This window comes from Nelumbo nucifera, chromosome 1 (genome assembly GCF_055504915.1).
Source record: "Nelumbo nucifera cultivar China Antique chromosome 1, China Antique-T2T, whole genome shotgun sequence".
Classification (NCBI taxonomy): Eukaryota; Viridiplantae; Streptophyta; class Magnoliopsida; order Proteales; family Nelumbonaceae; genus Nelumbo; species Nelumbo nucifera.
Genome location: NC_142649.1, coordinates 149,422,324 through 149,566,502, shown reverse-complemented (window position 1 = coordinate 149,566,502; position 144,179 = coordinate 149,422,324). Strand labels below are relative to the sequence as shown.

The window sequence follows — 144,179 nt, the reverse complement described above, 5'->3', positions numbered from 1 at the left end:
TTGAGCCAAAAAAACTCGAGCCTAAACTAAACTCAGATTGGGCATAGGTTGAGGCTTCGGGTACTGATGTGATGCAACTTAAGTTTGCCAAACATTTACGCGTATTCAAGCCCAATATGCCCAAGCCCAAGCCTAGCTCGAGTAGGGATGGCAATAAAGTGGATTTAGGGAGGGTTTTGTAAATTCTAGACTCTACCCGCCTAGCGGGTTGAATTTTGAAAATCCAAACCCTCCCCACACATAAAAATGCAAAACTCTCCCTATATTCAAGGGTAGGGGTGGGTTGGGTTTAAAACCCACATCTAATTTTCTATTATTTCTTGCTATATAAAAGTAATAAATACATAAAATAATATAAATAAACAACAAAATTTCCAATTATTTGATTACAATGTAAAATAATAAATAAACTATCAATTATCCTTTACATCTAATTCAAAATATTATTAAATTTAACACTTTACATAAAGTTTATATGCTTCCAACAATATGCAGGTTGAGGGGGTAGCTTTAGCCTAATACTGTACCCTACTTGTAATGTACAGGTTATAGAATCCCAAAACTCGACTTGCCCCAAAACCCGTCCTTCAAACAAAAAAGAAAACTCGTTCCATCGAGGTGGGTAGGGTTGGATACCCACCGGGTAAGGTAGAAATTGCCATCCCTAATCCCAAGATGCTTAGTTAAGGTTGAGTTGGACCTAGGTTGGTAAACTCATGCTTAACCTTGAATTGGACCAAGCTTGAGCTTGAGGTTATAGGCTTAGGATTGGATTGACCCTCAACCCGATCCAACCCACTAAAGTTGCACCTAATAGGGACCTGTGCGATGCATGGGCTTTGTTAAGAGAAAGCTAAATAATAAAAGCACATAAGAATAGACAATTGTTTTATACTTTTAACCTTTTAAATAATTAATAATTAGTTATATTTTATACACTACTTTTAATAATTTTTTACAATACAAAAATAACAATAATTAATTTCAGATAGGTTGTTGATCAAACTAGTGAAACTGACCAACACGACCCAATTCGACTCGATTTGGTTGGTTTTCTTGTATTTCTGATGGGTTTCGGTTCAGCAATTTCCCAACCTAACCAGGTTGGGTCAATTTCGATTTGGCCATTTGTAAATCAACAAAAATCAAACTGAATATCAATTTCCATATTAAATATAATAATTTTAATATGGAAAAGTGGAAAAATTCCCATATTCCTTAGTCTAAATATTTTATATTGTAAATTTAAAATTTTTAATAATACCACTATAATTTTTAAATTTAATTTTTTAAGTTTAAATCTTTTGAACCAATCAACCAAATCAAAAATTGACACAAACCAATATAACCCAAGTTGGTTGGTTTTCACTAATGGTTGTTTTGTTTTGGTTAACCAGCTCTCCATCCCGGCCAGGTCAATTTGGTTGGCCAAACAACATACAATAGAACCAAACCAACCCATGAACACTCCTAATTTTAGCTAAACTAATAGTTTAATGTCTAATAGATAACAACAGCTTAATCTCCAACAATTATTGAAAATTTTCTGTTAAATAACAAAACAAAAATAGATTTATACATAATTATTGAAAATATATTTATCATAAAAATATAATAATTAATTACTTTTTACAATAAATATAAATTTTAGTATATAAATATGTAATAAATATAGATTAATATTTTAAAATTATTATTAATAAATATCAATTTTTTGAAATTTGTTTTCTAGAATTATTAATTGATATAAGTGAAACGATGTTTTTATTATCAGTACTATTAGTACATTAATAATTGCAATTATCAATATAATTTTTAATATCTATTAAAAACATTTTTTTGAAAGTTATTACCTACTTTTGTTATTTGAAAGCTTCAAAACCTCTAAATTATTTATTCTATTTTCATTATTTCAATAATATTTATAAAAATTAAATTATTTGTATTTTATATTCTTATTATCAAATATTATTAAATCCATTATAGTTATTTCTGTGTTTTTGGTAAATTTTTAAGGTTATTACATAATTTCTTTATTTAATCTATTTTATTTATTTTTAAATAGTATTCAAAATATGTTTTTGCTATTATTTTTTAATATTTAAGATATTTAAAATTAGTTATTTACAATATAATTTATCTATTTAAATAATACCATTATTTAGTTATTTCAATATTACTTATTTATTGAACTTCATCATCCATGAAATTATAAGTTATATTATTATTACATAATTTCCTTAACAATTTTATAAAATATAAATATAAAATTATTATTAATTCAAATATTATGAAATTTATTATAACAATTTTCTACTTTTAATAAAATTTTTAGTTTTATTACATAATTTTGTTATTTTAACTATTTAGTTATGTTAAATATTTTCTCATTTAATATATTTAGTTATTTAAATATTTAAATAAAATCTAAAGTATTTAAAAATTTTCATTATTTATATTTTATTTATTTTAAAGTGATTACATAATATTAAATATTTTTTATATAATATTTATCTATTTTTCGTATTTTGTTATTAAAAATTTTAAATAATATTTTTTATTTTTATTTTTTATTTTTTATTATTTGAATAATATTTAGATTGAATAATTCATAAAATTATAATTTATATTGTTAGTACATACTTTCATTCTGGATTTCATAAAAGTATATAATTATTAATAATATGAATACTATTAAATCTATGATAATTTTTTGTATTTTTAATAAGTATTTTATATTTATTTTATAATTTCATTATAATATTTAATAAATTCTTAAAATTTTTACTTCAAACTTTCTTTTGATAGATATAGATGAAAAGTGGGGGATAGGATAAATAAGAACTAGAGATAATTTAGGGGTGTCTTAATAGAATGCTAGTTAAGGATAGATTTTAATAAATATGTAAATTTATAAGGATTGGCTAAATAAATGACCCATAAATAAACTAATAAAGGACCGGTGTCTAAGTAAATAATCAATAAATAAACTATATATGCTTTTTTTATTAATAAGCAAGTGAAAGACTGCCTGGACAAACAAACATGTTACATGATAGAAGCCTTAATTATTTCATTTGACCTTATGGTGCCAATCAAGGGAATAACTTGGGCAGCATATATAGACCAGATTTAGGGTCAAATTAGGCCCACCATCTCCGGTCCGGGATCAGCTCAACCCAAGGTTGAAAACCAAGCGTTGCCGGTCCAAACTCAAGGTTGAGAAGTTGAGATATAACCACCACGAATAGTGCTGGGTTCAAGCTGCTGGTTTGGTCAGGTTTAAATGTGTACTTAATTGTTTATATGTGTGAGCCCCATCTGGCATCATACAATACATATATTCATGGTTTAAAGTATCGATTGGGTGTATCGTATCGTATTTTTTTAAAAAAATGTGGTCTGAAACACCTGTTTCCAGGTGTTTCGTAACTCTAATTTTTTTAATAATAAAAAACATATTTTTAGCTTCCCAAAAAACAAAATAAAAAAAAACTAAAAAAAAAGTATTTCAGACATTTCTAAATACTAATACGATACGGCCGCGATATGTGTAACCATATCAATACTTTGAACCTTGCGATATATCACATATATCATACATACATACAACTTGAAAATCGATGTCCAGTATGTGTACAAACTAAAAACCTAAGTTCAAATTGGACCCACCCAATTTATAGATCTAATTTCAACTGTAAAGTCTGCAAGGCTCTTTGCACAAATGACAAAATGAATTGATACAAGATGAAGAATTTTAATTAATGAAACCATGATTTATTAACTATTGATATTTAATTATTTTGCAACCCTAAGTGAAATCCTTCATAGACTTCTAATGCACCACCACAACACTACTACACCAAAACGCAATTTCATCCACCAGGGCCCGGAAACCAACCCACCCACCCTCATGTGTACTCACCCTCCAATTAGGATTTGGAGATTGTCTTACATTTCTTTTTTTAATTTGTATGTACTTACCACGTTGAAGGTGGGCTTTGTGGGTCCAACGGGCTTATTCCTATTACTAGATTTCAAGCCCATCCATCTCATCACAATTCATATACTTATTCTTTAACCCTAAACCCAACATTGGAATTTCGACATGCAGCCCAGCCCAGGAGAGAAGAGACCCCACTCATGCAATCACACTTCCGCTGGTTTCTCCTCTTCTGCTTCAGGGATTTCCTCTTTTGGGGCAGCTGGTGCTTCGCTGGAATCTGTAGTTTCCGGGGTCTCCTCCACAACTGGTTCCGGTGCTGCTGCTTTAGTTTCTTCTTCTACCTTCTCGGCTACTGGCTCTGGTGTGACCTCCTGAGTCTCTTCTTCAGTTTTCTCTACATCTGGCTCTGGTGTCACCTCCTCAGTCTCTTCTTTTGTCTTCTCTATTATTGGCTCTTCAGCTTCGATCTTTGCTTCTACTACTGCTTCTTTAGCCTCAACCTCAGCAGGAGCTTCAACTTTTGGTTCTGGAGCAGCCGGTTCCTCTGTTTTACTCGGTTCTTCTGCCACTGCTTCTGACGATATAGGTGTTGCTGCTGTCACTTCTTCGGTGGTAGCTTCTTGAGTCTTGTTCAATTCCTCGTTTGTATCTTGACTCTCTGGCAATGCGGTTGTTGCTGATACAACCTGCAGAGCCCAGATGCTCATCACAATCACAAATAAGCACAAGACAAATTAAAAGAAACACAGTCAATTTTTAAAAGAAGGATCTATTTTCATGGATGTCAACTTATTGTCTAATTGGAAATAAGCAGAGCCTTGATAAATCTACAGATACTTAATTAATGCCAAACATGAAAAGTTTCAGAAACCCGGCCGATACAACCCATATATAATACTTGAAATATTACAGTATTAGTTAGTACTAAAAGTTTTTAAGATGGATTAATTTGGATGGAAGCTTATTGAAGGCCGAAGGAGTTGTCAATCATTTCAGCTGGTGGATCGACATAATCCACTCTGTAACTTCACTATATGTTGATCGGCAAACGGGTTTATGGAAAAAACAAAAATGGAGAATATGTTGATCAACATCGAAGTCCGTTTTCCGATCGATGCATATAGGCTGCCAAAGTGCAACAGACGGATATATATGGACATAAACCCTAAGAGCTAAATCAGAAGCATGAATCGAATTACCTCAACAGTGGCCATTGCAATCCAAAGAAAAATAGCCTGTGGAAGCTAGGTTGAGGGGAATGGCAAATCGAAGGGAGAAAGCTTCAACTATGAATGGGATGAAGAAATTACTGATTGGAGAGGTATATATAGAGGTGGTAGAGGACTGAGGAGTGGCAATTTGACATCTCAGACCATCACTGATATATACCTAAAAAACAAAAGCCAGGGCATCTGCATGTCTAGTAGGAATGGTAGGATTTTTACTGTTGTAAGTTTAGTGTAATTCCAACTGTATAACACCAAGAGGCGGAGACCATTTTGGTCATATCAGTCATACTCTCTCTCTTTTTCTACTACTGTTAAAAACTTGGTGTTTTGTGCGGTAGGGTTTGCAGGTGACTGACCATCATCATGCACACACGTTCTAGGGTTACTACCATCTCTATTTTACATGAAATATCCAAAATTATCAATCCCCAAGTGGCATTGGAAATTTGGAATTGTTTTTTCCTGATGAAAATGACTACTTAAAAGTAGAATGACTAAAATGGACCTGCGCAGTCAATAGGACATATCCACGACCGAGCATTTATGTAATTTCAGGTTTTGGGAAAAATTTTGGCTGTCTACCTTCGACAGCCTCTGGTGCCCACAGATCTCTCCCTGCACATATATATATATATATATATATAAACTTTCTGAAGGAATGGCTGTAACTATTAACCAAGTTTCTAACGAGTGGACCACGAAAGTTTGTAGCAGATGCCAAGTCATAATTTGCATAGCATGTGCCCAAGGAGCTATAAAACCTAATTAAGAATAAAAAAGTTAGTTTGCTGGTACAATTGGATCGCCGAAGTATTTATACTTTTGATTGGATAGCCTATTTCATATCTGGTTATGTATTTATCGCTGAAGTATTTATTTTATTTAGAAAAGGCATTACCTTTTAAGTTGGGGGTCAGATATCTAAGGCTCCGTATGGTTCGCGGGAATAGTAGTCTGGAATCGGAATGGGTTTATTTCGATTATAACTGTTTGATTGGGTGGAATCGGAATCCCATTCTTATTTGAGGGAATGGTTATTTCCTATTCCTTTCTTGGGAATGAAATCCTATTCATGTTGACTTCAATTTCCATTCCCATTCTTGTTTGAACCAAACATATTATGGGAATAAACCATTCCGATTCTGAATGCGAATCAAATGGACCTTAAGTTATGTATTTAAGGCCCGCTTGACTTGTATTTGGAATTGGAATAAAAAACCTTTGGAATCGGAATTGAAAACCTTTGGAATCGGAATTAGAATTGTCTATTCCCATAGTCTGTTTGGTTCAGATAGGAATGAGAATTGACATCAGTAGGAATAGAATTTCATTCTCAAGAGAGGGGTAACAAATGGCCATTCCCTCAAATGGGGGAATACCATTCCAGCAAGAATGGGAATGACATTCTGATTCCGCTCAACCAAATAGTTGGAATCGGAATAGGATATTTCGATTCCAATTCCAATTCCAGACCCTTATTTCCACAAACCAAACGGGGCCTTAGTATTTTAGCAACTCAAGGATACGATACAATACACTTATATCATGTAGATACTTTGAACTTTTAGTATATCTAAAAATCCCCTTATACATGATATTCGGTTATTTATGACATTGTATATATGTTGATGTATGTTGGGGGAAGGGGTGTTTCCTCACCATGTATTAGAAACATCTCTCGTAATTTTTTGTTATCATTCATTGGAGATGTTTTCAATACATGGTGAAATGTGACTATGAATTCGGTGTGAGAAGCGCTTTTTTATATTTTTGGTAATAGTGTGAGAAGCGCTTTATGAGGAGCAGATCGTAATTTGTATCATCCTGCATGGTGATCTTTAGGCTTCATTCGCTTTTCTGTAATTTATCCGGATAAATGCACTTATTCGGGTGACTTACCCAGAAGTGCATTTACTATTTTCTTTTATCTTCCATGCAAATAAGGAAATGACGATTTTAGTCATATAAATCTAATATTAAAAGAGTCATTTTTATCCCATTTAAGTATTGGAAACTTTCCTCCCAATTGGGAAAGTTATTTATCCAGCTAAGATATAATTATCACTTATCCGAGTAAAAAGTACCTAAAAAAATAAACTTTTTACCATCAACTGCAGAATATCAGAATATGCTATACCTAAACCTCTCTGTTAATTTTCAGTATAGTTTTTACCAACAACCGCAAAATATCAGAATATGCTTAGGACGGTGTCAGATTAGATGGGTTCCATAAAGTACACACCAATTGGCAACTGTGATCATTACCGTATTTTTAAGAAAGTATAGAATCAAACTTCTGAGGTGGCTATGTGATGTGTATTGCACTCCGTATTTTCTACGGATCCAAAGGGCAAGCCAATCTTTATACTCTACGCAGCTGTTTGGCATCGTTGCCTGTTTTCTGAAGCAATGGCGCCACATCAGCACCATATAAGAAAAAATTGTGCTCCAAGAAACAGTCATCTGTTTGGAATCGTTTTTCATAGAAAACAGTGTCCTAAGCCACGCCTTGGAAATCAGGAAGGCATGGCATGGAGCAACGCTAAATTTGACGTTTCTTGGAGCTATAACTCGTTGCTGCCAACAAAGCAATGATGTGCCACTGGATAACGGGTAGAAGTGCAGAAAATGTTTCCTGAAGCATTTGTACCAAACAGAAAAAGTTGTTGTTGCTCCAGGTAGCGTCCTATCTGGCAACAACGATTCCAAACAAAAAAAAGGCACCGTTTTCTGAAAATGGTGCTTCCAACCTACACATAAGCAAATGGTGCTTCCAACCCACACATCAGCAGCACCGTTTTCTCTGCTAATGTGTGGGTTGGAATCACCGTTTTTTGATGATGTCTTTTTTTTGTTTGGAAATGTTGCTACTAGGTAGGATGTTTCTTAGAGCAACAACAACATTTTCTATTTGGTACTAATGCTCCAAGAAGTGTTTTCAGCACTGGTACCTATTATCCATTGCCGCATCATGTCCCTGTCATTGTCACCTCATGTCCTTGTTGGCAGCACCGAGCTGTAGCTCCAGGAAACGCCAAATTCGGCGTTGCTCCAAACAACACCTCCCCGATTTCCAAGGCATGGCTTGGAGCACCGTTTTTTATGGAAAAATGGTTCCAAACAAGCATGCGTTTCCTGGAGCATCATTTTTTGACGTGGCGCTGATGTGTTGCCATTTTTTGGAACAACGTTGTATATGTTTGGCATTGATGCTGCAGATACATCACTGTTTTCTCAAAAAATGGTGTTGTTGATGTGTGGGTTGGAAGCATCGTTTTCTAAGAAAATGGTGTCTTTTTTTGTTTGGAACCGTTGCTGCCAGGTAGGACGTTTCTTGGAGCAACAACAATTTCTTCTGTTTGATACCAATGCTCCAGGAAACATTTTCAGCACTGGTACCCATTATCTAGTGCAACATCACTACCACCTCACATCTATGTTGGCAGCAACGAGTTGCAACTCCAAGAAATTCCAAATTCGACGTTGCTCCAAGCCATGCCTTCCTGATTTCCAAAGCGTGGCTTGGAGTACCATTTTTTATGGAAAAACGGTTCCAAACAAATGCTCGTTTCATAGAGCACCTTTTTTTCCGACATGGCGCTGATGTGGTGCCGTTTTTTGGAGCAACAACAACGATGCCAAACAAATGTGTTATCGATGCCAAACAGACGCTACGTCATTGTGATGTGTGATGGCCTCACATGTGTGGATATGATGTGGAGTGCCATCATCGGCCAAGTATTGCAATAGGGGTTTGATGTGCCCTTTTGCCCTTTCTCATCATGTCTACGTGTCGTGACTCAACATCAATCCTCTCCAAGTCTCCAAACCCTAACCACGGGTCATAGTTTTCTTGGAATCCCATTCCCGGAACTACTGTCGTCTCATGGTGTCTTCGTGTCGGGAAGTAAAAGAGGGCCCCACAGGATGTCCTTTACAGGTAGGATGCTTGTAAGTAGGGGCCCCACTTCTCCCCGTCTGATAGATGCCACGTGAGATCAGAGTCAGAGTTTTTATCATTTTGTTAAAATACCGTCGTCCCTAGTCACATCATGATTACGTTCTTTTTTAAATTATGAAAGTACAAAATAACCCTTATAGGTGAAGGGTGTATCACATAGACACAGAAACTAAACATATGGATATTTTCGACAGTTGGGTGTCCAGTGACATCCGAGGAGAATTTCTCAACAAATTTTGTATTAGTATTGTGGATCTCGATTCATTTACCTAACGGGGGTGGTGGGGAAGTGTCGTGATGCGAGTAGAAGGATGGTGATGGTGATTGATTTTATTATATTCGGGCAGGGTGGTCCCTAATCCGTGTCATTGCGTTGTGTCAAATAAATAACAAGAACAACATTCAAGTAGGGGAAGAGGAAGAGGATCTTCTCTCTTTGAGTCTTTGGCTTCCGCAGCTGTAAAAGGCACAAAAGCAAGAAAGCTGAAAAAGGTGATGTGATGTTGGGCGATGGGAAAATCTAGCAAACTGAACCCACAAAACCATGCAGTGAACGCCCATGCTTTCGCCACGTAGGAACGAATGAGCAATCGTGTGTCTGATTCCATCTGATGTCCTGCTGTAATGGTCGTGCGTCATCAGTTTAGTACACCATTAGTTGTTATTGGTGGCCCACTGGCCACCACCAATCGTACCCTTGAACGATCATGAGGTACATGATGCAAATTGGACGCCATTGATGATTGAAACCCCATGAACCAATTGAATAGGGTTGCAGTTTATATGAATTTATTAATTGGACTTGGGAGTTGGGACTCCCTCAATGCTCACCTTGCATTTTCTACATGGGGCCGCTTTGTGCTTGTGCCAACCAGCTACTCGCTAATGTCTCTCAGCGGAGACTTGGGTTTGCGATGGTATAGGGTTTATCAAGGTTCAAAGTATGAGAAATGTTAAGTGTATTAGAAAAGTTTTTGGATATACATGCTTATTAGAAAAAAAATAAGACACGTATAGAAATATTATAAATACTTTAATAAATTATAAAAATATATCAATAACATTAAATATAAAACCTCAACAAGGTGAATTAATATATTTTAATGGTTTTATGAAGAAATATATTCTAGTTAATTATAATTTCATTAAAAATCATATGCTTAACTATAATTTATAAATTATAAGTCTTAAGTTTTAATGTTTTATGGGATGGGAAAAACCCAACTCTCCTATCCAACCATAAAACATGCATTGGCACAACTTCTAAGTAAAAATATAATTAATAATTATTCATTTTCAAAAATTATAAAAAATAAATAAACATTATATAATATATTCAAAAAATAATTATTAAAGAAGAAATTTCAATTGATTAGTGGATATGGTAGATCACCCATAGAATTATAATATATTCAATCATTGTGATCAAATGATAAAATATAATTAATTAATTATATTTTTAATTCTAAAAATATAAAAATAAAAAATAATTATTAAAGAAGAAATTTCAATTGGTCTGTGGATATGATAGATCATATATAGAATTATAATATATTCAATTGTTGTGATCAAATGATAAAATATAATTAATTAATATTCATTTTTTAATTCTAAAAATAAAAAAAATATATATTAAAGAAGAAATTACAATTGCTTTGTAGATGTGATAGATAAATCTATAGATCTAAAACATATTTAGACTTTATAGGTAGAGAAAAAAAATTACATTTTAAAATTTTTTGTTAATTTATATTTCCCCAAATATCTTCATGAAATTTCCATAAATCTACTGATAACATAAAAGAATTGTGATTTTGAATGTAAGAAATGTAGCTCAACATAAATTTAAACATTCAAGAAAAAAATAAATCACAAGATATTATACAAAATTGAAAAAACTTATCTATTTTTGCCATATTTTTTTAAAAATTTGAAAAATCTTCAAAAAAAAAAATTAATGATTCACACTTGTTTCTTGCAAATTTTTGCAAATCTAGCACTCTAGGAATGAGGTTTGGAGTTTTAGAGTCATTTGGGGGTGAAAGAAGGCTTATTTCAGGGAAAAGAAGTTTGCTTTCCCCCTTTATTTATTTTTTTCAGTTTTTGCCTGTATCTTTTTTGTCGATATGCTACTAATACGCCCCCGATATGCCCTGACACACCCCTAATATGCCCTGATACGGGTCCAAAACGCATGAAAAAGACGAGATGCCCAATTTCCCTGCATATCTTGTATCTATTTTTCAAAGATACGATACAATACGCCCCGTATTGAACGTATCATATTGAAATTTTAAACCTTGAACTTTATGTTATAAATAAGTCAGATCATATTCGACTCAAATCTTAATTCGAATTGCTAAGAGCCAGATTCATATATCGAGTCGGGATCTCCTGCACTACCCTTGGTGTGAGACAGGGTGCTCTTTCATTCACTGTTTGACATGTCATTCATCTACAACAGATTAAAGAAACATGAAAAAACATTGAAGAGAAAACCCTAATTATTTCTTCTTCGACTAAGGGGAACCTATTTAGAATAGAGAAAATAGACTAATGACTTGACATGTAAGCTCTATGAAATATACACAACTCCAATAAAATAAGAAGCGATGATATGAAGAAATTGATCACCAATAATCATCCCATGAAAAGAAATAGAGAAATTTCATGAATGATTTAGAACATTTACAATATTCAGGAATTAGGATACAAGATACAACATAAGACGAGAAGCTCAAGCAAGCTAAGCACTTCAAAAGGTGATTTAATGATTGGTGATATTACAATCAGTGGTAAAACCGAAATCTTTCCATTTTTCTTTCACTCTTCTTATAAGTACCAATCATCACAAAAAATCTAGGTTGAGCCATAGATATTAGATATTTATTGTTTCTTACTAACTCCACTATATTAGTGAGTGATGGTGACTGTGAAAAAAATAAGGGCATGAGATATCCATTGGCTAAATGAGGTCTGTTGACGAAAGGGCTAAGATTTTTTCTTCAATGGTTTTTCCATTTTTTTAATTTTTTACATTTGAAAAATGAGAAAGAAGGCATAACGGAAGGAGTGACCTACCATTTGAGCATTTCGCACATGTGATATTTGGGTATTATGTGTGGTTGACGTGTTAAAAGTTGAATGCAATAGCACCCCGTCGTTGCCCGTCTCACACCAACGACGGGGTTAACTTAGGCTATTGGGGCCCAACAACATAGGCTGTTGAGACAGTTTTTGAGTTGGGCACGTTCTGGGCAGGTCACCTATTCACGCCCATGCTTTGGATTTTAGTAAAAATAAACTAATACGTAATTACTAATTTATTCATTCTCATGATAACGTGGCATTCCTAGAAATTGTCTCAACAACATTGGCTATTGGGCCCCAACAGCTAAAGTTTTTCCCCAATGATGAATAGCACATGTAAGATGTGAGTATCATATAACTCCCTTAATCCACATCAGAAAGTTAATTCATAATTCAAATATACCCTGATATTAGTTATGAAATATTCTATATTACATATTATTTATATTATATCATCAAGTTTTTTTTTGTTATAATTCAAATCGAATTGGATATCCAATAAGAAATTTGAATTCAAAAGGTACTCTTGAAAATTCAATTTCTAATTCATATTCTGATCATTCGAATTTCTTATTAGATCAGATTGAATATACCCTTTTATTGAGTCCGATCCGATTCATTTATAACCCTACTGCCCCTATTGTGTAGTCCCATGGAGCCCCCCCCCCCCCCACCCCCAAAAAAAAACTAAATTCAAGTTAAATGATTATAAATAAAGCATAAATATACATGAAATATATATTATAATAGTATTGTAAAATATGAATCATTCGATTTACATAATTACACATTAAAAATACTCAGGAAATAGAAAATTTAACATATGCATGTATACCTTAGGAAATCAATATGAATTTTGTTGATATTTGTAAAGTATAGAGGACTCATTTGGTTTGCGGGAATGGGGGTTTGGAATTAGAATCGGAATGAGCCATTCCCATTCCAACTGTTTGGTTGGGCAGAATTGGAATCCCATTCCCATTCCTAGTGGAATGGCATTCCCCCATTTGAGGGAATGGCCATTCCCTCCCTCTCTTTTGGGAATGAAACCACATTCCAGTTGATTCCAATTCCTGTTCTGAACCAAACAGACTATGGGAATAGACCATTCCAATTCTGATTCCCAAGGATTTTGATTTCGATTATGACTGAGAACTAAATAGACCCTGATTTTTATCAAGTTCAAAAATTGGACAAAATATTAAGGGTAAATTTCTGAAATCTCCCCTGAAGTTTTTGACTATTGCTGAAACCACCTCTGAACTTTCTGATATTGTTGCAAGTAGACCCCATCTGTTAGAATCTTCTAAAAAGAGTTACAAAAATGTCCAAAATACCCATCAATTACTATTAAGCCTAGTTTCTACAAATAATAATACAAAATTTATAAACAATAAAAAATAGAGAATTTAAAGTTGCACCTTTGCCTTTGAATGATTTATATGAAGGGAAAATTTGGAAAACAAAACAATTTTAGAAAAGAGATTGGAAGGGTTTGGGCTAGTGATCCATATGAGGAGAAAATTTGGAAAATACACAGTTTCATCAAAAGTAACCACATGGGTATTTTAGACATTTTCATACCTCTTTTTAGTAGATTCTAATAAAGGGAATTTACATGCAACTATTAAAAAAAATAGGGGAGGTGATTGCAATTACCAAACTTCAGGGGAGGTTTCAACAACAACCAGAAACTTCAGTGGAGGTTTTAGCAATTTACCCAAATATTAAATATTAAAACTCATGCCATTTTAATGTAGTCTTAAATTGGTATAGTAGTGAGATTTTTTAATTAACACTTGGGTTTAATTGTCCATGTAGTGTGTATGTATATCAAATGCTGATTAGATTAAATAAGAGAGTAATAAAAGAGTAGTAAAAACAAAAATTCAAATTAAAATACCAAGGAGAATAGGGAGTATATATATATATCTCAAAAATTTTGCCAAACCAATATTTTAAAAATTGATCTGGAACCAAAACTACTTTAGCCACTAGTTTCCAAGTCAAGGTTCGACTATTTGGGTCAACATCAAAAACCATGTGCAAAACCATATGGATTTAAAGTTTAAACTACACATAATAGAAGCTTTTTTGTCACTGAGATTAGTCTTTTAATTAGTTGCTTAAGTGATGGAAAATATTTATTTTACATATTCTAGAAAACTAGTGGAATGGCCCGTCTGATGCACAGGGAATTTGATATTGATGTGATGTTTGACTATGCTTTTATATTTCGGGCATAGATGAAAGTTAACATTATCATTCAAGTCATAAGACAATTATATAACACATAAAAGGACTATCCTCACAAAATGCCAAAATCTGAATTTTATAATATGCATATGACGTTGGTTGCAAATGCATCAGATTAAAACATTAATGCACCAAATCAATCATAAAGTTACATTCAACAACATTATATATAGATACAGTTCATCCCAATGAAATGCAAAATTTATGGAAAATAGGAGATGCCACTTGATGGTGTGCGATCTGGTTGCTCCTAGTTGGACAGCAGTTCGGACGTCGGTTGCTTAGGTGGCTGGTCGAACTACAAGACAAGTAGGATCAGAGAACTCGGGGTCGCTAACCTGGTGTGGTCACTCCGATGCTTAAGTTAGTAACTGTGATGTTGTGAGCTAATAGTTTGATAATAAAAGAGCTAGAATGCACTAAGTCGCACGTACCTGGGTTATAGGGGCTAGTGCCCTTATATATATGAACTACCATGGGTCTCACGAAACACCTCCGAGATCCTTGGCCCGCGTCGTTAGGAGTCCAATAAAAAAACATTTAAAACATCTTTAAAAATCAAATTTTGAAAAAAAAAAACTAGAAAAAACCATTGAACGGGTATTTTTTTAGTACTGATACGCCCTTGTCGATACATAGGGGCATATCGATACTTTGGACCATCTTGATAGCACAAAAAATTGTGATTTTGGATGTAAGAAATGTAGGTCAACATAAATTTAAACATTGAAGAAAAAAAAGGAATCACAAGATATTATAAAAGATTGAAAAAAATTTACCTATTTTTGCCATATTTTTTCAAAATTTGAAAAATCTTTAAAAAAAATTAACGATTCACACTTGTTTCTTGCAAACTTTTTGCAAATCTAGCACTCTAGGAATGAAGTTTAGAGTTTTAGAGTCATTTGGGGGTGAAAGAAGGCTTATTTAGGGAAAAGAAGCTTGCTTTCCCCCTTTAATTTTTTTTTTTAGTTTTTGGCCGTATCTTTTTCGTTGATACGCTACCGATACTCCCCTGATACGGGTCTGATATGCATGAGAAAAGGCGAAATGCCCGTTTTCCATGCGTATCCAGTATCAGTTTTTCAAAGATACGATACGATAATGCCTTGTATCGGGCGTATCGTATCGAAATTTTAAACCTTGGTTAAAAGTAAACAAAGCTATTATGTTAATTTACTCAAGTAACCATTGAATAGTAGAAGTCATTATCTAAGATGACTATTAAATAACTTACATTTAAGCCTAAAAATATTTCCTTCTTACTTTTTAACTAAGAGGAGATGAAGAAATTAGTTGGAAACAAAATTTGTCAACCAACCACTAAAGTAACATGTATGCAAACACCTTCTAGGCATGTTGAGCACTTTCGCATATTTGTCCAAGAATAAAACAATTGAACAATTCATAATATGTCACAGTGTTGCATACGATTGAGGACATGAGCTGCAGGCCCTACTTAACAACGACACACATGATAAGATATCAGTCCCAGTGCTAAATGCCCTCATAAGACCTGGGCCTAATTGACAAACATGTCTAGGTCCCATGGAATGAATTTTTTGTATTTTCATTTGGTTTTTTGTAATTTTTCTATGTATTTCTTTGTTTTTTTGTAATTTTTATTATTTTCACTATTTTCTATGTTTTTCATAATTATTTTGCAATTTTTATTTTTTCTTTAATTTATGTTATTTTCTACATTTTGTATATTTATTTATATATTATGTATTTTTTTATAGTTATTTTTTTTCTAGAATTTTTGTTATTATATGAAAAATTAATGGGTTGGGCAGGTTGGGTTGGTTATGGTGGGTTTGGGTTGAACCCAAAATGGGTCATTAATGGGTTGATGGGTTAGGTGGGTTAGGTTGAAGCTCAACCCAAACCTAAGTACCTAACCTAGCTAATAGGTTTTTAGAAAAGACAATGGCTTTTTTTTTTGCCAACAACTACCATGCACCCTCATATAGAATTGGGATATGTCGGATTAACATAAAAAACTAAGGGGTAGAATTAGTATGAAAATCAGGGTCTTTCGACCACACTAACTAAATCGTTGTCATTTTTTATATATGGTACCAGATATAAATTTTTATTTTATTCTACAATTTTTGTTCATTTTCTATAATTTAAGGTTTTTCTTTGTTTTTTTTCATTTTTTATGATTTTCTATATTTTGTGTAAATTTTCTTTGCATTTCTTTGCTTTTTTTTTGTAATTTATACTATTTTTTAATTTTATGTGTTTTTTCATAATTATTTTGCAATGATGTATACAATGGGAAAAATAGAAAGTTGAGGGTAAAGCGAGAAAGTAAAAGCAGTGTGTTTTGACCAAACCAATTGCAACATTCTCATTTTTTTTTAGTATGGTTTAGAAATTTCTATAATTTTCTATTTTTTTGTAAATTATATATATATTTCTTTGTTTTTTATAATTTATATTATTTTCTTCATTTTATGTTTTTCATAAATATTTTGCAATGACAATATATACAATGGGAAAAAAAGTAGAAAGTTGAGGGTAAAGTTGGATATAGTAGAAAGTTGAGGGTAAATTGGGGTTTTAGAATTAGGTCTTCGCTTCATGTGTGAACAATGACATTTGGCTTTTTTGTACCTGCTATTCTGCATGTTAATGGTGGGGCCGTTATTTGCATATCTAACAGCTAGCGTTTGGATATAGGTTGATCCTGATTTGAATCGAACATCCATCTGATTTATATAGAAGAGTTTGGATCTCCTACCAACAAAACACATTCCAAACCCCTATGACCTTACCAAGTACCAAACCCCCTGTGGTATAACGTTGGTAGGGTGTCAAATTATTGGATTGGCCCGATGATAATCAAGAAAAAACACCCTAAAATGAATCAATATAATGAACTTGAAAGCATTTCCTAATCAAATACAACTTATTACGTTAACAGAGATAATCAAAATAGAGGGAAAATGGGAAAAATACCTAAAAAAACAAGGAGAAAAAAAAAGCTTCACTTAATCATCTAATTGATTGTTCCATGATGAAAACTGAGAGGTCGAAAATATCCATTCCTCCCTTCAATTCGAATTTGTGGTTTGGGCATACCATCCAATATTTGACATGTGTTGGCTCTAATCAGTGAAGAGGTATGTCAGGTAGGTGCTTTAGAAGAATATCATATAAGGCCTAAGGGGAAAAGGGGAATAGGTGCGGCAATGGTTTTACTATTATTATTATTATTATTATTATTTTATTTGCTTTATCCAATTACAAATGTTAACCATTAATTAAATAAAATTGAGAAAAAAAACATAATAAAATGTAAAAATGGAAAGTGAAAATCAGCCTTTTTGACAAAACATTGTCACCATCCTCATTTTTATAAATGGTACACAGGTACAAATATGGAAATTGTTAAACATGGGAACAACTTTTCAAAATGTGTAGCAGGAATTGTATATCCTTTAACTTAGGGTGTGTTCTGTATTGTGGATGAGAAATTGGTGGGTGTGGATTGGTCCACACCATTTCTTTTGATTCCATGTATCTCATATACTTTTTATGGGAGATCTAAACAGTTGATCATAAATGCCTAATTTTTGTATTTTATATGGTAAATAAAATGAAACAAAGGCATCAATATGTAGACAACAATTGCATTCTTTAAATAATTAAAAATATTATTTTAAATATTAAAAAAATAAAAAATTAATATTTTAAATATTATTTTATTGATAAAAAATATTAAAAAATTAATACTTAAATAATGAAAAAGTGTTGAGAAAGAGAACCGTCCAACTTGTGGTAGAAGTAACATTAAAATTATTATTTTATTAATAAAATATTAAAAATTTAAAAATTATTAAAAGATTAAATAAAATGAGAGTAATTGGACCAATGTAATGCAGGTACTTTACACTGAAATATTTCACCAACTGTCAACACCATACTGTGGACCTTCCATGAGAAAATATTGTGGACAATAAATTGGGGTGTGGCACATTCCTATCCACGCTATTTTATCCCCATCCACACATAGCAGAACACCATATCTTACCATGGATAGAACCAAAACAGTTATGTCCACAGAATTTACACACTTCCAACGCCACCTTAATTGTTTTCCAACATGTGAAAATCAATAATAGGAAATAAAATTAATTTTTAGAATTATAGTGTGTGTTGGAGCACAAACATTTCAGCCACTCATTTTATGGTTGATGAGGTCATAAAGTAACATAAGTGCCAATATAGGGGGGTTGGTTATTTGAATCTAGTTCTTTGCTTTGGTACATATCTTACATTTGGTTTGGTTATTTGAATAATGCTTCTTTCTTCCTCTAGTCGTTGCTAATGCCAATACCAATCGATGCCTATGGGAGGTGATGGAGGAAGATTTGACCCGACCCCTTGGCCATGCGACACGTGGAAGCAACCGAGAGTGACCTAGCAGAAACGTCAGCTCGACACGGCAGCAGGCCCACAACCCGAGCTCTGAACTAAAGAGCCGAGCTCCCTCGAAGGAACCCACAACCCAAGCTCCGAACTAAAGAGAGCCGAGCTCCCTCGAAGGAACCTGCAAACCGAGCTCCGAACTAAAGAATCCCGAGCTCTCCCTTCGAGGTCCTGAGCCTCACAAGCACCAAAGGCAGAAAACCTGAACTACCCACCTAGGGGCAGTTCGGGCCATACTCCTGTCCAAACTCGAGACTTCACATTAAAAGATCACTTCGGCTCCAAATCGCCTGGCTGAGCAACAATACCTGACGCCCAGGAGACCATACACGGAGGCGGCGCACCTAACTGATCAGAGGACTGACACATGACAACCGCCATCCAATGGCCACCTGCCACCGCCATCCCAGACGGACAGAGGCGGCCCTGGCAACTGGCAGTGGAGATTATGAGACCTGAACTGGCAACTGGCAGTGGAGGTTATGACACCCGAACTGGCAGTTGACAGAAGGAAGTGACCCGATCTGGTAGAGGTAATGATGCCCGAACTGGCAGAGGCATGGAAGTGAGCGCACAGGGTGATTATAAAAGGCCCTCATCTCACAAAGAAGAGGGTATGTGATTCTTGTGTTTTCTGGTCTTAGAATTCCTTATTTCCCTTGCCTTCTAAAAGAGCACTAACTTGAGATTCGGAGTGTTCCAACCGGGTTCCTCCCCAGAAGTCTCCAATTTCTTCCTTGTTTCAGGCACCTCCGATCTCGTCAGAAGCGAGGTAACCGGCAGCTAGGACCGACCGGATTGTGTCTGTGGGAAGACTTCAAAAAGCCTCCCCTAACCTTTAACTCTCTGTCTCTCTCAAAGAAACCTTAGCTCCCATGGCTTCTCCCAGCAACAGCAGGCACAACCTGAATGCTGTAGAGGAACACCCCAATCCGCCACTGTGTGCATAGGACAGTTCACCGTCTCCCTATCGACGGACGGAATCCCTAGCCTCAACGCACCAAACATGGTGGCTCCTGTGAATGTTCCCCTTCCTCTCCCTGTCGCGACAACCTTTGCTGAACCAAATGCTATCCCTTTGGCGACTAGCCAAAACCAGTTTGATGACTTTATGCAGTGCATGCGGGCAATGCAAGCCCTAATGCAGCAGTTCCAGCAGCATCAGCACCAGCAGCACCAAGTACTGCACCACATCTCTCAGTATCACTATCAACAACAGTTCCCCCAACTGCCTCTGAACCAACCACAACTTCCACCTCGGCACCCCACTCCGAAGCCGATTAAGCCCTCCCCTCAGGGCGGACACCTTCACCGAGGAGAAGCCTCCCAGCTTCAGAACCCCTCCAAGAGCCAGGCCTCATCCCCGGGACAGAGGGAAAGACTAATCACCCCCGCCTCGCAGCTCTCCGGCGGGTCGGGAACCTCCGTGCTAGCCAAGTCAGCACCTCGGCACTCCAAGTCTGAGCTCCCGCCCACAGAGAACCGATTCGGCATCCTAGCAGTGGACTACCAACAGTCCGGGCCCATCGAGCTCGGAAATACCGAGGCCAGCAATGCCAGTACTAAGCCCTCTAAGCAGCAACGAAGATGCCGACGAAGTCGCCGAACTACCACCCGCGTCCTGCCCGAGCTCCGAGGTGAAGAAGAGACAAGTTCGGATGAGGTAAAAACTGCCCCTATTCTCTTAGTCCCTTCCCCCCTCTCATCAGAACTCCTTGCAGTCTCCATGCCCAAAGATTTCAAACTCCCCTCTCTAGACAAGTATGATGGGTCCTTCGACCCCAACGACCACGTCAATGCCTTCCAGTCCCAAATGCACCTAGCAAGGGCCAGTGGATCCTGCATGTGAGTGGCCTTCACTACCACCTTCAGGGGGGTGGCCCGCACTTGGTATAGGAACCTGGCCCTCAGGTCAATAAGAAGCTGGACCCAGTTCACGCAGGTCTTCACCGCACACTTCGTTACCAGCAAACGGTGCCCCAGAACTGAGGAGAGCATCTTTGGAGTAGTCCAGAGAGAAGGAGAGTCCATACGGGTCTACATCAAGCGGTTCAATGACGCATTCTTGCAGATACCGTGACTAGACCCCGTGGTGCAGCTCGTGGCAGCCAAGAGAGGAGTGACACACCAAGAGTTCAAGTGGCACATGGTAGTTAGCCAGCCCGCGACCGTGGCTGAATTCCTTAAGCTCGCAGACAAATTCATGAGAACAGAGGAGGAGATCAACCAAAGGACTGAAAGCGGGATCGAGAAAAGGAAGAGGGAAGGCGATCCCTCCAACCCAGATGAACTACACACCCTTAGCAGCTCGGACGAACTACACACCCTTAAACGCGAAGCGGGCCGTGATCTTAATGACGATCAAAGATGCCCCATATGTGAAGTGGCCACCTCGTCTGAAGGGAAACCGAACGAGAGGAATAAAAACTTGTACTGCAGCTTCCATAGGGACCACAGTCATAGCACCGAGCATTGTAATAATCTCTGCGACGAGATAGAGGAACTCATCCGTCGCGGATATCTACGAAATTTTGTACAACACAATAATAATAATAATAGTAATAAGCCAGGTCGGCAGGGAGAGCGTAGCAAAGAAGCTCCCGATTCCAACAGTCGGCCAGCGGAACCACAAAAAAAACCCCCGGAGGAAATACTAGTTTGGGGAACGATCCACATGATCGTTAGAGGATCGATCGTGGCAGGGTGCAGCTCGGCAGTAGCTCGCGTGCCAACCCGGGAAGCCGCCAGAGAAGAACAAAATCCCCCGAAGCGGCCGAGGATGGAAGACCCTATATTCTTCACCGAAGACGATGTGCGCGGGGTCCACTACCCCCACGACGACGCACTTGTTATAAAGATGAAGATCAATGACTTCGAAGTCCGATGGTTACTCATTGACTCCGGCAGTTCGACAGACATCCTCTTTAAAGCAGCCTTCGACAAGCTCCAGTTCCAAGAGAGTGACTTAAAGCCTGCGAACACCCCGCTGGTCGGCTTCAACGGAGAAGATGTCAGACCCCTAGGAAAGGTCACAGTACCTGTGGAAGTCGGCACGTGGCCTAACACGGTAAGACTCAGTCACGATTTTCTAGTGGTCGCGACCCCCTCCCCTACAATGGCATAGTAAGTCGGCCGATCACCCATGCTTTAAAAGGTGTGGTGTTCACTTACTATTTGGCCATGAAGTTCCCAACGGACTTCGGCATCGGGTTAGTGCGGGGCGACCAGCTCGAGTCCCGCAAGTGCTACGTTGTCGCCCTCAAGGGAAAGGCCAAGATAACCAGTGACCTCGAATTGGAGCGACCTACGGAACAGAAGGAGGAGCGAGTTGCACCAACAGAGGAAACTATTTCCATTTCTGTCTCAGCAGAGGACCCCGCCAGACTACTTCAGGTAGGAGCATCCCTTGAAGAACCCCTGCGATCCGAACTGGTACGCTTCTTACTCAGTAACTTAGATGTTTTCTCTTGGTCCTCGGCAGAAATGCCCGGCATTGACCCTATGCTCATAACTCACAAGCTCAGTACTGACCCTGTAGTCAGACCCGTTAGACAGAAGAAACACAACTTAGCCCTAGAACGCTGGAGGGTGGTCGATGAGGAGGTCGGGAAGCTCCTTACAGCAGACTTCGTAAGGGAAGTTCATTACTCGAGCTGGGTAGCCAACCCAGTTCTGGTAAAAAAGGCAAACGGCAAGTGGTGCATGTGCGTCGACTACACCGAGCTTGCCCGAAAGATTGCTTCCCCCTCCCCAGGATTGACCGCCTAGTGGACGCAACTTCGGGAAATGAGTTGCTAAGCTTCCTAGATGCCTACTCGGGCTACAACCAAATCAGGATGGACCCATCCGACGAGGAAAAAACCATCTTCATAACCGAGTTCGGCCTATACTGCTACAAGGTCATGCCCTTTGGATTGAAAAATGCTGGGGCGACCTTCCAAAGACTCGTGAATAAGCTATTTCAGCCCTTAATTGGCGCAAAGATAGAATGTTATGTAGACGACATGGTCGTCAAGACACAGTTTTCGCATGAATTAATACAAGACTTGCACTCTGTCTTCCAAATTCTGTGTCAATTTAGCATGAAACTAAACCTAAACAAGTGTGTCTTCGGTGTCACCTCGGGTAAGTTCCTAGGGTACATCATCAACCGGCGTGGTATTGAGGCTAACTCGGACAAAATAACGACCATCCTAGATATGAGACCACCCCGAAAAGTAAAAGAGGTTCAGAGGCTAAATGGCAGGATAGCCGCTCTAAGTCTTTTCATGTCTAAGTCAGCAGACTGTTGCCTGCCTTTCTTCAAGGCAGTAAAAGGCAAAGGGTTCGAGTGGAACCCGAACAACCAGCTCCCATTTGACGAGCTCAAGAAGTACCTCGCCAGCATCACGGTGTTGACCTAGCCCGAAGAGGGCGATGTTTTAGAACTGTACCTTTCGGCAAACGACGAAGTGGTCAGTTCGATACTAATAAAGGAAGCAGATCGGGTCCAACGACCCATATACTATGTTAGTAAGATACTGTAGGGAGCAAAAACGAGATATCCAGAGATAGAAAAGTTGGCCTATGCACTGGTCATTGCGGCCCGTAAACTCTACCCGTATTTCCAAGCTCATACCATCATTGTCCTCACCGACAAACCCCTGAGGCAAGTATTACTCAAGCCCGAGGTCTCTGAATGATTGACAAAGTGGGTCATCGAACTTAGTGAGTACGACCTCCAGTACAAGCCCCGAACCGCCATCAAAGCCTAAGCCTTGGCGGATTTCGGTGCAGAATGCACGTTCTGCTCCGAGGACCTTGGCCCGATTGAGCATAGGGCTCCTAGTTTGGGTGAGCTCGGTGCTCCCAGGCCGGTTGAGTCCGAGCCCCGTGAGGTCGCACCCAGTTCGGTATCTCTCCTGGTTAGGCCAAGCGCGAACTGGGATGAAGAGCCCTGGATCCTTCACGTAGATGTCTCCTCAAACCAGCAAGGCAGCGGAGCCGGTGTAGTTCTCCGCGGTTTGAGTGGCACGAAACTGGAGTAAGCACTACGCTTTGAGTTCGCGGCATCCAACAATGAGGCGGAATACGAGGCATTGATAGCAGGGCTAGCTCTGGTGCAAGAGGTGAAGGCAAAACACATAGTTATCTACAGCGATTCCCAACTCGTGGTTAACCAAGTCACAGGGGAATACGAAGCCCGCGAGTCGGCTATGATCGCCTACTTGGAAAAGGTAAGAGAGGCACTGCTTAGCTTCTAGTCACACTTCATCAAACAAATCCAAAGGTTAGAGAACACTGAGGCCGACGCTCTGTCCCGGCTAGCCAACACCAGCGACAACACCATGAGAACTGTGTACATAGAGGAGTTACCTCGGCCTTGCATTCTCTGGGGGGCAGAGGAGGTCGCTCCTGTCGCCCAAGAAGAACCGAGCTGAATTGATCCACTCGCGAGCTTCTTGCTACATGGAACCCTCCCTGCGGAACGCAATGCCGCCAGGAGGGTAGAGCGTCAGGCAGCCAAGTACGTCATATGATAGACGGACTGCTGTACCGAAGATCCTACACGCTCCCCTACCTACGCTGCTTGCGACCTCCCGAAGCCGAGCTTGTAGTATGCGACATTCATGAAGGCCTATGTGGCGGACACTTGGGGGGCAGGGTCATCGCTCAGAAGGCACTACGACAGGGGTACTATTGGCCAACAATGAAAGCAGACGCCGTCAGGCTAATCAGGAAGTGCGAGAAGTGCCAGAAGCACGCCAATATTCACCATCAGCCCGCCGTCGACCTCAAGTACCTCACCAGCCCATGGCCCTTCGCAGAATGGGGTATCTACCTACTCGGGCCATTCCCGCCGGCAACAGGAGGGAGGAAGTTCCTAGTAGTGGCAGTAGACTACTTCACCAAGTGGGTTGAAGCTGAAACTCTCGTAACCATCACAACTCGAAATGTCCAGAACTTCTTCTAGAAGAACATAGTGTGCCGCTTCGGGCTACCTTGGGTGCTGATCTCCGACAATGGTAAACAGTTCGAAGACATCAAATTCCAAGAGTGGTGCCAACTACCAAGACATGGGGATCCAGCAAAACTTCACATCGGTGGCGCACCTACAAGCAAACGGTCAGGCAGAAGTCACGAACAGAGCTATCCTCCACAGACTAAAAGCTAGGCTAGACGGAGATAAAGGACTATGGGCGGACGAGCTACCTAGTGTCCTAAGGGCCTACCGAACTACAAAGAAGACCGCCACTGGAGAAACTCCCTTCAACCTCACCTATGGCATGAAGGCAGTCATCCCAGCCGAAATTGAGATCCCCTCACTTCGGTTGGAAGCACGACAATACTAATAATGACGAGCTACGTACCAACCTCGACCTACTTGATGAGGTGACGGATCTCGCATACATCAGAACCGCAGTATACCAGCAAAGGGTAGCTCGGTACTATAATGCCAGAGTTAAGAAACGAAACTTTCGTGTTGGCGACCTAGTCCTCCGCAAAATCATGGTACCTGAGCCCGGCATTGGCAAACTCGGGCCGAACTGGGAAGGACCTTACCGAGTGAAGAGAGTACTCGGGGGAGAATATGAGCTCGAGACCTTGGAAGGTAAACAAATACCCTGGGCATGGAACATCGTCAACTTAAGACGATTTTACTTATAAGTTAACAAACTAAGCAGGCCATGAGCCACTACCGAGCTAGCAAAAACCTCGACACCCTAAGGCCCAGAATGCCGAGCTAACAAGGACCTTGGCACCAAAAGAGGTAGAATACCAAGCCAAAGATGACCTCGGCATATCATCGACGAAAGCAATCTGGAGCGGAGAACAGATCGGGCACATAGCCTTACTATGTTAACTCGCCTCGGGGCACGTCTAGCAGCTCGGGTATAGTCACTTTGGAAAATGGAGTACTTGCACAACATATTTGAATAGGAAAAAAAAAAAATACTTCATTGCTAAATGTTTGCTTTACAGTGTTTAAAAAAAAATACAAACGAGCTCACAAGCCCAGAGGTCAATCTTCCTCGCCTTCAGAAGGGACTTCGACAACACCCGAAGGACCCGCTTCGTCTTCGGAATCCACATCATCATCAGCTGCGGCAGCCAACTCCTTAGTGATGCGCGAGGTGGTTATGGCGTTGGTATCGAGGTTGGGGTATGTGTTCCTTATCATCCATCGGCTCAACTTGAAACCCCGTCTGTACGAGCCCACCATCATGTTGTCAAAGCGTGGCGAGGCGATATTGTCCTCAACGGCTTTTGCCTTCGTCTCCTCAACAGCCTGAGAAAAGATCTGCGTCTTCTCCCTAATGTCTTCCTGAAGGTACTAGACCAAGTGCTCCAGGTCCAACTTCAGATCGGCCATATGCCTCACCACCATTCCTAAGACCTCTTTGTCTCTCTGAGACCTCGATAGCTTAGCCTCGGCAGCTTCTGCCCGTCTCCAGCGTTTCTCTGCCTGGATCGCCAAGGCGTGGATAGAGGAGTTCACCTGCCAGAACGAGGACAAATCAGCTCGGCAAAAAAAAAAATCCCACCCCGACTTACCACCATGACGTGAGTTGTAGCCCGAGCACTTATGAGATTAGTAGGGAGATCGGCCCACTGCGCGACCTCCTCAGGACAAGTGGTGGCCTTGCTTTTTTGGAGAGCGTAGCCCGGCGTCAGCACGCTCCCAATCCCACCGTGGCTCCCCGAGCCCGAAGGCACAGCCTAGGCATAGGGAGCCCCTGCCGCCTCCTGAACTAAAGGGGTCACCTCAGGCTCCTCAGGAGGCTCCGTCCTCGATACCTCGGGCTCCGCCACCCGGGAAGGATCGGCACGAACTCGCTTAGCAGCTCGCTTCTTCCGCTTCATGCCAGCAAACAAGTTCGCACCTCGAGTCTTGTCTACCTCCATAACATCTGCAGAAAGGAGCTCGACGTCAGAAGACGGGAATAAAAACAGAAACAAAAGCATCTTTATGAGCGAGAAACCTACCCGAACTCAGACCGGCCTGAATGAGTTTATCCTCCATCAAATAGGCTTTGCATTTGAGCCCTTGCCGGGCCCATTCCTAGAGGCCCTTCATCGTGCCTTCATCTAATACAACACCGGGATAAGGAGCGGCCAAACCCCACTCTGTAGGAAACGACCACCCCGTAGCACTTCGAACCATGAAGTAGTCCCGCTTCCATGCCGGGACCTTGTTTGGAAGGTCGTGTAAAAGCTTGAAGCTCGGGCGAGGTGACAAGTAGTATGCCCTCCTACACCCGGGCAGGGAACCCGCCTATTTTTTGAGCATGAGGATAGCTGAAAAGACTTCCATGTCTAAATGAAGGCAGTGCTCGCAGCATAGGGAGATAGTCCCAACAAGGTTACGAACAGAGTTCGGATGGAGCTGACCTATAGTAATGCCGAGGTGGTTCATGACTTCGACGATAAGAGGATGAAAGGGAAGGTGCAGCTCGACAACAAGCTGCTCTCGGAATATCACGATCTCATCCGGACTGTGTTCCCAAGGAAAGTCGCCCAAAGGTACGAAGTAAGTATACTCCCCAGGCAGGTTGTACTGGACAATAAGGGACCAAAGCCTTTCAGGCATCATAGTGGAAGGTCCGAACTTATCTGTTACTCAACCTCGGCGGGAGGTGGATGCCAAACTACCCGATGTGACTCGGTATACGGGCTCGAACTCGAGCTCTTCCTCGAGCTCTACCTCGGGCCCCGCCTCGGACTCACTAAGGCCATCGGGGGCAGCAGCTCAGTTCGTAGAACCAGCGTCTGACCCCCCCAGAGGGCTGTCCGTGCTACTAAAACTAGACATCGAAAACAAAGGCTGAGGACTCACCAGGAAAAGCTATCGAACTACAGATGAGTGACGCGAGCTCAAGGAACAAACGCTGAAGGATAATAGAGGAAAGTGACTGGGGTCCCCCCACTATTTAAAGCCACTGTACCCGCGCATCAGCGGCCAAGATCGAAACCATCCAACGGCTCCCCGCAAAGTCAGTTGCGCGCTCCCCAACGAACAGACACTTTGACGTGCATGTTTGAAAATTCAAAATTGTTTGGCGCACACGTTCAAAAATTAAAAAATTTGAAAATCGTTGGCGTGCGTGAGCCACACACAGTCCGGGACTGACCCCTGGTCGAGCCAAGCCAACCTCGGTTGTGCTGAGAACACAAGCAGACCGGATCGCGCATTCCTGATCAAGGACAAAGTGTCCCGAGGCAAATCCACCTGTCATCCCGTGTACTCCCCACATCAGGTCAAGACACCGAGCACGGGGAGTGGGGGGCAATTGATGGAGGAAGATTTGACCCGACCCCTCGGCCATGCGACACGTGGATGCAGCCGAGAGTGACCTAGCAGAAACACTAGCTCGACACAACAGCATGCCCACAACCCGAGCTCCGAACTAAAGAGCCGAGCTCCCTCGAAGGAACCCACAACCCGATCTCTGAACTAAAGAGCTGAGCTCCCTCGAAGGAACCCACAACCCGAGCTCTGAACTAAAGAGAGTCGAGCTCCCTCGAAGGAACCTGCAAACCGAGCTCCGAACTAAAATGTCCCGAGCTCTCCCTTTGAGGTCCTGAGCCTCACAAGCACCAAAGGCAGAAAACCCGAACTACCCACCTAGGGGCAGTTCGGGCCATACTCCTGTCCGAACTCGAGACTTCACATTAAAAGATCACTTCGGCTCTAAATCGCCTGACTGAGCAATAGTACCTGACGCCTAGGAGATCGTACATGGAGGCGACGCACCTGAACGATCAGAGGACTGACACATGACAGCCGCCATCCAACGGCCACCTGCCACTGCCATCCCAGACGGATAGAGGCGGCCCTGGCAACTGGCAGTGGAGGTTATGACACCCGAACTGGCAGTTGACAGAAGGAAGTGACCCGATCTGGCAGAGGTAATGATGCGCGAACTGGCAGAGGCATGGAAGTGAGTGCACAGGGTGATTATAAAAGGCCCCCATCTCAAAAAGAAGAGGGTATGTGATTCTTGCATTTTCTGGTCTTAGAATTCCTCATTTTCCTTGCCTTCTGAAAGAGCACTAACTTGAGCTTCGGAGTGTTCCAACCGGGTTCCTCCCCGAAAGTTTCCATTTTCTTCCTTGTTTCAGGCACCTCCGATCTTGTTAGAAGCGAGGTAACTGGCAGCTAGGACCGACCGGATTGCGCATAATCAGGAGGGATTATAATTAAGTGACCATTTGGGAAGTCTGAACTGAAGTGCAACAACTTCCGGCTCTTAGAGGTGGGTTTTATTGAATTGACCGATTGATTTGATAAACTGGATTTTTTTTAGTTCAGTTTCTTCGATTCGGTTCGATAGCAACCGGTACACATACAAAATAGCGAATCCTGAACAACATCAAGTGGTTCAGGCAGATTCCAAAATCTATGTGTGGATGGTTCTTGGGATCCAATATTATTGGTATATCTATCTTCTCACTTTTTAGTGTTTTTTTGGGGCAGCCGAGGGAGAGACTTGTCTGGCAACCTCAGCAACAGACACTGAGACACTGGGCCAAGTTCTGGGCAATCCCCCTCAGATCTATGCTTTTGTAGATGCCGAATTAATGCTACAAAAGATTCAAAGTCCAAGAATATGCGTTATCTTGGTCCAAACAGATCCTCATAGCTAATTAATCAAGCTAGATCTATGAAATGTTCAGTTTAATATGTAAATGAACCTCTGCATATGGTGAATGTGTGATAGTCTCGCTAGGCTTTCTTCTTTGTGTTCTTTTTGGTTATATATATATATATAATTGAGGCTCAGTTTGGAAGGAGTACAAATGCAAACTTGTACTGTATAAATGCAAGTAAAATAATACAAAATACAAGGTTTTGCACTCTATATAATTGTATTTGTTCCTTCCAAACTGAACCTGAATGTTTATACAAGTGTTTTGATTTTAATAGTCCAGCATAAGAATCCAGGTACTCAAGAATTGAGTCCCAATCTGCTTAGACTATGTTTGGTTTGATAGAAAAAGCAGGGAAAGGATGGGAAACGTAAAGAAACTCATACAAAGTTTGTAAAGGTTTCCCCACCTTTCCTTTCCTTTCCCTACTTTTTCCTTCAAACCAAATACAACCTTATATCCACAAGACACTACAGCCATACATTGGGAACGTCTCCCATACTTAGTATGTTATAATTCATAGGGAGATGTTTCTGATACACAAATGTAGCATCATTGTTGTAGTAGTAGAACTGAACCAACCAATCAAGAGATGGACTTGGCCAAAACCAACCAATCAATTTATATCATTGTCTTGGCAAAGGGTGAGGAGAAATGAAGAGAGAGATGGAAGAGATAAAATCTAGGTAACTCAGATCTGCATCCCCGTAGCAAGATTTTTAAAATCGAACCGGACAACAAACTGGTTAGGGGTTCGATACTCGGGCCGAACGGTTTGACCGTTTGAACTAAACGGATGACCCGTTCTGACAAAAAAATTACAAAAATTTAAAAATGGCTAAACCGTTGGATGGTTCGAACGGTTTGACTGCCCGAGTTAACATTTTGTTGACCAAATCAACGGTTTTTGGGGAAATAACGGTTCTAGGGTAAAATAGAACTGATCATGTGACCGGTTCCCAAATTTTCGGTCCAACCGTCTGGTCTGGTCCGGTTTTGAAAACCATGCCTAATAGAGGTGATATGAACTCATCTATATAACTTTCCCGATTTCTTCCTAAAGACAATTATCTTTTTTTCTTTTTTAATTAAACAAAATAATTCAAACAACTAATCACCTTTAAGACTTTTGACACTCCTTATAAATACATCATTAGTTATGCTGTTAACTCTCTCCTTCAATGACTCATGCCATTGATATTCCTTTTAATTGCATACAACACATTAATTATATTTGCATTAAATTGTAATTATTATTAAAGATTAATTAATCAACCATAATAAAAATAATTTAGTAATTTACTTAAATAAAATAAAAATAATTATTAATTATTGTTATAGATAAAAATATTTTTTATTAATATAATAAAAAGAATTTAATTAATAAAAGGAATAAGATAAATAAAAAACTAATATAAAACTAATACAAAATTATCAAACAATTATTGGTTTTATAATTAAATTTTATTAATTTAAAACCAACTTAAGTTCCACTAAAAATAAAAATTTATATAAATTTCATAAGGAATTTAAATTTAATAAAAACTTAATATACTTAAATAAATTCAATTTCTACTAATTTTAAAAATTAATAAAAATATTACTTTTAAATATAGTTTAATTATTTTAAAATCAATTTAAATTCCATTTAAAAAAAGGAAAATTATAAAAACCTCTTTGGGTTTTCTAACAATCCTATGAAGCTCCCCAATGTTTTGACCTTAACAAAACCTCCCCTATTGTTTTTGATAAAAGATGCAAATGCCTTCCTTTCGTTAGCATTCCAAATAAAAAATGTTGATGTAATGCATTAGTTCTACTTCACTTCGGCCTTTTTACTTTATTTTGTCCAAGAAGAGTAAGGAGAGTTTTTCTTTGAAAGTTATCTGAACAAATAAATTAGTAAAAGGTAAGGTCAAAACTTTAAATTATGAATGATAGTGCATTAACAATGATAATACTTCAATGTCTTTGTTATCGAAAAGCCAAGGGAAAGATGGTATTTGCACTTTTTTTTTTCTCAAAACTATAGGAGAGGCCTTTGTTAGGATCCAAACACAAGGGTGGTTTATAGAATTGTTTGAAGATGATGCTTTTTTTTATAATTTACCAGGAAATAATACAAAAATAATAATAAACCAATAAAAATTAACAAAAAAAAGTTCTTTTACAATTTATCTAGAGTTCACTAAAATACAACTTAAATTATAATTGAATAAACTAGACATAACTCCATAAAATAATACTTGAATTGAAATTAAATAAACACCACTTAATTGAAAACGTCATAAAACTCCATCATCGATTTTGCTTATAAATAAAGCCAGTACAATGCACGGGTCCTGACCAATTAATTTGGTTAATAAAGACAAAGCAACCACAACGTACGCCACCAATCGAACAAAGCTCTCTGGCCTGACTATTGAGAATTGAGTGGTATCAAGTACCAACAACTGATGCATATGCATGCATCTTTTTCTGAACGGGGCATCCAGTTCCATGCATGTGAATGTTTCTTCAAGTGCCAAAGTGGGTCTTCGGATCAGATGGCTATTGGCCTCCACTACTTTACTACTTTTACTGATCGATTATTAAACCACAATAATACACCACTACTGGTACCCAAATTACCAGTTCTGGCTCGACCGGTCATATCATCAGTACCTTAATTTGTCTTGAATTCCAATTAATATTATTTCTGCATGTTTCAGGATCCTTCTTATAGCTATTTTCTCTCTTTGAACTCTGAGTTTTCAGTAACATCCATAACCCATTTACCCTTGTATAGTTTTGTATTAACGTAGGCCTGAAAAAGAAGTTTGGCTGTTGGGGACGTTTAATTACATCGCTGTTGTTGGTCCTTTTGCTTACGCCCAACCGCCAAAGTTTTCTCTGTATTATCAACTAAACTCCACTTCATTTTGTTTCCTCTTTCCATCGATTTGCTATTTCCGTCATGTGTAGTGTAGGACCCGTGATGCCAGCATTGCTCGCTATGGAACGTTCTACGACACTTGGCAACGCCGTCTATCTCCAGGTTTTCCTTCTCCATCCAAAACATCGTCCTCTTCTGCATGCTCCTCTACTCTCTCTCTCTCAACCACATCGTGCTTCTGTAGGTGTCAAACTATCCTCTCATTGCCTACTCACAGCGAGAGAGAGAGAGAGAGATTTTTGTCTCATCTTGCATTTTTTTTTCCTTTCTTCCTCTCTCTCTCTCTCTCATGCAGAGTTACTCATGGGTTCTTCTCTCTTCGAAAACCTCACCGACGCCGACGGTCATGCTCATGTCGTTTCCATATCGGTGTTCGTTGCAGTGCTCTGCCTTTGCATAGTTATCGGCCACTTGCTCCAGGAAAATCGATGGGTGAACGAGTCCATCACCGCTATTCTCATAGTAAGTAAACCACGATTACTCTCTTCTTTTTTCTGCTTGATTTCTTCCTTAACTATTTGTATATGTGAGATATCAAGATGAAGATTTCTTTTCTCGTAATTCTTGCCGAGTTTACTCAACATATAGTTCTTTAATAAGCAAGCTAAATTTCTTCCTCAATTATTTGTTCTTTTTTCCTAAGATAATTTAACTTCACAACCAAGCTCTTGCATGTCAAAGGTGCTGTAGTTTCCTTTCACAGACAGATTAGGTGTCTGGTAGCAGAGGCATCTCTGCTCAAGTAGAGCTATATTTAGGCCACACAACCCTCCGGCTCCGGCGGGGGTAGCCTACCTCCCAACACTACTGAAGGTAGGATTTGATCCCATGTCTCCGCTATCAGCAGCAGCAGAACAATGAATATAAATAATGCAATCTAATGTTTTGATTGCACTTCTTATGCACTTTGAGTGGTGATGATTCCAAAATGGATAACTTCTTTTTATTGGATCAATAACAACATTTTCATTAATTAGACTGTAAATATAGTACAATCAGGGAGATAAAAATTATTAACTCCCCCTACTGAGGCCAAAGCCCCATACAGTCTGAAATTACATCTGAGCCCAAAACAAAGCTTCCCTACCCACCTCACTCTTTGCTAACTCATCAGCAAATGGGTTAATTAGCAGAAACTGAACTTCACTTCCATGTCCTTGACTAGTCACTTAAATTTTTTCTTTTCATTTCTATACCCCCATAGACCAGCCTTATCTTCTTTCAGCCACCCTACTACCACCTCGCAATCCCCTTCAAACGAGTCTTCTGATATTCATCTACTTCGCTTTTTGGACACCTTCCATAGCTGTGCAGATCTCAGCTCTGAGAGAGTCCCCCGTTCCTATTGGGCCTGAGAATAGAGATAAGACAGTCCCATTCTCATCCCTAAACATGCCCCCAATACCTGAGAGTCTTGGATTCCCTATGCTACTCCCATCAAAGTTTAGTTTTATGAAGCCGGATGGTGGGCGAATCCATGATAGTCTCAGGCCTGTTTTGATCTGTTTACAATTAGCAATCTCACCCCACTTTCTAAGCAAGTCATCCATAGTGAAATCTCTAAATAGCTCTGAGAATTTCAACCACTGTATTACCTTGAAATGGATCAGGTCTATCAGGTCTTCAGCCCTCCTCTATTTTCTAGAAAAAATCCTTGAATTCCTTTGGGCATTTCCACATAGTCCTACCTTTTTTCCACTGCCACTTGAAGAAGGAAGAAGAAAATAACATTTGCAAGTTCATAGGAGGGAGCCAACTGCAACCAAAAAGGAAAAGTGCCCATTCCCAAATCGCTCTTGCATACTGGCAAGAGACCAACATATGGAAACCAGTTTCCCCGTCGGCTTTACAGAAAACATACCAGTGTGGAGATAAGCATGTCTTGGATCTCTTTTTTTGAAGCAGATCACTAGTGTTGACTCTTTCCAGAAGCGTTTCCTAACAAAAACTCTCAACCCTAGGAGGAATTGGCTTACCCCAAATCTCTTTGATAGGGAAAGGAGGGTCCAAGGAGCTGGTCGGCTCAGTCAAGGTTTTGAAGAAAGAAGCAAAAGAGAACATGATTGGGGGGTTGGGTATCCAAATTCTGGTGTCCTCCTTTGTGGGATCCAAGAAAATAAACTCAAGGAGACCAAGGAGAGACGAAATGTTGTTCAGGTCAGCATCTCTAACAGCCTTTCTTAACCCCAGATTCCAACCAAACCCAAAGTTGGAAGAAGATGGGACAAGGAAGGAAGAGATAGGCTCATTTTTTCAAAGTAGAGAGGGCATATAAAGATGGAAATCGGTCCTTCAAAGGGGCATTCCCTAACCAAATTTGTTCCCAAAACTTTATGGAATTTCCAAAATGGATAACAGTCTGATTACACTTTTCTAAAATGGATTTTTGTTTGGTCAAGCAGAAGTAATTTGTATGCTGCCTACTTCTAACCATGAAAAAAATATTATAAGTCATGAAGATCCTTGAGGCACATTGGTCATCACCTCAAAGTTTATGTTTTTTGGTTTACCCTCAACTAAATTTTATTTTCTGTCCCCCCTCCAAAAAGAAAAAAGCAAAAGCAAAAATTAGTTTAATAAACCCTGCCTGGGTTTTCTTGTTATTTATTGTACCTTTAGTTTAGATCTTTCCCTTCTATCATCTACTTAATTGCCAAGGCGGCCATAGATATTGGTCACATGCCTAAATCTTCCAAAAAGAAATAAATTAGATTGTTCTTTTGGGAGCATGCTAATACATACTGTTCTATTTGCATATAAAAGATTTATCCTGATGTTCACCATGGGCTTTCCCCGGCCCTTATGTCCTCTTTGGTTTTGTCTTTTAATTTAGGGATGCATAGCTGCAACCATAATCTTGCTCTGGAGTAAGGGCAGAAGTTCTCACATCCTGATATTTAATGAGGAGTTGTTCTTCATATATCTCCTGCCACCCATAATCTTCAATGCTGGGTAAGAAAAAAACCACTAACATGTTCTGTTCCCAAAATAAGAAGACCTTCTATTAATAATCTTCTCCTAATGCATGGAAAACTCATTTGGGTTTAGTATTTCTACAGATTTCAAGTCAAGAAGAAGCAGTTTTTCCATAACTTTTTAACCATTATGCTATTTGGGGTTGTAGGCGTTTTTGTTTCTTCAGCCATTATTGCAGCTGGTAATAGTCCACTCCTTCAATACTGTGATCATCATCTTTTCGGTTCCAAAATTAATACATTTAACCACAGTTCTTTTTGATTGTTGAAGACTTGTCTAAGTATGACTGTTTTATTTCATGAGTGTTCGTTTGATGTTTTCTAAACTGCCACTTCTTACTGTCAATCTAGGTAGTTGGTTCTTGTTTCCAAAGATCGGTTTTGTTGGTCTACAAGCACGAGACTATATTGGTATCATTATCATCCTTTTTATCTTACCTAAATATGTTATGGCATGTCATTCCCACCAATTTGATTGTTCATAAGAAGTACACATTGCAATTGAATTTTTAATTTGTTATCTGGGTTCAGCAATTGGAACAATCTTCTCAGCAACTGATACTGTCTGTACACTGCAGGTTTGATCTTACTGCCATTTCATTTTAAATGCTATCCTATTTCAGGCATATAACATGGATCCTATCACTTTCTAAATTTGCACATAGGTCCTGCATCAAGATGAGACACCTCTGCTTTACAGCCTAGTCTTTGGGGAAGGAGTGGTGAATGACGCAACATCAATTGTTCTCTTTAATACAGTTAAAAAGCTCAATGTTTCTAGGCTTAAAGGTTGGGCAGCAGCCAATGTCCTCAAAGACTTCCTGTATTTATTTTTTATAAGCACTGCTCTTGGAGTTGTTGTAAGTCAAGATTCCATAACCTCTCTCTCTCTCTCTCTCTCATATAGCCCATTTCCTATTATTGTGGCATTCTAGCTAAGACTTTCACAATAAGGTACCATGTCTAAATATCCACTTTTTGAACAGAGCCCTTCATTTTGTATTATCTATTTGCATAATAAGTACTGTCTACTGTATCTACATTATGAATGTCATCCATAAAATTGCATAGAGCCTTGGTCCCCCCCTATGGCCTAGAAATCCCCTGTTATGTTTGGATAAGAAATATTTCTAGATTTCTTGTAGAATTTTCTTCAGCATTCATCAAACACCACCACCAAGGACCCTTTCTTTGGATCGGTACATTAGTAAGAGTATCTAGAGACCATCTAAGCAAGGTTATTTCTTGTTATAAATACTATTAATGTGCTAGTAATTCTTTAATTTTAGTTTTTTAGCAAATTATCTATATGTAGACATATGATTGTGATATTGGTTTTGCGATGTCCATATTTGATATTGTGAGTTACAGATTGGAACGTTTTTTTGGAAGAATATCTTCGAAGCCATCTTTTCTTGGTCTTTTCTTATGTTGATATATATGTTTGTCTCTTTTTGTAGGCTGGACTGTTGACTGCATATACTCTTAAAGCCTTGTATTTTGGTAGGTAAGTGATCTTTGTAGCTTTTATGCTGATACAGAAATCCTTCTATTTCCTCTGTTATTAAGGTGACTATTCAGATGCCATCTGTTATTTGCAGACACTCAACTGATCGTGAAATTGCTCTAATGATTTTAATGGCGTATCTGTCCTACATGCTGTCTGAGGTAAACATCTGATGTAGGAGTAAAATCGTCTAATAAAACTTGTATATCATCACTCATGCATAACTTTTAATCTTGAAGTTAATATCCTAATTTTACCTTAAAAATGTTCATTTCACATTTTGGTCTCCTTGATATCATGGGATGAGGCAAACATTTATGCTCACAAATCCCCCCTCCCCTGGCACATGCTCAGGTGGGAGAGGGAAAAATAAGTGGAAAGAATTTAAGTCATTGCATCACGTCTTGATAGTGAAACACCTTGGCTTTCCAAGCTGGGAAAGAACCTTTGTTGATGGAAGTGAAGTTTGATCATGCAGGAAAGATAAATTTCATGCTTTTTCATCCTTCTGCAATGTGCAGGCATAAATGAAGCTTCATGTAAAATGGTTAGTCATTGATGACTTAAAAAATGTCAGACTGATCAAACAGTTATTCTTTTCTGATTGGGCTGAACTTTCCAATTTGATGGTTTCCTATCTTGCTAGTTTTTGCTGGGATGCCCAATCCCTGTATGTGTCTCTTAAACTGAGGGTGGATGAGCAAGGAGGTTGTGCTTTTCTTTATCAACTAATTTAGAACTAAGATTAGTGTTCAGTGGTATCCTACACTTGAATAAGCAAATACAGCATTGTCAATCTTGTGTGTGTGCATCTTAGGCACATGTCATCACATTGTTCATCTTAATTGTATTTTCCATGTGCAGCTCTTGCACCTCAGTGGGATTCTCACAGTCTTCTTCTGTGGTATTGTCATGTCACATTATGCATGGCATAATGTCAGTGAAAATTCAAGAATCACAACCAGGCAAGTATGAAGAGATAGTCAGCTTTCTATATGTGGGCTTCAGGAACTCAGAGAGATTTAATACAGTGTTCTAGTTCTTCTAAGACATTTGGTCAATCTTGGTGGTTGGTTCCTGTTGATTTTGTTATTTTTCATTAACCAAAATTTTGATGTTCAAGCTACTTCACTTCAGAGATGATTGGTAAAACTTATTATGATATCTACTTTTTCAGGCATATATTTGCAACATTGTCCTTCATTGCAGAAACATTCATCTTTCTTTATGTTGGAATGGATGCTCTTGACATTGAGAAATGGAAAATGAGCAAGACAAGGTACACTTTTTTTTCCCTTTAAATATGCTTTCATTTTATTCATAATTTGGAAAAATAATAAATTAACCAGATGACTGGGATGACCTCTATTAGACATAGTTCGGCAAATGGACCAATTCCATTTCACAAGGAAAAAGTATAAGGCATGGCCACAGAACCTCCAAATGCATGAAGCATACAACCCACTCATTCGTATTTTACTTGTAACAATTAGATAGAGAGAGGTCAGTTGCTCCTAAACCCCTCGGTATCTTTTGGAGAAATTCAGCCTCAACATGATTCTAGAAAACTAAATTAGAATAACGAGGCAATAACAGAGAATAATAATTTCTTTTGGAGTCTTACCGTTCAGCTAAACCACCCTAAATAAGTGTCATTGAGCCTCTCAAGGTAAATCCAATATATAAGCCCCTTACAGCCTTCAAAACACAGTGATTGTGGCAGTTCTCTGAAATCTTTCTACAATTAGTAACAAGTTGATAGGTTCTGGTGCCATATGGCTTTCTCCTCTGATTCTTTAGATGACACAATCTGATTGATCATTTTTTAGACCCTATAAAAGTATGACTTAATGTGTGATACTCAAAAATCCATTCAAACAGTTGATCCTGTTTCTGTTTTTCTCTTTACCTTCACAAATTTTCTCTTGATTGTAGCTTTGGGACGTCAATGGGGATCTACAGTACTATTATCTTACTAATATTACTTGGGCGTGCTGCATTTGTATTTCCTCTCTCTGCATTATCCAATTACATGAACTCAAAAACTGAGAGGGTGCTAATTACATTCAAACACCAGGTGTGTATTTCCTTCTTTCCATATTTTACTAATCAATGATCTTATGAGTTGAAGTGACAGAAATCAGAACCATTTCGTGATCAAAAAGCATTTAACTTTATTGTTTTCAATTTTATCTAGGTTATAATCTGGTGGGCTGGGCTAATGAGAGGAGCTGTCTCTATTGCTCTGGCTTTCAATCAGGTCTGCATTGTTCTGAGACAATGTCACACACTTCATTACTCATTATTTGATTGATCAGATAAAATGTAGCATCCTTATATGATCTAACTAGTTATTATGTTCTATTTCTTTTCTACCATCTTGTGAAGTTTACATACTCCGGTGTTACCTGGGATCCGGTTTATGCCACCATGATCACCTACACTGTTATTGTTGTTCTCTTTAGCACGCTGGTGAGTATGCAATTTATAAATTCCTTGTAGTGTTTAATCAACTTCTGATTGGAAGATATGTTAACCAACTTACTTAATTAGACAAATCATACCACAGGTGTTTGGTTTCCTCACAAAGCCACTAATAAAAGTTCTGCTTCCTCACCGTGCAATGGACAAGAACCAACGCCCAGAACGTCGACAGAATGACTCTCCTAAAGAAGATGCTGCCAACCTCCCATTGCTTTCTTTTGAAGAATCTGCAACAACCAACATTGTCCGTGCAAAGGATAGCTTGTCCATGCTCATTGAAAGGCCAGTTTACACCATACACCGTTACTGGAGGAAGTTTGATGATTCCTACATGAGACCAATTTTTGGTGGGCCCTGTTGAGCATTGCATTTGCATTATGGAAGGAAGACTTGACTTCCTGGGCTTGAGAGATCACTCCATGCATTGTGTTAGAGATAACCAGAGTCTTGGTATGTATGATGGGCACCCAATCGATCGATCCTTAAGGGACCCGAAGCATAAACAATTTGTGGCACTAGTTGGAGAACCATCGTAGACCAAGAATGGATTGCCATTGTGAAAATTCCAAGGTTAACCAATCTTCCAAATAATGTCACTCATCCTTGGCCTTTCCTCTATGGCTTATGTTATGGGCAGCAGATTTCAGCATTTAGGCAGGCAGGCATTCACTACTTTTTTTTAAGTATTAGATATTTCGATGGATGGATTATGGATTATGGATTACGGTTATGGAATGCACGCAGTTGTAGGGTGGACTGAAGAAGGTGAAAATAACTTGTTGCCGGGGAAGAGATTGGTCAATGCTCTGCTTAAAACCAAACTGTCAACCGCAAATACAATGAAAATATCAAAATTCCATGCTTTCTTCGGTGGAAAATAAATGAATCAAAGCTAGTTCCGATACAAACGCAGGATGAAAAGAATACAATGGGATAACATGATTGTTAATATTAATTTAACCAAAGAGGATTCGAGTGAGAATGATCAGTTTGCTTTCCTGTAACAGTTCTAGAAGTATAACAACATCCATCAACTTTTTGGGAGCTTAATCAAGAAAACAAAGGGAATAATAGACTATATCCCTCTTGAGCAGGCAACGAGTTAATGTAGCACTGCTCAGCTGACAAGTCTTCTCAAGACCTCTTCAGCACGCTGCTCGAACTTTGGGAGAGCCCACTCATGTTGAACTATGTCTAGACTGTCTTTCTCTGCACTCAAGCTCTGAGAAGTACAATAGTAAAAAAAAATCACAAGAACATTAGTTTTAGGCAAAGCAAAGTAAGGGTTAAATGGGATAACAGATATTGAAACGGGTGATTGTAAATGTTTTCTAATTGAAAGCTTTTCCAGTCCTAGAGCAAGTGAAATGGGGGTTCTAAATTATTTGAACAGAAAATCAAATTTATAATGAAAATAGTGGCCCATAAATTGAGGGAATTTAAACGGTCAATAAAAACTCAAAATTAAACCACATTACACACAATATTCGGTGGTACCAAAAAATAGTAATGCAAAATAGTGATATTCCAAATAACTACGAAACCAAATAGCTTCGTTCTTTTTTTCTTCCTTTCTTTTTGTGTTCAATACATAGTCACTACAAAGAGGTAATTTTATCTCTTTCGCAATGTTGGACACATCTTGTTCAAAGCCTCAAAATACCAAAACTATGGGCCCCTTTGGGAGGACTTCAGCTTTGATTGAGCTGATTTCAATAAGCCACTTTGAAGTTACTAAACCAGTTTCACCCAAAGGTCAATTTCTTGGCTGAATGAAAGTGTATTCGGGCTTTCTTGATTTTTCACCAAACATAGCTTCTAGGCTTTCCATGCAGGGCCCACCTTGCAAAGCCAAAAGCTTCTCCGTGAAAGCCCTCCCCAATGGACACTATATTCATCAATATTGTGATGTTAAAGTATTAACAATTAGGATATCTCGGTCAGCCAAATTCCCAATGCCTCAAACTGAATATACTACCAAACTACATCTTAAGCTATATGGATGAAAGACAGCTTGTGGTCATCATATCCCTTCAATTTGAATATAAACAGATCCATGTCATGAAATATTAAATCATATCTCTAATTACATAGTTAAATGTTCTGTTTTCCTTTTTCCAATAAGGAATCTTAAGTATGGAATCAAAACTGCTTACTGCTACTTAAAACTATGTATAATATAGGAAATATAATACTATTGTTTTTTTTGGCAACTGGTGAAGTATAGGTGTTGGCACTTGGCATCAATCAATAATGTTAGAATTTCTTAGGTTAACCACCATAAAAAAGGACAAATAAAAGCACATACCTTTGTAGGGTCAAATCCAAATCCACTCATTTGCATCATTCTCTGTGTGTCATCAGTAGCTGCATAAGTGAAAATATATCAGTTTCTGTAACATCTAAAAATGCTCATCGTGGAGTTGAACATTACCCATAAACAAATTTATGTTTTATTTCTCCGGGTAAGTGGGGAAAAAAAACAAAGAAATATGTCAGACCTATTACAGCATTAGTGCTTACCATTTTCTTCTCCCAAAATGAGGCTGAATAGACCTCTTAGCCCAAATAAATTGAGAAAGTACCTGATGAAAACATAATGGTGAACCATAAAAAATGCTTAATCATATACAATCTCAACATCCTAAAGTGATTCAGTGGAAAAAAAAATCATAGAACAAGTATAAAATTGAAAGTAATATATTGTTTAAGGAACTAAAGCGATCTTCTAGTTAAGAAAAAATAAAGGTACCATGAACGGCTGCTGACATAGCTAACATCAACTGTGCTGAGGTCAATTCCATTTTGTAACATTGATCTAAATCTCTGAGTCAGTGGAAAGGGTATCTTTGCTGCAAAAGGAAAGGATAAATGAAGCCAGACCCTTATAATAACATCCATAACAGGAAATGCATAAAGGTACATGGAAGAGAAGATTATAGAACAGATGCACCAGGAAGAAATTGCTGGTAAGAGAAAAGTAACCAAATCATGGAATGGTTAAACTAATGGTTTAAGAGAAAGTACAAGGTATAGAGAAGCAATGAAAGAAAATGGAGCAATAACAGAAACTACATAAATTTGCATAACTGCCTATACTTATGATTTTGATGTAGAAAAGAAGAAATAAGAAAGAAAAAGTAAGAGATTGCATTTCAAAAGAAAGATTGACATCTCAAAATGGAAGAAGCTAAAGTATAATGAAGAAATATACCTGCTACAAATCCAGAGAAGAAAAAGTTGACCCACGCAAAAGTAAGAGTCTGAATATTAAAGGACAAAGTAGCAAAAGTTGGGTAAGTAATCCAATCTTAACAATCATGATAACCAGGATAGGTTCCACAGATTGCAATACCTGGGGTATTATCATTGAAAGGTTTTTCTTCATCATATCCATGGCCATGTTAGGATCAGAGAACATTTGTGCTTGTGCATTTGGCACCTGGCCCTTGGGTACATATAACAGACCATTCTCCTGCAATGTCAAACCGAATAATTTCAAGCAATGATGGATGCAGCATATCGCACCAGAACTCGAAAATGGATAAATTTAACAAACCAATTCTGTCGTGGTGCACATGAAAATCAAGGGTTATGAAGTCATTTAGTTTTGTTCTTTTTACAGTACTTGAAATTTGACATAAGTTGTGTCTCTGGATAGTTTGCAACTCCAGACAATGTTTCCATGGTCAGGGTCAAGGAGAAATAATTAGGTTGTGCCCCATGGTTCAGAGTTGAGTATACCAGCTGAACGCATAAACTTTCATTTAAAATGGTGCCTTCACTGGAATGCTTGTAAACATAGAAAAGTGAGGTGCCATGTTTACCAGACTGAAAATGTATAAACCATGGAGGACGACTACTTAGAAAAGAAAGCCCCGGAAAGGAACAAGTGAAAAAAGGAGTGTCCATACTAGGCAGGAGAAAAAGAAGTTTCAGCTGAATTTACTACTAAAAAGAGATATCAACCATGATAGAATAAAAACGCATCAAACAAATAAGCAGGAAATGAAACGCTTGAATAAAATAATAAACATTTTATAGGATTGATAAAGTACAAGAACAGAATTGCTGAATTGGTCATCGAAATTAGCGGTATAAAATTTACAGACAAGGACTGAAGAAAGTGAACCTCATTACTGAAATACGCCCTTCGAGCACGAAACGACTTCAGTGGTATAAAATTTGCAGCTGCTCGTAAACTCCTGGCCCTAATAACGACCTGTCTGAAATCAAAGACAAACCCTAAAGTCAAAATCAAAACTCTTTAAGTGAGAAAAAAGAATGAAAAGAAAAACGGGGATTATCGTCTGATTATGATTGTTCTATAAGTATTATTTACCCTTCTTTGACGACCTTGGCATCAGGCGACTGATAAGATCGCATAAGCTTGGAGACGAAGTAGCGAAGAATTCCAATCAGAACCATGACGACAGAGAGAGGGATCAAAACCCAATCTCTGATTGCCGTGTCCAAGACGAGATCTTCCGCCATTGGAGTAGAGTAGCTCGAACTCGATATGGAACTCGAACTTGAAATCGAAACGAATCACCGGGTCCTCTCTCTCTATATATATGTAATACTAGTAGGAACTATGCGATGATGCGAAGCACGGGTTTTGATTTTTTTTTTATGGCTAAGAACATCAACTTATAATATTTCTAATTAAGGTTTACCCCAATTTGAATAATCAATTTTCTAATTTTTCTAATTTACTAATTTTACTTATTTACTTAAAATAGAAAATTTATTAGTAAATTGTTAAATAATTTTACTAACTTTCTAGTTCTATTCTAGTAATTTATGATAACATTATTAGTTTTTTTTTAAATTATTAATTTACTAATTTTCTAATTTAATAATTTATGGTAACTTTACTAATTTACTATTTACCATAAATTTTACTAATTATTAACATTTTACTAATATACTAATTTCTAGTAGTTTAAGTGATTATTAATTTTATTGTTAACTAACTTTACTAAATGAGTAATTTTAAGAAGTTCACTAATTTTTGTTTCAGTAATTTAAGTAATTTTCTAATTCAATAATGTAAGTAAATTTAGTAATTTAAGTAATTTTCTAATTTAAATTGGTTCTCTTACTAATTACAATTATGCTATTTATAAATACACAAATAATTTATAAAAATTATTATTAAATTTCTAATAATATTTAAACTATTTATAATTAAACTAATAAGAACAAAAACAACAATAATTACACAAATTGTTTGAATAGCATTTTGTTCTAAAAAATAATTTAATAATTTCTCTGGAAAATAATTTTCTAATTTCTGAAAAGTAATATAATAATTTATTATGATTTTCTAATTTTCTAATTAAAAAAAGGAATTTATTTTGTCATTCAATAATTACTGAAAAGTATTGAAATTTTTTAAAAAATAATTTAATAATTTATTCTAATTTAGTAATATAATAATTTATTATAATTTTCTAATTTTTTAATTCAAAATAATAGAACTTATTTTGTTATTCAATTGAAAAGTATTGAATATTTTAATATATTTCCGAAATCCATTTATTATATTAATATTTATTTAATAATTATTTATTAAATAAGTGAGCTAGAATATTATGTCAATAATTATTTTTTAAATAATTAACTTGGAACATTATGTATATAATTTTCAAAATCATTATTAAATATTTAAATAATTTACAAAATGAATATTACATCATTTTCGAAAATAATAATGAAAATAAATAGTTTATGAGGTAAATAATTATTGGTTTTGAATTCTCCTAATTAATGGATTTGGGTAAATCAAAGTCGGAATACCTAGTTTAACCATATGAAAACAAAACAAAATATGGCCTTGGATCGAATCCAGGTCAGAATAACAAGATAACTGACCCAAAACACATCTGGATCGAATGATTCCGGGTAGAAATATCCATCTAACCGACCCAAAACACATATTGACCGAATTCGGGTCAGAATATCCAGATAACCCGACCCAAAACACCTCCTTCATCCAGTTATCGCTACAGTGGTGGCGACCACAGTGCGATACAGGGGCTATTTCCAATGTTTCTAGCAAAACTAACCCATAGCAGGGGCGGTGGTTTTTAAATCTCCCCTGCTTTGGTCCTTAATGTTGATGAATAACAGGGCTACCTCCGATGGGATTTCACGTCCAAAAATGATGTTCGGTCGCCGGAGTGATGCCGGCGGTCATTGTTTCTAACAAAATTGACCCATAACAGGGGTGGTGGCTTTTAAATCTCCCCTGTTTTGATCCTTAATGTCGATGAATAACAGGGTTATCTCCGGTGGGATTTCACGTCAAAAAATAGAGTTCAATCGCCGGAACGACGTCGATGGCCAATATCTCAGCAAACCCGACCTGTTTGGTAATGTTTTGGGGTAAAAAGCTCCCCTGTTTTGGTCCTTGAAGTCGATGCCTTATAATGGTTTAGCGTAAGTAGTTATGAAAGAGGTGGTGATCGGAGAGACTGGATTCAATTAATATTCTCGGAATACAACGATGTTAGAGAAGCCAAATTTCAAGTGTAAAGGTCGATGCTCTGCTCTTGTTTGGAATCAATTTGTTGTGTTGTAGCAGAGAGACTGATTCAGTTGAAATCTTTAAACTCGGTCGCAGAGAGAAGATTTTAAGTTTGATTCTAAGAATCGTATTTTGGAGTAAATTACGACTTAGAATCTGTTTGTTTCGAACTGGACTCTTTATTTGTGTAGTAGGAAAATCTATCGAATGGATTAATTACATGGAACTAAAAAATTCAAAATTCAAAAAATATAGACAATTAGAAAGTGGATTTTGGGATGAGTTTTGAAATTGGGAGTGAAGTGCACGTGGACTGAGTTGCTTTATATATATAGAATAGATGTGTGTATATGCACATGATTTGCACGTGGCAATTTCAAATGACAACAACAATAACAATATATATATATATATTGGTCATTTATTGCCTTTCAATCTAAAGATTTGTGTCAAACTTTCTTACTCTATAACTTGTATCAATATTTTCAATTTATTGTGCTAATTAAACCATTACTTACCTAGAGATCGATCAAACTAATTGAATAGTTAATTGACCAGGATTTAAGGTTCATTTACCACTAAATTGCTTATCTATAAAAAAATCATTGACTTCGCCAACAACATGGTAATCTAACTAATCAAACCATTGAATCATTTGATTTATTTAATAGAGTGATAGAATAGTGGTTTCCATTATTTAACAAACATGATAGTGGTTTCATTGCTAAGGCAGTTTTAAATTTTATATTCAATTTCTATTATTCATAAAGATTCTCATTTATCATACCTAAAAATCAATTTTGTTTCCAAATCGATTTTGGATATATAAGTTTTTATACTATTAAAATTGCTATTCACAAATTTAATTAATGAAATTTAATGATGAGAAACAAGAATACATTAAACATATGATTCAATGAGAGGGAATACAAGTTACCTTAAATATGAGACTTAATGAGAGAAAATAGAATGAAATGAAAAATAGCATTCAATTTACAATTTATATCTTCATAATAGAGAGAGAGAAAGAGAGACCAAGTTATTTGTAATTCATCTACAAACCAACATGTAACTCCAAGTGTCTAGAGTAGTTAAAATTGTCTAAATATTCCATGCAATTTTAATTACAACTTATTAAGTTTTGTGATTTATAAATGTCTATTTAGACACATTGTGAGTTATAAAAAAAAATCAGACATGTTATATAGTTATTTAAGAAGCATAAAATAATTCCATTATTGCCCTCTTATACAATTCAACAAGAAGTTAACAATGGAGGGTTCAATTTGTCATATTCTGATCTCATTTTAAACAATCAACGAAATACTTTATTTGCTCTCAAATTCAAATATGAAAGCATTAACACAAAGGGGAAATAATAGATTTTCCAGAAACTCCAAGGCTTTTTAGTGATTTTTCCAAAAATAAAAGTGTCATTACTTTGTAAAGCCTTTTCTTTTCCTACAATTACTCATTTGCCTTCTCTTGGGCCTCAAAAGAATTGACTTTGAATTTTATCAATCTTTTTGAGGGTATGTTCATTTGAACATCATTTTAAATAGATGATTTACATTTTTTTTTTTTTTTTGCTCCATGGGGCTACACAACGGGGGGTGGCCCATTCCCCAAACCCATAACCTCCAACCTAGGCGCAGGTGGCATGGTTTTTGAACCATTGTTGACCCGAACGGTCAGACCGTTCGGCTCGAGAACCGCCCAGGCAACTAGTTCCACTCCAAACCCAGTCCCTGGCCAAAAACTGTTGAATCGATCAACCACCCGTTGACCTGGGTAGTCAAACCGTCAATTCGTTCAATAGTTTTTGGTCATTTTTAAATTTTAATTATTATGCTTTATTTTTAAATTTATTTTGTCAAAACGGGCCATCCATTCGAACCGAATAATCGAACCATCAACCCGAAAAACCATTGGTTAGAATGGTTTCGGTTTTGGGTCGTTTTTTAAAACATTGGCAATTGGGATTTGACTCCAAGTCTCTTTGCTATAACCACCAAGAGACCTTACTAACTGGCTAGTTGGCACCTTGAAATAAAAAGCGCTAGCGCAGCTAGCAGCAAGATGAAAAACGGATGCACGAACCACATTCAAAACTTATTTGATAAGGATTAGTCTTTCATCTTTAAATAGAGTTTTCAATTTCCAACCCTAAACTTTCTTCTTTATTTTACTTGTAATGTTATTCAAAGCCTTCTTATCAATTATGCCTTGAATAATTGGAGGACCCAAGTATTTTTCTTTGTGTTGTCGATATTGGGATGGCTATAATCTTATAAATCAATTTTAAACCCTATTTCACAATTTTTTTAGAAAAAAATTGACTTTTGAAATGGATATTTCAGATGAGACCCTTTCAAATATCTTGAGATTGGGTAGAAACTACTTATAAGCCAATGGAAAAGCTAACCCAAGAACCATAATCAAAATTGTGGAGCCACACTCAAAATCCACATCTAGCTAAACACTCCATGAAATTTCAGTTATAATTCATTATTAATTAAAAGAGAGATAAATACATCCAACTAAATACTCCATGAAATTTCAGTACAATTCATTTAAGTAATTCATTTAAAACAATCAACAAAATATCAAATTTGTCCTCAAATTCAAATCTAAAAGCATTAACACAAAGGGGCAAATAATTGTCCAACTAAAATTCTAGAAATTTTTAGGGGCTATTCGTACTTTTTAAAGTAGTATAGATATATATATGGCTTTGACAATTGTCTAAAACCTCCCCGTTAACTTTCCGTCACAGTTAACATGTGACATCACATGATTGATATGTTTTTTAAAAAATCCTAAAATACCCTTTTTTGATAAAATTATCTAAGCCCACTTCATTGCTTCCCCCTACAATTGCCGCCAACTCGAAAGGAACGTGGATTTTCATCAAACATCCCATTGACGCCATCTATGCCTTTGTCTCTGTCTCTGTTTTCATCCTCTCCAACAACCCCAACTCCTTTGTTTTCAGGCAAGATTCTTCTTCGCGGATCCAGTAGCTCCTACGCCTCCCGCTCGGCAAGAATAAATGGCATTAACAACACTCTATCAATAAAAAGGTGATTACATAAAGGTGGTTATAGAAAGATAACCTTTTCAATTTCCTAGCTCAAGAAAAATCCCAACAGAGAGAGATTCATTGCAGGGGTCAAGGGTGGTCATTGATTTCATTGGAAAACCGTCCCTTTCAATGCCAAAATATCTCATTGATTTGTATAGTTAGCGGTGGCAATTAGGCGGGTTGGGTTGGGTTTGGTTTGGATTGAGTTTTAACTCAATCCATCTAACCCGCCAACCCATTAATGACCCAGTTATATAACATTAAATGGGTTGGATTTAACCCAAATCCGCTTTAACCCAATCCAACCCACCCAAACCTATTAATCTTATATTTATGTACTTAAAACAAAAAACTAATTTTCTCTTGACAAGTAAGTTGGTCATAGCTTGGTGATAATAGTAGTTGCTATTTACACAAGTGGTGAAGGTGCAAATCACATTACATGCATGTTATTTTTACACAAGCGGCAAAGCCATTTGATTATGTTTGGGTTTTGGGTTTGACTAAACCACTTAGGTTCAAACTGGTTAGACCAACTTGAACTGTCAAATTGGATTGTCTTCGAGCTAATCACATCAAGGGTGGTTGAACCATTTAGATCTGGATCAATCTGATCGGGCCAGACCGAACCGGTTTAGTTAATGGCGAATTAACTTGGACCGACCCATATCAAGTTTGTGCACGGGTTTGGGACTGAACCGATTGGCCCGAAGCAAGTCAAGAGAAGTAAATCTAACCGGTCCAGATTCGGGTTGTGTTGTGCGGATACGAGTTAGACCGAACGATCCAGTCTGAGCAAAGCAAGTGGGATGGATTTTGGGTCGGGCCAAGTCGGGCTTGGGTTGAACCATCCCAACCGAACTCGTTCCGGATTCAGGTCAACCCAGATCGTCTTGTCCTGGGGTGGGGCGGGTTCGGACTGGGCTAGCCGACCCAAACGAACTGAACTGAGGTGATCTAGTCTGTTCACATTTAGACCAAGTTGAGCTGGTCCGAACTCAGGTCAAATTGATTTGGATGAAATATGTTGATTCGAGACAAAACTAATTTTAGTCAATAATTAATAGAAAATCAATGCATTAATTATAAATTATTTCATTCAAACGAAAAAAATGGTCAAGAAATTAATACTTATATCCGTAGTAATTAACCCAATGGTTATCCACAACCCAACCCATTTAAATTGACTCAATGAGTGATCAATTCATTTCCAATCCGCTAAGTGGGCGATTTAGATGAATTGGATGGGTTCAAAGGGTTGGGTGAAAAATTGCCGCCTCTACCTACAGAGTTGGCCCTATAGCTGAAGACATGTTCCATTGGCAAGCAACGTCATAACCATTTCAAAGCTGTAACGTTGTTGAGCAGTTGAGCCTCGTCGGCCGCCCTCTAATTAGTTGTAACGTTGAAGATGCCCAACCAAATGACTGTTTGCTATTTATGAGTGGGATTGCCTTTAAGGTGCAGCACTAATTTAGGGAAAAAACACCAAAAATCTGAAACTCTACGTGGAACTTGATGAAGGAAGATTTGGTCCGACCTCGCAAATCACGCCACGTGGCAAAAAAAAAAACAAGAAGCTCGGCACTTACCAAGGGAACAAACACCAAAGGGAAGAGGCCAACGGTCCGAACTCCCTACAAAGTGCCTGAACTCCCTAGTTAGTGCTCGAACTCCCTATGAGGAGCCCGAACTCTCCCTTTGGCCCCGGGTCGCACAAAGCAGAGACCCGAACTGGCCCGTCCTATGATAGTCCGGGGCCCCCCTTATCTGAACTCAAGACTTCGCCTCACGCACCGCTCCGGGCACTTCGCTTCTGGAGCATTGAACTGGACGAACCACACCGTACCTGACACCGAAGGAGTCCGTATCCGGGGGCGGCGCACTTGACTGACTTGGGATCTGATGCCTGACGGCCGCATTTCAAACGGCCACCATCACCTGTCAACCGCTACCTCCAGTTACAGAGACGGCTCCGACAAAAAGAGCAGTGACGGTTCTGCCCCAACAGAGGCTATGACGCCCGAACTGGCAGAAGCACGAAAATACTCATTCCTGACCTGACAGGAGTCTAGGAGTGAGTGCGCGAAGTGGTTATAAAAGGCTCTCCACCCCCAAAGAGGAGGTATGCAAACTTTGCGCTATCTGGTTTTACCTTGCCTTTGAAGGATTCTAACTTAAGCTTCGGAGCCTTTACACCGGGTTCCCCCCGGAGCTTCATCGTCTTCTCCATTTCAGGTTCTCTGCTACTCAGTTCAGAGGCAAGGTCATTGACAGCTAAGACCGGCCGGATTGCACTTCATCAATTGGCGCTGTCTGTGGGAACGCTTCAAAAAAGCCTCCCTCCAAACTCTCATACCCCCTTTTCTTCTTAAAAAAACCCAACACTCATGGCCTCTTCCAGCAACGTCGGGCGTGGCACGGAGACAAACACCACCGGGGAACAACTTCAAGTTCCCGTGGTGTGCGTTGGACAGTTCACCATCCCCCTTTCGGTGGATGGAATCCCCAGCTTAAATGCGCCACAAGCAGTGGCGCCCGTAAACCTTCCTGCCACAAGCATCCCCTTTCCTCCCCCTATTGAGACAACCTTTACTGAACCGACTGCCGTCCCCCTGGCAGCCAGCCAAAACCGGTTGGACGACCTGATGCAGTGCATGCGGGCAATGCAAGCCCAAATGCAACAGTTCCAGCAACACCAGCTTCACCAGCACCAAGTGCTGCACAATATCTCCCAGTATCACTATCAATAGCAGTTCCCCCAACTGCCACTGAACCAACCACTACTTCCACCTCGTCACCCTGCTCCGAGGCCGGTCAAGGCCTCCCCGCAGGATGGACGCCCCCACCAAGGAAAGGCCTCCAGGGCCTAGAATCCCCATAACAGCCAGGCCTCGTCCCTAGGCCGAAGAGAGAAAAACATCATCCCCGCCTCGCAGCTCACAGGCGGGTCGGGAACCTCACCCGCGAGATTGGCACCTCGGCGCTCCAAGCCCGAGTTCCCACTCACGGAAAACCGATTCGGCGCCCTGGCAGCAGCAGACTACCAGCATTCCGGGCCCATCGAGCTCGGCAACACGGAGGCCAGCAGCGCCAGTACAAGGCCCATTCAACAACGAAGGCGCCGACGAAGTCGCCGAACCACCACCCGAGTCCTGTCAGAGCTTAGAGGCAAAGAAGAGACGAGCTCGGACGAGGTAGGAGTTGCCCCGATTCTCTCAGTTCCTTCCCCCGTCACATCAAAACTCCTGGCGGTCCCCTTGCCCAGAGATTTCAAGCTCCCACCTCTGGACAAGTACGACGGGTCCTTCGACCCCAACGACCACGTTGACGCTTTCCAGTCCCAAATGCACCTCGCCAGGGCCAGCGAATCGTGCATGTGCGTGGCCTTCACCACCACCCTCAGGGGGGTAGCCCGCACTTGGTACAGGAACCTGGCCCCTGGGTCGATAAAGTGCTGGGCTCAGTTCGTGCAGGTCTTCACCGCACACTTTGTCACCAGCAAACGGTGTCCCAGAACAGAGGAAAGCATCTTCGGAGTAGTCCAAAGGGAAGGAGAATCCATACGGGGCTACATCAAGCGATTCAATGAAGAATGCTTGCAGATACCATAGTTGGACCCCGCGGTGCAGCTCGCGGCGGCAAAAGAGGGGTAACGCACAAAGAATTCAAATGGCACATGGTAGCTAACCAGCCCGCAACCGTGGCCGAATTCCTCAAGCTTGTGGACAAGTTCATGAGGACAGAGGAAGAAATCAACCAACGAACCGAGGGCGGGAACGAGAAAAGAAAGAGGGAAGGCGAGCCCTCCAACCCAGTCGACCGGAAAAACCCGGCCCGAGAGCCGAAGCCGAACCAGTCGTTCCGAGCTCCCCTAGCAATTCGGACGGATTACACGCCGTTGAACACAAGGCGGACCGAGATTTTAATGATGATCAAGGACGCCCCATACGTGAAGTGGCCACCTCGCCTAAAGGGAAATCCGAACGAAAGAAATAGGAATTTGTATTGTAGTTTCCATAGAGACCATGGTCATAGTACCGAGCAGTGTAATAATCTCCAGGACGAGATAGAGGGGCTCATCCGTCGCGGATACTTGAGAAACTTTGTACAGCACAACAATAATAACAATAAGGCAGATCGGCAAGGGGAGCACGAAAAGGATGCCCCTGAATCTAGCAGCAGACCTGCCGAACTGTTGCAGCGACAGCCTCCGGAGGAGAGGCCAGTTCGGGGAACCATCCATGTAATTGTGGGAGGTTCGGTGGTAGCAGGGTGTACCTCGGTAGCAGCCCGGACTTCAGTTCGCGAAGTGGCCCTCGAGGAGCGGAACCCCCCAAAGAGACCAAAGATCGAAGAACCAATCTTCTTCACGGAGGACGACGCGTGGGGGGTCCGCTACCCCCACGATGACGCGCTTGTCATTAAACTAAGGATCAGCGACTTCGAGGTCAGACGCGTACTCGTAGATTCGGGCAGCTCGGCGGACATCCTCTTTAAATCAGCATTTGACTAGCTACAGTTAAAGAAGAGCGAACTAAAACCCGCAAACACTCCCCTGGTGGGTTTCAGCGGAGAGGAAGTCGGGCCTCTCAGAAAAATAACAGTACCTGTGGAAGTCGGCACATGGCCTTCTGCGGTTAGACTCAACCATGATTTCCTGGTGGTCGTGACCCCCTCCCCATACAACGCCATAATAGGGCGGCCGATCACGCATATCCTATGGGCGATGGTCTCCACCTACTATTTGGCCATGAAGTTCCCTACGGACTTCGGTGTGGGGGTAGCACGGGGCGACCAGCTCGAGTCCCGCATGTGTTATGTTGCCGCCCTGAAGGGAAGAACCAAGGCAGCCGACGACCTCGAACTGGAGCGGCCTGCGGAGCAAGGCGAGGAACGAGCTTCGCCCACAGAGGAAACAGTCGCAATCCCGACTTCGGCTACGGACCCAGCTCGCACACTCTAGATCGGTGCTTCCGTCGAGAATCCCCTACGAACCGAACTGGTGAGTTTTTTACTTCAAAATTTAGATATTTTTGCATGGTCCGCGGCCGATATGCCCGGTATTAACCCCTGGCCTTATAACTCCCAAACTTAACACTGACCCTGTAGTCAGACCTGTTAGACAGAAGAAACGCAAGTTAGCCCCAGAACGCTGGAGGGCAATCGACGAGGAGGTCGAGAAGCTCCTCGCAGCAGACATCATAAGGGAAGTCCATTACCTGAGCTGGCTGGCCAACCCTATGCTGGTAAAAAAGGCAAACGGCAAGTGGCGCATGTGCATCGACTATACCGACCTGAACCGAGCTTGCCCGAAAGATTGCTTCCCTCTCCCCAGAATTGACCGCCTAGTAGACGCGACCTCGGGACATGAGTTGCTAAGCTTCCTGGACGCCTACTCAGGCTACAACCAAATCAGGATGGACCAGTCCAATGGGGAAAAAACCAGCTTCATAACCGAGTTCGGCCTGTACTGTTACAAGGTCATGCCCTTCGGATTAAAAAATGCCGGGGCGACCTTCCAAAGACTTGTAAATTGGCTGTTTCGGCCCCTGATTGGCACGAAGATAGAGTGTTATGTAGACGACATGGTCGTCAAGACATAGTTTTCACAAGAATTAATACAAGACTTAGATTCTGTCTTCCAAATCTTGCGTCAGTTCAGCATGAAATTGAACCCCAACAAATGTGTCTTTGGCGTCACCTCGGGCAAATTCCTAGGCTACATTGTCAATCGACGCGGTATTGAAGCCAACCCAGACAAGATAAAAGCCATCCTAGATATGAGACCACCTCGGAAAGTAAAAGAAGTTCAGAGTCTAAACGGCCGCATAGCCGCTCTGAGCCGCTTCATGTCCAAATCAGCAGACCGCTGCCTACCTTTCTTCAAAGCAATCAAAGGCAAAGGGTTCGAGTGGACCCAAGATTGCCAGTTCGCGTTTGACGAGTTAAAAGGTTACCTCGCTAGTGTGCCAACCTTAGCCCGGCCCGAGGAGGGCGAGGTCTTAGAACTGTACCTCTCGGCAAGCGACGAGGTGGTCACTTCGGTACTAATAAAAGAAACAGACCGGGTCCAGCGACCCATATACTATGTTAGTAAAATTTTGCAGGGAGCAGAGATAAGGTACCCGCAGATAGAAAAGCTAGCGTACGCACTGGTGATAGCAGCTCGCAAACTCCGCCTGTATTTCCAAGCTCACACCGTCATCGTCCTGACCGACAAACCTTTGAGACAAGTTTTACTCAAACCCGAGGTTTCCGGTCGACTGGCGAAATGGGCCATCGAACTTAGCGAGTACGACCTCCAATACAAGCCAAGAACTACTATTAAGGCCCAAGCCTTGGCAGATTTTATCGCCGAGTGCACGTTTAGCCTCGAAGCCCCTGAGCCGGTCGAGTCCGAGATCCCCAGCTCGGGTGAGCTCGGAGCTCCCGAGCCGATAGAGTTTGAACCCCGTGAAGTAGCAGCCAGTGTAGCATCTCTCCTGGTTAGACCAAACGCGAACTGGGATGAGGAGCCCTGGATCCTTCATGTAGATGGCTCCTCGAACCAGCAGGGCAGCGGGGCTGGAATAGTGCTACGCGGCCCGAGCGGAACAAAGTTGGAATACGCACTACGCTTTGAGTTCGCGGCATCCAACAATGAGGCGGAGTACGAGGCACTGATAGACGGGCTGAACCTAGGCACAAGGTCGGAGCAAAGCACGTAGTTATTTGCAACGATTCCCTGCTCGTGGTCAACCAAGTTAAAGGAGAGTACGAAGCACGCGAGCTCACTATGATTGCATACTTGGCAAAAGTAAAGGAGGCCCTGCTCAACTTCCAGTCACACTTCATCAAGCAAATCCCGAGGTCAGAGAACAATGAGGCCAACGCCCTGTCTCGACTAGCCAGCACGAGCCACAACGTTAGGAGAACCGTGTACATAGAAGACTTACCTCGGCCCAACATTCTCGGTGGGGCAGAAGAGGTCGCTCCCGTCTCTGAAGCAGAGCCGAGCTGGATCGACCCACTCGCGAGCTTCCTGCTAGACGGAACCCTCCCTACGGACCGCAATACAGCCAAGAGGGTGCAGCGCCAGGCAGCCAAATACGTCATAATAGACGAACGGTTGTACCGACGATCCTACACGCTCCCCTACCTGCGATGCTTGCGCCCTGCCGAAGCCGAGCTCGTACTCCGCGACACTCACGAAGGCTTGTGCGGCGGACACCTGGGGGGCAGAACCCTCGCTCAAAAGGCACTTGATAAGGATACTACTGGCCAACGATGAAGACAGAGGCCGTTGAGCTCGTCAGAAAATGCGACAAGTGTCAGAAGCATGCCAATATCCACCATCAGTCTGCTGTCGACCTCAAGTACCTCACCAGTCCATGGCCCTTCGCCCAATGGGGCATCGACCTTGTGGTGGCAGTAGATTACTTCACAAAGTGGATAGAAGCTGAACCTCTGGCGACAGTTACAGCCCGAAACATACAGAACTTCTTTTGGAAGAACATAGTATGTCGTTTCGGGCTACCTCGGGTACTGATCTCCGACAATGGCAAACAGTTCGAGGATATCAAGTTCCAAGAATGGTGCCAAAGTATGGGAATTAGTCAGAACTTCACGTCGGTCGCACACCCGCAGGCAAATGGCCAAACAGAAGTAATGAACAGAGCCATCCTCCGCGGATTGAAAGCACGACTAGACTGAGCTAAAGGGTTGTGGGCGGACGAGCTACCAAGTGTTCTATGGGCTCACCGAACCACGGAAAAAACCGCCACAGGGGAGATCCCCTTTAACCTCACCTACGGCACCGAAGCGGTAATCCCGGCGGAAATCGAAGTACCCACGCTGCGACTAGAAGCATACGACGAGCAGACAAATGAAAACGAGTTACGCACCAACCTCGACCTACTGGACGAGGTGAGAGACCTCGCGCACATCCGAACTGCGGCCTACCAACAAAAGGTAGCTCGGTACTATAACGCCAGAGTAAAGAAGAACTTCCGCATTGGCGACCTGGTTCTCCGTAAGGTCATGGTATCCGAACCCGACGTAGGAAAACTCAGACCAAATTGGGAAGGACCCTACAGAGTAAAGAAAGCACTCGGGGGGGCATACGAGCTCGAAACCCTAAAGGGAAAACAAGTACCTCGAGCATGGAACATTGTCAACCTAAGGCGATACTACCTGTAACCGCCAAGCAAAGTGGATAAAATCACCACCAAAGCCTACGGGCTAGGATGCCGAACTAACGAAGGAACCTCGGCACAGACAAGCAAAGAAAAGAGCTAAAGGCGAAACGGAGACAACGAACTAATAGAAACGGACATATAGTCAGTTCGGCAAATACGTTCAGTTCGGCAAATATGCTCAGTTCGGGAGAAAGAATAACCAGCACTTAAACAGTCATTCCATTCCAAAAGTAAGGTAGTACATAAAAAAATAAAAATTTACAAGCCCGGAGCTATTTCTTCATCATCAGAAGGCACTTCAACAAAACCCGAAGGCCCCGCCTCGCCCTCAGAGTCTGGCTCGGCGTCAGCAGCATTAGCCATCTCCTGAGTTATGCGTGAAGTGGATATGGCGCTAACATCAAGCTCGGGGTACGTATTCCGGATCATCCACCGGCTTAGTTTAAAACCCATCCTATACGAATCCACCATCAGATCATCAAAGCCCGGCGAAGCAATGTACTCATCGACGGCTTTCTTCTTGGCATCTTCGATACCTTGAGAAAAGATCTGCGTCCTCTCCCTGATATCCTCCTGAAGATACTCGACCTGATGCTGCAGATCCAGCCTCAAGTTCGCCATGTGCTTCACACACCACTCCCATGGCCTCGACATCTCTCTAAGACCTCGCCTGCCTGATCCGTGAAAAACGAGCAGTCTCTTCGGCAACACGTGCAGCAGCCTCAACAGCACGAGCAGCCTCCTTGGCAGCGCGACGAGCCTCTTCGGCAGGTCGCGCCTGCCTCGAGCTCCTCTCCACCTGAGCCGCCAAAGCGTGAATAGAAGAATTCACCTACCAAAAGAGACCGAATGATCAAAAGAACCAACAAAACAAAAGACAAAGAGATCTAAAAAAGGAAAACACTTACCACCATGGCATGGGTAACGGCACGGCAGGCCACTTGATGCAGAGGGAGATCAGTCCACGCCGCGACCTCCTCGGGGAAGATAGCCTCTTTACTCTTTTGAAGAGCATGGGTCGGCGTCAACACACTCCTGAAATCCCCGAGGGCCCCCGAGCCCGAGGGCCCAGCTCGCGTATGAGCAGACCCGGAGTAAGCAGGAGCACCGGAGTATGTAGGAGCCCCTGTGTATTTAGTCTCAGCATAAGGGCCCCCTGCCGACTCTTGCATTGGAGGGACCATCTCGGGCTCCCTAGGCGGATCTTCTGGTTGATAGCCTGGCACCTCGGGCTCCACATCCTGGGGCATCTCGGCGCGAGTTCGCTTAGCAACTCGCTTTCTCCTCTTCATACCTTGAAACAAGTGCCCACCCCGGGTCCCTCGCGAATCCATCATACCTGCGAAAAGAAGTTCGCCATCAGTAAAAAGCAAGAAAGACAGCAAGATAAGAGTCTCTAAGTGAAGAACCTACCCGAGCTCAGGCCGACCGCAATGAGCTTGGCCTCCGTCAGATACTGTTGACACTTCAACCCAAGCCGCGCCCATTGCCGGAGGCCCTTCGCCGTCTCCTTGTCAAGCGTGACCCCGGAGTCAGGAGCGGCCATCCCCCACCCGGTCTGAAAAGGCCACCCCAGCACACTTCGCACCCCGAAATAGTCCCGCTTCCATGCTGGGACCTTGTTGGGGAGCTCGTGTAAAAGCTTAAAGCCCGGGCGAGGAGACAGGTAGTAAGCCCGCCTGTGCCCGGGGAGAGGACCCGCTTGCTTCTTAAGCATCAAGATTGAAGAAAAAATCTCCAAGTCCAACGGAAAGCTCTCGTCACAGAATAAGGAGATTGTCCCCACCAAGTTTCGAATGGAATTCGGGTGAAGCTAGCCGACTGTCACGCCGAAGTGGTTCAAGACTTCGACAAAGAGGGGATGGAAAGGCAATCGCAGCCCCGCGGCAAGCTGCTCCCGGAATATCACGATCTCATAAGGACCGTGTTCCCAAGGAAACTACCCGAAGGTATGAAATAAGCATACTCCCTGGGCAAGTTATAGTAAGTAATGAGGGATTGAAGCTCGGGCATCATGGTCGAAGGGCCGAACTTGTCTAACATCCGATCCCGACGAGAGGTGGACACCAAGCTACCCGAAGCACCACAGCCTACGAGCTCGAACTCTTCCTCGAGCTCTACCTCCGGCTCGCTAGGGCTATCGGGGGATGCAACTTGGTTCGTAGAACCTGCATCAGACCCGCTGAAAGGACTATCTGAGCCATCCGAGCTAGACATTGGGAGTGATGAGATCCAGGAAAGTACTCACCCGGACAAAAGCTGTAGACCACAGGAGCTCGGACGAACGGAAGACCTTGAGCGCGAACTGAAAAAACCTGGACGCGAACTGGATGCGAGCTGAAACTCAGACGCGAGCTTGAGAGATACAAAAGTGACAACAACCGGGGTCCCCCCCGCTATTTATGCTCACAGTGACCGAAAGGCAACGGCTTAGATCAAAGCCAATCCGACGGCCTACGACCACACTGACCGCACGTCCCCCGAGACCGAGATGTGATTGGCGCACGTCTTTCTGAAACTGACAGCGCCAGCACACATCTTTTCGAAACTGACGAAACGCCAGCGCACGTCTCCTCTGAAAAAATGGCCGCGACACGTCTTTTTCAAATTTGAAAAAATGCCCGCTATCGCGCCCCCAAGTGGTGCGCTTTTTTTTGAAATTTCGAAGTAACGCGCGTCGCCACATCCATCAGCATTTAGACAGGCCAGCGCGCTTCCCGCCTAAATAGACACTTGAAGAAACCCAAGAAGCCCTGACAATGCACCTCACGCCAGTAGAACCAAGATTCAAAGTGTAGGACAAATCTACCTGACACCTTGCGAATTCCCCGCGCCAGGGCAAGACCCTTAGCACGAGGAGTGGGGGGCAATTGATGAAGGAAGATTTGGCCCGACCTCGCAAATCACGCCACGTGGCAAAAAAAAAAAAAAACAAGTAGCTCGGCACTTACCAAGGGAACAAACACCAAAGGGAAGAGGCCAGCGGTCCGAACTCCCTACAAAGTGCCCGAACTCCCTACTTAGAGCTCGGGCTCCCTGGGAGGAGCCCAAACTCCCTGCAAGGTGCCCGAACTCCCTAGTTAGTGCTCGAACTCCCTATGAGGAGCCCGAACTCTCCCTTTGGCCCCGGGTCGCACAAAGCAGAGACCCGAACTGGCCCGTCCTATGATAGTCCGGGGCCCCCCTTATCTGAACTCAAGACTTCGCCTCACGCACCGCTCCGGGCACTTCGCTTCTGGAGCATTGAACTGGACGAACCACACCGTACCTGACACCGAAGGAGTCCGTATCCGGGGGCGGCGCACCTGACTGACTTGGGATTTGATGCCTGACGGCCGCATTTCAAACGGCCACCTGCCACCGTCACCTGTCAACCGCTACCTCCAGTTACAGAGATGGCTCCGACAAAAAGAGCAGTGACGGTTCTGCCCCAACAGAGGCTATGACGCCCGAACTGGCAGAAGCACGGAAATACTCATTCCCGACTTGACAGGAGTCTAGGAGTGAGTGCGCGAAGTGGTTATAAAAGGCTCTCCACCCCCAAAGAGGAGGTATGCAAACTTTGCGCTATCTGGTTTTACCTTGCCTTTGAAGGATTCTAACTTAAGCTTCAGAGCCTTTACACCGGGTCCCCCCGGAGCTTCCTCGTCTTCTCCCTTTCAGGTTCTCTGCTACTCAGTTCAGAGGCAAGGTCGTTGACAGCTAAGACCGACCAGATTGCGCTTCATCAGAACTGAATGTATAACCAGCCCCGTTCATGAAAGGCCTCTGGTGGTGAGGCATCCCCTTGTCATTAATCACCTTGTATTGACCTGACATGAGCAGGGACTAAACTGATATTTCATGGAAGAATTAAAAAAAAAAAGACCAACAAGAAAAGTCCCAGTATATATTGTACCAGGTTTGCTGGATTTTATTTGATTAGGAACTTTTTGCCATCAATATGTGTCAAAGAAAATTGGAAACCATAGAGAGAGAGCCTTCCTTTTCTTCCCCCGCTCATGTGCCTTAGACTTAGATACCCTTGATTGGAATTCAATTCACCAAATCAACGTGGCTGGTGATGACTATTTGAATGCTTCTGATTATGATGATGAAACCCGCATTCTACCCATCGTTTTCGACATCTTCTAAAGCTTCTCAATCACAAGAGACAAGTTTTGTTCAAATTGGTCTATCGTCTCTAACATCTTTAGATGAGTTTTTTCTGAAGTTCTCACTTTTAATATGGTGTTAAAAGTTTTATTTTGAAAATTTAGAGAACAATGATGGATAAAATAGTCATTTTAATCATTTCGTTAATGAATACTGACAGTAAAGAAGATTTAGTCCGTTGTTAGAAAAATTAGGGGTACTTTAAGAAATATATATATATATATATCCCAAACTCGAATTTTTTTTTATCTTTGTGTTCCAAATTTTGTTTATGTAATATTCACTTCCTCGTTTCCTGTAAAGGTTGGGACTGTATCAGTGGAAGACTAAGGATACAGATTTATCATATTTCTCATTTATCCTTCCATAAATTTTTTGAATTATCATTATGGTTTAGCTAATTGACTAATTCGCCCTTTTTGTTTAGAGATAGCGAATACTGTAACCTTTTTTTTTTTATTTTTAATATATGTTTGGCATCGATGCTGCAGATGCAACACTGTTTTTTGAGAAAATGGTGCTGCTGATGTGTGGATTGGAAGTATCGTTTTCTTAAAAAATGGTGTCTGTTTTTTGTTTGGAATTGTTGCTGCCAAGTAGGACGTTTCCTGGAGCAACAACAACTTTTTCTGTTTGGTACCAATGTTCCAAGAAACGTTTTCTACACTTCTACCCATTATCTAGTACCACATTACTGTCTTGTTGGCAACACCGAGCTGCAGTTCTAGGAAACACCAAATTTGGCGTTACTCGGAAAGGCATGGCTTGGAGCACCGTTTTCAATGAAAAAACGATTTCAGTTGTTTCTTGGAGCTCCATTTTTTCTTACATGGCGCTGATATGGCCCCATTTTCTGGAGCAACGACAATGGTTTCAAACAAACGCTTAGTGCGCTAATAGGCTAGCATTGAGCATATGTATTGTCATCTTGGTGGGTGAGGATGGTAAAAAATTGCAATGACGACACCCCTTTTTCCCCTCACTCTATTCCAACTCCAAAACCACAACTTATACTCGATTTGAAACTCAACAAATGTATAATAGAGCAAAAAACAGATCTATTTCTGAAAGCTCAAACCCAAAAACAAACGTACAACAGAGGAAAAACAAATCTACTTCTAACATACTAAATATAGCCATGCCAAACGTGGAACAGAGTGAAAAATTAAAGTAGCTAGTTATACTCTTAAGACACATATAACAGAGTGAAAAACTAAAGTAGCTAGTTATACTCTTAACACACATATAACAGAGTGAAAAATAATCTACTTCCAACTCCGAAAACAAATAAGAAAGTACCAAACAGGGGAAAATAACTGTTATTTGGGAAAGGTCTTTCATATTAGAAAGGGAGGAACCTGGATTTGGCCATTTGGGAGAGGGAAAAAGAAGAAGGAATACTTTACCTCTACATAACTTGTTTTTTTACAACTTCTCATTTGTTTCACTATTGTGAATCCTTGATATTGGTTGAGAGGCTGTTGATATGGCAAAATGGGCGGTCGTAAGGGAGAAAAGGAGAGAGAGTTTAAGAAGAAATTCCTCACTTCCTACACGACTTTGACATTGTTGGGGTAAGGAAATGTGAGAGGTGAATGTTCTAAATTAATTACATGAAACTAAAAAGATTCAAAAATTCAAAAAATTTAAAAAATAAAAAAAAAGAGATTTTGCGGTGAGTTTTGAAAGAGAGAAAGAAAAACAATTTAAGAAATAATTTACATGTTCTAAATTACTATTTATGAGGTTTTCACATTTTCATTCCAAAAACGAAAAAAGGAAAGAAAAAAATTGTTGCAGAACTAAATCATAATATGGGATGGGTCCATGACGATGGAAAGATCAGGAGACGGACAAAATGAAACCCACCAGCACCACCTTCACCAGTAATAAAGGTTAAACTTTGATGCATCAATTCAATGGGTGTCCAAGGTGATGCAGCAATGGGCTGGATAACAAGAGCAAAAGACGATTGTGAATGAAATTATAAGCAGCAAACCAATGTTAACGTTTTGATCTAGTGCAGACGAAGGCGCAGAACGGCAGAAGAAATTTAAGATGAAGATTGATGATTCGGTTATAAAATGGAGAGAGAGAGAGAGAGAGAGAGAGACTTCAATCTCGTAATGGAGTCTCTACAAAGTCAAAACCCTTCTTCCGTTGCACATTCATGCGATTGATCATTCACAGTTGCAACGATGGCAGATCCCAATCAGCAAGCTAAGCATCTTCAGTCTTCAGTCCTCACATAATGCCTACTTAGAGATTGCAACGATGGCAGATCCAATGCACTTTTTTTGCTTTCTGTAATGGTGTAAATCTAGATATTATTAACAGAAGCTCGTCGGAAAGTTAAAAAAAAATTGTTTAAAGAGTCGATGAATAGTTTTGAAACAGTCGGTGCGTTACTTGGGGAAGAGTGAGAGGAGTGTTAATTCGAGTCAATTACTAGACTTGGAATCTCGGAGTCTCGTGCCTCCTAGCTGAGTAGGACTCAAGACTCAGGAATCAGGAGTGGAGCCAAGAGAGATCATGGAATCAAGTTGACAGCCAGGTAGGTCTGAATTACAGAGGGCAAGGCTGTGTTTGGTTGCAATGCAAATAAATTTGCACTGATGCAAAACCATAGCGGTGCAAATGATTTGAGTGTAAATTTTGACCTATTATTGTTTCAAATTTTTGTACAAATGAAGTAAATTAAGACATGAAGCAGAATAAAGTAAAATCCAAAACAAAATTAAACAAGAATTTGCATTTTTTACATTTGCACTCCCTTGCATTTGTATTAGTGCAAATAAATTTGCACTGCAACCAAACACAGCCTAAAGTGCAAATACAAGGTTTCGCAATGTACATATTTGTGTATACACTCTTTCCCAAACTGAATCTAAACATCAATGGCCAGTTTGGAAGTTGGAACCTCACAGATGCTGATGCTGCCACTAGACTACTAGAGGATCAATAGCCAGATTAAAAGTAAACAAATTCATGCAACATGGTATACACTATGCTAAAAATTCATTCACACGATGTTAATATTAATTCTATCTTTCCCTTGTGCTTCCATCTTTTTGCTATTTCTTAGGTGGTTAGAGATTAGGCTGTAATCTATGATGTTAAATAAAGAAAACCTGAAAGCTAGGGCCTTGTCATCAACTTCAACATACTCCTTGCCACTAGCCCAGAGTACATTTCCATTTTGCACATAAAATAAACAAGTTGCGTGAACAGAATTAACATCTAACCAATCAAAGCACACAAAAAAAAATGACTTTTTCCAATATCTGCTATGCTGTCAGTTACTGACTAGATGGCATCTAAGTTGTGCATCTGCAAGTAAAAGCAAAGAGCAAGCCCATCAGTTCTTTTAGTGGGATCATTCCCAACATAGATGCACATTAGATCTCACTTGGTCATTTCAAATGCAGTACAAGCCTCGAATACCATAAACAATTTTGGTGAGATAATTCAATCGGTTAAAAAAATATAATCAGTCCAGAAACTAATTTATATTTGATTGCCATGGAATCTACAGCTGATGATATGAATTGACAAATGATAAAAGATGGTGGTGACACTGTTGCTGGGGAAATTGAGGGAAGATTGGAGTTCTGCAATCTAACTTGAACAGAAGGATAATTGGTTCAAAGCAGTTATACAAATCACTGAGAAAAAAAAAAAAAAAAGCAAGGGCTTTTATCCAATAGGAATCAAATCAAAGGACATACAATCATGCACGGCCCAGTGAGAAATGTTGCTAGAGAGCTTACTAGGATATCTCAATCCCACACCCACCCCTATGTCCCTGCCATGTTTTCGAGGCAAACACCAAATATACAGTGACTAAAGAAGACAAAAGAAATATATTCAAGTAAAAAACAGATGTTACTTAGGAGTTAAGTCTAAGTGAAACAACAGATACTCAGGAAAAAAAGGATAAAACATGAACTCCTGATAATAGGCATTTGACATTTTTCTTCCTTTTCCTCCAAGAAACCACCCAAAAAAATGCATTTTATGTACAAGAGAAACTGTGAATTTTAACCACCATGAAACATATAACTTTCCAGCACATCAAAATTTTAGTTTTACTGCATCACATTTCTTAGGTTCAACCTCATGGTTAACCAGTAAGAATTAGGAGGCTTTTTTTTTAAAAGGAATGGGTCACAGGCTTCAAGCCAATAATATGGAGCAATTAATTTTCGCATCAAGAATCTTAAAATTCATCAGATTATATAAAACATCAAGTCTGAATAATACTAGAGAAAGGATATTTCAAATTGAAGAGTTTATACCAACCAGCCAACACTATCAGATGTTATGACCGCTTGAAAAGATGATGTGCCAGCATCTCTGGTATTCCCATTGCAGCAAGGCTTGCACATCCAAAAAGCTCTTGAAGTTTTGCATCACATAATATCACCATTGAATTTAGAGGATCCTAAAGGATGTGCACAGACTATAAGTTTCAATGTAAACCAACCATTTTTATATAAGAAAAGGATAAGGAGTGAAATGGAAATATAATATACAACAGATGCAAAAGTTGTTATCTGAGAAATCATTCTTAATATAGTTGCAAATAAACAGGAAGAAAGACAAGGATATATATACTTAAGATTGACAAATGCACAAGAATTTTCAGTGAAGACTAGACATAAAATATGTGCTTTTTAATAGTCATCATTATAACACATAGTTTTCTTTCTAAGATATGCAGCTTTTGCTCCAAAAGGTTTGAAATACTGGTGGAGGTTCAAAAATTGATAAATGGATTGAATTCTGCATTTTTGGCAACTGAACCACATAAAACACCTACCCAAATCAACTCAATGCAATTCAGCCTTAATCCCAACTATTTGGGGCTAGCTGCATGAATCCCGCTTGCCGTTGTGCTCTATCAAGAGCATGTTCTCTGTCAAATTATAAGCTTTTAAATCATTTTATACCACTTCAAACCACATTTTCTTTCATCCGCTCTCTTTTAGAGCCGCCTTCTACTTGCACCAGTTCACTCCTCATAAGTGCAGTCATTGGCTGTCTACTTACATGATGTTACGACTAAACCATCTCGGTTGGCTTTTCCTCATCTTGTCACTAATTAGACCTACCACTTCAGACCACAATACTTCCTACTCGGCTAAAAACCATAGCTTATGAGGCAAGGAGATTCTTTTTTTATCAGTATGCAAGGAGGTGCTTAAAACATAATATGTTTTCTTATTGGCAGAAAGACAAAAGCATGGCCAGATGTTTATATCAAATTTGTTTATAGAGGATTCCAAGGCCCTATTATTTAACAAATAAAGAAAACTCTAGCAACATGAAGACTATCTAAACAAACGAATAGATATAAAGGATTCCAACATGAAGACTACAATGTGATGTGTTTAAAATATTATTCTTAAAGGTGTGTTGCAATTCCAGAACTGCCAATGGAAATGATTTTACATTTCCTTCTTTATATCTATTCGTTTGTTTGTTTTCTTACTCATCTCTTTCTGTGTGGTGTTGTGGGTGAACAAGGGTGGGAGACTTATTAAAAAAAAGGGATCAATGGGAGTGGAATGAGGAAAGCTCCTTCATGCAAAACTGAATTATACACAAATATGCACCATGCTGGGAAAAAAAAGTAACAATGAAAGCAAGATGCAAAACTAAGTTCCTTCTTGGATATATATTTCTTGGAACCAATGCAGTATAGCTTGACCTCATAGACAAACTATGGGTCCTAGAAACACTAGAACCCACCTCCAGATGGTTAAGTTTTATGTACTCCCAAAGGCATCTTAAAGCCTCTGCTTGGATCATCTCCCTTTCTCCAGTGCCAAAAAACTTGGCAAGTGCATCGGATATTACAACAAGTGATTGACCAGCTTCAGCACTTTCAGTTGTGGATTCAACATCTAACTTGATCCGTTTAGAATCTTGGCCTGACTCTTCTGCAATCATAAAGAAAACATGTATTTTGATTTAGGCTACCAATAAGAGCTAAAGAATTTTCATCTCTAGTGGCATGCATACTTGTAGGTTCAAGAGGGATAATATGCTTTGCCAGAAGTTTATTCATCTTGAACATGTCAGTGCTGTCTGTCTCAAACACCAAACGCAGAGCATCATCACAAATTATTTTTCTCTTGTTACTTGGATCTTGGAGATTATGTTTCCTTATGTAAGCCCATAGCTGTTTCACAATCTGAACCAAAAGAAGTGGTGCCATTAGGACCCTCTAGTAATGTTAAGGAAAAGGCTGATATATTTAAAAAAAAAAACATAATAAATGAGGTGTTTGACAGAAGCAGCTGATTAGTTTTGGACTAAAAACCTGGGTCCTTGGCATGGCAGGCTCACCAACAATGGCCTGGAGCTCAGGTGAAACACCACAAACTTTGTTTAGACCCCCTGGGCCACCTCTTCTTTTTGCTCTGCTTGGAGCACTGCAAATAAAGTGATAAAGGAGACAGATACATGAGGTGATGCAAAAGAACATAAGGGCCATTGAGTAGCAGAGTAGCAAATACAAGAGTTAAATAGGCTATGTGGAAGGAGAACCATGAACAAAACCTGCAATCAAATTGTCATGAGTAAGGTATCATTGCAATTAATTCATAATTTATTTGAACCATATTTTCCCATGAAATTTGCAACTAATCATGCATAGGCAAGACAAAATACACAAAAAGAAAATATTATATGTGTAAAAGAAATATGTTGACACTTTATGGCTTAACAACTACTGAAGCAACAACTAAACTTCTCATGAAAAACAGCAGACACATGCAGGTGAACATGATACCCTCCAATCCTAATCAAGCTATATATGGTCCAGACTCCAGACAAAGCAACACTAGAAATATGAAAATACGAATGACGAGAAAATCTTGGTTGTTTGGAAAAAACAGCCTGGGCTGTTTTGAAGCTTCTTGCACATGACATGTTACCCACTTAGTTCTTTATTTGCCTTTTTAATTAAAAGAATATTGATGCAATTACTCTTTTACCCCACACCCAAGCTAATGTGTCATGCACATGAAGCTTCAAAGCAGCCCAGGCTGTTATTGCTGTTATTTTCCAAGCAGCCATACTTCCTCCATAGATATCTGGACAATGGCATTTTTTTTGGTAGTCAGATAATAGCATTAAAACCACAAAATATTCCAGGAATAGTTATCTGACACATCAGATTGTCCACATTCGTGGAGTTCAACCCTATGATACCCATATACTTATACAAGGGTGCTATATCACGTCTGATACTTCAAGTTTTAGTGCAAATATGATCACTTTGATTAGAAAAGTTTTACCAAACCAAATATGTAGGACAAATGCCTTGATTTAACCGTTGAGATTCAAAAAATTTTGGTTTCTAAGTATCTGGTTGCACATATCTATCCGCTTGAAGTTTTGAAATTAGAAGCAAGATATTGAATGCTGACTTGTTGATATGTGAAACTCCAGAGCGAACAAAAGTTCAAGCACTATTGACCGTACCCATCTTTGGAGGGCAAAGTTAACTAATAAAAGACTAAAGTTCCATAAATAACTGAGGTTGTAACTACACTTAAAAGAATGGTTACCTATGAAATTTCACTTTACGTGAGCATTTATTAAATTGAAAGCAAACATGAAACTCTTCCAAGTATTAAACATGAGCCTTTAGCTTTTAAAGCACATTTCTACCTATCATGAAATGTTATCATAATACGTGGAACTAATGCATTTCGAAGCAAAATAGCACAAGTGAAATGACAGAATAAAGGATAAAATAGTGAAATTAGATAAACAATAGATGAGAAACCAGAGAAAACGAGGCAAGATAACAATAAGAAGATAGGGACTTGGAAGAACTAGTACTCTTACAAAACAACCCATAAGCACTAGGATGAAGATTCCAACAAAGGTACAACACTTCTATGGAGACCAGTGAAGAACACGCTCAGAAACCCTAATTTCACATAATGGGCCCATTTTGACTTTTCAGCACAAATTTTGTAAATTCAGATTTCAAAATACCCGAGAAGAGAAACTCTAAAATTGAAACCTAGAGGGCGCCAGAAAAACTAAAAGCCAACATCTCCGTCAAATTCGGGAAAAAAACACAGAACTATAATTTGGAAAGAAAATAGGATAAAAAGTGAACCTTTCTTTTGGCACTTCGGGGGCGGGTGCTGCAGAGTTCTGAACAAAAGCATCGGCTTTGGTCACCGGAAGATGCGGCGGCGGTGGGCACTGCGGCTGCTGGTGAGGCTGAGGCTGCGGTGGAGGGCGACATCGGAAGTTGAGCTCCTCGCGACGGTGGGGGTTAAGGGTGAAATGGTGAGGAATTTGGGGGTGCGTGGTGTGAAACTGAGGGTGGTGCTGGAGGGCAAAATGTTCTTTGGGTTGAGGAGGGGGCTGATTATGTGATCGGAGGAGAAGGTCGATCTGGTCTCGGATGAATCCCGCCTTGTGGGAGAGGTCTAACCCTAGCTTTGCCTCCAACTGCTGAACAACACCGTTAACGCAGGTAACGGCGTTGGGGTCAGACTGACGGAGAAGCGACTCCACCCCGTTTGCTATTTCTTGGTCCGACACCATTGCTGAGCTGAAACTTCATATAATAACAGAAAAAACGGTTCCCTCTCTCGGCCCTGCTCTCTCTCTCTCTCTCTCTCTCTCTCTCTCTCTTCTCTCTCCGCCTCTCTCTCTCTCTCTCTCTCTCTCTCTCTCTCGCCCCTCTCTCTTTCTTTATATATTGAAATGACGAGAAACCCCCTTTGGTTATGTTTGAAGTTTCTCAAAGTGAGATGACTACAATGCCCTTGCTTTATCCGGAACCGATAAAGGATATCGGGAGATAAAATGAGGGGTAAGGTTGTAAGTAAGTGTAGTTGCTGATGACGTACTTTCTTTTTAGAACAATACAAACAACCTTGTCCTGTCGCTGAGAAATCAAAACTGATTGGTTCTAAATTACTAAGATACCCCTACTGCAAACAACTGTCACTCGTAATACTGCAAGTCTGCAAATGCTTCATCATCCTGAGTTCACTCCCTCTCCTTTTAAAAAAAGGAGGGAATGCTCCTTTTCACCCTGAATATTAAAATCACGTCATCTATATATTACCATAGAAATAATAGAGACGTGGCTTTATTATCCACCGTAAAAAAGAGCGTTCCCTCCTTTAGTGTTATTGTTCAGTATTTAAATCTTTTTTTTTTCAAAAAAATTTAGATCTTTTCTTGGGTGAAGACTAAAGACTAAAGTATTAATTAATTTAGATCAATGTCCTGTATTCATTGTCTTGGAAATGGAATCTAAATCCGACTATGTTGAAATCGTCTACGGTTGGTTTTACACGTAATATTGGGCCAATACATTGTACACCACATCAGCTCTGCGCACGTGGATATATCAATTGACGTGGCACATCATGATTGGCCCAATATATATCTCACTGTTCCCAGAGGATAGGGGCACAGGTTCGGTAGCATTAGCATGTGGTGGTTGTTTGTTAGGCAGGACAGATGATGATGGGGCATAGAGCTCAGTAGGGTTGGCTAACTACTTGCTGTGTCTCTCTTCGCCACTGTCATGGACCAATCTGAGAGACCAAAAAGAATTCCTAAATTACCAAAGAGGACACAATACACATTTCTAAGGGGGATAAATGATGTTTGATCTTAATAAGAGTAAATCTAGAGAGATGGTCTCATAAAGTAGGCAAATTTGCTCTCGTTACAAAGTAAACAAATTTATCTTTGTTTTTCTCAATTTTTCTATATCCTATATTTAGAGTGTTTGGTTCACGGGAATATGGGTCTAGAATTGTTATTGGAATGGTCAATTGTTTAGGTGAACAGAATGGGAATCCCATTTCCATTTCTAGCGGAATGGCATTCTTCTATTTGAGCAATGGTGGAATGGCAGAATGGCCATTCCCTCTTCCTCCCTTGGGAAATAAATTTTACTCTAGGTAATTTCAATTCTTATTTTAATTCTTATCTAAATCAAACAAACTATGGGAATATAATTTGGATTCCGACAATAAACCAGATTGACCCCTAATCTTTTCTTTATCACTAAAGAAAAGAGAAATCAAAGATGCTAGATGTCCTTCATCCGCAGTACCGTCAATTTATATGGTCAAATAAGGAAAAATATAAATAAATACACGTGTATACGAGCAATTCATCTCCTGCCATTCAACTTTCACCATACTGCTGTTTGTTTGTCAAATACGAATAACAATAGTATGTTAAAAATATAATATATTAGGTAAAAATACATATAATATGTTAGCAAATATATGATTATATATATATATATATATATATTTTTTTTTACATGTATATATATAGTAACAAAAATATGGCCAAATGCATAGAGAATCGCTTGGCTATATTTAGTCTTCTTTTTGAACGATATGGTTATGTTGAAAAAGCTATTTTTCATACTAAAACCAACAAGAAAATGAAAATGGTTTTCCAATTACTGATTGTATTTGTGAAACAAATGAAATACAAACACAACCACCAAAAGAGCACCCCTTAAAATGGGCTGATCAATGGAATTGTGGGGAGAATGTTATACCAAAAATAAAAGCCATTGAGATAACTCACAAGTTAGCCCATGACACTAATAACCAAACCACTTCATTTGTTCCAAGGAACTTCCGCTTGATTTTCAACACTTAGTTGCCTCCTACGATCCACATATGGGTAATAGATTAGCACATTCTGTTGCTAAATTTAGATGTACAATTTTTTAGGACCTAGTTTTGGTCCTTCCCTCCTATTTTTTCTAAGGCCTGTATTAGATAATGATTCTGGTGCAATGAATTAGCCTAAAGGCTTCTTTCAGGGAAAAAAAAAAAAACACTTTGCTACATTTGTAAAAGCGGGCCTCTTAGGCCATGTTTGGTTTAATTTTCATTTTTTTTTCATTCTTATTTAAGATGAAATTTTAAAATGGACAAGAATTGATAAAAATAGGTAGAATGAGAAAATATTATCATGAACTAGATTTGTTCATGGGCCGGGCTGGGCTTTGTATATGTATCAACAGAACACACTTAGGCTCGAGCCCGAGCCCGGCCTGACCATCGGGCCTAAGTCTTGAGCCCAAGCCCGACCCTCATATAAAGCCCAAAGCCCAACAAGAAAAGTGTTTTATTTATATTAAAAACCTTCAAAACTCAAAAATAATAAACATCTCACTATTACTTGGAAAAAAAAGAGAAGAAGAACAAATAAAAAATATTATATATATATATATATATATTATTAAATAAAATATATTTTTATTATTTAATACATAGTATCAAGTTGGGCTCGGGCTTGGGCCAAGCTTTTCTGAGAAAGCCCAAGCCCGACCCAGAAAAAAGTCAGGCCCGAGCCCAAGCCCACGGGCCTAAAATTATGACCAAGCCCGGCTTAATAACAAGCTGGACTGGCCCAGCCCGTTAGGCTACTTGGCCCATGAACAAGTCTACTATGAACCAAACACTTTTTTCCTAAAAATGAATTCTTTTCAGACTGACAAATGTCCTATGTAAAAGTGCTTTCATAAAAATACGTTGATAAAAGTATTTTCATAAAGCTTTTATAAAAATACTTTTGTAAATACAAATACAAAATCACTTTTATGAAAGTACTTTTATCAAAGTGCTTTTATAAAAAGTACTTTCGTAAAAGTGTTTTTAAAAAATACTTTCATAAAAGTACTTTTGTAAAAGTGCTTTCGTAAAAGTGTTTTTATAAAAGTGCTTTCGTAAAACTACTTTTATGAAAGTACATTTATTAAGTGTTTTCGTAAAATGCTTTCATAAAAGTGCTTTTGTAAAAGTATTTGCACGATAGTGCGCTAGTAAACATCTATGGCAGCAATTTTGTAGGCATATTTTCCTCGAATAATGAAAATGACCAAAATGGGGCAACGATTATTTTTCATGGTGCAGACTACCTCAACTTTTGTGTTATGGGCTGATTTTTCATTCTAAAAAGAATATAGCCCATGGCAAGAATTTTGTAACCAAACACTCTAATGTTATTCATTCTTGCTCATTCTTACCTAGAATCAACAAAACTTAAGGGATTGTTTGGCATCGTTGTCGTTTCCTAGAGCAACAACACCACATCAGAAAAAACGGTGCTCTAGGAAATGGGCATTTTTTGGAACCGCTTTTCCATAAAAAACGATGCTCCAAGCCATGCCTCGAAAATCGGGAAGCCATGGCTTGGAGCAACGCCAAATTTGGCGTTTCCTGGAATGGCAGCTCATTGCTGCCAACAGGGCAGTGATGTAGCACTGGATAATGGGTACCAGTGCTGAAAATGTTTCCTGGAGCAATGGTACTAAACAAAAAAAGTTGTTGCTCCAGGAAATGTCCTACCTGGCAGCAACGATTCCAAACAAAAATAAAGGCAAAATGGTACTCCAAACCACACATCAACTGTAGATGCAACATCTATGCCGAACATATACTAAAATAATGAGGCCCAAAACAATAAACCATCATGGCCTATACAAGTTCTGTATTGAAAAACTATCACTTTGAATGGCTAATATTTATCATAAGAATCAATACAAGGTGGGGAAAATGGCTGATGTAGACTCTTGACTGATAAGTTCATGTGGCCAGTCCAGTGGGTCTTGATCAAGCAAAAGGTCCTTCCACATATCCAAAGTAGGATTGATCCTACAGAAAACTCCCTACTTCTATAGTATAAACCTTGTATTTGTATCGTACGTATTTGTAGTTGCACTCTTTCAAAACTGAGCCAAGGTACAATATGAATTTATTTCATATGTATATCACTTCATTTTATATGGATAAGTTAAAGAGCGTTTTTTATTTTTAGTTTTCTTTTTAAATTTTAAAGATGGTAAAACAGACCCGGATTACATTAATTAGCATTTGTATTTTGATAATCAGATGAAATTTGGATGTAGCTGACGCTGGATGCAAGCCAAACCAGACCAGGTTACAGCCCGCCGTACCCATCACAGGATGCCCTAACTTTTACTTCTGCTCTTGTCATGAGAAGCTGGAAATCTGGAATCGTATTCGCCCTTGCCTTTAACCTTTGCATGCTATTTTGTTTCAAGCCTTGTCTATGGTTTTCTTCTATTAATTATCTTCTTTCACCTAAATTAAGGATCTCTTTGTTTTTCACAAAAAATCTCAGTTATGTGTGGAGTTGGGATCAATTACACTTTTCTCGTACATTTTTTGAGATCAAATCAGCCCCCCGCAAAGTCCCACAGCACATCTTTGCCGTATATTAGAAACATCTCATTTTTTATATTATCAACAAATCAGCCCCCCACAACGTTTCATAGCACATCCCACCGTATATTGAGACATCATCATTTTTTATATTATACTTTGTGAGGGCAGTCTGGTGGGGAGCTGATTTCAACTCACATTTACTACACTGAGCAATCAGTTCGTGAGAGTCTTAAAATTCAGTTACTCTCACAAAGGTCTTTACATGCATATAATAGAACACCTGTCACGCACTGATAGACGATTTATTAGTGTAGGGAGAGTATGAAAAAAAAAGTGCATCAGATTCGTGATAACACAAAACCATGAACATCGATCTGGTTATTTTAAAGTGGGATTCATTCAATGAAGGGGAGCTCTCTCTCAAGTAAATTCTTCGGAAGACTCCACGCCCCACTTAAAACAAGTGTAATTATTACTAATTCTAATGCATGTTTATGGTTATGGATGAGTAAAACAGTCCCATTTATTTTGTTTTATCTTATGGACTAATTAGTAATCATGTTCTTTTATTTCACATGGAAATGATTGGATGCTTCATGTTTGATACAAAATGATCATAACGTAGAGATCCCTAAGAAGAGGTCAAAGGGTAGCTATTGTCCACCCGAACAGAGGCAAGTTCGGGACTCTGGTAGGGGGGGGTTGAAACGGACCGCGCGGCCTGCGCGGAGGGAAGTGCAAAATTGATCCACACGATCTCTCTGCCTCCATTGCCTATACTCTCTCTCTTTCCCCTCCCCCGCAGCTTCATATATTCAGAATTTCGGATCACCACATGACCATTTCTCACTTTATTTAATGGCCCATTCCGCTCCAGCATCGTCTCTATGCAAGACGAACCGAGAGCCTCAACAATCAACCTACACACAGCTCGAGAAGTAAATACCGAATTTCCACAGTCTTTTCTTGCTTGGTGGGCGTGTGCGTGGGCGTGGGTCTTCTCTACTTTTTCTTTTCGCTTGTTGGGTTCTTTCTACTCCTTGGAAGGTCTATCCGTCGCCGTGAGTTTTGGTGGACACTAGACAGTACGGTTGCCTTTTCGAGTTCATTGTCAGAGGCCTATCTTATACAAAGGTTTTTCTTTTTTGGTGTTTTCTCTGTTTTGTCTTCTTTTCCAACGGTTTTCTCACATTTCTTTTCTTTTGTTTTTCCCATGATGAACTACTTCTAGGCGAGGTTGTTGATTTTCTCTCTCGTGCCGGTATTCTTTTTCTTTTTCGGCTCTTTGGCCTTTGATGGTTGGTTTTCACCGTATTTTGGTTTGTCCTGGGATTTTTCGGTTTGTCTCACTGTTCATGATTCGTTGATGTCTTTGGACGTTGGAGCTGCTTCAAGTTCGAATAACATGGGTGACAAGGAGAGTGGACTCCCAGAAGCAACTAAGACTGGAGTGACTGAAGCCGCAACTAAGACTCAAGAGGCTGAAGCTTCTGGTTATGCAACCGATGAGGATGAGGATGATGAAGTAGCAAAGATAGAAGTTGGTCCTCAGTTCACACTAAAAGAACAGATTGAGAAGGATAAGGTCTCTTTCTATTGAAGCCTTCCGCTTTCATGTCTTTTTATTTTTCAGTAATGTTGTCTATTTGAGTTCATATTTCTTTGTTGCTTGTCGTATTTGATGGTTCAGGAAGATGAAAGCCTGCGAAGGTGGAAGGAACAGCTTCTTGGCAGTGTGGATATCAATGCTGTTGGAGGTACTTTTTTTCATCTGAAGGCCACGAGAATTTAAATTGTATTTGTGAACTCTCTCTCTCTCTCTCTCTCTCTCTCTCATCTTGAGAGATTTTCACCATTAATTGATGATCATCTATATCTTGGAATTAGTTCTTTGCATTTCTTCCTGTAACTGATTTCTATATTCATCTTCTACTAAGTTGGGGTGACTATGTTTTCAATTTTGCTTGGTTTCTTTTGTTGTAGAAAGTCTGGAACCAGATGTTAAGATCATGAGCATTTCAATCCTGTCCCCCGGTAGAAATGAACTTGTTCTTCCTCTCCCTGAATCCGGAAATCCCAAGGGCTTATGGTTTTCTCTCAAGGAAGGCAGCCGTTACCGTCTGAAGTTTTCCTTCATGGTTAGCAACAACCTAGTCTCTGGCCTAAGATACTCAAATACAGTCTGGAAAGCTGGTGTCAGGGGTATGTTTTATTTCCTCCTCTCGACCTCTTCCTCCACCAGAAGATAATTCTGGTTCATTACCAATCTGGAGGTAAATTGAATAAGGTTTCTATCCATGGAATTGAAGAAGTATCACAGTTTTATCTCTCCTGTTGTATTTCAGTGGACAGCGTGAAAGAGATGCTTGGGACATTCAGTCCTCAGGCAGAGCCCTACACACATGAGATGCCAGAAGAGACCACCCCTTCAGGAATTTTTGCTAGGGGATCATATTCTGCAAAAACTAAGGTAAATTCAACCTGATGACATTCTGTTCCCATTAGCTTATCATAGGTAATATATATACTCATCGTACAGGCGCATTTGAACATACTGTATACAGGACTAATGTGAACAGGAGACATTGATAAAATTATAGTCCACAGAAGTCAGCCATATGATCAGATCCAATGCTCATTTATCCGATCATTATCATGGTGATTAATGTTTATATCATGACCTCGCCTTCAGTTGGGTTTAAGGCTTTAAGCTTGAACTTGGGTTCACTATTATTAATTGCCATTGAAATTCAATCACAACCGAGCTACCCATGTGCCTTACATTTCTGACTGGTTAGTGAAGCACCTTGTTTGGTATTTCTAGGATTACAGTACTTGAAAGGTTTTGTTGACTCATTATTTCTTAATTTTTCTTGACCTATGCATTTCATAAAGGGAAAGCACTGCATGAATGATGAACAAAAGCTTTTTGTCTCATCAGGAACTGGTTCTCTGCTAGCAAGATTATCAGTGGGGAGTTCAGCCAATCTTTTTTGTTAGGGGTGACCATGGGTGGTCGGTTAGGTTTGGTTCCAAGACAGAACCTAGAACCTACCCTGTCAAGATCAGTTTTGGGGTCAACTCTAGGGTCTACCCATGGAACCTATTCTTAACAGAAAAAAGAAAAAGAAAAAACATACCATAATTTAATCTATAGATTATCATCATATATTAATATATAGTTCAAAACTTATTATTTATAATCTAAACTTTGTAAATATTACCTTTTAAATTACTTAAAGCCAAGTTCAGTTCCAAGGCCAATTAAGGCCGGTTCTCAGGGTGGGTCAGCTCGGATAGGGTAAGCTCCTAGACCCTAGAATCAAGAATTTGGAACCGGACCCTATTGGGTAGGGTAGGTTTGAGGTTGGTTCCATTTGGTTCTGGGAAGAAATGACTGATATGCTTACCTTTTTCTGTCTATAGACTTTTTTGAATCTTAATACCCTATAAACTAATGTATAGAATCTCATTGTACAAGGGTTTATAGTGATACTTAATACAATATTATACATTACCGTTTTCAAAAAAAAAGAAAAAAAAAAAGATGATGAACAAAAGCTTACTCCCTATATGCCACTATTCATGCAATCTTCCAAATACTAAGCTATTTATTTTGCAGCCATAAAGTTGATGGCTTATAGTCCACAAGTCATAAACATCAAAAGTGCTTTGCCCCCACCCTCCCCCCAATTTGGTGGTCAGCTTGTGAAATGGGATGATAGCAGCTTTTATGTACTCATGGATTAAAAAAAAATCCCCTGCATCTTGTGTTTACCATGAGATTTTGAATCTGCCTTTCTCAGTATAAACCTTATAGAAAAAGTTCTTATTCACATCCTTGAGAACAAAATAGGAGTCCATAACTTGTCAGTGATCTGTATGAGTGCTACACTGACTAATGAATTAAGAGTTGAGTTTTTCGACCACCCTTTAGCAATGGGCGTGCCCCAAACTAACCAACACAAATATGAAACTCTTTTCCTGATCATTGGCCTTGTATTTTCTTTCAATCTGTGGTGTGGTTTTTAACTATTGATTTGTGAGGTTAGAAATCACCACTGAGGCTATGCATTTCCATATCCAAAAAAGGAAAGCAGTAATTGAGCAATTTAATCAATTAGTTGAAGGATCACATATGCAAATAGACTAATGTAGGTGTAATCTTGGAGTCTGTCAAGCATACTGTGCTTAATTATATATATGCATTAAATGCCATGGCTCTTTATCCTAACTCTTCTGATTGTTATTATAATGATTTTTATCTGATCAGCCTTTTTCATCTTTGTTCTGTCTTAGTTTGTTGATGATGACAAAAAATGCCACTTGGATTTGACTTACACCTTTGACATCCGGAGAGAGTGGCCATCAACTTAAAACTGAGTATTTTGATAATCTCTTTCAGAGATTTGTCTTCATTCAACTACGTTCTAATTCAGATAGGGGGTAAACAATTAGCAATCTTGCATGAGGCTGGTTTCAGAATAATGAAGCAGAAGAGGGAAAAGAATGCAAGAAATCAAATTTGGGCGCTTCACTTCAATAAGAGAGTTGGCCTGTCAAAGATTTACTTTTCCTTTTTGTTTTTGTTTTTTCTTTCCTGCATTCTGGTAACCCAGACTGGGTTTATGAAGCTGCATTTCTATGTTATTAGCATTTTAACCATTTGTATAGTGGACGTTAGAAATTGAAGGCAGTATGGTTATTTGGTCCGTTGGGTAACTATATCTTATCCCTGTTTAGCAGTAGTTACTTATATGAGTCATGACTAAGCTGTTAAAGCTAGCTGAGACATAATTTTTTCACTTTGTTTTCTACTTTTTCTCGTGCATGGCTATTGTGCTTTTCCTTTTTACACATTTCTCCCCTTACATTTTCCTTTCAAAGGCATGCGAAAGATGGAACTGCATTTCTTTTTGACAGATACTGGAATCTGATGACTTCTGAATGAGCAATATCATGTGAATACGATATAAACCAGTCCAGTAGCTTCTGTTAGGAAAGAAAAACAAATTGGCCAAGGAACACCTGACAGTGGTGTTCTCTGCTTGGGCCAGACTGAGTTTGAATCCTCTAAACAAATGTAATCTTGATGTGTGGGACCCATGAATGAAGCTGACATGGCATATCGTGATTGGCCTAATATTAGGCTTAGAACTGTAGAACCATTTGTAGGAGAGGCACATGCCAAAAGGCCAATCTGATTGTCCCACCCTTGCATGTGAAGTGCTTTACAGAGGGAAGTGTAAAGCAGCAACTGCATCCACTGGTGGTTATTGGACCCCATCCTAACCCTCACCCCCCAGCAAAGCAGAGCCAGAAAGAATGAATGAGCATCAGCCACCAATTCATCTCTCTCTCTCTCTCTCTCTCTCTCTCTCTCTTTTTTTTTTCCTGAAAATCAGCCATCAGTTCATCTCAACCAAGGTCTATATCAGCTATTTTATTTTCAGTTCCATCCATCAAAAGTCCTTTCAGAACTTCAACCATGCATAGTCATTCTTTGCCTCCACTGCCTCCTTTAGAACCCTTAACAGTGTGGTTGAGCAAGGCCTACAAAATCAGTTCTTGTGGAAAAAGGTAGTAATCTCTGAAATAAACCTCTTCTGTCCTATACACCTTTGAGCTGGTGCAGACTGCAGAATAAAACTTCTTTTTAAGCAACTAATGGGTTAGTTAAGTTGGTCTTTTATTGGACGGGTTTGATCTCACAAAGACAGGATTGGAAGTTCCTTCCATTGTACTGGGCCCCTGTTGAACAGCTATGACATGTGCTGGTCCAGTCCAATCCTAAATTCCCCTTGTGAACACCCATCCCCATGTTGACTTCTTCTTGGAGATGACCCTTAAACTTCCTCCCAACTCCTATTATTAACACAGTGGCGGATAGCCCATCTCAATTGGATGATCAAACTTAGAATTTACAAAAATCTGATAATTAATTTCTCTTCTCCACAGTAATCAAACAACTGCTGGAGAAAAAGAAAAAGGAAATTAATTACAAGACAACAATGATTCCAAGAGATGGTCCATTCGCCCATGTCTCCATGGTATGTAGACTGTATGTGGCGTGCAGTATAACGTCATAAAGTGGGATTAGGAGAAGATCTCCACCTCAACTCAACTTAGCTTTAATTCAATTCCATTTGGGATTGCTTACAGGTTACAACCCTGAAATACAGACAGACAGCTAACTAATGCATTTTACTCATTCTTTTTTATCAATTTGGGAGAAACTAGCCATGCCGACAGTCTGGATTTAAATTAAAAAGCATGTTTTATCATTAATTAGTAGTCTTATGGTTATCGAATTTTCCACAAAGAACTATATGAGTCTGAAGACAGACAGAATTCTAATAAAAGGGTTTACACTAAGGTGTCACATGTATGATGAATGATGCATCTACCAAAAATTAAAGAAAAAATAAAACGTGCCAAGGTGAATGAGGTAATCTCTTGGGATATTTCTAGCAGACAGTGGGAGACATCTGATCTTAATAGATGCTTTGTTAACACAATTCCTGTAACTTACCTACTACATCTATTAGCTACATGATTAATTTAGGTAATTAATCAAGAGAGGAGAAACAAAACAAACCCAAATAAATGCTCCTTTCTGATTACATCTTCTTAAATCATTTTCAGTTGTGTGTCATCGACACAAAAACAGTGGCTTTTTTGTTTAAAGGGGAGCTGGGAAGAGAGAGGGTTGTCTGTGTGTGGCTGTGTGCGCATGTTTTCCAAATCCTTTTATTCTCCTTTTTTACTCAGGAAGTTAATGGAGTAGCGTCGGCTGGGAGCAAACAGCTAAAGCTGGTTGGACGTTGGAGCCCATTACCAATACCATTACCAAGAAAAAAATAAATAAATAAAAGATGAGAGGGGTGTGGGTCCCACTAACACTAAACTAAGAATAAATAAGTAAATTGACTCTTTTTTTTTTGTTTTCTCACGAGAACTATCACGAGATGTCTGCTGATATTTTGGTTTGGGCATCACCGAATCACCGATTCACCGTCCCTCTGATTCTATAAAGGTCTCCATAATTATCAGAACATGGCCGGGAGTGGAGACCATCCAAACCGTAGATGGGGTTTACTCCAACAGTCCAACTTAATTTGGTCCGCTCGGATGCATGGCTTATGGGATATCGGCTGCATGTTGGGTTGGGTTGGCCCAACTTAGGCCAACTCTAACCGGTTATCAGGGCAAGGAAGGAGTGATAATGATAAAAGGGGATCTTATTATTGACAAATTTTATGGTTTATGAATTGCACTTCACTGTGGAGAAAAAAACGATAACCATTGATAAAATGACATGTTACAACTAGAGGTGTTGAAATTTGGCTACCGAACCAAAAAATCAAATTGAATAAGTCGATTTGGTTTGGTATGATATATTAGTATAAATTTGGTGATGAGGATGGTAGTATATAATGTGCTTTTTATTTTTTTTTATATTTTTACATTTATAAAAATTATTCTTTTTTCACACTTGTTAGGGTTCATTAATATAGGTATATGTCCAGATGTTTTCTACATAATTTATATATTTTTGTGTTTTTATCTTTTTAAAATTTTATTACTTAATTATAACTTCATGAGTTGATACATTTGACCTGAAACATTCAATTGATTTACCATCAAAAAGGAAAAAAAATCATTTTTGGGTTAATTTTGAATTTTGTATTTTATTTATATTATCAATAAAAAGTTAAAAACAATTATCATTTATCGTGTCTAATTTTTAATATGATTCATATAAAATATAAGAGATGTGTCCAAATGCATTCTATAAAGTTTCTATCTTTTTTTATATTTTTTAATTTTTATTATTTAATTATGAAATCAATGGTTGACACATATGACAAAAAATGTTAAACTGTTGACTTGCCACCAGGAAAATAATTTCATTTTTGGGTTGGTTTTAGTTTTATATTTCATTCCAACATCAATAAGAATAATTACATATATATATATATATCATTGGAAATGTGCCTGTTTTTTTATATTTGTTATTTGTTTATGTTTTATAGCTTTTTATTTAATTATGACATCATGAATTAGCCCACTTGACTCAAATGGTTGAATTGCTTATTTGCCATCACGATGAAAAAATGGTTTCATTTTTGGGTCAATTTTTAAAAAACATGTATTTTATACCGTTAAAAGTATTGGATGTAGATCTAATTGATAAAACTTATTTGTTTTTATTTTATAAAAATAATATCTTAAATATAAGATTCAATAAAAGAATGAGAGTTAATATCCTAAGATAAAAGTTAATGAGAGGGAATTGAATGAAAACAAATGTTGTAGTTTGAATTATATTTTGTGCCCTTACAATTAGAGAGGGACCAAATTCAAAAATAGGGGTATTCTAGTAAAGAAAATGATTCAATGAATGTTAATGGGAGTTAATAGTTAAATATTAGCCTTAATGAGAGGGATTTGAATGAGAAAAGTGATTTTTCAATTTACATCTTTGTCCTTAAAATTAGACAATGAACAAACTCAAAAATTGGGATAACTTAGTCAAACAAAAATTCCACACCATTATTCACACCTTTAATAATAGTATAGATATAGATAATCATTAAATGAAAAATGTAAAATGACATTTTTTGCTATACCTTGTTTTTCAATTATTGAACAAAAGTACTTTTGTGTCTTTTTATCAAATAAGTAATATTAAATAAAAATGTAAAATATTTTGTCTTTATTTGTTTTCAAATTCAAACTTTAGAGAATGAGCTTTTCTTGTGCATTGAAAATTCCAAAAGCTAGGGACACCTATGAGCATATGCATGTGTGTATGGAGATAAAAGGGTAAAGATGTAAAGATAAAAGATATATGATATAATACTTTTATTTAAGTTTTATAACCGCATTGAAACCAAAACAAGTATCTGCCTTGATTTGTTTGAGCCCAAGACTTCTTCGGATGTTGAAGTCGATGAGAACCTATCTAACACCCATTAACCCTAAGGCTCAGTTTGGAAGTATAAATACAAATATGTACAGTATAAATACATACAAAATGTAAGATTTTGCACTTTACATATTTGTATTTGTACTCCTTCCAAACTGAGCCTAAGGATCATCACTTTGGAAGGAGTACGAATACAAATATGAAAACAAAGATGTCATTGCTCCCTGCCTGATTGAGTGAGAAAGAGCAGGTCTGCTTCTGATGCTATTGCTCTTTGCCACTGTTGTCTGCTATTGCCTGCTCATTGCCACCAGCATCCACAACACTACTAGTTGCCGGAGTGGCAATTGGCAAAGCCTATTTTGCCCATTGATTACTATTGTGATTGCATTTGTTAGCAAGAAGCTTGCAAGTTTGCAACCAGTAGCGATGTATTTAGTTCACGTATGTTGTTTCTTCTTGCTTTCCCATTGTGAGTTGGAAAAAAAAAAAAAATTTCTTGCTATCATGAAATCTTAGGTTCTTCATTTATGAAAAACACAAATCTACATCATTTGTGAATTTACGGGCCTAAACTAATTTAAAAACTGAACCAAAATATTGGTGAGGTTCTAACATCTAGTTCATTCAATTGGGTTCATGATAATGATTAAACCAAAATATTGGTTGGGTTCTTGATTATAATCAAACCAAACCAAACTGATTGAATGAACACCCTTAATTACAACTAAAATCTTTAACGTTGTTAAAGTCTTGATGGTAGTTACACTTTGTGAAATGTAAGCTAATGAAAAGTAAGTAAATCAATGTGACATTTTTAATATGATGCTTGAAATCTTGATTTAAATATTATTATAACACGATTTTTATGTATTCTTGTGCACATATAATACAAAATATCATTATAACATGATTTTATTACACTGGACTCTTTATTACAAAATATAATATTATTATCACAATACCGGTTGAATTGGTTAAATTGTGACCAGCCCTTTGGCTGGTTCAATTATACACTGAAAACCATAGCTCACGAAAAAGCGTCAAAGCAAGCTAATTGGATCTTTGATTTAACCAACAATATTTATAAAATATATTATATGTAGTATTTATATGACCTACAAATATATGTGTGTATATATATATACCGTCGTCATCATTCAATCTTTGATTTAACCGTGATTGGACCTCTGACCCATGAACCTCTGAACCTCTCCCTTTTCTGGTTCTCTGAACATTGATTTTAATTTCATTGACACATGATTCTAGAAACATGGCAAGTAGATACCTTGAGAACTGTTTTGAATCTCTTCATGCAAGTGTTTTGAGTCATGCCTCTCTTTGTTAGGAACAGGGCTACAAACAGTATCTGATTGCCTATATTCGGATCCAATCCTATTTAAGGCTGATACAAATTTGATTTGTTTTTATAATTGGATTGAATATGAATCCATCTTTATCCAATCCAATACAGTATGATTCGATTAGATCTAAATATACATGTTCATATATGCTTAAAGTTCATATTATATCTATCAATAAAGTTGATTTGAATGTCGTATTTTGAATAAATTGTCATAGGTTCAAGTTTTATATAAAATAATTTTCAATTTATTTCGTTTATAAAAATAATATTAAAATCATTTTTAATTTATTTTATTAATAATATATAATATTTTGATTATTTTTAGTTTAATTTATTTTTACTGCTCAATATCCGATTATAATCCCAATTCGATTCCAATTTGCAAGATATGTGATGAATATGATCTGAACTGAATCTGAATACAAATTGGATCAGTTTTGGATCTACTTACATGAGATTCAATTCGATCCGTTTGCAGCCCTAATTAAGAGAACGAATTGATTTACACAATTGTTAGCACCAGAAGTCAGAAGACCCAAGCAAAATCGCCAAGATACTGCAATTGTGGAACTGGTCAAAGGCTGCTCGTAATTGGGCCTCTCCCCTCTGACACAGCTGTGGCCGCACACTGATACAGTATGGGCCAACTAACAACCGGTGGAATTGATCAATCAATTCTTCAACTTTTTTGATACGCACACGGCTACACGACAAGTCGAGATGAGAAGTTGGAGAGAGAGAGAGAGAGATTGGTGAGATGAGAAGTTTTATTATGCGTTTATATTGACAGTGGTGAATGTAGGGTAGAGTGCAAGGTCTGCTAGGCAAAGTAAAAAGAAGTGATTAGTTGGAGTTTGATTTAGAAAGTCCACCCTCCATGGGCTGTTTTGAACTTTCCACCCCGAAAAAAAAATATTCAGCTTTATTTCTTCTCTTACAAAGAAAAACATGCATTAAGAAACTTACCTGGCAGATCTCTGTAATTCGTACCTACCCTTTTCTCCATCCTCACCAGCTGCCTTCCCAGTTCTATATTACTTCCCTTCTCCAAACCCATCTTTATATAGTCCCCAGATTTTCTCTCTGTTCTGCATTTCCAGCCCTGCCTCTCTCTGAATTCCTCTTAGTCAGGTTTGTCTACTTTAATCTCATCTCTCATTGCATCTATAAGGCTTTTTTGAGGTTTTTGTTAGATGCTCATCTGTGCTTGTTTATGTTAATGTTTTTCTCTTTCTCCGTGGTTTTTTTTTTCTTCTTATTCTTGGTTGAAGTTGAACAAGATCTGCCTTTTTCTTTGATTGTTCGTTCATCTTCATCCTTCATAGCTTTTGTTGTTTCAGAGACTTGATGAATGGTTAGAGAAAACATAGAAAACCCACATTAAAATGGACTTTCATCTGGCCTTAATAGTGGGGTTTTGATCCTTAGAAAACATTTGCCCTTCTTATAAAAACACAAAACTATAAGCTTTAAGCCCCATTGATTGATTTTTTTGATCGACATTTTTCCGTCGAGTTGTAGTAATCCTCACCTGATGCATTTTAGTTGTCGGGTGTTTCCAGTTAATGGGTTTGAGTAGATAGAGTGGGATCTGATCATGATGATAAATGGTTTTGGTTACTACAGGAATTTGGAGAGATAGATAGAATAACAAAAGAAGAAAGGAGAAAAACGAAAAGGAGAGCGGAAATGGAAATTACAATGATTTTCATGGTTAGTGGTGTACTAATGTTGTTGAGTTCTTCTGCAAATGCTCAAGCTGTTGGATCTCCTTTACTGTCGCCGACACCGGCACCCGCACCTGCACCGGATTTCGTCAATCTTACCGATCTACTGACAGTTGCCGGTCCATTCCACACCTTCCTTAACTATCTGGAGTCGACCAAAGTCATCCAAACATTTCAGAACCAAGCCAACAATACAGAACAAGGAATAACCATCTTTGTACCGAAAGATGAGGCTTTCTCATCTCTTAAGAAGCCATCTCTCACAAATCTAACTCAGGAACAGCTGAAGTCACTAATCCTATTCCACGCCTTACCCAAATACTACGCCCTAGCGGACTTCAAGAACCTGAGCGTGGCAAACCCTGTTAGCACATTTGCAGGTGGACAGTACGCACTCAACTTCACAGATGTTTCAGGGACCGTTCACATCGGCTCGGGATGGACAAGCACCAAGGTGACCAGCAGTGTACATTCGACAGATCCAGTTGCAGTGTATCAGGTCGACAAGGTACTTCTTCCCGAAGCGATATTTGGCACTCCTCCACCTCCAGCACCGGCTCCGGCGCCGACGCCTGACATCGCTCCAGTTGCAGATGCTCCAACTAGCCTCACCAGAGATGGGTCTTCTCCCAAATCTTCACCGACCAAATCGTCCTCTTATCGGATCATGAGCTGGGGTGTCTTGAATTACTTGGTTTTGGCAATGTCAGGTGGGTTGATCTTATTCTGGTGAGAGAGAAATTGTTATGTGGGAGTGCTTAAATTTATAAATTATATTGAGAGATTGAGAGAGAGAGAGAGAATGTGTGTGTTGTGTATTCATCTTTGTCTCAATTGCTTTGATTTCGAGCCCATTTTTTTGAACATAATATGTACTTGAAATTTAGCAGTTTAAAGATGTGATTTCTTCTCCTGCATTCAATGAATACTGCTACCATGTTTTCTTACAGATTAAAGTTCATCTTCTTCATTCCCTCTGTTCATCAATTTTGGTAATTGATTTTTAATTAAAAACTGATTATCTTTCTTCCCAACATTGAATTGAATCAAAAGTCAAAAGTCAAAACTAAGACGATGAATATCAAAAAAAAAAAAAAAAGAATATCAACCACAGTAGTGCCTCTGCACTACTGCACTGTTCACATGGTAGTTGGTATGCCGGTCTCTGGCATTTCGACCACCATTAGATCAAGAGCACCTTGGGATTAGCAATGTTGTAGGACAGATTCAGTGTTGTCAACACTTCCATATTAGTTATAATAAGATGAAGAAACAAGTGTATCGAGAAGCGATTCAGAATTTCTGATTGATAATCTGATCCATCAAAAGACTAAACAGAAGTCTGTAAGTTGTAAACAGAAGACGGCACTCCTTTCAGAGTTTGGAAAATTGTATTGCCTCCACGGCATCAAACCCTCGACAACCGTTGACATGTTTCCCGATGGTCTTGTCGGCCTCAATAGTATCCAACCATAGATTAATAGATGAAGCCCGGAGATCTATTCCATTACTGTGGATAAGGAGGGATGGTGTCAGCCACTGGGATCCCTGATTTGTGTTTTTCACTTTTTGTTTTAGTAAAAGTTTATATTTCATTAATTTTGTCAAAATATAAAAAAACATCAGTTAAATTTGTATAAATAGGAAATAATAGATTTATTACTCATAAATTATATATGACATATTATTATGAAATTCAACAGATTTGAATCTTAATGTAATCTTATGGGATTAGATCTACATCCGATCTGATCATTAAATAGACAACATTTTTAAAATTTGGATCTGACAAAAGGGTTCATTCAAATCCGAAATTTTTAAAATTTGAATCTGACAAAAGGGTTCATTCAAATCCGAAATTTTTAAAATTTGGACCTGACAAAAGGGTTCATTCAAATCCGAACTTTTTAAAATTTGGACCTGACAAAAGGGTTCATTAAAATTTAGATATGACATTATTATGAAATTCAACAGATTTGAATCTTAATGTAATTATAGAAAAACCACCATTTGTTTTGCGGGTTGTGAGATTGAGATGCCAGCCCTAAACATATCAACCACACCAGTGAGGGTGGAAGTCAATAGTGAATGAAAGCCCAAAATGATATTGGGATGGAACGAGTGAAGAAACCAGTATGGATCATAACATAGATAAGAACATCAAATCGGATTTCCTGCCTACTAGGCTACTACTCTATCCATTCTCTGAATTTGGCTTCGGTCGGTGCAACGGCTGTCTGAACGGCTTTATAGCCTTGCATTGATAATATTTCCCTATTTATGCATTTTATTTTATAGAAAGATTTTTTCAATAATACGGGCTTATACACACTTTACCTACTTTTAATTGCAACCGCACATCGCCATCTTCTATTGTAAGATATGCGATAGTAATGTACTGTTGGCAGGGCACAAACAGGCCTATTTCAGATTTCTTAATTCTACTGCAAACGTATAAATATTTAAAATGTCAAATACTCCCACTCTATACACTAATACCCGCCCGTAAATTATATTAATTCTAAACTGCACTGCATCTGCCACTTTGGGCCTATACATTTTGACCTTGGGCTGAACTGTCATTTTTCCTAAAAAATCATTTTCCGTATAAGAGTCATATAGCATATGTGTTCTGGTTCTGTAATGCAACTTCGGCAATTAAATTTGCAGACAATGGAGGGAGGCAGATTGCTATATTGCGGACGGAGCTTTTGGATGGGAACAGCACAGGGTGCATGTGAAAGAACGGTGCAGTTCCTCGATGTCAATCTCCCAACACCTCCAATTTCAAAGTTTAGCCAAGTAACAATCCTCTTTTGCAGTTTTGCTACAATTTGGGTTTAGCCTTTGATGCATCATGGCCTTCCATGTATCACTGTGGCCCCACCTTGAATTAGATGAAATAGCGTCAAGGTGGGGCCACAGCAATCCATCAAAGGCCGTGATATGAGGTTTTAGCCCCAATGTCATAACAAAAGCCAAATGCTCAACTAAGGGTCAGTTGCCACCTAGACTATTGGTAAAGTGTCTAGTTGGAGTTGGGATCTCCTTTCAACAAAAACCCTTCTCAACATTCTTTTAATATAATCTGTATCCACACATCTCATTATAAAATTGGGGTCCACTTTAAGATGGGAGGGATCTGCACTCGTCTAGCTGATTGTAATGAAGACTTAGGATCTATCCTCACAAAATTGTTCTCACATCACATCATTTTCACAGCCCGTTTCAGCAGTACATTGGGACCAAACTTTCATTCCAGTGATAAGAGACCACATATATGTCTATGGTGAGAGGCCAAATTCATGATGAACTTGTCCAAGATGCCATCGTATTCATCTCCAATGATGGGGTACAAAACATAGTCATATATTATTAGAATATAACAAATACATTAATCTACACACAAAAAGAATTTAACATAATATAGCTAAACAAAGAATGAGTTAAAAACATGGATTCTTTTAAGGGTAACAAGGATTCAAATAAGTTTTGAATAGTTATCGGTGTATAGTGTCAAATAAGTTTTAAATAGTTATTAATGTATTACAATAGTTAACAAACAAAAAAAAATATATTTCATTTATATTCTAAATTCGTAATACTAATATGCTTTGATCCTAATTTAAATAAACATAAACAAATATTATCTGTTAATTCAAATGATAGTTGATACAAAAAGAAAGAAAAAATATCTAAAAGATGAAAGTAATTACTCAATACACCAATTCCAAAGTACCAATATAAGTCAGTCACGGTATGTCCAAAAGCCTATAAATCAATGAATAATTGTTACAACCAATTTCAAAATTAATATTGTTAAATTTATTATGTAAATACTTCTAATTAATTGTATTAGTCTATCTAATTAATTGAGACTTCCAGATTTCCAATTTTTAATTTGCATATTTACAAAACCAAATTCTGGTATCTATAGCATACACCCCCCAACCACCTAAGTTAAGAATTTATTCTTCCAACATATTAAATTTAGAATTGAGTCCCATTTAGAAATATCACAAAATGGTTGATTTACTGTGTTTATGGACCTAGCTTTTAAGGCTCATAACTTCCATTCTGACTCAAATAACCATTTCACAAGTGTGATATATCATCATGAAGGTCTCACGGCCTATTACAATTTAAACATCATCTCTGGTCAAAGAGATCATCAGATAACCCCTTTCTAGTGGCCTAAAATTGGATGGTCGCTAAAATTTTTCCGGATTCCTAGATTTAATATATTTAGGATACCAACTTTAAAAAAAAAATAATAACTTTTAGTACAAAAGTCTAAATGAGGAGTTCTATGTACTATTTCAAAGATCTCATTGACAACTACAACTTAGAACCAAAATTTAGCAAAATACATCACCATGCCAGTTTCTGGCAGCCTAAAGTTGGCTAACGTTCACGATGTTCCAATCCAAAATTTAACTTAACTTTCCTTCCACAGATCTAATAGACACAAGGTTGGATTCGTTGGAATCCTAATGTCATGAGGTCTCTATTAAAAATATTTTCCTTGTTGGAGAATGGCCAGAAAATGATCATCTAGCAAAAATCCAAATTTTAAGTTTAATACACGGGAAAATGAAAAACGAAAACTAAAGGGAAAAAAACTAACCTAAAAAGTGTTTTGATGCCAAAGAATGACCGAGATTAATCCATACCTTAATTCTGCAATGATTGATTGTCTTCACATTCTCTTGTATCTGAAAAGAGAAAAGAGGAAGAATTTGTTGCATTAGCTAAAAAAAAAGGGGTTTTTTTTCCCATTCTTAACACATTTTGTCATTTTGCTAAGCAGTCCTCCAATCAAAAATAAAAATCTCAAGCAGCCCCCTCTTACAACTAAGTCGTGATCCACTCTCCCACTACTTTCATCAATGATGAAATGGGCTTTTCCCTTTTTCTTTTGTTGGGTATTACAAGGGAAAATGGCAATGATGATCGATTATAATCAAAATAGAAAGAGAGCAAACGGCATCGACTCATAGACCACAAGAAGATTTTAAAGGGAGAAGAAGAGTGGTTTTAAAAGGCTGACAATTCTAAGGGCGATGAAAATGTTGTGAAGGTTAATTTAGGGGGTCTTCTCCGAAAATGGATTGTTTTTCTTGTTGTGAGGGAGGTTCAAGGTATCGATACGATTATATCAATGACATCCTGAAACGGATTTTTTTAGGTATTTTTCAAAAAAATATTTTTTAATAGTTAAATAATATTAAAACAAATTTATTCTGAAATTTTGAAAGAAAAGAAACTAAAAAAATAATATGATGCGATACGTATGGTACCTTGGTTGTGATTTACAAAAACAAAACAAAACCAATTGATTAGAAAATAAATTGGTTCTTAAAAGTTAAAACCAAAAATAGAAAAACATGTTTTGATCTAGTTATATTCGAGGTTCAAAGTATTGACACGATACACCACATATCAGGTTTTTCGTATTGTATGGTGACCTCCCAAAATGGTTTTTTAAGGTATTTTAAGAAATGATTTTTAATATTTAAATAATATTAAAAGAAATCTATTCTGAAATTTTGAAAGAAAAAATAAAAAAAATATGATGCATTAGGTACAAAATACTGATACACCCCTTCTAGCGTATCAGGGTGTATTGATACTTTGAACCTTGATATAATTAATGTCAAATTCCATAAATCATATAATTTTATGCCTACAATTTGATATTTTGTTTTAAATATTGTTTCTTTCTACAAGACCAATATATTTTTTCTTTTCAAAATAAAAATAGAGTTCAAGGACATGTTTTTTGTTTTTGTTTTTGTTGATGTGGCCATTTCAAAAGCAAGAAACACAACAACATTCATGTGGTACAACACCCTCTCAGTTTATTTACATAAATAATAAAATGGTTGTTGTGTTCCCATCGTTTCTTTTCTCTGAAATTAGAGATATCTAAACATGGCATGGTAAAAAATTAGCTAAATAGAAATTTGTATTTAAAAAGTTCTTGCTTAGGAAATTCAAAGCAAAAAAATAAACATATTTTATCATATAATTATGTATCAAATATATAGATATTGAAAACATAAATACATTTTATACGTTTAAAAATTATATAATTAAAATTTCATACATTTTATTCCATATTTTAAAATTAATATATATGTATTTTTGAAAATTATAACAATTTGGGATATTTTCTTCACCCATGAATTCACCACGGCCCAATTCAATGCATGGCACTTGAGGCACACCTTCCCTTGGTAGAGATAGCCAAGCCGAGACCAAGTTGCACCAATTTAAAAATGCATCCCCGAACCTCATAAAATCATTTTCTGTCTGATATTTATGTCATTCTCCGGCAATAGAGTTTTTACCACACTAGGTTCTACCATGGTTAGCTTTTGGTGTCTTCAAGAAATTGGAGGGTATTTAGGTGGCGTTTGATAAATCTAAAGTCTAAAGTCTGAAGTTTGAAAAACAGAAAAACCTTTGGAAAAGCTCTGAAAGCATTCAGTGGAATGTTTGCTTTTTTCTTTTTCCAACATCTGAATATAGTGGAGTTGTTCGGTAATCTGAATATTGGGATATTAAAAATTATGCATTTTACAAATTTACACCTCAAATTATTATTTAAATAAAAAATGAAAAATATTAAAATAATATGATAATATAGAAAATATTAGAAAATGATAAAATACTATGAATATTGATACAATAAAATATAAAAGAAATAATAAATATAGTCTAATAAATAATATTTAAAAGAGTAATAAAAAGATTAATATTATAAAAATAATAAATAATATCATTATTAATTAAAAATAAAGTTAAGAAAGATAAAATAGTATAAATTATTATAAATATAATAAAAATAAAAAAAACAAAAAGTATTGATAAAATAATAGTAATAAAATATTAAAAGTATATAAAATATCATATAGTATTATAAAAAAATATAAAACAAGTATAGAATACTATAAAATAAATACAAAATATTAAAAAAATGGTAAATCAATAAGTGAAAATGATAACAAATTTTAAAAACAATAAAATAAATCATCTTAATTTGTAGGTTTTTAGAGAGAATGAAAACAGAAAAATATAAGTATAAAAATAATTAAATTAGGGTCGAATTTATGTCTAACAACTAGTGGGAGATGAAAAACAATGGTTGGGGGATAAATCATTTTTTATTAATATTTAGAAAGGGTACTGTTAAGCTAAGAGATGAAAAACAAAAGGTTTTATTTCGTTTTTACAGGGGCACACCCACTATGCTTTGATGGTAAGAGCAACAACCACCACTGCTCCTTCTCCCCATATTCCCATCTCTCTTTCCCCTCCTTCCAGCCAAATATTTTTCTTCTTTTTGCATTCTTTTTCTTTTTTTTTTTTTGGTTCTACTGTAACAATGATGAGGAACAATAATCCTGGTTTGTTGACTCTGTTCACCGCATTGCAGCGAAGAAGAGGAGGAGGAGGAGGAGGAGGAAGAAGAAGAAGAAGAAGAAAGAGGGAAACAAAGATGGTGAGAATAGCTTCGTCTTTCCAAAAGTGCAGAGCATAGCAGTGGGTTCATCCCTTATTTCAGTGGTAGAAGCCACATCCAGTAGAGAGACTTGAAAGGCAATTTTGGGTTTTTATATTTTTATGAATTCATATAATTGGAATTAAGGTTTCCTTTCCAATTATACGAATTCATACAATTGGGATCTCGTTGGCAAGTGGGTGATGGAAGTTCTATAAATTTCTCGCTGGATAATTGGGTATACGACAAACCTCTAATTGAAACTTCAAACTATGAAAACATCACAAATATTAATATTAAAGTAGTAGAAATGATTGATTTTGAGAGGGATTGTTGGAAGGAGGACAAATTACAAATGAGGTCTTTGAAAATGTTTGGCAAGACATTAAGGCTGTTCATATTGCCTCTAACTACATGGAGGATAAAAGGGTTTGGGGGTGCAATCCTAAGGGGACCTTCTTTATAAAAACAACTTATTTACTTAAATGTTCCTCTATTTCAAACCCACCCGGAAACTTTAATTGATTGAGTAGCATTTGGAACTTGAAACGCCATCCAAAGATTAAATTATTTCTTTTTTTTTGTTTAATAATAGATTGCCTACTAAAAGCCATTTGAGGAAAAGAGGATTTAATATTGATAGCTCTTGTAGTTTTTGTGGGTTTGAGGAAGATACTAAACATATTTTTAAAATTTTTTATCAAAAAGCAAAACTCTCAATATGTTTATGGAAAAGAATGTGCATCGAAAAAGAAAGCAAAACTCTATTCATAAAGGAAAAATTAGCTTTTGTTTATGGGTGGTTTGGAAAAATAGGAACTCTAAACTTTTAATGATGGTACTACTCCCATTCCAATAGTGTTAGATAAAGCTCTCAATATGTTAATGGAAACTTTTGATGGGAATAAATTTAGTACTTCTACCACATCTCGCAAGTTTTGGAAACAAATTAGTTGGATTGCTCCAAAATATAGTTATATTAAAATTAATTTTGATGCCTCTCACAATAGTGATGGAAAATGTTCAGTGGCCTATATAGTCCGAGACCATCTTGCTGGTAAGGTACTAGCGGTCAACGCATATAAACTTGGTAATTGTTCTATCAACTAGGCTGAAGCTTGGGCTGTATGGGAAGCCCATGTTCAAACTACAAACTATAAGGAGTTTCTTATCATCATAGAGGGAGATTCGTTTCTTATCATCTCTGCCTCAAACGAAAGGTGGATATTCCTTGGAAGCTAAAAGGTACTATCTCAAGCTGCTTGCAGAGGAGAGATCTATTCGAAGGAGGTCTTCATTATCAACATGTTTTCAGAGAAGCAAATCAGGCGGCTGACTGGCTGGCTCTGGAGGCTCTTCTTCTTCTTCTTCTTCTTCTCTAGATTTTAACATCTCATCTCTTCCCTCCTCTCTTCTTCTTTTAAAAAAAAGCGCTCAGACGCAATTCAAGCACTGAACAATTCGGAAGTGTTTTTGGCAGTTAGAGGAACTGTTCGAAGGTAGCACCAAACGACTTCCAACCGTTGAAAAAGCAAAACTTTCAGCATTCAGAGGCCTATTCAGCGCTACCGAAAACCACATTAGTTTTGGTATTGCACCAAAACAAAATAAATGAACACTTCTTTTATCGCTCTTACAATTTGGGAGCATCTCCTATACGAATTTAACATGTGTAAATGAGATATTTTTAATGTGTAATTAGATGTTGTATGTACAGAGTTTTTGCTTGCAAGAGGTCCAACCTCCTTTTTAGATCCCTTCTTAAGCCTTTTTGTTGGTAAGATCTCCTAGTAGTGATGCAACTTTTTCTTATAGCTCTTTGATTAATTATATATAATCTTCTGTATAATAATAATGAGAAAGGATAGAATCAATAGCTGGAATTTCTTTGGCTGTGTTTGGTACTATTTTTGTTTCTATTGAGATTGTTTGGGTTGTTTAAAATAAATAAGTGAATGAAATATGATATGCTTTTTCCACCTGAAACATTTTTGGGCTGATAAATACAATTATTATTTTTCCCCAATTTTAAATGTCATTGATCAATCTTTACACATGCAATGTGACATGGAAACACATTTTTCACCAGTTTTGTATTGATAAACCCAAAACTTTTCAAATAAAAAACATCAATATTGTTATAAACACAATTTTAAAAGAAATGCTATTACCCAATGTTGGTCCCAACTCTTCAGATGGACTATTGAATGATAACACATTTGTTTGGACCTTAGGGCATCAAAGTAAAAGTTTTGCTCTTTGATTGGTTATTATTGTTTGCTCTATTTATGTTAAAAACTATATTTCCCACCTTTAACTAAAATAATATTCAGTTATTACTTTTTCTACTCTATTTATGCTAAAAAAAATCTCTAGGGTAAATTTCTTGAACTACTCTTATGGTTTAGTTAATTGACTAAGTATACCCCTACTGTTTGATTATTGTCTAACACTACCCCTACTGTTTCAAAAAAATTACCATTGCCGCTAAATATTGACGAAAGAACTGAAATATCAGTTTTACCCTTCCGTTAAATCCCTTTGAAATCGACGGAGTTGGATCTTATACCAACAATAGCAACCGGTGAAGCCATGACCCCGGTGAAAAACGTGAGAAAGACCATAGTTGAGAACTATGAAGCCATAACCCATCCACTAGCGCCAAGAACAGCAAGGAACCCAAATATGAGAGATCTGCTGAGTATCTCTCAGATCTCCAAGCACTCACAGCCTTTGCCACTAGAAAGACACAATCCATAGGATCTACATGTTCTCTGAAGATCACACTCTTCGTTAATCTCCTGGTAATCCTGAACCCAGCTCGATCCATTCCCGTAGTGAGCTCTAAGATTCCCATCAGTTTCAATCCTGAGCCTTTGAATGCTTGCTACTTGCCTTTGAAACTGTCAATTTTTGTAAGGCGTTGTGCGAGGGAACCAGAGGTTTACACACTAGAAAAGCTGAGGAAGGCTTCCATAAAGATGCTAGGGAGGGGGACGACTCGGTGCCAACAAGATGACAGTGACCGGTAAGGAGATGCTCGAGCACCACTTAAAATCTGTGGGTGGTCTCTGACATCCAAATCTGGTTCTGCTCAGAGCTCATTGTGAACATCCCATTGAAATTGGGTGTCACTTCATAGCTATGAAAGGAGCCGCCACCCATCAACAACTTACACAAGGGAGTGATGGGCCTCCCAAGTTGTAACAAAGAAAAAGAAAGAGTTGACTCCTAAACCAAGATTAAGGCATGATTCTAGGCATCCAAGGGAGGGACAGGGAAGGTATGAAGCATCCCTCTCCCCTTTGTTTTTTGAATGCCAATTTCAATGAAAACTGAGAAAACTTATAGGATTCCCTTGGTCCAATGAAAGTCCTATCATGAAGGGGATACTCTCTCATGTGGCTCCATCTCCTCATCTCCCTCTTTTCGGGCATGGGATGCTCTTAGAGGAGCAAAGGGCCAGCTGAATAAACAGCCATCCCTTCTTTATCCAAAGCCTCCCACACTCCTACTTGAGGGGGAGAGAGAGAGAGAGAGAGAGAGAGATTAAGTCTCAAAAAGCTTATCTCCCATGAATGATTCTTCACATTGGTCAAGGATGACCAATCATCATAAGAACACAAGGTTTACACAAAGAAAACATTAATAGAAAATAAATAAATAAAATTAAACAAGAATCTAACCTCTACGCCAAGTATTCAGCCTAAAACCACACAACCTAGGGGCATACAAACCTAAGGCAAAACCTTTAAACAATCCAAAAAGAAATTAAGGCAAAACAAAGAGGGGGAATCAAACATGCATTAACTAGTTGTGAAACTATTGAGATGCATTAGGCTAGACATACTAGTCAATTCCAAACATAAATTAGCAAATGTCATGGTGGACTAGCATGCCATAAAAATTCAGCCTAGACACCTTTGCATTCACAAAAAAAAAGCAATAAAAAAAGAAAAAAAAAACAAAACCAAGGGAATGTGAAGAACAACTCAAATAGTTATGTTAACTCTTCTTGAAGTAAAAAAAATCAACTAAAAGTCGACTAAATACTTTACTAAGCAGAAATACATAATGAAAGAAAAAAAAAACCATTAAAAAAAGAAAATAGCAATTGTAAATTTGGTGAGAAATTTACTCAACTTTTGGCTTTTCTCTCAAGTTGATAGGACTACTGGTGTGATATTTCGATGGAGGAGTTGAGGCTAGACACCCTCTATTCAATGGAGAACAAGAACAACATAAAGCCACTATGTCGAACTCATAGGAGTAGTGGGATACAAGCTTTTGAAATCTCAGAGATGAATAAATGGAAATAGAACATAGATTAAAAGCTATATCTATGTAGATAACGTGAATCAAATTAGGTTGTGGACTAATGTTTGCTTTTTATAAAAAATGACAAATGGACAATTCGCTAAGTTGTTGGACGACAACAAACTTAAGGGACCAAACTATGTTGACTGGTACCGTAATTTTATGCTGGTGATAGGGCTTCTAAGGCCCGTAGGAGGGAATACTAGGAATGGGAAGAGAAAAATTCCCTAGACCGCTGCTATATCATTGCTTCCTTGGATAATCCGATACAACGACAATTTGATTAGATCGAATTGTCCAAAGATATATTGGATAGTCTAAGGACAATGTAAGAAGAGCATAATCGTTCTACTCGGCAGAAGGTCTTGAAACAGTTCATGACCGCGCAGATGTCCAAGAACCAATAGGTTCATGACCATTGTTTTTGGATGATGGGTTATATTAATGAACTTGAGGCTCTTGGATCCGGGATTGACCATGTCATGAAGGTGGACACCATCCTAAATTCTTTGCCTCATTCCTTCAATCAGTTCATCCTGAACTATAACATGAATGAGCTAAATGTTAGCATTCAGGAACTCAGCAATATGTTGCAGAGGGCCGAGGAAGTGATAAAGAAGAATGAGTCCATTGCTATGCTTGTTGAAGCCGGAAAATTGGGCAAGAAGAAGAGGAAAGCAAAGAGAAAGCCTCAGAAGAAAGCTGCTAAGTCTAAGAAGGAGAAGAAAGACAGGGCATCAGATGCTTGTCACTTCTGCAAGCAGACCGGCCACTGGAAGAGGAACTGTCCTAAGTACCTGGAATCCAAGAAACAAGGTAATTTCGAATCATGTGTCATAGAAACCAATTTTTTGGTAACTTCTACTTCCTGGTGTATTAACTTCGAGGCTTTGACTCATGCGTGTAACTCACTACAGGGGTTCAGGATAAGTAGAAGACTGAGTGACGGAGAAGTAACTCTTTATTTGGGGACTTCTGCAAGTGTTGCAACTACGACTATAGGAACAATAGAGTTAATTTTCAGAAAATGAATAATTATACTGAAAGATTGTCTTTATATACAGAATTTGAGAAGAAATTTGATTTATGTTTCAAAACTGTGTGCGAATGGATATTCTGTTCTTTTTAGTAATATGATTACTATTAAAAAAATAACAAATTCCTTGCATATGGAGAACTTGAGAATGGTTTCTATGTTCTTCATCCTTCTCTGGAAACTAAGATAACCGAAACTACGTCGGATGGCATCCCCAAGTAAAGAACCCGTGATACAGTTAATCCCACATGCTTGTGGCATTACCGACTTGGCCATATTAACATAGATTGTATCACAAGGTTAGTAAAGGATGGTCCTTTGGATTTTCTAACTGTAGAAGATCTTCCAACTTGTGAACCTTGCTTTCAGGGTAAGATGACGAAACGACCATTTAACGGTAAGCCTGAAAGATGTACATGCACACTTGACCTTATACATACTAATGTATGTGGTCCCATGATCTTATACATACTAATGTATGTGGTCCCATGAGTGTTAGGACATGCAACCAGTCACACTTGACCTTATAACATTCACCAATGACTACTCTCGGTATGGTTACGTGTACCTAATGAGACACAAGTCTGAATCATTTGAAAAGTTCAAAGAGTTCAGACAAGAGGTCGAGAAACAGTTAGGGAGAGAAATTAAGACCATTCGATCGGATCGAGGTGGCGAGTATCTCTCTGACAAATTTAGGGACTACTTAAAGGTCAATGGGATAGTATCACAACTAGCTCCTCCTACTACACCACAACTAAATGGTGTGTCAGAGAGGAGGAACCAGACTTTATTGGATATGGTCCAATCACTTTTTGTACACTCAGAGTTGCCCACATCTTTTAGGGTTTCGCATTGGAGACTACGATATACGTGCTAAACCGGGTTCCAACCAAATCAGTTCTGAATTTTCCCTATGAGCTTTGGACCGGTAAAAAACCAAGTGTGAGACACTTGAAGATTTTGGGTTGTCCGACACACGTTAAAAGGACGAGTCCGGACAAATCGGAATCCAAGACCAGTTGTTGCCTATTTGTAGGCTACCCAAAAGGCTCTGTAGGTTACCTATTCTATGACCCAAGTGAGCAGAAGGTGTTCTACAGTCGAAATGCACAATTCTTGGAAAGTGATTACATCTTGGACAATCATTGTCAGGAAATCGTTCTTGATGAGGAGAGCCCAGGGTCAGTGGGAGATGTCCCACAAGTTCTAGATAATGACCAACCTAAAAGAACTACCCGGGTTTCCAGGCCTCTAGTTCGTTTCGACTATGACCAGGATAATTACTTGGTGGAAGCTACGACCAGTGAGGAGGATCCCGTGACTTATGCGGAAGCTATGTTGGACATAGATTCCTTAAAGTGGGTAGATGCCATGAGAGCTGAGATGGATTCAATGGAGACCAATGGAGTATGGACTCTAGTAGATCCGCCCCCTGGGGTAAAAGCAATTGGTTGCAAATGGATCTATAAGACGAAGAAGGGCCCTGATGGTAAGGTTGAGACCTACAAGGCTCGTCTTGTGGCGAAAGGGTACACTCAGAAAGAGGGAATTGATTATGAGAAAACCTTTTCGTCGGTGGCCATGCTTAAATCCATTAGGATCCTACTAGCTATAGCAGCATACCATGATTACGAGATTTGGAAAATGGATGTCAAAACTGTATTCCTGAATGGAGATCTTAGTGAAGATATCTATATGCAGCAACCATAAGGTTTCATGGTTGTAGGTCAGGAACACATGGTATGTAAATTAAATAGATCCATATATGGACTTAAGCAAGTTTCTAGGAGTTGGAACATCTGGTTTGACTCTATCGTCAAAAAAGTTTGACTTTGAGCAGAACCCGGATGAGCCCTGTGTCTACAGGAAATCCAGTGGTGATAAGATTATGTTTCTGGTTCTGTACGTAGATGACATTCTGCTCATTGGGAATGATGTAGGAATGTTGACTACGGTGAAAGTGTGGCTTTCACAACAATTCTCCATGAAAGATCTTGGAGAAGCTCCTATATACTGGGTCTTCGACTCTATAGAGATAGATTGAAGAGGATAATAGGATTATCCCAATCTGCTTACATTGACAAGATAGTTAAGAGATACAGCATGGAGAACTCCAAGAAAGGAAATGTTCCTTTCAGGCATGGAGTCACTCTCCAAGGGCAAGTCTCCCAAGACTCCCGAGGAGATTGAGGACATGAAGGACGTTCCCTATGCCTCAGTCGTAGGGAGAATCATGTATGCCATGTTGTGCACTCGTCTTGACATTTCTCAGGCAGTGAGTGTTGTAAGTAGATTCCAGGCCAACCCAGGGCAGGAGCATTGGACTGTTGTGAAAAACATACTAAAGTACCTTCGAAGGACAAAAGAGTTTTATCTAGTATTCGATGGTAGCTCACTACAGATCCAGGGGTATACTGATGCAGACTTCCAATCAGATCTAGATGATAGAAAGTCTACATCTGGGTATGTTTTCACGATAGGATCGTGTGCTGTTTGCTGGAAAAGTAGCAAATAGGGGTCCACAGCGGATTCCACAACCGAAGCTGAATACATTGCCGCAAATGAAGCTGCCAAAGAAGTCGTTTGGATGAAGAAGTTCATTCATGAATTGGGAGTGGTTCCATCCAGCACATAACCCATTCCACTGTTGTGTGACAACTCTGGAGCTATCGCTCAGGCTAAGGAGCCACGAGCCCACTCGAAGTTGAAGCTCATCGAGAGGAAGTTACATGTACTACGAGAGATAGTTGGGAGAGGGGACGTCCCGATTCAGAAGGTAGCATCAGCGGAGAATGTAGCAAACCCATTAACTAAGCCACTGACACAAAAAGTGTTTGAGAAACACGTAGAAAGTATGGGACTCTGGCTTATACCAGATTGAACCTAAGTGCAAGTAGGAGCTGTTAGATAGTGTATGCCCTTAGCTCCAATCAGAATGATGTACATTATGACATTTATTGTAAATGAATAAAGTACATATTTGATTCATGTTATTATGGTGTGTTTCTGTGTAATACCCTTAAACTGGACACATATGAGACTCGTGTTAGTTTAGAATCTTCATAGCCGTTGGATAGATCTGGGGAGATCTATCCTGCCAAGGCTAACACTGATGTGTCGCCAAGTTGGTTGGGGTGGCTTGTCTCAACTGCTAGGGTGAGACCTGTGGTACATGCAGTGTGGGTTTTCTTGAAACCTTGAATAGGACCAGAATTCCAATATTGCCCTGGACCTTGGAGATAGATGGGCAAAACTGGAATGTTACACCTGACCCCTAGACTCGATTATGATACTGCACTAGGTGTCGAATTGGGCTGTCTTTGATATGCCAATCAGTGAGATCCTTAGAGGGGGTCAAAACCTGGGTATGTTGGGACAGTCCGAGAATTCATCTGAGTGGGTGATCATAGTGATAGGACCAACCCCTTTGTCGGACAAAGAGAATGATCGGGGATGCACTCTCTCTGATGGAAACCAAAACTACCGGCAGTTGATTTCAACCGTTGAAATTTGTTTTGCAAAATATATTTATATAGAGATATACATATATATAACAAAATGTTTGCAAAATGTTTTAATTCCCAGGATCCATGTGAGTAGAGAGTGCAACATTGTTCCTTGCAGCCAAGGGAGAGGTCCTCTGTTGTCGGACAGTGTTTGATCATTTTGCTGTGAGGTTAAGTGTAAGACCATTGAGGGTAATGTCTGATGGGATAATCTTGCATCTACCTACAGTCCTTGGATTTTTATAAGGTGGCTTGACCCAGGGACCATTTAGTGTAAATGTTGGGCCCATTAAGAGCCCATGGTGATGGACTCAGGGGTTCATTGTCTTCTACAGTGAATTCGGTCAGGCCTTGTAATAGAGGCTGGGCTTAACCCATGTGGCTGATGTGTAGATCAATGTTTGGGTCCCATGCCATACAAGGATACCCAATTGGGCTGCAGTTTGGAGGATAAGTGAGCACATGGACTTAATGGGCCTAAAGCCCAATTCGAACTGGTTTAATATGATTAATTAAAGAGGGGTAGTTCTGGGATTTAGATCAGCAGATAGGATAAGGGATTGTCCCTATCCACTCAGAGAGTCCCGATCCAAATAGAGATTTGGATAAGGAAACTCCTAATCAGATTAGGAGGGCTGATCTTTATCTACAGATAAGATAAAGGATTATCCTTATCTCTTAAAGAGAGTCCAGATCCAAATACAAGATTTGGATTAGGAAACTCCTAATGGGATTAGGAGAACCTCTCTTTAAGGCTATAAATAGAGGAGAAGGGCGCCCAGTTCATCCTTCAAGATTACTGATTCAAGAGAGAAGACAGTTGCAGTTGGACTGATGCCATCTTCTACTCTTGCCTTCTCCTGTTGTTGCTGCCATTGCTAGTTCGATCTGCACCTGTAGGAGCGATCAAGAAGTGTTCTTCATATCAGTTTTTGGTGAAAAACTGATCTGAAGTCGTGCTTACTCACCCTTCATCGAATTCTTGCTGAAGAGTTCGGTTCTTACTGAAGAACCACCTGCTGATTCTGCTCCACCCTACGCTGTGTCATCTTCAGTGGGAGCAGTCTTTGGCGTTTTCCTTGGGCGTGAACACCTTTGTTGGAAGTTACTGTTACTCCGTATCAAGTACATCCCTCTCCTACCTTTTGGTTTCAGATCTGGTCTAGTTTAGGTTCAAGATTGATTATTGAAAATGTAGTTTTTTAAAATAGGGAATGTGATTCCCATATGGGAGAGAGAGAAATTTTTGAAATTTCGCCTACCTACCTGCAGAGTTTGACTATCCATATGATGGATCTCTCATCCCTTCATTTGGAGAGTTTTGGTTAGGGTTTAAGTGTGAGAGATTAGGGTTTTGGGCTTGGTTTCCAAAAGAGATGGACGACTAGGATGGTTCGATCCTAATCTAAGGGATGGTGGTTTCCTAGATTTTTTCTTTCTTTTTTCTCACATTAATCTTTTGCCTTTTGACCGAATATAGGGAAAGGAGACAACTTTCCTTGATTTTCTCCCCTTTGTCTCCTTCCCTTAAATGCAAATAATGGGGGGAGTTTTCAAATTTAAATTCAAATTTTGAATTGAAAATGGCTTAACCGGATTTTTAAGGGAGAAATGAAAGGAGGGTGGTTAGGGTTTTGGGGTGCTAAATGATGGTTAGGCCGATCCTAGGGTGTCAAAGCAAGGGGGCTTTCAAATCTAAGGCTAGGATTAATTCTAGGTTTAGTGAGGGCTTTGGATGATTTCTAGAAATGTACAAAAGGGGGGGTTTTTGCAATGAGAGAACAAGTCCAAGGGATATGAAGTACAAAACTCAAGGGCTGAAATTAAAACTCAAGATGTTAAGGTTTATCTCGAACAATGAGTTCGCACAAATTGGAATCTTCATAGATGGAAGGGTAAAATGGGAAATTTTGTAACAAAATTTTCCTAGGAGGTTCTAAAGGTGTTCGAAAAGGGCAATGATGGAGTTTGATGGTCTTAAGAGGTGTGTCAGAGTGAGAAATTGTGATTTGGAGTGTGTTAAGCAACGAGGGCGTCGAATCGAGATTTTTCTTGATGAAAGTGTAAAATGGTCATTTTGGGTCTAAAAATGGAGGATGGTCGATTGGGATGTTTAGGAAGGTGATGGCATGGTCTAGGTGTATCGAAGGGTGTACCGTAATGCATATCTTGTAATAGGAGAGTAACAACCAATAAGAGCCATCGATTTGGAATCTTTATAGATGAGGGGTAAAATGGTCATTTTAGGGTCTGAAATTTGTTGGGTTGTCAATCAAAGGGATTTGATGGGTTTTAATGGTGTTAGATGATGCATGACAATCGATATTTTGAAATCAGAGAGTATCGAGCAACAAGGATGGTTCATTTAGAATCTTTTTAAGTGAAGGGTAAAATGGTCATTTTAGGGTATGAAATCTGATGGATTGTTGATCAGGAGGTTAATGGAGATTTTGGTTAAGTTTGATGGCGTTGGATGGTGTGTAACAATGGATATCTTGAATTCAGAGAGTATTAGGCGACGAGGATGGTCGATTTGGAGTCTTTATGAGCAAAGGGTAAAAATGTCATTTTAAGGTATGAAATGTGTTGGATCATCGATCGGGAGGTTTTGGTGGGGTTTGGAGGTGACGGATAACTTGAATATGGAGCATATCGGGCGACGAGGATGGTCTATTTGGAATCTTTTTAAGTGAAGGGTAAAATAGTCATTTTGTAATCTAAAATTTGATAGATGGTCGATCAGAAGGTTGATGAGGGTTTTGATATAGTCTGAAGGTCCCAGATAGTGTGTCGTGATGGAAATCTTGGATTCGAAGAGTGACAGCCAATAAGGATCGTCGATTTGGAATCTTTTGGAGTAAAGGGTAAAAAGGTAAATTTTAAGGTCTGAAATTGTATGGATGGTTGATCAGGAAGTCAATGAAGGTTTTGGTAAGTTTTGGGGGTCTTAGATGATGTGTTTCAATGAAGATCTTTGATTTTGAAAGTAGCGGCCAATGATGATTGTTGGTTTGGAATCGTTTTGGATGAAGGAAAAAATGGACATTTTGAGGTCTGATGTTGGACATTTGGTTGATCGGGAAGTTGATGAAGGTTTTGATATGTTTTGGGGGTCTTGGATGATGTGCCTCAATGAAGATCTTGGATTTTGAGAGTGACGACCGCTAAGAATAGTCAATTTGAAATCTTTTTGAATGAAAGGCAAAACGGTCATTTTTTAGTCTCAAATATAGTGGTTGGTCAATCAGGGGTCTGATGGAGGTTTTAGGAAGATTTGTGTATCTTGGGGGAGTTGTTGTGATGGATATCTAAGATTTTAAGAGTAGTGAGCAATGAAAATGGTTGATTTAGAATCTTTGTGTACGAAGGGCAAAATGGGGACTTTTGGATCTGAAATTTGGGCGGTGGGTATCCTGTGGTCCTTGGAGTCTAATGGAAATGTGTGATGGCTTTGGCGGTGTGGGAATCATGAGGGTCTAAGTTATGAGTATTTTGGTTGATGAGGAGGGCTTGAAATGGAATCTTGGGTTGATGGATGGTAAATGAGAGAATTTTAAGTTTGACTTTGGTGGAGTGGCATGGATTTGAATTATGAGGCTGTTGTGAGGGTTTGATCATGTTAGGGATGTGTGGATCATAGGTTTTAGGTTCGAGAATTGTCGTAATGTCAAGTTCATCGAAATGGAATCTTTGATGAATAAATGGTAAAATGAAGGAATTTTAGAGCTGAAGTCTTGTGTGATTGAATGCTAAACAACTTTGTTTCTTGTGATAGAGTCTGATCGGGTAACAGGTGTGGCACAATTAGGACCATCAAAAAGGAATCTTATGGATTTGACAGTGGACATGAGACTATCTGAGTTGAAATTTAGTTTCCTAGGGTTTTGGCATATTCTAAAGATGTTGGTAAGGTTTTATCGGGAATTTGGAGTGTGAAAAGTGGGTTAGAAAGGGGACCGAGCAAAAATTGGGTGCTGACACTCATTTCTAAGCCAAAGAAGAGAGCCTCTCTCTCTCTCTCCCCTTATTCATCACCACCAGTGATTCCGACAAGCTTGATCAACTCCCCGTCTCCTCCACCATCTGCAACATTGAAGATTTAGGTCCCTTCATACGCAAAGCATTCTCCTCTAGAAAATTTAGGTCACTTCTTTCTCGCAAGGTCACATGGTCGTCGAGAAAGGGGTGTCGGCCGCTAGATTTCTGGGCTTGGACCCTGGGTTTGATAGTCACACTTCCAGAGATTGTACATAAGGGCCTTTACCTTAGCTCTGCAATGGGTTTGACAGTCGTGCTCTGACCCCCTCTCTCTCTATAATTACCTTAGTTTGGGTGACAGGTTTGGTCATGATGCTAAGAAGTGGGTATAGGGAACCATTTTCCCTCTAGGGTTGCGCTTGGAGCAAGGACAAGAAAGACAAAGACAAAGGGAAGAGAGAGCGGGGGTCAGAGGAGAAAGGGGTGTCGGTCGAGAGGAAGGGGATGAGGGTAATATTGGGTTTTAAAAAAAATTTAAATGTCATGTGGTGTCACGTGTGCACAGGTTTTGACAGAATATTATTGGATGCTAACGATAAGGGTAGAATTAGTAAATTATTAGAAACAGTAGGGGTAACGTTAGACAATAATCAAACAATAGGGGTATACTTAGTCAATTATCTAAACCATAAGGGTAGTTTAAGAAATTTACCCTTATTCCCACCTTTCCTAATTTGTTTTGATGCAGAATTAGAAAAGAGCCTTGACCTTCGGTGGTGGATGCATTCGCAGAGCTTTTTGACTTGGTAAAGTGGAGGAGCGCAAATCATCTTCGAGACAAACTTTGCCTAGGTCACTAGGGACTTGGGGAGATCAACTCCTCTGGTAGTTCTCTCTCTCCCTAGTCCCTACTAGGTTTGTGGCATCATCCATGGTATAATAAACGTCCTCACAACAAGACTGTCCCGGTCTCCTCCTCATAGCACATTGGAGCTACACATTGGGAACATCTCCCATACTTGTATGTTTTATCATTCAGGAGGAGATATTTCTAATGCACTAATATAATGTGCGGGCAATTTCAGATGCCCTCAAGCCCATTCACTCCAAAGTTCCCTTTGCTCGTCGGACAAGTAATGTTGTTACACACCAGTTAGCTCAGTGGGCCAGGACTGCTCCAATTTCACTCTCCCTCTTGGGCTCCTATAATACTTTGTATGTTGACTATAGGATCAGGGTTTCTCGAGTCTACCCATTTTATATTGAGGCAAACTATAGACACTTTGCTTTAAGGGGAGATTGGATTCAGTCCTCACAAGACTATGCTCACACCATATTTACAACCCCTTTGCAATTGTGTATTGGGAATATCTCTATACTTGTATGTTTTTATTCTTGGGGAGATATTCCCAATGCACAACTGCAAGTGGCTGTGAGGATGGTGTGTGCACGGTCTTGTGAGGACTGAATCCGAGTTCCTTTAAGGGACCTGCTTGATAAGATTGTGAGTGACAATCATAATCATGAGACCAGATCTGGTAGGCTCACCTAGTAAGCACTAAATGGATATTTTGACAGTTGCCTTTGAAATTCGCTTTGAATCATTTTAAGGGTAGGCTAAGGGTATTTGTGAGACATGCATTGAAAAATTAAATGAGTGCTTACTTAGTGTGAGCATCGAATATGCGTTGTGTTAGGAGTGAGCAAATGGGTAGGTTCTACCTATAACCAAATGGAATTGACCTTGAACTAGCCTGAACCGACCTTACCCAATCTCGTACAGGGTAGGCTCTAGTTCTAAATTCTTGGAACTAACCCCCACCCAAGCCGATTCCAGGGTTGGGGTTTACCCTACTCGAACCGACCTAATAAACTAACTTTGCCTTGAAATAAACCCCAAAATATTTTTGAGGGTGTAAAGATTTGAACCTAAGCACTCATGGTTACAAAGGACGTGTCTCGCTTGGCCATTGAGTTACTTAAGTGATTTGATTATTTATTTTCATTTTAATATTTGAATGTGTATCATAAGTAATGTCAAATGTAAAATTTAAATTATAATGATAAGTTTTGAACCATATAAACCAATATATTATGATAATCTATATATTAAATTATTCAATTTAATCAATAAACATAATATAACTTAATTTTAAGCTATAAATTATATCTGTTTATTGAAAACCAAGTTTTTAAAGAATATGTTTCATTCTTTTTTGAAATGGGAGAGTAAAGAACAAATAGGTCCAACGGGTAGACCTTGGAACCAATCTCAAAACCAATGCCATAACCGACCTTCATAGTATAGGTTCCAGGTTCTGTCATGAAACTAAACATAACTGCCCCATGCTCACCCCTGCTTGGTGTTATTTTATATGTAAAATTTGCCCTTGAAAACTAATGTATTCAATAATATTGTCCTGTGTGCATAAAAAATGATGGATATGCAAAACGTAAGATAGCAAACCATTTATACCTGCTCCTACCATGTATGGTGATTGACGAATTTACGAAGGCTATGCTTATCAAGTATTGTAAAATTTCAATTTTCTTTTTAACCTAACAATCATTAATTAGGTGTTCTTCAATGCAAATTATTTTTCTTGTTGCAAGTTCTAAAAATCAAATCAAAATCATCTTAGTTGAAAACAAATTGGTTCTTAAAACAAAAATGTAGAAAACATGTTATTGGTTGTATGGGCGCTTTTGTTTCCAAAATTGAAGCTACTTATCAAATATCAACTATTGTAAATGTGCAGTTCACTTAGAAGGTGTTATTCAGTGTGAATTGTTTTTCTTGTTGCGAGTAAATTTGAAGTTAACTTAGGAAGTAATGTTTCTCTTGTTACAGGTAAATTTGCAGTTTACTTAGAATGTGTTCTTCAATGTGAATTGTTTTTCTTATTGTGAGTTTCAAAATGAAATGAAAACCATCTGACTTAAAAAACAAATTGATTCTTTTATTAATCCCAAAATTTTCCATACCAAAAAACAATTATCATTTACATATTTAGTTCTTTTTTCTTTGAGCCGACTTGTTTATGATTCCAATTTATTGGTCAGTTATTTTTCAGATATCATATCTTTTCCATATCATAGTCGAATTAGGCATTTGATTTGGTTTTGACATGAAAAATATTGATTAAAAATGATGTTAATGTTGGTCCAATTGGACCAACAATGATGTTGGTTTTGACATGGAAAATATCATAGTTCAATTGGACCAACAAAGCACAAGCTAGCGTAAACCATCACCAAGTACACATACATACTTCAGCTTGAATTGACGTACAGCAGCCATTATAAGTAGAGAAACCTACTAAGAAAGATGGTGACTTTCGGAGGTGTTCTACAACATAATTGATTTTGTTTTTGAAAACAAAAGCAACTGTTATGACAGCAAAATCACTACAATTTTGCTAATGTGGCAGTTGTTTTTGTTTTCAAAAACAAAATCAACCATGTTGTCGAACTCCCCTTTTATTATTTGTTTTGATACCCCCTCTTAGATAAGACCCGGTTTTACTATCTATATTTAATTTGACTAAGACATGTGGAGGTGGTTTCTATTTCACCCATTTGATCCTCTAAAACAAAAACACGGAAAACATGTTATTTGTTGTATGGGCTCTTTTTCATTTCTAAAATTGAAGCCAAAATATGTTTCTGAATTTCTTGTATAACCTAATTAACATGTTTTCAATTGGCGATTTATATCATGTTTCATAAAATCGTAAGTGTTGTACTCCAGAGTTTTTTTTTTCTAAAACATGTTCATTTTATATGAAATCAACTAAATTTCTACTTATCAAAGCAAAAAAAAAAGGTTCAAGAATGTGTTTTGAGTCTTTTCTGATATATGTCAACTTTGAAAACAAAAACATTCATGATATAGTGTGCCCCCTTGATAAATAATAACAGAAGTAGCCACAGGTTATTCAAAATTTAAAGGATAAGAATAGTTGGGAGTAGCTGAACACAATGGCTATGTAGCCGGCTGTGCAACCAATGATAACACTCCACCCCAGTCATAAAATACATATGACCCACAATCACCTATCCTCTCACTTAGTATTTATGGTTGGTGTGGGGTGTTGTCATTGGTTCCTAAGCCTAAGGGTGTCAAAGGACCGGTTTTGGACTGATCCATCCTGTCCAGTCCAAAATCAATTTGAACAGATTGGATGGACCGAAAAGACGATGGATTGGACCAATTCGGTCCAAAAAATTTATTAGATTGGACTGAACCTGGTCTGCTCGTAATAAATTTATATTGGATTTGGTTGGATTAAGCCAATATATGATCCATTGATATAAGATAAGAATATAAGTGTCAATGGACTGGGTTTGGGTTGAAACCAATCTAAATTAAAATGAATTTGAACAAAATCGACGATTCAAACATTAAATTGGACCGGTCCAAAATGATCCAAATTACTCATTGGATTGGATTGGACTTGGTCCATTTGTAATGGACTCACATTGGACTGGATCGGATTGGACCAAATCCAGTCCAATCGACACCCCTACCTAAGCCCACTAACTAGATATTGCGTTCAGCTAATTAGATCTCAACATCAAGAAGTTAATGAACAACTAAAGGAGTGTTCGACAGCATGGTTGGTTTTGTTTCTTAAAACCAAAGCAACTACCATATCAGCAAAATCAATATACTTATGTTTTTAAATCAAAATCATATGTGCTGCTTAACACCCTTAAGTGTACTAATTTAACACAACCCAAATCTCCAGTTAACACTTAGAAGCTATAACCACTAATCAATTTGAGTTACCTGTAATATATATATTGTGGGGAAATATGCTTTAACTGTTCAATAATTTAACAATGGATATCACACTAACCACAAGGCTATGTTTGGTTTGAAGGAAATGCAAGTAAAGGTAGGAAACCTTTACAAACCTTGCATAGGTTTCCCTATCTTTTCCTTCAAACCAAACACAGTGCAAGGGAATGGCTAAAGTAGTTGACCCTTTATAGTTGGGATAAGCCTTGAATGATGATGATGATGTTAAAAAAAAACTTTGACATGATAAGATTAGAATAAAATTAGGACAAATCTCTTAAAGTATTCCTAAGTTTTAGGAAATTGATTTATTCTACTCCTACCACTTAAGAATTGTCATAAAGTACCTCTAAACTCCTTAATATGTCTATTTATTTTTAATTACCCTTATAACTGCTTGGAGAACAATCTTTTGGATACACGGAAATTCCTTGGGCACCGTCTTATGGAAAGAGAAAAAAAAAAACAGAGACATGAGAATTTAAGAGTTTCAGAAGACAAGGTCAGATTACAAATAACGAATGTAACATAAAACGATTTTCATAACGGCATAGATTTGAGTCAACATTTTCCTATAGCTTGTGTTGTTATACCCAATCATCAATCGAAAAGCTTGACTTAAGTAAATCTATACTACTTTAAAAAGCACAATAGTCTCACTAATATTTTTTGGAATTTTTTGAGGACAAAATTTACCCTTTAATATTTAAACTTATTGATAAAAATGAGGGTAAAAGGGTAATCAATTATTAATATTAAGTGAGTTGAAAAGAGACAATTATAAGATATTCAATGCATTCAATTTCCTCTCATTAAATCCAACACTTAAGGTATTAATTTGCATTCACCTTTATTGAATCATATATTTATGACATCTTTTTTTTTTCTTGTCATCATTAAGTTCTATTAATTAAATCCATACATAGTCCAATAATAACATAAAAACATACTTTTAAAATATACTTGAAAAAAATAGTTTTTTTCATCTAGGCAGTGGTAAGAAATTAAACCATTTCGGGTCAAATGGGCCAATCCATGTTGTCACAATTAAATAATAAAATTCAAAAATAGATAAAATGAAAAAATATAGAAATTAAAAAAAATGGAACATTTTTAACATCATATATTCGGCATATTAAACAATAATAAGTATGATGAATAAGAAATGTTTTTATTAATGATGGAAATGGAATGTAAAAATTAAAACCAATGAGAAAATAAAACTATTTTTCTATTCTCTCTCATTAAATCTCATATTAAGGTATATTCTCTCATTAAATCCACACAATTAATTTTAATATAATAAAAATAAATATTTTGAAAAATAATTTGAAAACAAAACTATTTTCTTCCCTCCCAATGGTGGGTAAGCAATTTAACCATTTTGGGTCAAATGGGTTAATAAATAATGCCATATTTAATATTTAATAAAAAATTAAAATATATAATACAAAAAATAGAAAGAATTGGACATATTATATCAAATAAAAATATATATGAAATATAAAGTGATTTTATTAATGATGAAAATGGAATGCCAAAGTTAAAATCAACCTATAAATGAAATGATGTCATAGTCAAATAATAAAATTTTAAAAAATAGGAAATATCAATAATAACAAAAAATAGAATAAATTTGGGCACATATCTAATGTTACATATTGATAAAAATAAATATTGGGTACATCTCTAATATTATATATTCATTATCAATGATGGAAATGTAATATAAAATTTATTGTCAACCTAGAAATCAAATTACTTTCCTTTTTGGGTTGTGGGTTAGTGGTTTGGGCCAAATGGATTAACCGATGATATGATAGTTAAATAATAAATATTTAAAAAATAAAAAGTACAAGTAATCAAAAGAATATATAAAAACTTATATATTAATTATGTCAAACAAAAATTAAGTATAATAAGTAAAAGTTATTTATACAATGCAGATAATATATAATTTAAAACAAATCCAAACGTAAAGCTATTTTCTTATCTAGATGGTGGGTCAATGATCCAACTTTTCAAAGAAACTAATCATGTCATAATTGAATAATAAATATTTAAAGAAGATAAAACACAAAATTATATCGCATTTGGGAACATTTATAATGTTATATATTCATCATAATAAATAAAAATAATTTAATAATAATAATTGTTAGTAATTTAAAATTTCCATATGCAATGCACATGTGCATTTTTACAAGCATTTGAGTTTATTTTTAATCATATTGTTACTTTTGTTAATTTTCAATTTTTATCTTAATTATGATATATCTAAAATTCAAATAATTGATGTGAAAAAAATTTCTCACGTGCAATGCACGTGCTTAGTTAGTAGTTACTAGTAAAAATAGAAATATAAATTGAATTTTGGGATCTATTTTACTAAAGTAGAGGTTTTAGAGAGTGTGAATATTGGTTGAGCTCATTGCAAAAATATTAACAGCCTCTTAGATATTGCCCCTTCCACCAAGCAATCCAATCTCAGTCTCGGACCTCTTTTGGTTTCTTGGAACTTGATTTGAGGTAATAGGCAAGAGCACCAATAGCAGTTATGACTTGACCAAGAATTGTCGGGTTTTGGGCCCTTGCTTGCAAGCCTCTCTAGTTTCTTTATTTTGGCTTGATGTAAGCTTTCCTCCTGGTTGAGGATTCTAACATTGCTTGAGAGCCTTCAAGAATATCTCTTGCAATGGTTTTGGTCACCATGATTTCGAGTTATGAAAGGGGTTATAGGGGACTGCCATTAATAGACTTGATTGAGTTTTGATGAGGGCAGATTTGACCCTCCACTAGCATCATGACACATGGCATATCAGAACAACTGAACTACATCCCAACATCACCTAGGTGACAACTTGCCTTAGCTAAAATGGGGTCCCAACCGGCGATCTGCCTCTGCCGCCAACTTGGCGACCTACCTCCCTAGAAGCTTGCCAGTCATCTCCGAACCTTTCGGGATCACGTCACGTAACTGTGGGCCTTATCCTCATCCTACCTGAATCGGCGAGAAACGGTAAGCCTTATTAACTGGCACGTTATCCTCCTTATAAAGCGGAACAGACCCCTATGTCATGGGCCAAGGATTCCGGGAGCGTTTCGTAAGATGCACGACAGCCCAGCTATATAAGGGCATCAACCCCTAGGACCCAGGTACATGCACAATTTAGTTCTCGTAGCTTTCTCTCTCTCTTATTTTCAGCTCTCTCACATTTAGCTATCTTAAAAATCTTTGATTCGCTGACTTAAGCATCGGAGTGTCCACCCTGGGTAAAGTAACCTAGGCACTCTGACACTGTTTCCTTACAGGTCGCATCAGAGCCACCTCTCCAGCTCGTCACCATTCAGCTAGGCATTAGGAGCCATCTCTCCAACTCGTCACCACTCAGCTAGGCATCAGAGCCAACTCTCCAGCTCGTCACCACTCAATTAGGCATCAGAGCCACCTCTCCAGCTCGTCACCATTCAGCTAGGCATCAGAAAACACCTCTTTAGCTCGACACCATTCAGCTAGGCATCAGAGCTACCTCTCCAGCTCGTCACCACTCAATTAGGCATCAGAGCCACCTCTCCAGCTTGTCACCACTCAATTAGGCATTAGAGCCACCTCTCCAGCTTGTCACCACTCAGTTAGGCATCAGAGCCACCTCTCCAACTCGTCACCATTCAGCTAGGCATCAAAAACACCTCTCCAGCTCGTCAACATTCAGTTAGGCATCAGAGCCACCTCTCCAGCTCATCACCACTCAGCTAGGTGTCCAAGCCACATTCCAAGTAGGGATTATTCAGCTAGGCATTCGAGTCACCTGCCAGCCGGGAGCTGCCAAAATGCCCATCATCAATTGGCGTCGTCTGTGGGAAACGTTACAAAAGGTTATGTTCTCACCCGATTCTTTGAGCCTCAAGTAATAACATCTTCAAGCAACAACAACAATGCTTGATCGAAAGAACCCCTTAGGGGGGCAAAAGCAAAATGATTAGCCCAAACAAGTTCTCGCAGTCTTGCCCAAACAGAATCTCCCTAACTATGAGGCCAGCCCCATATGTCGACGACCCCTTCGTGCTCTCTGCGAGAGTTGACGGCCAACAGAATGTGAGGCCACCCCACAGGTCGAGCCCTCCGTGGTTCCCATGGGAGTTGATAGCCAACAAACTGTGAGGTCGCGCCGCAGATCGAGCCCTTCATGCTTTACATGGGAGTTGATGGTCAGGTTGTGGAGCCGCCCTCGCAAGTCAGTCCTGCTGAGGTGCTAAGAGCAGAACTGGACTGTCAAAATTCTGCCGACCTGGCGTCCTAGAGATCTGCCTCCGACCTGGTGACCTGGAGACTTGCCTCCGCCGACCTGGTGACCTACTTCCACTGACCTAGCAATTTGCCTATGCCATCGAGATGGCAACCTACCTTCGTCGACTTGGCGACACATGTAATCAGCCCGGACGAGCCTTGTCAGCCCTGTTCGCGAGATCACCCCTACAAGTCGAGCCCTCCGTGTTTCCCACAGGAGTCGGCGGCTAACGGATTGCAATCGCCCTTGCAGGTTGAGCCTTTCAAGGTTCCCATGCGAGCTGGCAACCTACAGTTAGTAAAGTTGCCCCCGCAGGTTGAGCTCCTTGTGGCTTATAGTAGGGATTAGACAATCAACACCTTAGAGGACTGACACAGTGCAGCCATGACACCGACCCACTATTTAAATTCCAACGTCAACACACATATCACAAGGGGAAGCCAAACCGCTTTTAGCATCAAGGACCCCTAAGCCGACCTTGAAATATGTTGGTAACAGGCCAAATGACCTACAATGAAGCACAAATCTATTCCCTTTGTTGAGTTGATCTCAGCTCGAGAGTGGGGGGCAATTGATGAGGGCAGATCTGGCCCTCCACTGACATCATGACACATGGCATATCAAAACAGTTGGACTACATCCCAACATCGCCTAGGTGACAATTTGCCTTAGCTAAAATGGGGTCCCAACTGGCGACCTGACAGCCTACCTCTCTAGAAGCTTGCCAGTTGTCTCCGAACCTTACGGGATCACGTTGCATAACTATAGGCCTTATCCTCATCCTACCCAAATCGGAGGGAAATGGTAAGCCTTATTAATTGGCACATTATCCTCCTTCCAAAGTGGAACGGACCCCTATGTCATGGGCCGAGGATTCCGGGAGCATTTCGCAAGACCCATAGCAGCCCAGCAATATAAGGGCATTGACCCCTGAGACCCAAGGTACATGCGCAATTTAGTTCTCGCAGCTTTCTAGCTCTCTTACTTTAAGCTCTCTCACATTTAGCTATCTTAAAAATCTCTGATTCACTGACTTAAGCATTGGAGTGCCCACCCCGGGTAAAGCAACCCAAACTCTCTGACACTGTTCCTTGCAAGTCGCATCAGAGCCACCTCTCCAGCTTGTCACCATTCAGCTAGGCATCAAGAGCTACCTCTGCAGCTCGTCACCACTCAACTAGGCATCAGAGCCACCTCTCCAGCTCATCACCACTCAGTTAGGCATCAGAGCCACCTCTCCAGCTCGTCACCATTCAACTAGGCATCAAAGCCACCTCTCTAGCTTGTTACCATTCAACCACGTATCAGAGCCACCTCTCCACCTCTCCAGCTCGTCACCATTCATCTAGGCATCAGAGCCACCTCTCTAGCTCGTCCCCACTCAGTTAGGCATTAGAGCCACCTCTCCAGCTCGTCACCATTCACCTAGGCATCAGAGCTACCTCTCCATCTCGTCACCATTCAATTAGGCATCAGAGCCACCTCTCCAATTTGTCACCACTCAGATAGGTGTCCAAGCCACATTCTAGGTAGGGATTATTTAGCCAGGCATCCGAGTCACCTACCAGCCGAGAACTGTCAAAATGTGCATCATCAAGTTCTTTGGAATTGAAGTTGCAACGGTAAGGTGTTGTAAACATTAGCTGTAGTAGCAATGTTTTGCAAAAGGCAGAGTGGGTGTAGGACAATAAAAACACTCTGTTGTACGCCAATAGACACCGCAGGGGTTAGGTTCCGAAGTGGGATCTGCTCCTCACAAATGGGTGCCTCATAGGCACATCTACCATGCATTGGGAACATCTCTCATGAATAATAACTAATAAGTATGGGAGATGTTCCCAATGCATGGTAGGATGTGCGTGTAAGGTGCCTATGAGGCACCAAGTGTGAGGAGCAGATCCGATTTCGTTGGTTGGAATTTGCCTTTGATCTTCAACCAAGTAAAATTTGAATTTGTGTTTTTGTTTAGAAAAGTGGATATTGAGTTTTATTTTGAAAATTTGAATAAAAGTGAAGGACAAAATCAATCACAAAAAGAATAATATTGGATTTTAAAAAATTCTATACATTATGTGGTGTCACATGTAAACAAATTGTGATGAAACACTAATCGTTAATTTCTTTTTTTTTTCATGGGTCTATACAATGAACCCCATCCCCTACCTCACGTGATCTGGCCTAGTTAAAACTAGGGATAAATAAACTGCACTTTTAAATTCTACACTGCAGACCTACAAGAATTCAAAATTTCAAACGCCTCCCTTAAAACTAATCTTGATTTATCGGTAAAAATTACCAGAGAATGGGAAAAGGCTCGCCATCTGGTGCGCCGGGTTAGACCTAAAGCAACACAGGGTCATTTCTTGCCTGAACCATACGATCACTTACCATTGATAGGTGGCCGCGTAATTATTTCACGATATAATGTCACGGAGGCCTTCTAATTATTTCATAGTCTAATGTTCCATATGTCAGATCAGACCAGATATAATCATGTAATGTAATACGTCGGGTTTAGCCCACAAAAAATTCTCATCGGGTTTGATATGGTTAACAGAGTTACAAAGCGGGCGGGGAGGTGTTGGGTCACATAACAAATATTTATATCAATTAATAAAATATAATAAATTATAGAAACAATGAAGTTGGCTGATATCTATAGCTAATAAATTTTTAATAAGTATAAGTTAAAAATATTTATTTATTTATTTTTATTTTAAGTACAATAAGTCAAATTCAGATTAAATTTGAATCCAATTCCAGTCTAATAATATATTGGATTTCAAATCAGGTTCGGGAGCAAATTCAGTGCAAAATTTACGAATGACAGGTTAGGGGTGATAAGGGGCCAGGCTGGATTTATATATAATATTTTATATATTTATATAAAATAGATAGGGTTAGGCTGGATTTGGGGCAGGCTTGAAGTATTAGGCTCGTGCAAACCGGGAATTTTGGAGCCGGGCCGGGCTGAAATGACCACCTTAGAGTCTTAGATAAGCCGAACCGAATCACATGTGAACCTGGAAAGTGTTGCCCGAACCCGATACAATAGCATCCGTATTTGGAGATTTTAACAGAAAAAGTAATTCCAGAAATGCAAAAAAAAAGCATGTAATGGAGACCGCGCGCTTTGTATTGGCGGGTTCGTAGGAAAACGGTTTTCTCTCTCCGTCCTCATTTTTTCCTTCATCGAAGGAAAAGCTATCCTACTTATCTCTCAATTCTTTCTTCCTCTCCATTGGAAGCGAACAATAATCGGAAGAACAGTCTGACCTATAGAAATTTTAAGTTAAGGAACAAAGAACCTAGCAACATCAACATGCATCTTTGATTTCAAACAGGTTTCTGCTCATGAATCCTCTCTGCCTATTGATCTTCCTTTCTGGTTTGAATTCTTGTTTCTCATTTCGTCAGGGAAATTGTTACCAACAAAAATAAATTTGTTGTTTTCTCTACTTTCGCCGAATTTCTTCAATTTTTTGGATCCTCTCTTAGGATCCGTCTGTCCAGAATAGAAGATGAGTCGAATAGATACTGGAGAAACATGCACGTTAAACCACTTGTCTGCATGGTTTCTCGTTTGTGATTTTCTTACAATTTTATTTGCCTGCGAAATATGGATCTGACTTCATATTTTAATTCTGGTGTTGTTTAATGAAATTTCTATTTGCCAATCTTTATTGAGTTTTATTTGTTTTCGTGGAATTCTAGGAACAATTTTAGTGGGTAATTAGCTTCTTCCCCACGTTGGCCACTCTCAACAGGGGCGAAGATGTCCAGTTACGTGGGTGTTCTGGTTTCCGATCCATGGCTTCAAAGCCAGTTCACTCAGGTCGAACTTCGCGGCCTCAAATCCAAAGTAAGAATCCAAATCTCTTGACATCTTCTTTCTTTTAATTTTTGTGTTTTTTTTTTCTCTCCACTTTTGTTCGGGATGATTATCTGAACCTTTTTGTGACTATGAGGTGATTTCTGAACTTAGTTGTATTTATTTCTTTCAGTTTCTTTCAACGAGGAATCCATCGGGTCAAGTTACAGTTCGAGATTTGCCGCCTGTAATGGCAAAGCTTAAGGCACTCCATGAAATGTTATCCGAGGAGGAAATTGCCGGGATATTGGGTGAATCATATTCTGATATGTCCAGCGAGATCGATTTCGAAGCCTTCCTTCGAGTGAGTCTACTCTACTTACCATGGAGGTTGCATGGCGCATTGCTCTGTTGTCTCAGTTTTCTTTCTTTCTTCTTCTTTTCTTCTTTGATCAAGGATGACAACCGTGCTAATGGAAAGGAGAAAGACATTGGTGTTTTCTTTTAAATGGAGTTGAAAGGATGAAAGATTTCATTGATGAACAACGTTTGTTTGGCAGGCGTACTTGGATTTGCAAGCCAAAGCTCATGCCAAAGAGGGGGTTTCGAAGACCTCATCGTCATTTCTCAAGGCCACCACAACTACCCTTCTTCACACCATTAGCGAATCGGAGAAGGCGTCTTACGTTGCCCACATCAATAGCTACCTTGCAGAAGATAAATTCCTGAAGGAATACCTTCCTATAGACCCGGCTACAAATAGTCTGTTTGATCTTGCTAAAGATGGAGTTCTTCTCTGGTATATATGCAGAGTCCGCATGACAATTCTCATCTTGATTATGAATTTGTGATGCTAGTGTATATTTCTCGATTGTTGATGAATGTATGATGGCTCGATACAGTAAGCTGATCAATGTGGCGGTTCCTGGAACAATTGATGAACGTGCTATAAACACCAAACGGGTACTAAATCCCTGGGAAAGAAATGAAAATCATACCCTATGCCTCAATTCTGCAAAGGCTATTGGCTGCACTGTGGTCAACATTGGAACACAAGATTTGGTTGAAGGAAGAGTGAGTTGAATTAGTATCACTTGACCATTTGAGTTCCATTAGTATTGTCTTGTATTTGAGGACTGCTTGATTGTTGCTGAAGCTTCTTTTTCTTGCTCTTTGCAGCCCCATCTCGTAGTTGGTTTGATTTCCCAGATTATAAAGGTGGGAACCCAAAATGTTTTCCTTGTTAATATTTTGCATAGTGTTCTTTTGATCAGATTGCAGTGATCTATTCTTTATACTTATCATCTTTGTCTCTGATTTTATTTACATTTGATGATTGTATCAGATCCAACTCTTAGCAGACCTTAATCTTAAGAAGACACCTCAGCTTGTGGAGTTGATTGATGACAGTAAGGTGAGGAGACTTTCATTTGTTTTCCTCTTTCTTGTTTTAGTCTTAAATTTAAGAAAATGGAGCTTTACCTTGTATTAGTTATGTTGAAAATATAAAAGAAGGAAACATCATTTGTTCTTTGCTGATATCAAACTTTACAGGATATAGAGGAGCTCATGGGTTTACCCCCGGAAAAAATATTACTGCGATGGATGAATTTCCAACTGAAGAAAGCAGGCTATAAGAAAACTATTACAAATTTCTCTACAGATGTAAAGGTAAGAGACACAATTGACCAAGTTCTACTATTGTCAATTAATGGAAAGACTTTTTTTTTTTTTGGGTTGGTATTAATCTGGAACTCAAAAAATTAATGTTAATAAAACTTAGTTGCATGTCCCACAAAACTCTTCTTGCATTTTAAGATCCAGGCCTAGTTCATGTATAACTAGGTAGCACATGGAGAAAATTTGTGGCAGTGCAGCATTTTTTATCACAATATTGATCATCTTCTTTGCAATGATATCATAAGACTTATGTTCCTGCAGGATGGAGAGGCTTATGCTTGCCTGCTTAATGTTCTTGCCCCAGAACATGGTACCCCTTCCACATTAGGTACAAAAGATCCTACTGAAAGGGCAAACCTTATACTTGAACATGCAGAGAGAATGAATTGTAAGAGATACCTAACTCCAAAAGACATTGTTGATGGCTCACCAAATCTGAATCTTGCATTTGTAGCACAAATATTTCAACAAAGGTACAAATTTACATTTCTCTCTTTTTTTTTTTAATCTTATTTCCTTCTTTTTTTGTATTTATTGCATCCATCAAGTCATAGAAAACTATAGAATAAATACTGGATATGACCTCTTGCTATCCATAAAATCTTAGACATTAACTACATAATCTATGAACATTCTTGCCATATACTGAGGCTCATTTTCTGTATAATTTAGGCTAATGTGCATCATCTGCTTAAGTGGAGTTGCTTTACTTAAGAAAAATCTGGAGGACTTATTGTCATCTGTAGCAGGGTTCTAGTACAATGGTTATTGTATGTCTATATCATCAAATCCATTTGGTTTATTGTACCTTATTATGAACGGAACATCCATACAGGATCTTTTGCTCTTTCAAATGGGTTTGTGTAATATTAAAACTATCATTCTTTGTAATATAAAAAACATATTTGTAGCGTCTCTACCTAGATTCTTTTGGGAAACTTTTGGGGTAAATTCTAAAGGTCCTCTTTTCAATTGAACAATTGCAACTATATGGTTCTAACTTTTATTTGGCCCTTCCAAACATTACATGTAAACCAGTTAAAAGGTGTGCAAAAAACAGGTCTGATTCCCTTGATTCTGTAAGCAGAGAAAAGAGAAGCAGCAGCAGCCAGGAAATAAAAAGAAAACCAAACTATTGAATGGGAGAAAAGAAGTAATCTCCTAGTTGGCCAGACTCTATTTATTCTTATTGTACAAAATCAGGGGAAATTACTTATGTACCCCTCTTTAGTAATATAACACGAAGTGACTAATGTTCCCCTACTTAAGTTGCAATGGTAAAAATACTTAACTACTGACTTACTAAAGAGGAGATACAGGACTAATGCATAAAAGGTAAATAAAGATAAACATAAAATAGAGACATAACAGCCACTGATTGACCACTCTTAACAAAATATAATGGAAAAAAATGAGAAACAGAAAAGTCAATAAAAATTGTAGGATACATGGGATCAAAGAGAAAATGAAAAGGAAAATGTATAGGAGTCTTTCCTCTGTTCTTGAACTAGAATTAGAATCAGAAAAATCCTATGGTCATGGATCTTGTGGAATCTGACCATCAGAAAGATACATGGGGTCAAAACCTACAGTAGAGCAAAGCAATTATTTTTTTCCCACTCAATGGTATATTTGAATCATGACTTAGATGTCAGCTTCTTTTTGTAGGCTAATAGAGCTGGACGACTATTGTGCAACTCAATAGAAACTCACTTTAAAGAACAACTCAATATAGCAAGTTGATAGCATGGTACGAGGGACTGGAATATACACTAAACCAGCATCATGCCCAGATGATGCCAACCAAACCACAAAAAACATTGCAACTGCAGCTCACACAACCTAGAAGATGCATTGTGGGGGTTCCCAGACTTTCATTTTGAACACACAAAGGCTTCAGATGGGCCATTGAAGTAGCTGTTTTGTATCTGGACCCTATAAGAATAGGAGTACTTGTTGTCTGCATCAAGAGCAGTTAGCAGCCATTTAATAAACACCTCTTTTTGTATAGCTTTTATTGTATGTACCACAAAGCATTGTAACCTGTCCACACCCAATACGTCGCTCTTATGAATACATTGGAAATGGCCTCCACTCAGCTACCTGCCACATTGAGTCCTTGGGTCTATTTGATGATTTTCACCAACTCCCTTGGTTATTTACCCTTTTATTTATTGTTCTGATCCTTGTGATAATCTGTGGCTGTGTAGAAACAGTGAATCATCTATTTTCAGCCTCCTTCGAAAGAATTATTGTTCTTACATGCCCAAGCTATTGTTTCGACATCAAGATCCAAAAACGATGTTCACAAGTCCTTATACAATATTTTTTTTCCTTTTCTTTACCCTTTTAAACAAGGCCCTTTTTACCTTTAAAGTGTCAAAAGTTGTCTTGGTGCATATCACTTGTTTCTGGCATATTGATCGGGTATGGATCTCTTTTTATAGGAATGGTCTGACCATGGACAGCGAAAAGATGCATTTAACAGAAATGGTGCCAGATGATGTTCAAGTATCCAGAGAAGAGAAATGCTTCCGACTGTGGATCAACAGTCTTGGAATTGCTACATATGTCAATAATTTGTTTGAGGATGTCAGAACTGGGTAAGCTGGCATTTTATATGCATTATATATTCAGGTGATCCTACCACTCATTTTTAATGTGTATCTCTCATGTGTGCAGATGGGTTATTTTGGAAGTACTTGACAAAGTGTCTCCTGGGTCAGTTAACTGGAAGCAGGCCACAAAGCCTCCCATTAAGATGCCATTTAGAAAAGTAGAAAATTGCAACCAAGTAGTAAGGATTGGGAAAGAGTTGAATTTTTCCCTAGTCAATGTAGCTGGAAATGATATTGTACAAGGAAATAAGAAGCTAATACTTGGTAAGTTTGTCCATAAACACTTCATTATTAGAATTCAGTATTGTTTATGGCTTGTTTGTATCCACCTGATTCAATTTGTCGATTTCATTTTATTAATAAGTGATCCATTTACGAGCTTGTTACTGAACTAGATGAAATATCAACATATAATTGAAGAATGTAAGATAAGCTCAGAAAAATCTTCAACATGTTGTCTATACAAAATATGGTATGTGATTGTAGTGTTTAATACTGCAATATATTTTTCATTTCGCAAGAAGAAGATCCAAGGGAACTGTTGAGCACTGCTGGCAAGTCCATCTTGGTTGCATTGTGTGCTCTGAGATGAACTGTCAACTTGGAATGATAACCAAAGCATCAATAATCAAGCAGCAGATAATTTAGCCAATACATATTCTATTGGTGCATATGCTTCTTCATGCATATTTGAAGATATTCTGTGTGCCACACAATACTTTATACCTCATCTCTGTCTAAACTCTTCATGTTTGGAAGGCCATGGAGAGCATCCAAAACCACATTGTGGGATCTGAAATATGTAGTTGCATGGTTGCAAGAATTTAGACGTTTTGAAGTTTTGTATGTATGCAAATCCTATGATCATGAGTTGTGTAATGAACCATTTGAGATACAATTAAAAAGCTTGCTTAGATGATCATGATGATGAATGTCGATCATTAGCCAGCTGCTCAATCTCCCTCAAAACATGTCTATGCTCAAAGAGCCTGACCTTGTTAACCATTTCATTATTACATGTGAATTCCCTTTCACCACCAGATTAATGAATAACAGTTATTGCTATAATGAATAGTTCTCATGGATACTTGTTGCAGTGATCTCTTGAGACAAGAAGCATGAAGTATAGGACATTGGTGCCATGGGTTTGAATCTTAGCTTGATTACATCTATTTATCACATGGTCGCTTCCTTTACCATTTGTAATATGTTGGTTTTGGTGTTCCATGAAGTAATGGATGCTGTAAGATTAAACCACTTAGGTGGGGGCATAACTTTAATTTTGATTTCTTGATAAAGTCAAGATCTTAATCATATAATGGAGCAGCAACTTTACTTTTCTTTTCATTTTTAGGGAGGTGTATGCCACATGCTGTCATTTCTCATGAACAAAAAATAATGTCACCATACCTCTTGTACAACTCCATAAAAATGTAAAGAGCATGTTTCTCTTCTTGTGATTTCTCAAACCTCATCCAACTAAATTAGCCTCATAATATAAATCAATAATGAAATTCCTTCTTAAACTTTCTTTTTTTCTGTGAAGTTTCAGTTCTTACCAAAATTTTTGTATTATTCATAAGAAAATATCGATAGTTTGAGTTCTGCTGAATTTTCCAGACCTGTTTCAGCTTTTTTATGGCAGTTGATGAGATTCAATATCCTCCAACTCCTCAAAAACTTGAAAATCCACTCCCAAGGAAAGGAGATAACAGATGCAGATATTCTAAATTGGGCAAATGCAAAGGTGAAGAGCAGTGGTAGAAGTTCACAGATGGAAAGCTTCAAGGTACCTAAGCCTTTTCTATTATTACCTATCAAATCTTAAACCTCGGTAGACTTCATCAGTATTACTTTCTTCTTCAGGATAAGAACCTTTCAAATGGAAAATTCTTCCTTGAGCTTCTTAGTGCTGTAGAGCCAAGGGTTGTCAACTGGAAGCTTGTTACAAAGGGTGAAAGTGGTATGTTTCCTCGCAGTCACAAGAATGAATTCCATCATTAGAAGTTCTGGTCCTATTATTTATCTGTCATCTTATCTCAGTTTCACAAAAGTTTGGGTGGGGACAGGGGAGGGGGTGTTGCACCAATATTCACATCTTTGAGATTTTCATAGCTGATAAAGTAGGAATTATTTACCATGTATAAATTTATACGGATGTGGTAGAATGGGATTTTAGTGGATTAGTAGAAAAGGAGTCGCATGTCTTACTTCTGATATTGAAATGGCAGATGAGGACAAGAAGATGAATGCAACATATATAATCACTGTTGCACGAAAGCTTGGGTGTTCCATTTTCTTGTTGCCTGAGGATATCATGGAGGTAAGATCATTATGTTTGGTATTACATAGTTCACATTACAGGGTAATCAGGAATAGGGACAGATCAGGGTGCAAGTGAGGTCCACTGGCCATCTCACAAGAAAGCCTGTGGTTCAACGTGTACCATGGATAAAGAACTAGAAATAATATAATTAAAGAGGCTGCCGTGATCCGTGATCCGTGATCCTTCAATCTTCCCTACAGGAATTCTTTTTCTTTTCTTCTATTATTCTGATCATTGAAAAGATGCTATCGTCTGGGATTAATTATAAGTTCATGTTATGACAGGTAAACCAGAAGATGATCCTCACTCTAACAGCGGGCATAATGTACTGGAGCCTGCAGAACGCACAGTCATCTCAATCTGTTGAAGATGGAAATGATGGAGCAGGTGAAGCCATGGAAAATGGAGCCTCAGACACAGCTACAGCTGAAAATGAGGAATAATGACCCACGAAAATGAGAAAGAGTCGCTGTATATCCGTCGACCGTCTCCCTTTTATTTGGAGAAAAGATGTAGTCCTGCTTTTTTTCTCTTCTGTGTAATTAGAATTTTGTCATTGTCCAAGTGTATTCTTTGGTCAGTCATGGTGAATAAATGTGGGAACAAGTAGCTCATGCAGCCTTTCTTTGTGTTGTTGGTGGTGGTATGATGTAAGCAAGGCGAGGCTTAAGGCAAGCCAACCAGTCTATATAATAATTAAACTATTCTTTGAACATGTATTGTATGGTTAGCGTTCCGGATCGGATCCATTTCGTTTGAACTCCAAGGGTTTTCTCCTTCAAGAATCGAGATGCGACATGTTATGTTTTACTTGCATTAGCAGAACCTTTAACAGGCAAGATGTCGTCATTTATTTTCTTGACTAAAAAGCTAAACCAGAAAACAAAAGTAAAAAAAACTCTTGCATTTAAATCTTATCTTCTACTTCAAAAAGCCCTCTGTACTTTACAGATGAACGATGGCAGTCTGACTTTCAGACATCTCTCTCGCTCAGAAGATTATTTCATCATTTGAGAAGCCCGCCAGCACCCATTTATGGTACTCATTCATTGAAGAAAATGATAACTTGGAAAACAGTAAAATATTGAATTTCAGTTTTCAGATGGGTTATTTGTCAATAAGAGTGACAATACTTCAAACATGTATGCACATGTAGGCAACAAAAAATGAAAAAACAAAATGTGTGCATGCAGAGAGAGAGAGAGATACCACTAACTAAGATGGTAGGCCCTGGGTCAATTGGATTGATTGTGCAGATTCAGAAGCAAGCCAATGTCAGAATACAAAAAAAACATAATTCTGAAGATGATAGCAAAGGGTGTCAAAATGTAACTCATTACGGAAAATCAGATGCCACTAAGTCTAAGATGGTAGGCCCTGGGTCAATAGGATTGAACATTGAAGTGCATATGCATGTAACCAATAAGGAATAGGCATTATCTGAGCCCCTTGATATATACCAATAAATCCTCAATGCTGTGGATTCTATAAATTTTTAAAGGTAAAGCAGTTCTATTGTTGATATTTGATATTTTCTCCTTTAATGCTTTGTTGGTCTAAGCCTTTGTCCTGTCCAATGTTTTTTTTTTTTTTTTTGGTCCTGTCCAATGTTAAAAGCTCGGTTTGGATACCCGCAAAGTGTTCTCAGCTTGACAGTACATCTTTTTATCAATAACAGTGATCAAATTTTATTAAGCAAATAGATGGAAATGATGATTCCAAACATTTCAAGGTGTTTGAATTTTGAAATGGAGGGACAATACAATACAGTAAATAAACAAATACAGCTACACACAGATAACCAGCAGACTAGCTAGACAAGCCCAAAAAGGAAATATAATATAACGTATTAAGGATCGCCCAAAAAGGAAATATAATATAAAGTATTAGGGATCTAAGTATGTTTGGAGGTCAAGTATTGACCCATATTTTTCATGCTCTGACCCAGATTATATAAACATTGCAACCACAAGATCTTTTCTAATAAGTAAATAATGAATTAAAATGATGTTTTCTGATTTCATTTTAATGATCTTATTCTGATCCATACTTACATGTATTCATCTTCTCAAAGGCTTCCATGCTTAAACCGTGTTCCTCGAGAAATGGAAGTCCATCATGAGCAGAGCAGGTGAACCATCTTTCCCTTCAATTCTGTCATATGAGATATATAACCTTGCTTTGAAGTATTCTGAAGGTGATGCCAATACTACCTGATGACAGCGAAAAATCTTTTTACCAACTTTAAGTTTTCCAAAGTCTTCTTCCATATTGAAATTGAGATGAGAGATTTGAAGAATTCGGTGCAATGCAGCAGGAAGGCCGAAGGCCATCTTTATTCTTGTTCCGGAAAGGGACAGTCCCTAAGGCTGTGTTTGGTTGCAGTACAATTTTATTTGCACTACTACAAATGCATGGGAGTGCAAATTTAAAAAATGCAAATTCTCGTTTAATTTTGTTTTATTCTGCTTCATGTCTTCATTTACTTCAATCGTACTACAATCAAACAAAATAAACTAAAATTTAAAACAAAATAGGTCAGAATTTACACTCAAATCATTTGCACTGCCATGATTTTGCATCAGTGCAAATTTATTTGCATTGTAATCAAACACAACCTTTCTGGGAATTATCCACACCTCGCGCAATGCTTTATACTTATATTCAACATATTTTTGGTGAATCAATTCCTTGTCGAGGGCCTTCTGTAACCTTTCATCCACTGCAATCTCAAGTCTTAAGAATTAGAAGAAATGGATGAGGCTGTACATGGATGCATGTACTTCCAATTCTTTAATAGATTCTCTCGCATTCCCCCATTAATTTCTGTAGATAACTCCTGTAGTGACTCTTTCTTATTAACTCTTATATTTGAGTGTGAGGTAACTTTTCAAATTTAAACTCAGATAATCACACTATTGATTTTTCTCATTAACTCTTGTGTTCAACCATTTACCCCTAAGGCTCAGTTTGGAAGGAGTACAAAGACAAATTTGTAAAGTGCAAAACTATGTATTTTATATTATTTTGTATGAATTTGTACTGTACATATTTGTATTTGTATTCCTTCCAAACTAAGGCGCAATTTGGAGAGAGTACAAATGCAAATATGTAGAGTGCAAAACTTTATATTTTGTATTATTTTGCATATATTTGCACTATACATAATTGTATTTGTAGTCTTTCCAAACTGAGCCTAATTAAATTTTTTGTTTAATTTTAAATCAACCAACTGATGGTGACTGTCAGGGGTGTTCAAATTTAGCTATCGAACTGAAAAAACCAAATTGAACTAAACCAAATAAGCTAATTCAGTTGGGATTTTTTATTCTGTTTCACATCTGATGTACTGTGAAAAAATGTTTCACATCTGATGGGCTTGTCTAAACAAGCCCATCGGTTAGTACTTGGGCTATTAGTCTAAAAAAGGGACGACACTTTATTTTTGATTTGCGTTCTTTAGGCCCATAATTCCAAAGATAATATATGTGGGCTCATGTACTGAATTTAAGTGCTAAAAGCCCATCAAAAAGGGCCCAAACTGATTTAAATTCAGTTCGGTTTGGTTTATGAAAACGGTCAAACCGAAACGAGGTAGGTTTCAAATTATATCCAAATCGAACCGTTTTTTTTTCTTAAAATTAATATATATGTTTTAAGATTTATTTGAGTTTTCCAGTGCATCTAAAATGTATTGTTGACTTGTTGTATGTCTCTTAAAATTGCGTACCAGGCTGCATTAATTAAAAAAAAAAAAAAGATACATAGATGCATCGTCATTGAGATTTGAGCAATTTGCAGGGAGATTGAAGGGAATGCCACAGATCCTGGGTTTGTCGCAATTTTTATGCAGAGGAGCTTCGTGAATCTTTGATCCTGACTTACAGGACAAGTGTGGTTTGAGCGCTTCTGCACAAACGAGTCTAGCACAGAAGGAACCATCTGCTTCACGTTTTGAGATGAACTCCAGTTACAGAGCGGAAGGCATCCACCACAAGTCCACAACCCTCGTTCGGAATTTGAAAAGAAACTGTTACATTCTCAACGTTCAAATTTTACATTCGCCTCTCTTCTCTTCTCTGGAATCTGGATGGAAAATTTCTTGCTTTCCATTCCTCCCCTAAAGAGGCGGCAGTGGCTGACCTTGGCTGTGGTGTTTTGAGGTTGATCCATTACGTGATTACTATGTTATTTTCAGCTAGTTATTTGTCATCCATCTTTTGAACGATTTAGCCGTCTCAGTCTCTGATCAAGCTCTGCCATAACTACAGACTTCTGCTTCTTCCGTTGCTTTGTTATAGCGTTGGTTGTCATTGATCCAATCTTATCAAAAGCCACCTGTAAGGATGATTTGAGATCAACAACTTGACCAATAAAATTGTAAAATTTGAGATCAAATAAGATGAATCAGAAGATGTGTATGTCCTAGTCCCCTTAATTCTTGAGAAAAGCATTTTTGCTTACTGTCAACAATTCATCTGGATTATAGAGATGATGGATTGTCCTCTGTATGATACTAAGCACATCGCCAATCTGATTGGTTAACAACAACTCCTCTTCCTTCATCTGCAACCACAATAACAGCTTAAACAACCTCTTCCTGGTAACTTCAAAGAGTTTTGAACTGTAATTCTAAATCACAAAACAGAATTCAATAGAAAAAAACACATTCTTGAAGATAGGTGAAGACAATGCCTCCATTCTCCTCTCCCCACAAAACAACAACAACAAAAGAAGAGAAAAAGAGAAAGATGAAGGGGTGAATCATAAATGTTACCTTGAAGATAGCCAAAGCTACATGAAACAAAACCTTAGCCCCCTCGTTGAAAAGGACATCCCACACCCGCATGGTTGTCTGAAGAATCCAGCAAATGGAAAACAATTACATTAGTTCTGGGACATGCTTCAAGTATGATTCACATTTTTTTCTAATGCAAAAAGAATAGAAAAGTTTATTGTTTTTCTAACCTCTGAGGGCAAGCTCTTAGAGAAGAGGCATAGGAACCACTCTGTGGCAACAAGGGAGACATCAAACTCCAGAGCTTCCAAATGAGCAGCAATTCTGAATTGTTACAGTGAAATCCAGAAGAAAACCATTAACATTTAACATAATTGAAAACAAAAAATGAATAATTCTTAGTAAAAATATAGGAAGATGAGGATTACCTTGGGCACTTCTGAGTAAGCAGGTCTTTGAATACCCTTTGCTCAACGTGGCAACCTGACAAGTTGTCTGTATAGCAGTCAGTGACGAGCACATCCTCCAATAGGACTGCAAGCATCCAAAATGCATCTTCTTCTGTTTTCATCACCAGCAACAATAATGCTGCCACATAATTTAAACCCTGCACCAAGGAAAATTCAAGCCTTAGTTATGATAACAGAGAACGAAGTTCATGTTAGGATCCAAAGAACCTGGAACTACCTGACAATATCCAACATTCGAATCCCGAAAAGAATACACAACAAGGACTCGCCGGAGGGCTGCATGACCCTCTGGAGTGTCCAACCATGGGTGACCCGGGAAAGTACGTGGTAGGTCCTGCGTAGATTCAGCAGAAGAATCAAAAAGTGTATTTCTTGCAAATTGTATCTCAAATTTCTGATTCAAACAACCAAGTGATTCTTCAGTTCAAAACTACGACCCAATTATACTCCATTTGTGTAATCTGGATTCTGGAGTATACATATATTTGCAAAGATTTCTTGACCGAGATGACATGTACATCTGGAGTGAGCACTGGAGAATGTCTTATAAGATAGGTGGACAGAATCAGGAATGTATCTTGTCTCTTGAAAGATTCACATCTAACAGAACTCTGTCAGAACAGGATGAAAACAATATACTACAGAGTATGTGCTTCACTTCTTAGGATCTGGTTGAATAAATATGCCAAAACATGAGCTGAATTTATTGGTGAACCATATTGGGTTTATGATTTTCTTTTCTAAAATTTAGCTCTAAGTCTTTATAGCAAGAAATAATAATTTTCTTGACAATTCTTCTTTTAAGTCAAGTCATGCATATAAACCCGCTTTTACTACTAAATTATATAATTACTACTGTATATACAAAAGCAAAGGATCGAGATTTTTTTCTTTTTGACGCCATAAGGCCAAAAAAAGAAAAACGATTTTATCCCTGTGCTTCATTATGAGAATGAGAGATTACATAACTCTGAGCAGTCTCTATCAAGTGCAAATATTATGTGGCAAAAGTTCTGGTGCTCCTTGGTGAAATTTTCATAACTGTTAGTTTTTCTCTTCCTAGTTCCTACTTTCAAGCTATTTTGGACTATAGGAATCTGGGTTCGAATTCCTCTAACGTTTCTCCAAATTTCAAATGATAATATCTGGTAAAATTAGCTGAGGAATCCAAATTAAAAAAGATTAAGTATGCATTTATATCATTCATGGTTTAATTCCTTTCTGCAGACTATTCATCTCCCAAAGTCATCTAACTCAAAACAGAAACCTAAGAACTTACATGATCGATCTGCCGGGTGGCATGTGTGACCCTCCCCTCAACAGCGTCGATCAAATCACTGTAATAGCTCTCGGGCACCGTCGACCGCTTCTTTGCTGCCCCAGACACCGAAAACCAGACCTTAGGCCGTAGAACAGGCGGAATTCCCTTCCTGATAAGCTTCTTCAGTGTAATTACGTTCGCGAGGAATGATAATTTAAGGGAGGAGACAGCAATGCCTTCAGAGATGGAGGAAATTCCAGGCAGCAAATACCAATTTGCTCCTTTTCTGGCCTCCAATTCCCACCAAACACGACCCTGCTGCCTCACCTTCTCTCTCACCTCGTTCAATACGTTCACATCGTCGACATTCCCTTCTACGGTAAACCCATAAAGATCTTGAAATTTGACAGTGATGTTCGCCCTCCTGGCATGGATGCTTGGCCTGTAATATGTCATTAGGGTTTGCAACTCCTGGGACATGACCCTTCTGGTTTCGTTTCTACACATTTCTTACGGTTTAATAGATCGACCAACGAGAAGAAAAGAAGATGAGATGGATAAGACTGTCGTGGGTTGGGGAAGTTCGATGGGGAGTTGGATATTGTTAAATGGAAGAAAGTTTTGCAGTTTGAAGCATAGAAACTAAGAAACTTTCATTCCCTTGGCTCTACGGAGAACCCCATTTTTATGAAAAAACAGAGGAAAAGGCTGAAAGTTTGAAATTTGATGAGATAGAACTTCGAAGTGAAAGAAAAAACAAAACCCAGTTTTTTTTTTCAGGCCAACAGAGTACACAGACTACAGACTACAGAGACACTTTTTTTCCAGAAATTATAAAAATATAAACAAAAAGGGATTCTGGAGTTCGGGGAATTGTCTCAAGAACAATGTATTTGAAGAATAACAGACAATTTTTGGAGCCAAGAAAGAATAAATGATGGGTGTAGGCGACGAAAAAAACCGGTTTCCTTTTGCAATTAGGCTTCAAATGTAAGAAGGCAAGATGAAAACCGGTAGTTTGAGATGTCGAACATTCATGGAGATTTCAATTGGGGATTGAAGTGGGATTCTGAGGGCCTCCAAGTTTTCTTCGATTGTTCTGTTTGCGTTGCAGAGCAGTGAAACGTTGATGATGGCGGTGATGTTGGATGCGTAATGGACACAATGATGCTCCTTCGGACAAACGTAGTGGTTTTAATTACCATAATGTCCTCAAATTCCGTTGAAATCCAGGTTAAGTCGGAGAGATTTTCGGCTCTGGCTGCTCAAAAAAAGCAAATAAAAGCATTTAATTGACAAAAATACCCTTGTATTGCATACGAACATTTAGATGTAGTAGCTGTTGCGTAGTTGTTAAAACAGAAGGTGAAGGACAAGCCAAAATAAGAGAAACGTTTGGGCCAGATCAATTCAGTTCTGCTATTGGCGCCTACTCCTTAGTTGGCTCAATGATGTCTTTGGCATTGTACTCAAGAGTTCAACCTGGAATGAGTTTCCATTTCTGTCGTTCGTAGTTAGCTTCATTGACCCACGCCTATTGGTTTGTCCATTTACCACGTCTCATCAGGTATTGGGCTGTTAATGGGTAGGGTGGTCTATTCAAATGGACCCAATGGATCAAACCGATTATGAGAGTTCTGGTTCTATGATTTTTTTTTTCTTTTTTTCCGATAAATAATTGGATCGGGTCGGTTGTAGTTATTGCATGCTCTGAACCGATTCAATCAGACTCAGAGTTGGTTATTTTATTAATATATATAATACATTTTTTTTTTCTTATAATGTTTATCGTATTTTATGTTTGAAATGATGAATTTGATAGATAATATTAGTTAAAAATTATTAATTTGTTAACATATAAAAAGTTTAGTATTTCTCTATCAATTTTATTAAAGTTATATATCATATTTCAAATTTTATGTTATTATTTGAATAAAAATATATATAATTTTCAGTATAATCAGATCTATCGGGTCTGGATTTGATAGACTTGACTAACCCAAACCCGACCTGTTGACATCCGTAATCAGGTACAAAACATTCTCTATTGCTTTTTGTCTTGGTGTTTTTTTTATGTGAAAGTCAACTTGTGAAGAATTATTATTCAAATGTTTTCTACCCAGGGGTGTTGTGTTGTATGGGTGTTTTCTCCTATGTGGTACCTTATGATGCCTAGTGGTGCTAAGGTATAGTAAATAATGAAAAACAAATCTTAAGTTTCACACTGATTTATTTTTCTGGATTTTCAATGCTTTTATCAAGTACAAATGCAACACAGGCAGTGTTTGGTTGCAGTGCATGATAACACAAATGATTTCTGTGCAAATTTTAATTTATTTTTGTTTTAAGTTTTGCCTTATTTTATTTGATCACAGTATAAATAAAGTAAAATAAAATCTGAAACAGAATGAAGTAAAACCCAAAACAATATTAAACCAGAATTTACATTCTTTTTATTTGCACTCCAGTAAAATAAGATTATACTGCAATCAAATACAACAATAGGCTCAGTTTGGAAGGAGTATAACGTTAAAATGCAAGAATTCATTGATAACACTCAGTACAATCAGAAACAATCGAGCGCTGGAGAAAAGGGCACTCGGACCAGGTACAAAGTCGAGAGATAGAAGTTGCATGTGTTGCTAGCTTATGGGCAACCTTGTTACAACATTTCTTAGTAAATTTCACTAAGTATTGGGAGAGCTCTTGGACTAAACCTCCTCTGGGCTGGCTGAAGATTAACTTTGATGGTGCTATGGTTTTATCTCAAAACTGGTGCTGGTGTGATCATAAGGAATCATGGGGGAGCTCTTCTTGTTGCTCCATCTATATTAATCTCTGGAGTGTGAAGCCTTGGCCCTTTTGGAAGTCTTGAAATTAGCAGCTGATTTGAATCTGGATTTTATTATTTTTGAGGGAGATGTTCAAATAGTCATTAATTCTCTGTTCTTGGCAAAATCTTGTATTTTGTATATATTTGCATTATACTAATTTAGAGCCATAAGTACAATAATACTTTAGTACAATCATAGTTATTAATGCATTTTGAGGAAATGTTCTAAAAAGAGCTTTCTCTAAGGATAATTTGGTAATTTTGTAGTTATTTAAACGCGGTTTTTAGATGGGCCATTAGGTAATTTGAAATACAATAAAAAAACAAAGAAAAGAAAAAGTTTGTGTAATGACGCACGTAAGATGATCGTCCCGTGCGGTGGTGCTGGTGCAATAACCAGAACGGTAAGAGAGAGCGAGTGAGCGAGTCGTATGGCACGTGAGACCGAGACCGAGAGTGTAAAATAAACAGCTTGAGAAGGAAACAAAAATCAATGAATCTACGAATTGATTGGTTGGCTGTGAACTTGTGTTGCAGAGAATGAGAGATGGACTAAGGATTATCAGATAGAGAATTACCCTTATATGGTACAGTGGGTAAGCGATCGTCCCCACTTCGGTGATCTGTCGTGATTTCATGTCTGGATCTAGCGGCTAAATGCCAATGGACCCAATTTTTGTGGGCCAGGCCCATATAGACGAGTGAAATGTGAAGAAGTGAAGTGAAAGCTAATGTACACAATGTACGGGGAGTGTATTTGGATGTGATCATGGGGATAAGACTTGAATTAAAATGAATTGTCTATTTTCTTCATATGCTAAAACCCTTTTTTTTTTTTAGCGGAGGGGGAGGTGAGACTGGAATGAGATTTCCATTCCCAAAACAGAGACCAGAATGGCCATTCCCTCAAATAGGAGAATGTCATTCCACCAAAGATGGGAATCAAAATCCCATTCCACCCAACCAAGTAAGTGAAATTAGAATGGTTCATCTTATAATTCCCCCTTCAGATCCCTATTTATTTCTATGTATGTACTAACAATTTCAATGCCAATTAATATTAAAATTGTTAATACATACATAGAAATAATAACCGTTGAAATTTTTGAAGATCAATAATCAAAATAATAAATTGAAGATAAGAAATTTCGAACCATAATCATTTGTTTACAACAACAACTAATTAACCAAGATTTCTTTTTGTCTTTTCTCATATTAAGGCATGCATGGCATGACTTCAGCCTTCAGCTACGACTAACCAATTGAATTCGGCCGCATCACTTGTATTAACACCCTAAAAACATGGCAATGTCGCTGAATTTTCTTGGGTAGTTGTAGCTTCAGACTATGACTTGGTCGTAGACAAATGATACTCTTAAAAGTTAAAACATGACTAAAGAAAAAAAGGGAACTATTAATATTAAGCCACGTTTGGGAATGTTTATGATAAAAATAAGTGTTTATTCAAATAAGTACTTTTTGTATTTGGCATCCAATTTTTTAAGTGTGTATTTTAAAAAATAAGCACTTAAATAAGTATTTTTTATTATTTTGTCTTTCATTTTCTTTTAAATTTTATAAAAGCACTTTTATGAAAGTACTTTTATAGAAATACTTTTATAAAAACACTTTTGCAAACATACTTTTATAAGAGTACTTTTGTGAAAACACTTTTTTGGAAGTACTGGTTGTGTAGCCCTATAAAGTCAAAAAAAATGTGCTTAACATGAGATCAATAACCAAGTAAAAAAATAATTTCAAAATTGAACTGATGAAAATAAGCAAAGGCTTATGTTAAGCGCTTTCTTACTGCATTTTATTGTTGAACCAAAAGAACCCATGAAACAAATCTACATTAAATTAATAAAAAATAGAGAAAAACCTAAAAACCCATAGAAAGTAGAAATGGTTTCTTTAGACTTTTATACAAGAAAAAACTGGCTCATCTAAGGATTTTAAAACTAGACCAAACAGGGAATTGTTCTGGGGATCGGTTCCTGGGTCGAATGGCTTGATCGTCCGATTCAAACAAACAACCCATTTTGACACAAACAATAAAAAAGACAAAAAATCATTGTCCAGGTCGACAGTTTGACCACCCATGTCATTAGGTTGCTGACCAAATCAAATGTTTTTGGCCAAAAAGCGGTTTTGGGGTGAAATGGAACCATTTCCCAATTTTTTGGTCAGATTGTCCAATTCAGTATGGTTTTGAAAACCATGGGCTCACCCCATATACTGGTGGGTAAATTTGGGTTTTGACATTAGTTTGGATTCAAGCTACGGTTCATATTTATGTTGGATTTTTAACCTAACCCAATCCATTTAATTTACACCTCTACTTTATTAGAAAGAGATAACAAGGAATTTAATGGGATGGAGTGGAGATGTTACAAACATTAACTAATGACTATAAAGTTGTGTGTGTGTGTGAGAGAGAGAGAAAGTAGTCTAATTAGAGAGTAAATATGGATTTTATGAGAGACAATGAAGACTCATAAGTTGCCTTGTTATATTTTTAGTATTTTCATTTAAAAATAAAAATGCACATGTGTGATAAAGGAGAGTAATAGGAGGCACATGCAAGTTTTGTGGTGAGAAAACCTCTCACCTTCCCTCTTTCTTATTTCTATTTTATACTAGTTATGAGTTGTGTGATGCACATGATGGTGTATTCCTACTTTTTTACGTGTAGAATAGTAGAAAAAAATTTCTTATCTTTTTTAGTTATTGACATTCAAACTTTTCTTTTAATATAGCTTATATACTATGAGAAATACATAAACCAACTGATGATGGCTCAATTGATTCCTTATCTAGTTAGTTGTAGTAAAGACCTGGGTTGGGGCAATGGGCTACCTATCATTGTGTAGCCCTATAAAGCCAAAAAATGTGCTTAACATGAGATTAATAACCAAGTTAAATAAAACAATTTCAAATTTGAACTGATGAAGATAACCAAAACTCACATTAATTTCTTTCTTACTATATTTTATTATTGAAGACAACAATCCATTAAATAACTTATATTAAATTAAAAAAAAATGAACAAAAAAACCTCAACCCAAGGAAATGAGTAAAATAGGGGGAAAAACCTGATAACCCAAGGAAATGAGCAATGATTTGTTTAGATTGGTTCACCCCATGTACTACTAGTGAACTAATTTGGGTCCAAGCTAAGGTTCATATTTAAGTTGACCCTTAACCTAACCCAACCTATCTAATTTGCACCCTACTTAAAAAGAGATTAAGAGATATATAAGAGGAAAATAAGGATTTAATGGGAATGGGAGATGTTACAAACGTTGACTATTAAGTCGTGCATGTATGTGCGTGCATGTGTGAGTGAGTGGGTGAGAAAGAGAGATTTATTAGAAAGTATATATGAATTTTATGAGAGACAATAAAGACGCACAAGGTTTTATTGATTTAATATAAAAATAAATATGCACATTTGTAAGAAAGGAGAGGAGGAGGAGGTACATTTGAGCTTTGTGGTGAGAAGACCCTCATCTCCCATCTTTCCCCTTTATATTTTATATGGAAATATAGATAGGTTGGGATTTTGTCAAAATTTGAATGGGCCTGACCTTAAAGTGTGAGCTCAAAGTAGTATAAATTATAAAATGATAATTTGGGCCAACCTAAGTTGCACCCCTAATATCTCTTAGGGTGAGTTCTTTTTTTAGATTTTGAGAAGGGGGAAAGTTGGTCACTAGGGTTTCGATTCCCATTGACCAAGAAACTCATGTTCTTTTCTTCAGATTTATGTGGGGACCAAAGAAAATTTATTTTTCTGGGTATCACTTACCCATTTCCTAGGTGGGTAAATAACTTTCCCACCTGAGGGGAAAATTGACAACACTTGAATGGGACAAAAGTGCCCCCTTTTAATAATGGATTTTTATGGTTAAAATGGTCATTGCCTTATTTACATGCAAAATAAAATAACATGGGTAAATGCACTTACCCACCTGAGGGGAAAGTTGACAACACTTGAATGGGACAAAAGTGCCCCCTTTTAATGATGGATTTTTATGGTTAAAATGGTCATTGCCTAATTTACGTGCGAAATAAAATAACATGGGTAAATGCACTTACCCCGATAAGTCTTTCCTAGGAAACACTTACCTAGGTAAGTGCATTTACCTGGGTTACTTGGGTAAGTAACTTACTTAAAAGTGAACGGGGCCTTAAGGTCAAGCTTGGTTGTTCTCTAGGACTGTTCACAAAATGTTGCAAACCAATGAAACTGACCAAATTGGACTTACTTAACCCGAGATGGTCAGTTTTGAAAAGAAGTTGGTTGATTTTGGTTAGGAAAATGTTGGAACCCGATAGATTGGTTTGGTTGCGGGTTCTACCTTTTTAAATTGAAGTAAAACCAACCTGAAATAGCATAATCCTATTATGCTTTTATTCGATCTACTAATGTCAGCTACTTAGTCCAATTGTCCACGGTCCATCATCTTTTAGGGCCTATTCGTTTGCTTTGAAGTCTGACATCTGAAAGTGTAATAATTACATTAAGAGGTATATTGGTATTAGTGAACTTTTCTTTCCTTTGAACTTTGAATGTAGATAATGTTGTTCTGAATTCTGAACAATGTCAAATGTCCAATTTAACCCCATATAAGAGAATTTTTATTTATCTATACAATTCAATAAATAAACAATATTAAAAAATATTATAATAAATATTACCTAATATTATTTATTAATAGTAATTAATTAATAATTAATAATAATCAATAATAAATTAATGATTAATTAATACTTATTATTAATAATTAATAATAATTTATAATAATTCATAATCAATTAATAATTTTTATGATTAAATAATACATATTATTAATAATTCATTAACTATTATTAATAATAATTGATTGATTAATTAATAATAATAATAATTATTATTATTATGATTAATGAATAACTATTATTAATAATTAATTAACTACTATTAATAGTGATTGATTGATTGAATAATTATTACTTAATTATGAATTATTATTATTATTAATTAATGAAATATTATTAATAATTAATAATTAATGAAACTGTATGATGATAATTAGTATTGTAATTAATTATTTTCTATTAGAATATTACTATAATATATTATAATGAATATTATAATATTAATCATTAGTTTATAATATTCATAATATTATAATATTAGTATTATGAATATTATATTAATAGTATATCAGTACTAATAATAATAATAATAATAACAATAATAATAATAATAATAATAATAATAATAATAATAATAATAATAATATACTATTCATAATTTATAATACTATTTAATATAAATAATTATTGGTTTCATTATAATATTATAATTGGTAAATAATATTCTAAATAATTAGCTATAATAATTAATATAAGTAAATATTAATAGCACTATAAGACGATAATGAATAATATAGTCAATGAACTATTATTATAATAGTATAATATGAATATTATAATAATATTATGGGGAAAATAAAAGATTGGTGGTGGGTCCCATGGGTCTTCATATGAGATGTTATAAGTTAATTGAGCATTAGAGGGGCAATATGGGTAAAATCCATTAAAATAGTGATGTGATTCATTTGTACTTGAGCTAGCATTAGGCTTCAGTGTTAAGAGCCACTGAACACCTCTTTAGCGCTGAAAGTGGTATGAAACCACTTCAGCGTTAAGAGATCAGAGGCACCGAACAGGGCCTTAGCCTCTCTCCTCATTGCTCCGATTGCTCTCCCACCAAAAAAACTAGAAGCTAGAAGCTTTAAAAAGGGTCGGACCTGACTCTACAATCTACATTGACTGATTGTACAATTGACCCCTTTGAGTCTCAATCAAGAACTTTGCTTTGTTTAGTTTCCAAGACATATAAGACTATTGTCTCCCTCCTCCCTTTTCTTTTTATCCATTCTAGTATTCTCCGTAGATGAAGTTCTATAGATTTTTTACCTTTTTTTGGGAAAATTCTCCATCAATATCCTGTACTTTGGTTTGAGTTACAATTTGATCCCCAAACTTTCAAATGTGACAATCCAGTACCCGAATTTTCGAAATGTGACAATCTAATACCTGTGGTTGACCATCCGTTAAGTGGCATGTGAAAAGAAACAAATGCCCTCCAAGTGTTATCTAATTTTCTTTATCAACCATCCTCTAAAAGATAATCAACCAAAACCAAAGCAATTTCTGAGAGAAAAGTTTTCCTTTAATGGCAATCACATTGCTCTCCACAAGTACATTGCCTTCTCCAACAGAAACAAAGATGGTCTCATTTATTTGTGGGAGACCTTTGAAGGTTCCCTTCTCTACGATTTTTTTATTTTTTATTCTCTACAGCTGTAATCTTTCTTCTCTGCCCATCGACCTTTGCCCGAAACACATACACAAAAACACTGAGACCCAGTAAAGCCAACCCATAAATCATTCAAGTTTTAAATTTTCATGCTTTTGAACAGATCGTAGAGGAATCTACCAACTTCCCTATGAAGGAAAGGTTGTAGTTCTCATCTTCAGATCCTGAGCTCCATCTAGGATTTCAGAATTAGGGTTTCTGATCTGATCGAGTGACACCAAGTAGAAGAAAGAAAATCTAAGTGAAAACAAAGATGCTTGAATGCTGCTTGGAGGCTCGTCTTGTTCAACAGATCCACAGAGCTCTTCGCCATCATAAGGTTGCCCTCCTCTGCCTGTTTGTGACTGTTATTGTTCTCCGCAACACCATTAGTATCGGCAAATCCGAGACCATTAATGACGATCACACTGCTCTCCAGAAGCACATTGCCTTCTTCGATAGAAACAAAGATGGCATTCTCAATTGATAGAGGAGTTTGGAAGACTATCAATCTTTATATGCAAGAAAGGTTTTGGTGTTTGTTACAGAGAGCTTGGGCTCTGCTTCATCTTCTTGAGGAAGAAGATGATGAACAGTGTGTTCTATTTCTAAGTAGTTTTGACATTTTCAAAAGTCTTAAATCGCACATGAGATCACATGATATACATAATTGACGGTCCATTAATGATCGGTACTAGATTGTTGTGTTTTGAAAGTTCAGGAACCAAATTGTAACTCGAGCTAAGTACTGATCGAGAATTTTCTCTTATTTTTCTTTGCATTTCTCCATAATTGAATCTCTTTTCTTCAATTCTTTTTTCTATTTCTAGGTTTTTGCATAGTTAAATATTGAAATGAACCATGGATTTTTGTCCCTATTTTTTAAATTATTTTTCTTATTTTTCTATATTTCGTATTTTGATTGTGATGAATGCAAATTTTAAATGGAGCATTTCAATTGGTTAACCAATTAAACTATCAAAATACAAACGAAATTTCAAAATCAGTTTTATGTTTTTGTTAGTCGGTTTTGATTGGCCTAATGGTCAACTTGATAGTATTGGTTCGATTGGCACAAGTAAATAAAACCGGACCAAACTAACCTGTGTACAGCTCTAATTGTACATGGCATGGTTCAAGGCAAGGTTTTCGAACCACCTTTGATTCAAACGGTCGGACTGTTCGGCCTGGGAATCGTCCAGGCAATTAGTTCCGTTTTACCCCAAACCTGGTATTTAGCCAAAAAATGTTTAAAAAGTTAATAATCCATTGACCCGTTCAACGGTTTTGACCGCTCTTATTTTTTAATTTGTTTGTCAGAACAGACTGTTTGTTTAAAATAGACAATTGGACCGTCAACCCGAAAACCAATGACCAGAACGATTCCGTTTCCAAGTCATTTTTTAAAACAAATACAAATATGAATTGGATACCATCACTGCCAATAGACGTCCCTTCAAACTCATAAGCCCCCAAATTTGTCCAAATTCTAGAATCATGCTAGTGATGTGTGGGCATGCTTCTTTCCACACCATTTTTGAACATCTAGCACAACAACCAATGGCTCCTTATATACAGTCGGAGGTGCATTCCTATTAGGGATATTTAAGGATTGTACACTAGATCGATCGGGTCTAATCAACTCATACCCTGCCTTCTCATTGGTTCATCACCGACTATTAACTAAAACCTCACCAGACTTTTTACTCCACAACTGCAACTCATGCCGCTTTCATCGCCAAAATCCCAGAATTTTGGGCATTTTCTGTAGGGATGCGAAGGTGGTGACGGTGGAAGGAAGTCCGGACCATGGTCTGATTGTGTTCAATGGTAGAAGAGACGATAAGGCTTGTCATTCACAGGTATAACGAGGAAGGGTGAAGCCCTCTGTACTCTATCATCCCACTTCTCACCGGTCTTCAAGCGAGAAATTAAAATAGAAATGTAATTTGTACCTACGCAAGAGCGGCAGAGTGACAGTTGTTACGGTGAAGATTTCCC

The 144,179-nt window shown here is 38.2% G+C and overlaps 8 protein-coding genes across 15 annotated transcripts; 4 read left to right on the top strand and 4 right to left on the bottom strand.

The window, feature by feature from the left end:
* Positions 1 to 3,755: 3,755 nt before the first annotated feature.
* On the bottom strand, positions 3,756 to 5,300 carry LOC104606555 (uncharacterized). The gene is made up of 2 exons (XM_010271831.3): positions 5,146 to 5,300; positions 3,756 to 4,632 (listed from the first exon to the last, which is right to left on the bottom strand). Exons 1-2 carry the CDS (start codon positions 5,158 to 5,160, stop codon positions 4,150 to 4,152), a joined length of 498 nt encoding a protein of 165 aa, XP_010270133.1. The 5' UTR covers positions 5,161 to 5,300; the 3' UTR covers positions 3,756 to 4,149.
* A 27,333-nt stretch (positions 5,301 to 32,633) lies between these two features.
* On the top strand, positions 32,634 to 40,337 carry NHX3 (Na+/H+ (sodium hydrogen) exchanger 3). Its single transcript, XM_010271824.3, has 14 exons — positions 32,634 to 32,951; positions 35,323 to 35,441; positions 35,549 to 35,646; positions 35,816 to 35,875; positions 35,996 to 36,042; positions 36,130 to 36,324; positions 36,925 to 36,971; positions 37,066 to 37,132; positions 37,836 to 37,936; positions 38,149 to 38,250; positions 38,907 to 39,048; positions 39,169 to 39,231; positions 39,360 to 39,443; positions 39,541 to 40,337. The coding sequence occupies exons 1-14, from the start codon at positions 32,793 to 32,795 to the stop codon at positions 39,814 to 39,816; spliced, it is 1,560 nt and encodes a 519-aa protein (XP_010270126.1). The 5' UTR covers positions 32,634 to 32,792; the 3' UTR covers positions 39,817 to 40,337.
* Positions 40,338 to 40,384: 47 nt separating this feature from the next.
* On the bottom strand, positions 40,385 to 44,067 carry LOC104606554 (uncharacterized). Its single transcript, XM_010271830.3, has 8 exons — positions 43,798 to 44,067; positions 43,588 to 43,681; positions 42,811 to 42,930; positions 42,670 to 42,718; positions 42,208 to 42,307; positions 41,979 to 42,040; positions 41,764 to 41,822; positions 40,385 to 40,677 (listed from the first exon to the last, which is right to left on the bottom strand). Exons 1-8 carry the CDS (start codon positions 43,947 to 43,949, stop codon positions 40,573 to 40,575), a joined length of 741 nt encoding a protein of 246 aa, XP_010270132.1. The 5' UTR covers positions 43,950 to 44,067; the 3' UTR covers positions 40,385 to 40,572.
* A 20,310-nt stretch (positions 44,068 to 64,377) lies between these two features.
* LOC104606552 (uncharacterized) lies at positions 64,378 to 70,144 on the bottom strand. Of its 2 annotated transcripts, none has more exons than XM_010271823.3 (6): positions 69,551 to 70,144; positions 67,736 to 67,847; positions 67,435 to 67,606; positions 67,162 to 67,352; positions 65,706 to 65,851; positions 64,378 to 64,737 (listed from the first exon to the last, which is right to left on the bottom strand). In XM_010271823.3, exons 1-5 carry the CDS (start codon positions 69,985 to 69,987, stop codon positions 65,729 to 65,731), a joined length of 1,035 nt encoding a protein of 344 aa, XP_010270125.1. In that variant the 5' UTR covers positions 69,988 to 70,144; the 3' UTR covers positions 64,378 to 64,737; positions 65,706 to 65,728. The 2 variants fall into 2 exon arrangements, with proteins under 2 accessions (XP_010270125.1, XP_010270124.1); XM_010271822.3 differs by having other exon boundaries at positions 65,710 to 65,851.
* A 5,113-nt stretch (positions 70,145 to 75,257) lies between these two features.
* On the top strand, positions 75,258 to 79,438 carry LOC104606551 (rho GDP-dissociation inhibitor 1). Of its 5 annotated transcripts, none has more exons than XM_088894667.1 (7): positions 75,258 to 75,758; positions 75,856 to 75,885; positions 76,020 to 76,209; positions 76,315 to 76,381; positions 76,608 to 76,826; positions 76,970 to 77,094; positions 78,924 to 79,438. In XM_088894667.1, exons 3-7 carry the CDS (start codon positions 76,030 to 76,032, stop codon positions 78,999 to 79,001), a joined length of 669 nt encoding a protein of 222 aa, XP_088750793.1. In that variant the 5' UTR covers positions 75,258 to 75,758; positions 75,856 to 75,885; positions 76,020 to 76,029; the 3' UTR covers positions 79,002 to 79,438. The 5 variants fall into 5 exon arrangements, with proteins under 5 accessions (XP_088750793.1, XP_088750792.1, XP_088750795.1 ...); XM_088894666.1 differs by having other exon boundaries at positions 76,010 to 76,209; XM_088894669.1 differs by lacking the exon at positions 75,856 to 75,885.
* A 6,357-nt stretch (positions 79,439 to 85,795) lies between these two features.
* Positions 85,796 to 87,605, top strand: LOC104606550 (fasciclin-like arabinogalactan protein 7). Its single transcript, XM_010271819.3, has 2 exons — positions 85,796 to 86,053; positions 86,549 to 87,605. Exon 2 carries the CDS (start codon positions 86,612 to 86,614, stop codon positions 87,380 to 87,382), a length of 771 nt encoding a protein of 256 aa, XP_010270121.1. The 5' UTR covers positions 85,796 to 86,053; positions 86,549 to 86,611; the 3' UTR covers positions 87,383 to 87,605.
* A 31,666-nt stretch (positions 87,606 to 119,271) lies between these two features.
* LOC104606549 (fimbrin-5) lies at positions 119,272 to 127,239 on the top strand. 2 transcript variants are annotated; one of them, XM_010271818.3, is made up of 15 exons: positions 119,272 to 119,433; positions 119,804 to 119,951; positions 120,094 to 120,264; positions 120,461 to 120,699; positions 120,803 to 120,974; positions 121,080 to 121,118; positions 121,246 to 121,314; positions 121,455 to 121,571; positions 121,842 to 122,053; positions 124,028 to 124,183; positions 124,263 to 124,462; positions 125,830 to 125,987; positions 126,065 to 126,161; positions 126,430 to 126,521; positions 126,809 to 127,239. In XM_010271818.3, the coding sequence occupies exons 2-15, from the start codon at positions 119,865 to 119,867 to the stop codon at positions 126,965 to 126,967; spliced, it is 1,968 nt and encodes a 655-aa protein (XP_010270120.1). In that variant the 5' UTR covers positions 119,272 to 119,433; positions 119,804 to 119,864; the 3' UTR covers positions 126,968 to 127,239. The 2 variants fall into 2 exon arrangements, with proteins under 2 accessions (XP_010270120.1, XP_088750791.1); XM_088894665.1 differs by lacking the exon at positions 119,272 to 119,433 and adding an exon at positions 119,514 to 119,638.
* A 2,999-nt stretch (positions 127,240 to 130,238) lies between these two features.
* On the bottom strand, positions 130,239 to 134,094 carry LOC104606548 (uncharacterized). 2 transcript variants are annotated; one of them, XM_010271816.3, is made up of 7 exons: positions 133,012 to 134,094; positions 131,950 to 132,066; positions 131,691 to 131,869; positions 131,493 to 131,586; positions 131,302 to 131,379; positions 130,989 to 131,090; positions 130,239 to 130,862 (listed from the first exon to the last, which is right to left on the bottom strand). In XM_010271816.3, the coding sequence occupies exons 1-7, from the start codon at positions 133,498 to 133,500 to the stop codon at positions 130,734 to 130,736; spliced, it is 1,188 nt and encodes a 395-aa protein (XP_010270118.1). In that variant the 5' UTR covers positions 133,501 to 134,094; the 3' UTR covers positions 130,239 to 130,733. The 2 variants fall into 2 exon arrangements, with proteins under 2 accessions (XP_010270118.1, XP_019054851.1); XM_019199306.2 differs by lacking the exon at positions 131,950 to 132,066 and having other exon boundaries at positions 130,591 to 130,862; positions 133,012 to 133,644.
* Positions 134,095 to 144,179: the final 10,085 nt, after the last annotated feature.

Excerpts from the sequence above, each read along its gene's own strand:
- NHX3 (XM_010271824.3), top strand. The coding sequence starts at position 32,793 with ATGGGTTCTTCTCTCTTCGAAAACCTCACCGACGCCGACGGTCATGCT. Across the intron at positions 32,952-35,322 it reads CCATCACCGCTATTCTCATA|GGATGCATAGCTGCAACCAT; the intron begins GTAAGTAAACCA and ends CTTTTAATTTAG. Across the intron at positions 37,937-38,148 it reads AATTCAAGAATCACAACCAG|GCATATATTTGCAACATTGT; the intron begins GCAAGTATGAAG and ends CTACTTTTTCAG.
- LOC104606554 (XM_010271830.3), bottom strand. The coding sequence starts at position 43,949 with ATGGCGGAAGATCTCGTCTTGGACACGGCAATCAGAGATTGGGTTTTG. Across the intron at positions 42,308-42,669 it reads CTTCTCTGGATTTGTAGCAG|CAAAGATACCCTTTCCACTG; the intron begins GTATATTTCTTC and ends TTCCTTTTGCAG. Across the intron at positions 41,823-41,978 it reads CATTTTGGGAGAAGAAAATG|CTACTGATGACACACAGAGA; the intron begins GTAAGCACTAAT and ends TCACTTATGCAG.
- LOC104606552 (XM_010271823.3), bottom strand. The coding sequence starts at position 69,987 with ATGGTGTCGGACCAAGAAATAGCAAACGGGGTGGAGTCGCTTCTCCGT. Across the intron at positions 67,353-67,434 it reads TATCCCTCTTGAACCTACAA|AAGAGTCAGGCCAAGATTCT; the intron begins GTATGCATGCCA and ends TTATGATTGCAG. Across the intron at positions 65,852-67,161 it reads TAAAACTTAACCATCTGGAG|GATCCTCTAAATTCAATGGT; the intron begins GTGGGTTCTAGT and ends CACATCCTTTAG.
- LOC104606551 (XM_010271821.2), top strand. The coding sequence starts at position 75,991 with ATGTCTTTGGACGTTGGAGCTGCTTCAAGTTCGAATAACATGGGTGAC. Across the intron at positions 76,382-76,607 it reads GGATATCAATGCTGTTGGAG|AAAGTCTGGAACCAGATGTT; the intron begins GTACTTTTTTTC and ends CTTTTGTTGTAG. Across the intron at positions 76,827-76,969 it reads CTGGAAAGCTGGTGTCAGGG|TGGACAGCGTGAAAGAGATG; the intron begins GTATGTTTTATT and ends GTTGTATTTCAG.
- LOC104606550 (XM_010271819.3), top strand. The coding sequence starts at position 86,612 with ATGGAAATTACAATGATTTTCATGGTTAGTGGTGTACTAATGTTGTTG.
- LOC104606549 (XM_010271818.3), top strand. The coding sequence starts at position 119,865 with ATGTCCAGTTACGTGGGTGTTCTGGTTTCCGATCCATGGCTTCAAAGC. Across the intron at positions 121,119-121,245 it reads TGATTTCCCAGATTATAAAG|ATCCAACTCTTAGCAGACCT; the intron begins GTGGGAACCCAA and ends TGATTGTATCAG. Across the intron at positions 124,463-125,829 it reads AAATAAGAAGCTAATACTTG|CTTTTTTATGGCAGTTGATG; the intron begins GTAAGTTTGTCC and ends GACCTGTTTCAG.
- LOC104606548 (XM_010271816.3), bottom strand. The coding sequence starts at position 133,500 with ATGTGTAGAAACGAAACCAGAAGGGTCATGTCCCAGGAGTTGCAAACC. Across the intron at positions 132,067-133,011 it reads CCACCCGGCAGATCGATCAT|GACCTACCACGTACTTTCCC; the intron begins GTAAGTTCTTAG and ends GAATCTACGCAG. Across the intron at positions 131,870-131,949 it reads CGAATGTTGGATATTGTCAG|GGTTTAAATTATGTGGCAGC; the intron begins GTAGTTCCAGGT and ends TCCTTGGTGCAG.